The sequence below is a fragment of the Brachyhypopomus gauderio genome, chromosome 1 (assembly GCF_052324685.1).
Source record: "Brachyhypopomus gauderio isolate BG-103 chromosome 1, BGAUD_0.2, whole genome shotgun sequence".
NCBI classification, from domain to species: Eukaryota; Metazoa; Chordata; class Actinopteri; order Gymnotiformes; family Hypopomidae; genus Brachyhypopomus; species Brachyhypopomus gauderio.
The window spans coordinates 14910311-15016101 of NC_135211.1; the positions used below are offsets into that span (position 1 = coordinate 14910311).

General features: G+C 42.6%; 6 protein-coding genes and 1 long non-coding RNA gene across 15 annotated transcripts in view; 4 read left to right on the forward strand and 3 right to left on the reverse strand.

Annotated features, from left to right (window-relative positions):
• The window catches only part of cd81a (CD81 molecule a), a 25528-nt gene extending 21839 nt beyond the window's left edge, over window positions 1-3689 (forward strand). The window contains exons 6-8 of the mRNA XM_076998530.1: window positions 269-361; window positions 689-772; window positions 985-3689. Coding sequence (XP_076854645.1) covers window positions 269-361; window positions 689-772; window positions 985-1047 — 240 coding nt within the window. The 3' untranslated portion in view covers window positions 1048-3689. The remainder of the gene's footprint in view (window positions 1-268; window positions 362-688; window positions 773-984) is intronic.
• Window positions 3690-4406: 717 nt separating this feature from the next.
• On the forward strand, window positions 4407-20995 carry pkp3b (plakophilin 3b). Its single transcript, XM_076998570.1, has 13 exons — window positions 4407-4996; window positions 9592-9680; window positions 10378-11036; window positions 11395-11518; window positions 12025-12229; window positions 13051-13225; window positions 14034-14151; window positions 14289-14453; window positions 14609-14791; window positions 15253-15406; window positions 16573-16768; window positions 17051-17138; window positions 18395-20995. Exons 1-13 carry the CDS (start codon window positions 4798-4800, stop codon window positions 18431-18433), a joined length of 2394 nt encoding a protein of 797 aa, XP_076854685.1. The 5' UTR covers window positions 4407-4797; the 3' UTR covers window positions 18434-20995.
• A 4147-nt stretch (window positions 20996-25142) lies between these two features.
• ano9b (anoctamin 9b) lies at window positions 25143-39537 on the reverse strand. The gene is made up of 24 exons (XM_076998579.1): window positions 39299-39537; window positions 37110-37172; window positions 36615-36752; window positions 36354-36493; window positions 36220-36269; window positions 34805-34863; window positions 34587-34672; window positions 34311-34445; window positions 31961-32054; window positions 31745-31805; window positions 31562-31644; window positions 31348-31452; window positions 30587-30751; window positions 30208-30244; window positions 29847-29955; window positions 29627-29684; window positions 29267-29364; window positions 28875-29071; window positions 27263-27415; window positions 26987-27134; window positions 26665-26787; window positions 26430-26523; window positions 25872-25984; window positions 25143-25528 (listed from the first exon to the last, which is right to left on the reverse strand). The coding sequence occupies exons 1-24, from the start codon at window positions 39317-39319 to the stop codon at window positions 25486-25488; spliced, it is 2373 nt and encodes a 790-aa protein (XP_076854694.1). The 5' UTR covers window positions 39320-39537; the 3' UTR covers window positions 25143-25485.
• Window positions 39538-40067: 530 nt separating this feature from the next.
• Window positions 40068-43153, reverse strand: tssc4 (tumor suppressing subtransferable candidate 4). Of its 5 annotated transcripts, none has more exons than XM_076998599.1 (5): window positions 42703-43153; window positions 42356-42569; window positions 41884-42003; window positions 41518-41584; window positions 40068-41367 (listed from the first exon to the last, which is right to left on the reverse strand). In XM_076998599.1, the coding sequence occupies exon 5, from the start codon at window positions 41320-41322 to the stop codon at window positions 40399-40401; it is 924 nt and encodes a 307-aa protein (XP_076854714.1). In that variant the 5' UTR covers window positions 41323-41367; window positions 41518-41584; window positions 41884-42003; window positions 42356-42569; window positions 42703-43153; the 3' UTR covers window positions 40068-40398. The 5 variants fall into 5 exon arrangements, with proteins under 5 accessions (XP_076854714.1, XP_076854703.1, XP_076854722.1 ...); XM_076998588.1 differs by having other exon boundaries at window positions 41867-42003; XM_076998607.1 differs by having other exon boundaries at window positions 41836-42003.
• Window positions 43154-43218: 65 nt separating this feature from the next.
• Window positions 43219-78699, forward strand: ano5b (anoctamin 5b). Of its 5 annotated transcripts, XM_076998540.1 has the most exons (22): window positions 43547-45245; window positions 45441-45510; window positions 57811-57855; window positions 59513-59571; window positions 65100-65207; window positions 66370-66438; window positions 66741-67022; window positions 67309-67428; window positions 67550-67659; window positions 68985-69119; window positions 69457-69562; window positions 70311-70371; window positions 71174-71325; window positions 71473-71547; window positions 71795-72023; window positions 72423-72601; window positions 74417-74514; window positions 74603-74727; window positions 75025-75230; window positions 75548-75726; window positions 75815-75920; window positions 76081-78699. In XM_076998540.1, the coding sequence occupies exons 1-22, from the start codon at window positions 45120-45122 to the stop codon at window positions 76375-76377; spliced, it is 2937 nt and encodes a 978-aa protein (XP_076854655.1). In that variant the 5' UTR covers window positions 43547-45119; the 3' UTR covers window positions 76378-78699. The 5 variants fall into 5 exon arrangements, with proteins under 5 accessions (XP_076854672.1, XP_076854678.1, XP_076854655.1 ...); XM_076998557.1 differs by lacking the exons at window positions 43547-45245; window positions 45441-45510 and adding an exon at window positions 43219-43512; XM_076998545.1 differs by lacking the exon at window positions 57811-57855.
• A 509-nt stretch (window positions 78700-79208) lies between these two features.
• slc17a6b (solute carrier family 17 member 6b) lies at window positions 79209-94286 on the forward strand. Its single transcript, XM_076998621.1, has 12 exons — window positions 79209-80096; window positions 81619-81874; window positions 82173-82291; window positions 83651-83765; window positions 86351-86438; window positions 87060-87146; window positions 87630-87772; window positions 88747-88896; window positions 89530-89662; window positions 89947-90057; window positions 90788-90915; window positions 91778-94286. Exons 1-12 carry the CDS (start codon window positions 80011-80013, stop codon window positions 92117-92119), a joined length of 1758 nt encoding a protein of 585 aa, XP_076854736.1. The 5' UTR covers window positions 79209-80010; the 3' UTR covers window positions 92120-94286.
• On the reverse strand, window positions 90817-96285 carry LOC143509816 (uncharacterized). Its single transcript, XR_013129795.1, has 4 exons — window positions 96164-96285; window positions 95754-95981; window positions 91750-92037; window positions 90817-91083 (listed from the first exon to the last, which is right to left on the reverse strand). It is a non-coding gene; the product is annotated as an uncharacterized LOC143509816 (long non-coding RNA).
• Window positions 96286-105791: the final 9506 nt, after the last annotated feature.

Consider the following 105791-nt stretch of genomic DNA (forward strand, 5'->3'; position numbering starts at 1 on the left):
GGTGAATAAAACCGTTCTGGTGCTAAGCATTTAAATCAAACTGCTCAACAGGGCCGCAGGTCTGATGTGTTCCCAATGAACTAGCCTTTCACAACACGGATAAAAAGTTGTTAAAAAGGAATCAAGGAATTCAAAGATTAAATATGTCAATACATAATTTGCTGTGTCCTTTGTTTTGGATATTTTTATACTTGAATCCCTTTAAATTTTATTGTATAATTCAATATTGACCATGAATGTAAAATATGTATGTTTCTCTGTCTTTTAGTTGCATTGCTGTGGCAAAAATGGACTTACGTCAATTGCCACTGGCTGGGCAACCGACTTGTGTCCCCAGAAGCAGATGTTTGAAATTACACCGGTAACCTCTTCTCATAAGCTTTTCTGTTTATCCATTTATCCTGTTCTAGGATTAATGAAACATCACACAGCTTTAGAGAAGTCTGTATATTTTCTGTGAATTCTGGCCATGGCTGTCTGACTCTGATGATGTACTAGATGACCTGTTGAACTGGGATTGTAACTGGAAAGATGATTTGTTTACTTGTAAGCCTCCAGTTTAAACAGAAACATACTAAGTGTATCGTTTGATCACTTATCTGGGTCAGAGCTCTATATAATCCAACTGGCACTGTACTGAGATGTGTATAATCTGGATTTTAAATGCTCCTGTGGATTCTCTTCACAGGGCTGTCACGAGAAAATCATAGAGCTTTTCAATGAGAAGATCTACTTGATTGGCATCGCAGCCTTGGTTGTTGCTGTCATCATGGTAAGAGAGTGGCGTGTGTGTGTGTGTGTGTGTGTGTGTGTGTGTGTGTGTGTGTGTGTGTGTGTGTGTGTGTGTGTGTGTGTGTGTGTGTGTGTGTGTGAAAGAGAGAAAGAGGCAGGGAAAAAGATATGCAAAGACTGCAAAGTATTTTCACACAACCATTTCCTGTGTCACTCATGTTGACTTCATTGTTTTTCTCTTTTTTTCCTAAGATCTTTGAGATGATCTTCAGCATGGTGCTTTGCTGTGGTATTCGAAACAGCCCAGTGTACTGAAACTGCATTGGCTAAGGAGCCTGTGGGCATGTGGCTCCTGGAAACACCAGCCAATGAAGTGAAGGAAAGCTATTCTTAAGGGTTAACTTTGTATCCACCATAATATTGTAGTCAGTTTGTCTTATGGATCAAGGATGATTTTACTCCCTAGTATTTTTTTTATTTTTGTTGTTGTTGTTGATGTTGCTATGATCCAGCAGCCATGACCGTCCCTCTCCGCACTTTGCGAATGCTATGTACTCCTGCTTGTTGATAACCTTACCTGTAAACACAATGGCAGAATGTGACGGGTGACAATTAGATGCTCTTTTTCTCTCTCTGCCTCTCTCTCTCTCTCTCTCTCTCTCTCTCTCTCTCTCTCTCTCTGTCTCTCTCTCTCTCTCTCTCTGTCTCTCTCTGTCTCTATCTGTCTGTCTCACAGACAGTTATACAAACAATTGATGTGTACACACAATCCTGATTTCTGTAGATTTCCTGTGTTTACAGTCAGGTGTAAAGCTTTTGCCTTTATTTCTGTTGTTCTTTACATACATATGTACAAACAAACTGTATATATTTGCAGCCCTGTATGACTTTCCAGCATGGATATTGTAATGATCAGACATATTAACCCTCCTTTCCTGAATGCCTGCTTGTCTGTTTGCTCATGAGAAGTGGACCACTTAGAAACAGTATTGGAGAGAGAGAGAGATGGAATAGGTCAAAATGCAAACTGCAGCGGGACTAAGAATGCCATGCTCGCACCTCGCTGTGGCCTGTGTGCATTCCACAGGGAAACCTCAGCTTCCTCCACGCTCCGTATTCGTTGCTAGCATGTTCCAAGATCCCCGATGGATGATCTTTAAGCCTTTAACTGGCTCTGTGTGCCTGACCCAGGCGAGTGGTGTCTTCCCCCTGCATGTCCACTGAGCACGCCCGGAAACTCACCGCCTCGCTCGCTTACCTCTTGCTAAGACTGCTGGGGTGCCTCTGCCTAGCAACCCCTGACCACGCCCACATTTTGCCATGGCGAGGTCTTATAAACACCTCTCAGCCTTACTAACCTATTGTCCCATCCCATAAAAATTTACACTGCATATCTAAAATGTCTTGTTGGTTCCTAGTGGAATTTCCTACTCGTATGTTGTACAATATCTTCTCTAGCCATTTGCTAGAAAGCTTTAGAAAATGTATTAGAAAAAAAGATGCTAATTTTTTTTGTTTTTTGAAATTCTTTGCCAAATCTAAAGTGCTGGGAGTTGCTTGACAATGTCATAGCTGCAATGTGTCATAAAATCACTCTACTGAAAATACTGTAAGATTTCGAGGTGTGTGTACGTGTGTGTGTGTGTTGATAACGTATTGAAGTCCATTGGAAATATTTACTTCCTTCAAACTCAATCCTATCCCCCTGAATGCAAACCTTGTTTACTTTTTAATAACCATGGGACATTTCATTCAACTGATTGACCACTGTGTCATCATAACTGACTCCTAAAGGCTGTTACCTAAATTGCAGAAGCTGGCCCTTAGTGAATAGGGAATGAGCAGCAGTGTTCTAGCTATTCCAGGACTGGTTTTCACGAGCTCCAAAACAATCTCACTGCCATTTTTAGGTGCAGCAGTTACTGTAATACCTCTGCTATCCTCTAGGTGTCACCCAAAGGGTGTTCATCGGCCCACTTTCTCAAGCTTATGGGCAAGCATGCATTATAGGTGCCGTTTTCATAAACAAAATAGATGATAGTGCAGTTATTAACGCTTCGGTATGTTTGAAGAAACACTACCAACAGCCCTGGAGAAAAACATCTAAAAATAATTTACTAAATCATTTCTAAATCATCTACATCTCACAAGCCAACACATTCACGTGCACGCACACAATATATTTTGTTTTCCTACATGCAGTCTGCAACTCTGTATTGTTAACACATAATGCCTATGCTAATATGCTGAAAACTGTCTTGTAATATGTACAGTGATATATTATTGTACTAATGACTATGTAAAGGCTATATATGCCTTTTATGGTGATACCTTTTTTCCTGGTACTTTGTCAAAGAGAAAGAAAGGACCAGAGATTCTAGTTAAAGCCTTCCAGACATTGTGGGATCCTTGCAGTTCAATAGACTGACTGACTGTAGCGTGAACTGGAAAATAACAGTTTTGAATTTAAGGAGCTGAAACCATGAATCAGTGATTATGGCCTTTGCCATGGCACAGGACCCGGACTGGCAGGTCTCACTCCGATCTCTGGCCTGATTTACCACTTATCATTTTTGATTCAGTTTTGTTGCCCAAATACTTAAGGACTAAATGTATTTTACAAATAATACCTCATTGTGTCATCTTTTATTTTTTTAGTGCCTGTCTGAGAATTTAGTGTCTCATATATCATATGCAAGAATTTTTAGCAAGGTGGGGGAATAGGATAGAATAAGATTAAACAAGACAGCTAATGGGTGCTTTTCACTACTGAATTTCTTTAAAAGTGCCCTATACATTCAACGTGAGTTTCATTGATTTTTAGAAATGATCAGTGTATTCCTGGACTGTATAGTATATTCAGTAGTGCATTGTTCCCTTTTGTTCAGTGAAATATATATCTTAAGCTCATTCTTAACATGGCACTGGTTAAAATAAAAGCAATGTTACTATATTTATTAATGCATTAATGGCATTCCTCTTTCGCCACCTGGACAAAAATCCCAGAAGACCCTTTGGAAAAAAATGTGTTTGCAGAAAATGCCTTTATTATAGATCTGGGTCTAACCCCAAAATCAACTTGAAATAGAAACAATCTTCTGAAGGAGATTGTCAGTGAATTGTGCTGAACTTTGTAAGGACCAGTGAGCACTGCAGACCCTAGTGACTCTGCATATGTGTGCTGGGTGTGTCCACCCTAGTTGAAAACAAATATCTGCTTTTCCTATTTTATAAAGGCTTCTATTTTCCAATTTTAAAAACACAACAGAACAGTTAGCAAATCCTCTCAAGGTACAATTTTTTTTTAAGTAAAAAAAAAAGATTATTGCTCACCAGCATAAAGTGGCTTTTCTAGTTGATAACTTCTGGCCAGTCTGGTGAAATAGTTTCCTTTCAACCCACTGTTACAGAACCCTAAAGCAAAAAAACTTAAAGAGAACTGAATTAAACTCTGAATGATTTAATTCCCCAAATGAAAACCAAAAGAAAACATTAAATGTAAACTTGGTTTATGCTGTAATAATAAGTGTAATGCAAATAAACTACTGACCCGCGATTTATTTAATAGTAAATTTTTTTAATGCATATGGGTGCGGTTTGTGAGGGTCAGTGCATCATTAAATTTCACGTAAATGTGACACTTCTGTATTACGGAATCACAATTGAGAAAGCAGCTGTCTAGAGTTGGATTCACCGTGCAGCGTAAGGCATTCGTTGACATATAGAGACCCATCTTCTTCTACTCGCCCTCTCTCCGACTGGACTGCTGGCAGCGGGGGCGCGCGCCAGCGAACACGGAGACCTGCCTACGTAACTGAAGATCAAGTGAACCAACAGAAAGTGTAGTCTTACGCTCGAGCCCGTCTTCATGTAAACTACTTTCTACTGATCAAGGCATTCAGTGATCTTTAAGGTTATCAGAAGATAACTTTGAGTAAAGGAGACATTTTTGCTTTTTCCTCGAGGGATTAAATTTTTAAGAAATTTGCATTTTTAAGAAATTTGCAGTCGTTGAGCAACTTTTGGGATCACGTTCATTACCGGACTATCTACCCGGTTAATACAATGAGCGCCACCGAAGGGCTTTTTTTCTCCGCTTTACCACCGAGCACCTCGGTCACCACGTACGCAGTCCCGTCCGACAACCAGCTCGGATCGGATCACTTGACCAAAGCGAAACGCGTTCAGCAGCAAGTCCAGCAACGCCTGGCCGAGAAGGCGTCCTCCATCACGCGGATGAATTCTTCACATTATCCGGCCACAGGTAAGCTCCTCTCAAATGAAACCCACATTAAGAGAGAGGACACGACATTTCTCAATTATTCTTGGGTTTCTGTTTATACATTCAAGTTCAAATGACAAAAAGTGACGGGTGATCTTTCATTAAACTTTTATTTGCCGTTCACCTGCTCGTTATCATAATGTTATCATAATGTGTGTTACCAGGACGTCATAACCTGTTTTCATAATTTTGCATGCCACAATTTTCACTGTATTATTAGAGCATAACTGGTGGCAGTTATCCCGGATTATCGTCCGTAAATGGATTGTAAAAGTGTGCGTACTAACCCTTAGTATAATATTCATAGTATTTATTTGGCATAAGACATGATATTAAATATTCTAGTTTTATTTGGGCCATTAGTGACATTTTGCTTATGCACCTGCGTGTTATTCAGTGCTGCAGGCACACGGTACCCTAGTTACACAGGTGGTGTCTTATACTGCGCAGACAGAAGGCATTCGGACTGCGTAGGATACTTTGTTATCAAAATATTTAGGAATATTTGGGGGGAAAAAAGGTTTGGAAAGAAAGAAAAGTATGGAAAATAGAGAAATACTGGACAGCACTAGGAGGAAACCATGAACCGGACTTCATCACCAGTTTAGAGGCACTTCCATATCCACGGTGTGAAAGTAGCTGTGGTTTAAACAGCTTTAATAACGCTGCTTGCCACAGTCTGACTAGGCCAGCTGAGCTGACGGCTTTGACGGTTCTCCTGTCTTTAAAACCACAATCGTTTTGTGGAGTTTTAAAGCCAGAAGGAAAGATTTGGGACCACTTTTCCATAAACATCTGCAGCAGCACTTTAAATGCAGCATGCCAGCAGACACTGGTGCAAAATAATTACAACATAATAATTAATTAAATCATGTAATTACAAGGTTTCATGGGTTTGAGTTGTTTGTAGATATCAGAGTCAAATGTTTATTGTGGCTTTCAAGGAGCTCCAACTGTGGTTTCTGATTTCAACCATGAAAAGATTACTAAATTTCACATGGGAAATACCATCATGTTATTTGTCTACAACTGTTTTGCTGATTCCTGTATATTACCCTGAATATAGATATTATACAATGTAGATATAGGTATACCCTGAAAATAGATATTATATAATATAGATATAGGTATACCCTGAATACAGATGTTTTATAATATAGGTATTGGTATACCCTGAATGTAGATGCCACTATACTGCAGATCAGGTTTCCACAGTTTGGTGGAGTTAAGCATATTTTTAAATCCTCCTTTAAACTGGGAGTCATTGTACCATTGGGTATGTTTCGGTAAATATTATTTTGTGACATGTCTAATGTAACATGTCTAATGTAAATTTTATCGAATAAATTCCTCAGGATGTAGCTTTAGAGTAGCCATCTGAAGCGGAGAGCATCTGGAGGCGTGCGAAACAACATTCTTCTCAACACTGCACTCAGATCAGTAACTCAGAGTTGAAAAAGATGATTCTTTGTGGGGGAGAAAAGGAGAATGAGGTCATCATTGTGAACCCAAGCCACGATGACCCTTCACAAATGCAGATCTCCAAAATGGGTCATACACCACTTTTAATCAAGTTGGGTAACCATACCTGTGTGCGTTTATCAGATTCTTATCTGCCATGTGTCACTTCACTCTTCGTTTTTTTGGTGTAGAGATGGAAATTGAGCTCTTTTGCCTTACTCATCTATCCCTTTAACTTTATCACTTTTTTTTTAATCTAAGCAGAACATGTATGCACACACCTGTGTACATGAATCTACACACACACACACACACACACACACACACACACACACACACACACACACACACACACACACACACACACACACACACACACACTCTGCGCTCCTTATTTTTTCTAATGTGAATTATCCAGTGTCATGATGCAAGCAAATAGTGACTGTGATAATCAGAACCATGATTTAGGCAGCATGACAGTGTGTCAGAGTGTTTCCAAATCATTATCTTCCTTTTACTATTATCATAAATGTCTCATGGGACACATTGAACCTTTGTAGTCACGCTGTGTACCAAACAAGCTTAGCATAGCATGTTCTGCAGTCACCCTATTTATATCACTCATTCCTTTGTTGAATGCTTACAACAGCATCCTGACTGTGCTATCAGTGAGCCATGCCATGCTTCTATTTTAAAACGAGGATGGAGTGGTAAACTGTGGTGTTAAACGTCAGCCCTGTGAATAAGCATCCTGTGATACGGAAGGCCCTGGTATGGGGTGGTGCACACTAGTATTCATCAGACAACTGCTACTTTGGGAGGAGGCTGAAAAAAAATGCTGCCTGCATCGTTATTTAGCTGTCAGGAGGATTTATGAATTCCAGCCTGAATTCCAGGCTTTAGCATTGTGGCTGCCAGAGGATTGCTCAAAGCTCTCTGGGTCGCACTGCTCTTAATTACCTGTTTGGCTCATTTGTATAATTCCTTTTCCAGCTGAAATGGGGAATTTCCTGCTCGTATTCAGTGGTTACTGGGCCTGATATTGCGTATTTGGAGCTGAGGGAGCGTCTAACCAGCAGGGCACGTGGAGGTTCTAGGAGAAAGCTGAGGATATCAGAGGGTGGAGCACAAAATCACGATGCAGGCCATCGCATGTGGCCTCACGTTTGGGAAGCACCACGCCGACCCTCGACCACGCCGGTTTAGCAATGTCACCCGGTCAGTATGGAAGCACGGCAGCAGTGCACATGCCAAACTGCACTGACTGCAAAGGGTCTGAAGACCTGTCAGGAATGTGTGGAATGGCCGTGCGGCTCAGCGTGAGTGTGGGGGATTATTCTGCAGCTCCTGCTTTAGTCGAGCTGGAAGGATAAGCCAAGAAGCTGTCTTTTACCTGCCCCGGTCACACAGAGGCATTTTGAAGAAGACCAGATGTTTGAGGTTCAGTAGAAAGCTCCCTCTGACCAGACGCATCTCCTACGCCTAATCCTCCCCATCCACTGAACGTAGCATCTAATAAAAGGCAGGATCTACCAGCTGCCCCTCTCCCCGGTAACTCACGTTCATGCATTTGAACAGAGCTATTGTTCCGCACACAAGTAGGAATGCATTTTTGAGCCAAAGCAACACCCTTGAATACAGCAAAAAAAAAAAAAACTAATGTTCTTTAAAAAAAAAAAGCCTCAGTAAATTTTACTGAATCTATTCAGTACTAGAAGTAAAACATCAAATTAATCTGGTATCAGGCCTGAATCAATTTTAAATAGTTTGAATTGAATCACACCAAGATTCCTGCTGTGTTACAAATCTGTTTACATTTAAATTATTATATTGAAATGCAAAACAAGATATGTAGTAACTGACCAGCCAGAATTTCATAATGTAGCAACAAACCTCTTTTACAGAACAACAACAAAACCTCAAAAATGTGAAATACATGTTTGGCTTTACTCATTCTCTTCAAACTACTGAAATACTGTATGTGTTTGACTTTTCTCATTCTCTTTAAACTGCTGAAATCCTGTGGCCTTTTGCTCTTCTAAGAAGTAGTCTCCTCGAAATTGTGAAATATCAGATTTCCTTAGGGTTCGATTAAAAGGTCAGTGAACTGAGTCAGGTTTTAAAATATCCTTTACTCTAATGTTTGTTTTAATACTGGACTTTTACACAACAATACCTTAAATTCATGAAATGTAAAAAAATATTTAATGCCATTTAAACCTTGTGGGATATACAAAAATCATCCATTTAAGCATGACAAAGATTTTACAATGTGTGATCTGTGGCTGAGCATCTGATATTAATCAGATTCCATGTCCTGGCAAAGAACATAGCATCTTTGCAAATGAACATCGCAGATTAAGCTATCTCAGAATTTGTTACTAAGATCATATTGTTAAACTGCTATAAAGTACTGTAGACTGCTTTTAGAGTACTGTACAGTACTTTTAGACACTGAGCTTCAATCAGTGCTTTGGTAATGATCTGGTACGTAAAATAATTCAGCAAATAAGACAACATCCAACTTGCCATCGTAACATTTGAAAGTTAACCATAACTACTACTGTCTTAAATATGTATAGATTAACATGGGATCTAGGAATTATTCGATTTGTTTTAAACAGTGGATTACAGGTATAACAGTCCTGTTCTTTGCTAAATCTGCCTTCCCGAGGTATTCTGCTGCTAACTGGAATACCTCCCCGCCTTCTGATTGTTGCTGCTGTTAGCGTTTGGCGCCGTTTGGCGCAGGAAAATGGCGCAGGAAAATGAGAAGAATGAGTGTGAAGGAAGGGAGTGTGCGGGAGTAACTTAAATGACTCCCTTCTTCTCTGCAGTATGTTTTAGAAATCTCTCTTTCCAGAAACTTCAGCAGTTTAACTCCCTTCACAAGTTTTCAGGGTGTCGATTCTGACATCATCCACATACATAATGTGGACATCTAATGAACTATTCACTGCAGGAGGGTTATGGAGACGTGCTGATGGGGAAACCTGATCTATTTGCACAATTGCAGGAACTCAGTGAGGGATGCTGGCTAGGGGATTATCATAGAGGATCTTTCTCTTTCATATGTTGTTCACATTTTTGTTTCTCTTGTTGTTCTCCTGTGCTAGAATATAACGGCACATCTTCAATGAGATATCACAGCCAAGGCACCGGTTCCAGCGCCAAGACACTCGTATACAATGGCAGCAGAGTTATAGTAAGTGCTATTGCATAATTACCAAATCCTTGTCCACTTACAGTTAAACTGTTATGGTAGCAATTACGAAATGATGGAAATGGAAAATTCAGGTTAAACTCCCCTTAAAAAATGTTTTTCATTAAACCAAAAGACTCAGTCCAAGAGACAAGCGCACAGAGTGTGAATAACCTCAGGGAGCAGACAGCACAGTGTAATGGCTTTATTTAGGCATGTGTGTTCGGTAGCCAGATAGCATGGATCATGATCCCTTAGTAGTGACATGCTTCATGGTTGCACCCTGGCCACACATGGGTGCAGTATTTGGTATTCTCCTGCCATGGCCGTGTTGAGGTGAAGTACTCAGTGCGTGGGCTCTGTGGGTAGAGTCCAGGGTGCATCTGAAACATTCCTGACCCAGGACCTCATGGGCCAGACATCCAAGAAGGGGCCCCATGAACTCCCTCTAAGATAACAGCAAGTCAGGGGGAGTGTTGGTGTGCAAGCTAAATAGGAGATATCGAAATCTTTATAAGAATAAAGCTAAAACACCTTTCAGTGCATCGGTGAGTGTTTTGTTGATATATATATATATATATATATATATATATATATATATATGTATATATATATGCACTTTCCATAGTCCCTGTTCATGTGTCTTTGTTTGTAGCCTCCATGGTCTTGTCATTATAAATCTCTCTGGCTCTTCCCCCAGAGCCCACGAATATCTCACTATGGAGGAGGGTTCAGCTCCCGCTCAGCGGTGGAGATGGGTTCCCAACGCAGGATCAGCTACGGCGTTCCCATGCCCGCCACCCTGGGCCGACCGTACCAGTTCCATGACGACACGTATGTCGGCACTCACCAGGGCGGCCAGGCGCACGCCACGGAGGCGAGAGCCGTCAGCCGTCTGGAGCAGGAAGCCGCGTCTCTGGGCTTGCAGACGCAGCCGAGGCAGTCCTCGCCTACGCCTAACTGGCTGACTCAGGATGCCATGGGCTCATCGGAGCATCAGGCGTACTATGGCCACAGCACGATGCCCAACCTGTCTATACGGCGCACCCTTAGTGGCACGCTGGCACGTGAGGGGTTTAGCAGAGGCTGGAGGGAAGCCGAGCTTGCTCATCAGTATTCATTCAAGGGCCCCGCCCACCGGACCATCACCCGCATGAATAACCGGCAGCTGCAGCACCAGAGGATGAACCAGAGCCCCATGCAGTGGCAGCAGGTGTCCACCGGGGGCAGCTCAATGATGGGCGGGGGGCACTACCAGAGCAGCATAAGGCGAGCGGGGTCTGTGCACAGCCTGAAGAGCGTGGGCCGCGGGGCGGACGTGTGCGATGTGGTGGCCGACGGTGGTGATATGCCTGGGGGGTGAGAGATTACTACTTTGATCAAATGAACATTACATACTAGTTTGGCCTACTGGAAAAGAATACATGTAAGCCCCAATGGACATTATGCAAATTTCCCCACGCTAATTGTTGATTACTTGCCTATTTTGTGCATTTTTAGCACTTTGGGCAGTCTATTCACTTTACACTTTCCTGCTTATTTATTTGTGCAATTAGCAGTATTTGAATTGCCAACAGCTCGTTTTCCAGAGTGTTCATAAGCAGTTACAGTTATACTCACCATCCAGTAATGCTGCATATAAGCTAGAGTGAATGAAGGCAGTCAGGTTGTGATGTTACGCATAACCTTGCTCCAACTGTTTCGTCTTCTCGAGTAGACTCCACAATCTGGACATGTCGACTGCGGTCGGCTATCTCAGCTCCTCAGATGTTGCCATGCAAACGCTGGGAGCCGCCTACATCCAGCACCAGTGTTATCACAGCAGCGATGCCAAGGAACTGGTAATCAAATTATTATTGTACAAATTAGGTCACTGTTGGCCACGAGCCAACAGAGAAACCATTCCCAGGAGTCATAGCATTTTGCTTGAATTAATGATGTGTCATTCCTTTACCCAAGGGCAGTAAATAAATTTATGAAATTTCCCTGATACTTATGAATAGTAAATGTTGCTTTTACCTTCATTAAAAGTCGACTCAAACCAGATGCATGGAAGTGTCCATAATCTTAATCCAGAGGTTCTGGGGAGAGGAACATACTGCCTGAGGGCACAATCTTACCAAAACAGGCCAAATCTTTTTCTTTAGTCGACACATGTCTGAACAGGTTGTAATGTTAGGCTGAAGTCCACCTCATGGGCGAAAGAGAAGTGACCTGTTCTAAGGAAAATGGTTGCGTTTCAGCAGAAATGGTGTATGAATCAGTGCATTGCACAAGCTGTGCTCAGGGCTTTGACCCAATGCTCGGATGGCGACTCCCGCCTGAAGCTCCTTCTGCTCCTGTGAAGGTGCGTGCGCTGAAGGGCATCCCCGCCCTGGTGCAGCTCTTCAGCAGCGAGAGCCAGGAGGTGCAGCGTTACGCCACTGGTGCCACCCGCAACCTCATCTACGAGAGCATGGAGAACAAGAGCGCCCTCATCGAGTCCGGCGGCATCGTCAAGCTGGTGGCGGTGCTGAAGGAGCCCGACGACGAGCTGCGCAAGAACATCACAGGTAGGGTGGGCCGGCCTCCACCGGCTTAGGCCAATAGTTCAGTCTTCCTTATGGGAACGACGGCTACCGAGCTACCAATGGCCAATGCGTGCTCCCGCCAAAACATATTGACCTATAGCCATTCACCATCTTTTCATATTGGCACTCACGGAAAGTGTTGGGACTGCTGGACCTTAACTGTCCAGCTCTGCATGCATGGCCTTTCACACAGCTGTGACTGCTTAAGTTAATTCGATAATACATTAACACAACGAAGATGTGGCACAAAGGAAAAAAGGGTGGATTTTTAACAGAGTGTGAAAAAGAGTCATTTGCAAAAAAAAGAAGAGCTTATTTTTATAGGTCCAGTAATTGTAACTAAAGCTTAGAATAGTGAATGTTTTCGTCTTGTTGATGTGATCACAACTGGCACTACTGCAGGTGAACCTGGAGTAACTAGAGCAGTGAATGCATTCTGAGAAGGGGGAAACAGAGAGAGAGAAGGAGAGGGAGAATGGTCTTATTGTTAGTTGGGGTCATTGCAGCTCCAGAATCCTGTGAGACAGTGGCCATTACCCTCCCATAGGCCTCCTTTGTATTTTGTAACCCCTCCCGCACACACCCACACAATAAACAGTCCTTGAAATTCTTTGCCGCTCTCTCCCCAGTTGTTAGGTCTCTTAGTGATATTTAATGACCCATTTTCTTATCCGGTTGGGGTGAAAATCCTCTAATTTCCATAGAGATTGCATATAGCACATTTTGTTCTTGGTACAGTACAGTAATTTATGTATTAAATGAAGGTTTAATAGATTTATTGGTCACTCTCTCTCTCTCTGCAGGTATTCTGTGGAACCTGTCCTCTAAGGACAGCCTGAAGGAGAAGCTGGCTCGTGAGAGTCTGGTGGAGCTGACTGAGCGGGTGTTGCTTCCTCTCTCAGGAGGAGGAGAGTCTGGCATTATCCAGCAGAGTCCCTCAGAGGTTGACATCTTCTACAACACTACAGGCTGCCTCAGGTACCATCACACACACACACACACACACACACACACACACACACACACACACACACACACACACACACACACACACAGTTAACCAGTAACCACCCACGTTTTTTTTTAAACACAGACTGTACAATTACAGTCCTTCACCCTCTGGTCCGCATGCACAGTGTGTCAGCACCTGTCTTCCTAATTAATCACAGGTGGCTTTGTGATCACACGACCACTGCTGTCTCCATGTTATCGCCCAGGCCCTTCTGATCACATGACCACTACTGTCTCCATGTTATCGCCCAGGCCTTTCTGAGCGCAGCACCAACACTGACCATGTCATGGTGTAAAAGTGGTCATGTTGAGTTGGTGCAAACTTACAGGAATCAGCATCACTGCTGAATTGAGAGTGATCTGTAAGCCCAAGATATCCAGTCCACCGGAGGAGCTGTGGTCAGACACTGACCACAGATAGAGGTGGAGAGCAATGTAATTTGTACTTTAGTAGATGGACTGTAGCCTCTAATGTTTATAATAAATGAAGTGGGTCCTAAAGTGGTGGTGAATATACACAGGAGAGCATTAGCATGGTATCTGTTGCTTTTCTTATTTGAAAAGATAACCATTAATATACCAAACTATGAAGCTCATGTGTACTTGTGCTCACTTGGTAGATAAAATTGTTATACATATGTTTTCCTTGCAAAGCAGAACTACGCTGATACTTTGCATAATCTTTTCCATATACATAATGAAACAACAGAGAGGCTTGTCTTTATTCCAGCTATGAACTCTTCTGTTTGTTTTCACTACTTCAAACCCTCCGCAGGAACCTGAGCTCTGTGAATGGGAGGACCAGACAGCAGATGAGGGAAACTCGTGGCCTGGTGGACTCTCTTGTGGGGTACATCCACAACTCGCTCCAGGAGGGTAAACCCGAAGACAAGGTCAGTCTTCAAAGTCACAGCAGCTGGCCCACCCAGATCCTAATGTATCAGCAGAACCTCTACTATTAGTCTATTAGTCCCCGAATGCTAATAACAGGAAAATATTCTTCTCTCTCTTTCTCTGTCTTCATATCCAGGGTCTAGAGAACTGTGTGTGTGTGCTAAGAAACCTGTCATACCAGCTGTACACCGAGATCCCCCAATCGGTGCATTTGCGTTTGGAGGGGCCCACGCGAGCTCACGCAACACACAACAGAGATGCTATCAGTTGCTTCTCACCGCAGAGCAAGAAAACAAAAAATGCAAGTTCAAAATGATTATTTATCGTTGTTATTTATTTCTACCCATGTTCCTTTGAAGTCATTGTGGTCTAACTGCTCTACAGACTCACACATTCTTGGAAAGTTTATTTATTTTTTGCTAGTCCGCTAGTGATTGGTTGTTTTGGCCCTTGCAGCAGAGGAACCAGGAACTGTCGACCTTCTCTGAGGTGGCGCGAGTACCCAAGGGGGCGGAGTGGCTGTGGCACCCTCAGATCATAGGGACGTACAGCCAGGTGCTGCAGAGCAGTGAGAGCAGTGCCTCCACCCGCGAGGCTGCAGCCGGCGCCCTGCAGAACATGACGGCGGGAGAGGGCCGGGTGAGGCACACCCACACCGCTGCCTGGGGGATTTTTCTCGTCTTGTTCTTTTTAAAATATATTTTAGATGCTGAATCCATAGTTTCAGTGTTTTAAATAAGTACGAAAACATCATTTATCCCACAGATTATAAACTTTTAACATGCTTTTTAGTATAGGACTATATCCAAATTTTGGGGAGTCTTGCCTTGGAGATGATGTAAAAGAGAGTAAACCTCTTGCCCACACATTTTACAGATCACTTTTAACTCTTTCTGTTATCTGAATGGATTCCTTCACACCTCTCAATGCTTATCACAGACAGATATGTCTTTCATCTATGCCATATCTGTGAATCTGTTTTCTCCTTTCATGTACCCCTATTACACATATACTGGGTCTTCCTCTGTTCCTTGACACCTTTCCCCCCTCCCCCTCCCTCTCTCTCTCTCTCTCTCTCTCTCTTTCTCTTTCTCTGCCAGTGGGCATCGGTATTGAGTCGAGTTACCCTGGAACATGAGCGTATGCTTCCTGTCATTCTGGACCAACTGAGGACCCCCACCGACGTGGAGCTGCGATCCCTCACTGGCCTGCTGCGGAACTTGTCCCGTCACACCAAAAACAAGGCCGATATGGGTCAGTGCCAGAGTGCCCCAGGGTCCTAAGAGGAGTAGTGTGCTTTTCTCACTGAGACTGTGGCTGAATCCGAAATGGCATACTTAAGCAGTATGCACTAGATTGCACACTTTTAGACTGTTAAGGCAGTACGTTCTTTCAGTAGGCGACTGGGCAATATGCATACAACCTCAGATATACTACATCGACCATTTTATTATGACATATGACATCACACAATCATAGTTAAATGCTCCAGTTGAATCATGTGATAGGACAGGTTTGCTGCAATCGCATACTTCAAAATGGCTCCGATTCAGTAAGCCATTCGGGGTTCTTTTCGCTTAGGTCTACTGTATAATGCATACTATGTATTCTGACATACTACCCTTTATCACGTACTGCTTTGGAGTACTGTATAGGAGGGAAGTACGGCATTTTGGACAGAGCCCATCTCACTGCACAGTGTGTAGGGAGTTTACAGTGGGTAACAGGTCTGCTCCCATTACCTTAAACATGGTATATTTAACAAACAAACTTAAAACCCTAGAGAATGTTTTGGGTCAAACATAGCACACCACATGTTCAGTTTGACTACATAGAAATTGACTCACTCATTTTTCCCATCTAATTGTGTTTTTTTGAGGTTTTTTTTATTATTTTTTTTTATGCAGTGTTATGCAATGTGTGTGGCAATGTACAACGCCATTCCTAAAACACACAGCTAAACTGAATTCTCTTCAGTGAAAACCACAACCTGGAATTTTTATTGCACAAGCAAGTGAATATCACCCTTTTCAATTATTCCCTAGAATCGCTTTCAGTACTGTTTCAGAACCCCTCTTGCCCCGTTCACAATAGGAGCAGCCCTTTGACAATATGGTGTGCATCGCATGCTGGCCCTGTTTCGGAATCCCTTCTGAATTATTCAGCCACCACTCTCCTGTTTGTGCTATCCTACGTTCGATCTTTCCCCAGGCCACATTTGTTTCATTCCTGCATCACTTCTCCGTCATTTGCACTGCTAGTATCTCCACCCACACTAACTGCACTCAATTAAATGTCATGTATCCCATCGTATCTGATTGTAGGAAGCCACCTCCACGTTCATTAGAGTCACCGCCGATCTTGCCTCATCATCCCGCTGTACGTGCAGGCTCAGTTTTGTTTCGGTTGTTTCCCCGTAGCCACCAAGGTGGTGAACGTTCTGGTGTCCAAACTGCCTGGTGACGGTTTGCAGAAGGAGCCGTCGGCCGATGTGGTGGTTAACATCTGCGGCGTCCTCAACAACCTGGTCATCGCCAGCTCGGTCGCCGCCAGAGACATCACCTACTTTGATGGGCTGCCCAAACTGGTTGGCATCAAGGTCTCCCACGACAACAGGTACAGCAGATCCTGTTAGCAGTGACAGTGCTATGGGTGTTTTCATTTCCAGTCAGAAAATAAGACTGGTGGTGTCCTCCATAAATGTCTGCAGGACACAAATTCAGCCTAATTCTCCGTCATGACCCCTTTCTTTGACACATGACCAGTCTTTTCCTCTCTTCCTATGTCCTAGGTCATTCCCGGCTTATGTTACATGACTTATTCATTATTTAGCCGATTTTGTCCTGCGTATTGTCCTACCGGTCGGTTTCATGTTTCTGACTCCCCTTTGTGTATCAGTCCAGGCAAGCTGAAAGCTTCTAAGGCCGCCTCTACGGTGCTTTGCAACATGTTTCAGTACAGCAAGCTCCACAAAGACTACAAGCAGGTGAGACAGAACACACCAGGCGGCCACTGGTTTGGTTTTAGTCCAGGTAGATGTTTCCCATCAAGACCAAAGAATCTGAAGAAGGGACTGAGTGGCCTGCTATTGCATGTAATGGTATCTGGTATCAGCGGATCCCATGAAAAGTTGTCCCTGAAGCAGCTCGGCACGTTGCAGACATGTGAACAGTCTATGGACAAGCACACACCCCCACACTGATCGGTTCTGTTGTCTTTGGTAAATATTTCAAGCTTCAGGCCCATGAAGCTGTTAGTGCAGGAGGAGGTGTCATTTGGACACATGTTGTTATATTTACAACTTCTGTTGCTCAGACATTTTTTTTCGTTGTCATTTTGTTCATCTTCTGTGAAGCTTATCAGCCCATTCCTTGGTTACATGGTTCCGCTTTTCAAATATTTGCCCGAAACCTGTTACTGATTAACATACAGTATAACAACTTTCTCTCAACCCTTATACAAAACAATGAACAGTGTTTGACACAAATGATTTGTAAAAAGTACTTTTGACCCATTGAACCACACTAGTGTCATTTATTAGTTACTTTATCTATTTAGTTTACATAGCTAGTTTATTTTCCATTATTGTTCCAGTGACAATTGTGATGCCCATACATTTTTGAGTATATATAAACAGAAAGATTCAGATTTAATTCAAAACAGGCTGCAAAACATATAAAAAAAAACATTTCAATAAAACTGGCCCTGCCCTCCCTCGAGCCGCAGCATAAGTTTGACCCGTGAACTCGGTCAGATAGGTGTGTGGAATGTGACACTGGAATGTAGGGGGTCGCTTGTCATTGTTGCACCCAGTCGCTGCAGCACATCTGTCAGTGCTGAGGTGGACGCATCGTTGCGGGTGATCGATGGTCAACACCCGTCACGGTGGTGTTGGGTAACGTCATTCCTGCCATGTTCTGGGGCTTCATGTGTTTGAGAGAGAGAGAAAGAGAGAGAGAGAGAGAGAGAGAGAGAGAGAGAGAGAGAGAGAGAGAGAGAGAAAGAGAGAGAGAGAGAGAGAGAGAGAGAGAGAGATAGGCATTATGCATTTCTACTTCTTCTCAGTTGAGTTCAGTAGTTGCTAGTTGATGCTAGACCCCAATGTTTCATTTAGATTGTCAGATGATCAGTGAACTCGAGTGTTTTATTTGTTTGTTTGTTTGTCCATACATCCATTTGTTGGTTTTACATGCAATGTTGTAAAATGTGATCTCCCTCTCTCTGTTTATTTCTGTTTTGCAGAAAGGGTTCACGAGGCGAGACTTTGCTGAAGCGATTTGACACGAGCGCCCCATCTGGAGAAACACAGGGAGGACAGACTTGTGCGAAACCTAACCTGAACAAAGCAGTAATCCACTGAGCTTGAAGAGAGGCATGCAATGTGACCCGGACTGAATGGCTAGAACACTCCTTTTACTCTGCTCACGTTTATTCAGTTTGATTGCAGTGGAGTTCTGGGAAGAGTGCTGTTTTCTGACATCACTGGAATGGGATGCAACTGGATAGGAATTTTGGATCTCATTATAGGGAGTGATGTGCCCCGGGTCCTGTAACAGGATAGTGTGAACTGTATTAATGAGCATAAATGCTGTGGCTGATTCCGGTCAGCTTGAGCACACACCCATTCACCCATCCCACTGGAGAAAGCTGAGTATCTTGCCACAGACCAGAGTGAAAATTGTGTCGTACTCAATCTAATGAACATGCCCGAATGAGGGCGTGTATGTGTGGGTGTGTGTGTGTGTGTGTGGGTGGGTATGTCTATGTGGGTGTGTGTGACATGCATTGAAACATCAATGTATTGCAACACCTCACGACCTCCCTTCCTCCCCACTCACACACCCTTCACCTTATGTTTTAAAATTCAGGTGCCACGTTGTTTTGGAAAGTAACCTTTTACAGTTGAATTATTACAAAAAGACCTGTTACTGTTACACTAAAATATAAAGCCGTTCGCGGGAAAGTGGAGAGTAGCTAAATGAGGATTTGACAGAGAAACATAAGATGGTCGTTTATATGTCCGGGACAATCAGGAGGAAACCATGTGTTTGGAGAGGTGTGTCCTCCAGCGCGGACTCATGCCTGTTGACAGGCTGTGAATTGAACTGGATGGCACGCTTGCACTCCCCCCCCTCCCTCCCTCCTTAGTGGTACGGCCGTGCATCCACCCAGTCACGTGATTAACAGTTTTTTCTTCCAAACATGTTGCGGTGCTTAGCCGTGCTGCGTGACCGACCCACGGCGCCCTTCTCTCTCCCAGAACAGTCATGCATGAACTCCACAAAGATGGAGAACTCAAGACAGCTAAATGGAAACAAAGGAAGGTTCTCGTAAGAGGGTTATGTACTCCTATGGCTTGATTCACGAGCATTGCTTTTCAAGTAACACCCTGCGGGCTTTTGTGGTTGTTACATATTAATGAAAGACATTTGGTTGAAAATGTTTTTTTTTTTGCGAGAGTTCCGATTACAGTAATACGAAACTACTAGAGCATCTAGCAGGTCCGACTGACTGAAACGCTGAAATGAAAGTAGTAGCTGTTAGCCAAGAAAGATGCTGTAGCTTGAGTTATACAGGACAGGCTGAAACTAAGTAATATGTTTATATTAACACATTCACAAAACTAAATAAATAAGTTTGATATCACGTAGTTTGAAGGTTGAAAACTAAAATGTTTACAGTTGAAAAAGTTGTCCTTTGGAATTATCTGGATTGCTGCATTAACTCTTTAACTTGTGATCTGAAATAAAAAGTCACACACACACACAAAGCTTTTGCATTACCACACCCTCATTACCCCAATGGTACGTGGAGGGTATTGGTGAGAAAATTATGTGGGCTTGACCTGGACTCAGAAAGTACAGATTACCTTGTAGTCACATCATCATCATCATGCAATATGTACCATGTGCAGCATATGTGCTGATCAAATGAGATTTCAGAGGAATTTGTTAATGCTGAAAAAACCTAAAGAGACATTCAGAGTCTCCTAAAGATAACAGCAGGGCTATCCTTCCACTCCCTGCCCCCTACAAACACTGTTTACAGACTACATGTCTATTACTGGAACACTTTGTTTTGTGAACGAATGAGACCAAACGTTTTGTCTACTAAACTATGAAGAATGATGCAAAGCAGTTCTGTAGCCACATTATTAAGACATTTTACACTACAAAATCAGGGTGATTGTGTGTGATCTGAATCTGTGATCCAGTAACAAAGAATGAAATCAACTTCTGTTCAAACAGGAAATTCCATTAGCACTAGCCAAGCCCTGACCCCAGGTCCACTGAATTTCTGTTGATGTGAAATGAAGCAGCCAGCTCAAGGAAGACATCAAAAAACAAGAGCTGAACAGGCTTTTGTGCAGAGGAATGGACCGAAATAGCCCCAGAGTGCTACGCTGACCAAATGACCAGAAGTAGGAATGGTTCACAGGGCATGAGTTTAGCACATCACAGGGTTTATTGACCAGAAGTAGCCCTTTCACTCCGAGTGTGTGTGAGTAAGAGTTCTTCCTCAGACCTGTGGGATTAAGGGAGTGTTTTGTTAAGGTATAAGAAATCTGATGTGAGTGAAAGGGTTTTTTTTTTCTTCTTCAAAAACAGCTCATCTGAGCCAAAAGAAATCTGGACATAATGGTTTAACTTGAGCTCATTTCTCATGTTTTTTATTCGAACACTCTGCAAGTCGTGGGGAGACAGAGGATGAAAGAGCACAGGAAGTGGGAGTAATGTCAAACATCCAGCCAACATCAGACTGGCTGGGCTCAGAACGTGTTACACTGTAAATCCTCATTAAGTTAAATATATACCAAATATTCTTCAGATTACAGTTAATTTTCAAGCAGTTACTGTGTGGTTGGTTGTGTGTGTGTGTGTGTGTGTGGGGGGGGGGTTACAAAACTACACTTATAAACTACTTACTTATAAAGTAAGAAAAGTATCATTCAGACAAGGTTTGTAATTTCTATATGAGAAGATGGGTACTTTGGGTACAAAAAAATAACCCAACTTAGTTTTAGGAGATAGATTAATGGATAAAACACTAGACTAGTGTAAACAGAGATTGTAATTCAAAAATTGCTGCAGTTGAGATTGAACAGTTTAACAGAAAATGTACCATCTTACCCTAAAAACAAAAAAATGGATTTGTAGATGCTTTTGAATCAGCAATGCTCTCTGTGTACATGACGCTTGAGCCAGATGGGTGGAGAGAAGCCAAATGGGTGGAGTGAAGCCAGCTGGGTGGAGTGAAGGGCTCTGGGCTTGATGACTTGCTGCTGTTGTTAACACCAAAACAAGTTTAATGAGTATTTGGTTTGTGTGTAGCTGGCCAAAATATGTGCATCCCAGTGAAAATGCCACACACCACAGCTAGAATTATGCACTCATGAAAAACCCCCAAGGCTGTGCTTCCCCAAGTGCAACTTTTAAAGTGTTTAGTAATTTAAAGTAATTTAAAGAGACAGTAATAAATAATGTTTCAGTCACCTTGATTGGTGTGCATCATAACGTATGCATTCATACAATTAAATGAAATGCTCGAGCACAAACAAGAGTTTAAACTTGCAATGCATGTACCTAAGCCAAAAAATACTGATGCATGTCACTTATTCAAGAATTTCACATTCAATCTCTCACCAGTTAGATGTGTGTGAAAAGAGCTTTTTGCTGTACCTTTTGTTCAAGGTTTAAGAGGAGCAGTGTTTCATGTAACCAACAGTTACTATAGAATTCGGCAGTGGGATTCAACAATTTATTGTTTTGGGTGCAAAAAAACCCCCAAAAACAGTGTAAAGAAACAACAGTGACATCTTGTGGACACTGGGTTGAAATGGCTTTATTGTGCAAACCCACATATATTAACCCTTTAATTTTATTCTATATATTCTGGCACATCTGTACAAGCTAGGCAAGATGTAAATATCAAAAAGATACACTCACCACCCACTTCAATAGGAATACAAGTACAAGGCTGATTTTTTCTGCACTGCATTGTTAACAGTGACATAGTAGTGGCACTGTTGCTTTTGTTGCGCTGGTGTGAGTTTATCAGGCTCAGCAGTGTTGAGCAGTGGAGTTTTTGCACATATTGTCACTGCTGGCTTGAGAATGGTCCAATATGCAAACAATCCAGCCAACTACAGGAAAGTAGTCAGAAAGTGGCCGACACAGACTCCACTGCAGCAGACAGACTTAAAACTATGCATCAAAAGTTATGCAAACATGGGAGGTGTTTCCATTCAAGTGGCTGGCAAGTGCCTTTCTCAGCTAAGGGAAAGTTATTAGAGCATCCACACCACATATAAACAAACTAGCAGTGGATGGTCACAACCTGCACATCACAATCTGTGTCACAGTGAAGTAGTATCTTGACTTTCTATCAAGAGGTATAGAATTTTAAATAAACACTCATATTTTAAAGATAAAATCAAGATATTAGCTAAAATAAGTATAGCAGAGATGTAACGGAACAATAATATGTTGGCACTTTAGCACTCCAATTTTGTACATTGTACCATGGACTTAAGCAGAATTTTCTCACAAAAATGCAATATTTTTTCTATGTGAACAAATAAACATATCTAGTCAACAGCTGTATCACCTGATATAAACAAAAATATCACATAGGAAGGTTTAAATGAACCACAATTCATGTGTATATTGAAAATATGATTTGCTGTAAAAGACTTAGGGTATTGAATTAAGTTACAACGAATAGATAAAACAGATCATATGCACTTGGTGTGGTTATACAGCATTTAAAGCCAAAATATTCAGAGCTATATTCGATGTCAGTGCTCTTCAATCACAGTAAGCTTTACGATTTCACACCATCACATTTTCTGTAACATGTAGCTTTAAACATACAACACAATTATAATTGAGCTCTGTTTAAACAATCCAAATCTGTACCTTCATGTGCACACATACATGATACTTACAATGTAAAGATTCAAACTAGTAACAGGGCTCTCACATCTTGCTTAACATCAAATTCAAGGACCTTTAAATGACTTTTCAGGAACAACTTCTTCAAATTCAAGGACTGGCAGCATTTACCTGCTGCGACCCCTGAATATGTTATCAAAAAACGATGTTAATACAATGCAAATTCAAAAGACTGAATGTCTTTCAAATGACTGAATTAGCATTTTCCGTGCATTACATTACGTGCAGATTCAATGAAAACTTCACTCACACTCATGTGACTGGCAATTTACCTGTGAGAAGGTGGCACGTGGCTACATGCATGTTAACTACGTACAGGGAAAACTAGAATGTTGTGCCGATTGAACAAATTAATTTCGCCAATAAAATCTACAGGAGAATGACCGAACTCATACTGGTGTAAGTCAGCATAGGCCCTGCAGAATCAATGTAATTTTAAATGAACTTGTGCTGGCAAAATAAGGACACAATGACAGCAGACAAAAATACAAAAACATAATAATAATAATAATAATACACATATGCAAATACACATACACATACATACACATGACGAGATTAGAACAATACATTTCTAGAGATATGGTGTGAGATGATTCTGGCCTTTTTCGAGTTTTTTAATATACTTAATGAAGATTAATATGATTTAAATTCCATCATAAAGTAGAGCAAGGAGGGCTTATGACACCTCCGCTTAATGTACTGAATGTGGTATTTTGCTAAAAGTACGACTACATTTATGGCATCAGAGAAATCCGAACTTGAGTTTTCCGCATAGAATAAAATGGTATCAACATCAAAAGAAGGAATGTTAAGTTTGAGATTAATCCAGTTTCTAATGTCCATGCAAAAACTTTGTGAATACTGACCAGAGAATCATCTTCTGACTTACAAAAGGCACATGAATCAACATCAAATTTAAATATTCTTTCAAGAAACATCTTATTTATTATTTTGAAGTGAGTCTCTCACTTTAGGAGATTTGGGCCATTTGACAAATTTGGAATGAGCAAAAGCCATTGTGATTTTATAATTTGTATTAGGATGTTTTTAGAAAGAATCTCTATTATATTCATAGCAAATCTTTTATATCATACCATCATTGATAGTCACCTCTGAATATAAAATGACATTTCTGATTAACTGAATCAATGCTAAATGAATCGCTTTGCAGACCTTCTTCAAATCTTCATAACTATCATATCAGAACACATTTTTCAACAAAGGATGAGAAGTTTAAAAGATCTTCATGACGATCTAAAAGATTCTTCACAAATATACCTTTTCATACCAATCTTTTCTAAATATTGACTTCCTATCAACTGTGACTGCCCTGTTATTCGTTGACAGTGGTCTTCATCTATGTGAAATTTTAAACACTCCAAAATATTCAAGGACCTTCAAGGATGGTTGTCTTTTTATGCCTGTTTTCAAAAACTTTCCAGGGCCTTGAACTTATTTCAGATTCACACACTTTCAAGGATTTCAAGTACTGGTGGGAACCCTGTAGTAAACAGCAAACAAAAGGTACATGGGATAAATCTGCTGGTGGCACTCACTACTTAATGGTTTCCATTATATGCCTACCATACGTGACTGGCCACCACTGCCACCAAGAGGGGAAGACCTGCACTGCACCCAGGTTAAGGGAAAGCAGGCAGATGTAAACCTGCATTTTAGTGAGTTATTCTCACCCTAGCCCTTGGTCTTATGACAGATAACCGTCCCCGTGGCGATGAGATCATAAACAAACAATACAAATGACTCAATCACAATCACTTCAGTTAAGGACAGCAGGAAGCAGGGACGTGTGCAATCATAATCAGTGGCCATGTAAACTTAGCCCTCCTAATCCCTTTAAATGACTGTGTAAACCATGCAGTGAGATGGGCACCTGTTCTCATTCACATCCCACCCCAAAAACTCCCCATTCAAATTCCTAATGCACTGTAAGAAAACAAACAAAAAAGGACACATAAAATATAAACAAAACACTGATCTTAATCAATGCTATTCTGAATTTGTTGACTGAAAAATTGATTACAAAAACATTTATTCACAACGTTTAAAAACATTTGAAATACTTTACATGTTTAAAAATTTTATGACTTTTTGTCATAAAATGTTTTTCACAAAACAAGCCTTTAGACTATGAACTAAAATGGAAATCCAATGGATATTACAGTATTAAGGGCAGTTAAGGCATGACAAATGGGCTCTGGTACCCAGCCAAGTCACAAAACATGTTTTAAAACACGTTCTTTCATTCCCCTCTCCCATCTAATCACGTCAGACAGGATGGAGTCTTTGAAGTGGCCTAGCCTCTGTCTGGTGGTTGCTCCAGATTAAGGGAGAGACATCTGATTAGACCTTCAGGGATTAAACATCTGTGGACCTGCTGTCAAATTGTTCTGCAATTTCCCTGAAACAACAGAACAGAAAGCCCACTTCAGACTCATGGAGAGGTGTCCGACCAACACTCATGTTACAGAAGGACGCTACTCACAAACGATGTGTAATTAATCTTATCTGTATGCGCTGTGAGCATGCTAACCGATTTCAAATGTTCCAGCATTGTCTGGGTTCTGATGAATCACAATATTCGCAACAAAACTGGTTCAACACAGGCAAAATAATGCAGCCTAATCTTAAAACCACATCACAGCAAGCACTCGTCAAAGTGCATGTGGTCCATTCCAAGGCACAATCACAACACACGGAGTCATTAACACTCAGGACCAAAACGTTGCGTCTGAATTACTCACTGTAGCTCATGCTTCAGCCGGACCATTCTGTCCTGCAGCCTATGGTTCTTCACTACCGTCGGGTTGTCGGGTACAAACCAGGCAACGATGAACTTGCACAACAGTATAACATGCTGCAGAGGAGACAGGGAATAAAGCACCAAAGGAATCACTTACACTATAATGTAACATTCAGAAATGTAAGTGACAATGGAAGAAAGTTGCTGAGTGGCATTTAACATAATCTCACCAGGGTAATGTGCTCATTTAACCTGGTAGCGTTCAGCAATTATTTTAATTAGTAGTTATTATTGGATCACATTTGTCAAATATGTCAGACTAAGAAGCCTGACTTGGGATCAGCTTGTACCTGTTAAATCTCCATAACTGAAGGAACTTTAACAAGGACAGCTGATCCCAAAACACTATTGTCACTCTGAAACGCGGAATGCAGTAGCGCAGCATTAGAACTCGCCTGGAACGTTTTCCCCTGATGTCCAAGATGCTAAATATCCCAGTAATGAACTGAGATGACCTGAGATGGTCTCATACTGGTGTGCCCAGCCCTAACAAACGTACCTCAAACAGGATGACAAAGGCGAAGCGTACAGCCAGTATGAGCCAGAAGTGGGAGGTGAGACTGTGGTCGTCATCATTGCGGTAGTCCCTGTAGCTGAGGATCAAGGACACATCTTTTACCCGGGCTGTCCGTGCACCAGAGCACACGGGCTCGCTTCTGCCTTGGCGCCTGTGCCCTTCAGCACCCGAGCACAGGAGCGAACGTTCCTTATGTATGGGTCACGGACAGGCTCACCTGCACTGAGTGATATTGAACCCGCTGGGTGAAATCATCTGTGAGGGCATGAAGTCTTTGCGTACACTTTCCTCCGACATGTACGCGGTGCTGAGGGTGTAGGCGATGAAGCCCTCCATACAGCTGAAAACGTTTGATTAAAATGTTGTCGAACACTCAGGATAAACACAGCGTGAAAGAATGCAGGCTCTACATATTAAAGCTTATTTATCGCATGACTTTGAAAAGTAAACGTGGTCTATCTTGATTCAGGTGTGCAAAAGATGAAAACACACAAAACTCCCACAAAACCATAAACGGGTAAAACGTTTCTGATACTGACTGCATGTCTGTCGATGTCCCATTGGCACATGGCCCATAATAGTAGCGATAAATCAGACGAGGGACAAAGTCTGAGGAGATGCCGATCACCAGTCCATTGGCAATGACTGCCATAACGCCAATTACCTCCAAGACAGGAGTCCACACACCTGAGGATCACACACACACACACACACACACACACAAAATGACAGGCAGTATGACACTGTAAGCACCAATACTTTTTCTATCCTTTGTCAGTCAGTACAAACACATTTGCGCATAAATCATAGCTCACCAATGTCGTTGGTTTTCAGTGGCACGATGCGTCGTTCCAGACGCAACATTTTGATGGCATCCAGGCGGATCTCAAATATGTTATTGATGAGGGATAATAATGGAGCCAGGGGGAATGCAGCCACAAAGATGGTGGTGAAACTGAACTGAATCACTGCAAAGTGGAGAGAGCAGGTTAGAGGTGTGAATGAAGAGCTCAGTACTGTACAGTGTACAACACAAGGAAGGAGACCATTTGGCTTTATTTTTATTAGTTCCAGTATAGCATAATATCACTTATTTATGAAGAAATAATAAGTAATATACACTGATTGACTATTTTATTAGAGACACCTGGCTTTTCACAGCTGGAGCTTCCCTATATGGAAATCAGACATGAAGCCCCACAATACAACAAATTAGGTGAGCACGTTTTCTATAGATGAGTGAATTTGGCAACTCCCAAACTTGTGGGGCTGTGGAGAGTACACCACGAATGTTGTGACCGAACAAAAACACCAAGAGAAAGGGGATCCTGTGGATGTAAACAACTCATCAATTAAAGGGGTGAGGGGAGGACGTCATGACGACCAGACCAGCAGATTGTGGTTAAACACGATGCTGGTACCAATGTGTCTAAATGTGTGATGTCCATGACACAAACAAACAAGGCTTCTATAGGAAGATCGATTACAGATCCCTCCGGTTGTGTCGCATGACAAAACGCACAGCTCACTGTTCAGTAATTCGAGCACCACTGCTGTCTAAAGGCTAGAATCCAGCGGGAAAAAAAGAGCTTAAAAATATAATCACTGAGCAGGGGAGAAACATTGCCTGGTCAGATGAATCCAGACTTCTGCTGTTAATGCGAGGGTCAGAATCTGTTGCAAGCATCATGGATCGAGGAGTCCTTCCTGACAGGTGTGCACAGTTCAGGCAGGTTGAACTACGGTGTGGAGAATGTTTTCTAGGCACACCCTGTGACCTCTGACACCTGTGGATCATTGATTGAACAGTAGGGCTTACCTAAGCATGTTGGTCAGTGAAGTTCATGCCTTTATCCCGTCTTTACACTATGGCAGATTGACACTTTCTGCAGGACAATGCACCATACCATAAGAGTGGCTCCAGGAAGGAGACAGTGAGTTTTCTTTGCTTCCCTGACCTTCACAGACCCCAGACCTTTATCCTACAGAACATCTCTGTGATGAGGAAGAACAAGCTGTTCAGAGCATGTCGGTACCTCTGTCTGATCTGCAGAGGCTGCATGTCTGCATGGGCCTTGATTCCTGTAGAACGATTTCATCACCTAGTGATGTCTATGCTGATCTGCGAAGGCTACAGGGGGTCCAATGCTCCACTAGATGGGGTGTCTCTAATAAACTGGCCAGGTCATTCAGTGTATAATTACTGACAATTTTAATGGTCTTGTCATTTTAAAAACCTATGTAATAGAATAATGTCACTACTTTTCCATCCTCCTATTTTAGTTTGTGAAACAAAAATCGTTCATATTTTGATGCCTAGTGAGATTTGTCACCTCTGTTCACATTGGTTAAGGGAGAGTGCAATGAGAGAGCAAAACACAACTGGGGAAGAGTGGAAATGTGTGAGCGGACCTTCAACACACCTACCCATCTCCAAGTATTCATTGAACAGGCTGAATGCATCGACAGTGTTCAGGTGATAGTTTCTCAACCAATCACGAAGGTTGCAAATCTCACACGGGTTCACATCTGGTCCGACATTTCGACATGCCTTCCTGTAGCAGTTCCCACAATTCCTGAGCTGCTTCTTAATTGCGGTCTTCTTCATAAAGCGTTTAAACCAACTGTGGAGAAGGTGGAGCGGGGGGGGGGGGGGGGGGGGGCAGAAAAATACCTCAAGAAAATGCACAGACACACCAAAGTACAGTGACACCTAAAATAGTTTCATATAAACCATATCTGGATTTCCACATGAATGAGCTCAAACCAGGAGTTATGCAGAAAGTAACTCAGGAACTACACAAGGCAATGTGGCTTACGGCACAGTGAACTCAAAGATGTTGTTGACGGTTTGTTTCAGGACCAGGATTATGGCCATCTGGATGAAGAGGTCAGTGAGACAGCCACTGGGGTGACACTAGAATACCACAGACAGAGAATCTCAGCTCAACACACCGCAGGTGTCACATGTAGACATGTTGTCACATGTTCTCAGCTCAACACACCGCTGGTGTCACATGTAGACATGTTGTCACATGTTCCCAGCTCAACACACCGCTGGTGTCACATGTAGACATGTCACATGATCCTCAGCTTGTCTACCGTAGAACATGTGACTACAACAGTGTGCCAACGTGAATTTCAACATTTCATAAAGATGTGTAAGGTATAAATCCTACCTCCTCCAGTCTCAGTTTCCCTGCTATCCTCACATAATTTCCTGGGTAGCCATTAATCCTGAACAAAAAAGTGAATAATCACTTACTCAGCTGACTGATCAATGGTAGATCTAGATACAGCCTGCACATCTAATCATATGCTGTGGTGTGTGTGCAGAGGTTTCAGGAAATGATGTCGAGATCAGTGAAGCCTTCAGATGTGTATACCAATATGCTTTACCTGCCCAGGAAGAATGCCACGTAGATGAGGGAAGAGAAAAGGGTAAAGAACTGGAAAGTGAACATCTTCACAGTGAAGCTCCTCTCTGCAGACGACGAGCGGAGGTTCTCTGCGGGGCCGCGCGGCAACAATCACAGAACCATGCAGAATAAGGAACACACGCTGGATAAGTCACAAAACCGTTCAGACGCGCTCACCTCTGCACACTGTGCAGACATGGAGACACGTGATGCAGTGAAACAGCTCATCTGGAGTGTGAGAGCGGATCTACTCAACACCATCCCACTGCTGAACACAGGCCAAGTAGCACATTTTAATTATAATGCAAGACGGACTTGTACATTTCTCCCATTCTACGTACCTATTTTACACAGCTTTAAGGCCATGAATTTGTTCACCTGCAAAAAGATAAAAATGCGACACTTGAAATCCCAAATCTGCTTTCTTTATCCCTTTCAATGAATAAACATGGCTGTAAATAACAAGCTACTGAAGTGATAAGCAGTTTTTACATGAACAGATTGCCCCTCTTAAAACACTTGCAAGCGAAGAAGTACACCAAGTACACATATGATGTGGCATGGGAATATTCTTAAGTACTTAATGTAACAGATTACTCTATCCGTTGGTCAATCTTAAGGCATCCTTCCCTTTATGACCCAGTGAATCTAATTATGTGGCTAAGGAAAACATGGTGGACGTCTGTATAGTGCCAGCCGTCCTTGGTTGGCTCTCCTTACGTGAGTCATGACCAGTATAGCGATGTAGTGCAAAACAGCCCCCAGCATCACAGATATCACATTGGAGTTATCACTCAGAAACTTCCAGTCGGATTCTGACAGAATCATGGCGGCCCACACCCGGAAGATCACCAGGCCGTGGGTCAGGCCGATGATCAGCAACAACTAGGCAAAGCAGCACACAAGAGGCACATTACACATCTGTTACAACACAGATACATATTATAGCTTCATACTATACTACAAACACTAGATTACTTCAATCAATCAAATTTTATTTATATAGCGCTTTTTACAACAGTTGTTGTCACAAAGCAATTACTTACAATGAATTAATACTGTGTGTAGAATATATTAGGCAATTGATCAATACTATGGTGCGATTAAATAAGAAAGCACGTTTGCTCTTGAACTATCCAGGAACTGCACTTGAATTTTATTTTATAGCATTATATTGTATTAGTTTGTATCTCTAAATCTAGGTTTTACTACTGACTCATTTCTAAATTTAAGCATAATTTTGGACTGTAGAGAACTAAGCACTTTTCTGTCACTTTGGATCAAAGCGTCTGCTAATTGCCATAATTGTCAATGTAATGAACTACGGGCAGGCGACAGGAATGGCAAGCACCTGACCTCAGACTGATGAGTAACGGTCCACTCTCACACACCCACACACTCCCTCACTACGCTCTCCTTTCCACATAAACCGAATGAACAAGGTGACCGTCAGCGGTGTGACTGGTTCAATATGTACTTACCACCAGGGAGCCCAGAAGGACCACGATGGTGTTTTGCAGGTAAGAGTGCTCGTTTTCCTTGGGTTTACAATGCGGGTCATTCACGATCATGAGGATTAGCTCCTCCTGTGGACACCAACACAGGTCCTCTGGTCAGAGATGGCTGAGATATTAGCAGCAGGTCCAAACTCGGGTTCTAGCAGGTTCTAAAGAATGAACAAAAATGGTACAGTACCTCATTGTCGTTCCAGTCGAACATATTCCACCTGGTGATGTATAGCGATCGATGTCTCTTCCACAGCTCCAGAAATACAGTGGCTAATTCAAAACATTTCAATGTGTTATCAAGCATCACTTATGGCCTAAATGTATTTGTGTTTACAGTGATGAAAAAACCATGAGAGGAAACCCCACATACCCCAAATAGCCATGAACATTGCAAAGGCGACAGTTCCTTCATTGTCAAACAGATGGCTCATCTAAATGATAAGAGCAACATATGGCACAAGGTTCTTCAGTGCCACACTGAATAATGTGGTCTCTCTTAACATAAAAGTGATTGTTCATGCATTTTCTCAGTAAGAAGGTCTAAAGGCAACAGGTGGTACAGGTGTCCTGGGTTTGAATCACCTACCTTGGCATAAATACAGGTGTCAGACAGTTGCCACGCATGACACTGTTTATCACATCTTGGACACATAGTAATGTTGGACTCACAGACCTCTTTTCTGTAACGCATATGCACACACACGTCTACATAAATAAAGATCCATGTTGCAATTCTACCTTTTTTCATCCATATCTTGACATTAGGCCTGTCACGATAACAAAATTTTCAGAACGATATATTGTCCCAGAAATTATTGCGATAAACGATAATATTGTCATTTTAAAGTGCCATTATAGAATTTTTTCTTGCTTCTGGGCTCCCCAAAGGAGCTTTAAGACAATGTGCCACAATAATATTATAGTAGCATAATAATACAATTACACCAGTTTGCAGTAATGTAATGTATTGTAAAGCTCATGTATGGGGTCATATTTGAGCTTGACCACATATATGTAGTGACTTTAATCTCCTTCAGAATGCCATCATTCACTTCATTATATAAGGTTGGAATGGCAGTTTGGGAGATATAGGTTTTCTTTGGCAGTTCATACTGCTTGTCAAATCTTTGCAGCATGTTTATAAATGATTTCTTTTCGACCGTATTTAACGGCAGCATCTCTTTGGGTATATATCGAGTTAAGCCTGGTTTATACTTGACGCATCACGAGGGTCCGCGCGGGGAAAATGATGTAATCGCGGTGGCTCCGCATTATTTAATGGTGGTTTATTTTCAAAACGCCCAATCTTAACGTCTTCACGTTCTCTCATGTTTCCTCCTGGAATTACAAGAGGCTCGTATTTGGTAATGTAATACAAAAGAACTGTTCAGTCAGACAGATATTTGTTGTGAAACAAACAAATTCCAGCACTTTTCAAACCTGAAACACAAAGCAACATTAAAATTCGTCAGGTAAATGTTAATTCTCCTGTTTTTGAGGGGTATTTCTTTAAACTGCCACATATCGTTTCGAACAACAATGAATGTGACGCGGAAAGTATGAACGCTTCCGCCGTTCGCGGAGGTTTGCGCGAAGTGTGCGGAGTCGCGCGCTACGGTCACTGTAATAAACAACCATTAAATAATGTGATAAAAAGCGAATCATTTCGAGTCCTATTAGCCTCTAATACGTTCTCGCGAGTTAACACATCTCCACCTGTGTGTGTGTGGAGTAGGGGTGGGCGGATCGATATTTATATTGATAGTATCGATACAAAGGTGAGGATCGGTATCGGATCGATACCACGGCGAAAATATCGATTCTTTTGCTGCAGTTTAGAGGTCTGCGCGGGACTGCTTTTTTAATCCCGCTCCCGCCCGCTCCCGCTTGTTTTAATCCCGCTCCCGCAAAAAAATCGCTTGTTTTAATCCCGCACCCGCCCGCCACATACACATTTCTGTCGCCCCCGCCCGCAATCCTAATATGAATTGAATTAATTAGATTTAGTACTTGAAATTTTCTTATGTATTTATTAAAACAGCAATATAGCGATGGATCGCGCTGTCCCATTTCTTACCACAGTCCAAACACATGCCGTCAGTGACGTACACCAACACTTTCTGATATCAATCACAACAAGCCGATTTCCCTCTCCATTAATTACAATGGAATATGACTTCCATACATCAGACTTTCCTGTAGTTGGCTTAATTGTGGTGTATTCGCCTGTTTTAATTGAATTTTCCACAGCTGAAACTGGTTGACCGTCTACAGCAGGGGTCGGCAACCTATGGCACGCGTGCCACCATTGGCACGAGGCATAATCACTGGCATGCGACATGCTGGACCAGCATCAGCAAAAATATATATAATTTAATATAAATTATTATATTAATGGATTATACTTTTGCGAGTAAAAAGTATAGACACTTTTTACATTTCAAGTAAAAGTATCGCCCCCCCCCCCCCAACGGTTTGGAAGTATCGGTATCGGTATCGGCAATACTGACCAGTATCGTATCGGTATCGTATCGATACCAAAATTCCGAGTATCGCCCACCCCTAGTGTGGAGGCACTGTTACTGACGCATACACTCTCCGTGTACTGCACTCATTTCCTAACCTGTAGATGTCGCTCTCTGATCACAGATTCGTCTTCCCTTAAGGGGGGAGGGGGTGCGAGAGAGCAGCACTGCGTGCCTTTCTGAAATCTAACGTAGTTGCGGTTTATTCTCATGTAAACAAATTTGCGCGGAAACCCAATGGCCAATTATCGACATCAGCAAAAATGATCGCGGTTAAAAAAATTATCGTACGATAAGTCGCGACAGGCCTACTTGACATATAATAAATGTGCATATGGGCATCTACATGGCAGTTAGCGTATTGAGACCCTCGGCTGAATGAGATGAATGTTAGCATTTTGAATCACTCACATGATGGGATCCGTACTGAAGAAGGCAATGGCGTAAAGAAAGACAACCACACCGATGATGGCTGCGGGGATCAGCATGCGTGTGTACCAACCCAGCCACAGAAAATACAACGCCACCTTCTCGCCAAAATATTCCCTAAAAGAACATCCGCAATTGGTCAGCAAAGAGCATATGGGGGTGGGGTCACAAAATACATGTTAGTAACAACAATGATAATTACAAGATCCATAAGAGAGAGATGGGTGTGGCATAGAAGCAATGGAGAAGAGCACTTACCTGATCTGATCGATAGGCTGTGAAAATACATATCTGATGGCACCCCAATTGGCCCATTGTGTCTCCAGACGTTTCTGCTCTTTTTTCTACAGAAACAATTGCGTTAATGAGAGACGTTCCAGAGCCAGACAGCTCAGCCAAGGTCAAGGTGAAAGTGCATCATTTAACTGAACCAAACAACAAATAAGCAATATATTTAATTGATTAAAGAAATGTACCTCATGGAGATAGAACAAGGTTTCAAATGCATCTTGCTTCAGAAGATCCCTCAGGCCTTCTATATGTGCCAAGAAGGATTTAATGGAGGCAAACACAGATGCATGTTCTGTACACTGCATAGGCAACATTACAATGTTTCATATCTAACATATATATATATATATATATATATATATATATATATATATATATATATATATATATATATATATATATATATATATTATATATATAAATGTTTCATATCTATATAACATATAGAAACTCAGCTAGTCTCCCCTGCAAAATCTGGGCTTTCTGTAGACTCTTATATTGGAATCGTTTAATTTGTTTATATTGTATTTGCTATTATGTATGGTTGAATGATTAGTAAATCATTCCAGTGGATTTTAAACAGTACAGGAGGCATGCACATGTCTAGAGCTTTGATTGATTCTCTGTCTCTGTTACACAGCTAGCCCTGCATAAGGTGTGATGCCGCTTCACCAGTTCCTGTTTAGGGAATGATTGGGGACTTCAAGCACTCAATCTAAACAACAATCTCCAGTCAAGTAGCTACTTGGTTTCAAGTTAGGGCTGCACAGTAGTGTGTTTGTTGATTGGTACCGGACCAAATGACTATGCAAATATTGACATTAATGAAGGGTGCAAGCTTTGCCACGCATACAAAAGGTTTTTAGACCCTTTCTCACAAATTTCAGATCCTCTTCCACTTTTTCCTCATACATAAACACACAATTATCCACAATGACACAGCAACGAAAGGTCATTGGAACACTGTGCAAATGTATTAAACATTTAAAAATGTAATATTCTAAGTATTCAGACCTTTCACTTAGTACTTTGTTAAAGCACCTTTGACTGTAGCGACAGCCTAAAGTCTTCTTGTTTCCACAAACTGGGCACACCTTTCTACTGGAAATTTCCCCCAGTCTTCTTGGCAGAATTGTTTAAGCTCAGCCAGGTTGAATGGTGCATTTTCAAGTCTTTCCAGAATCTCTGTCTTGTCCATCTTTTCCCAATATTTCAGTCTGGCTGGACTACCATATCTAGACTGAGAATGGTGAAAGCTACCATGTGCTAGGGCAACGTCAAAGCAGCAGAACATTTCTTTATTCTTCCTGTGGTGAGGCAATACTGTATCACATCTAACTTCAGTGTGTACGCATGTACCCCTTAAACTTCCTGACCATTCTCAGGTCACACATGAGCCTTCTACAACACAGTGGGGGTTTAAAAAGGCACAGCACTCACATGAGTGCAAATATGTTTACTTGTGGTCAAAATAACGTCAAAGTGAAACTGAAAACTTAGGCTGAAGTCAAACTCATGAGACGAGTCATTCTGAATACCAAATGGGAACTTTACACCCAGTGCAAAGGGAGATAAAAGGCAATAGCAGAACGTTACTCACCTCCTGTCCCAATGAATGTGTGGTATAAGACAAAGTGGACAACCCGTATCCTGCAGAAAGTGAGATATGTCATAGCCAATGCATAAAATGTACTGAGCATCACAGGCACAGAGATGCAGTGGCCATTGGCTCACCTGGTAGTGTGTGGGATACAGTCTTTCTGTTTGACACTCCAGTTGCAAGAATCAGACACCTTCAGCAGGTACTTATATTTCTCAAAGATGTCATCTGGCGCACGGATGCCGTAAAATACCTTGTTGTCATGGGTGATTTTCTGTTGTGTATAATGCAGAGTAAGGAAAGGTGCACACATTGAGTTAAAATATTTTATGGCTAGTCCTGACTAGCAGTCTACGTATTTACAGATGCCATGACCAAGACACAAAGAAACTTACTGTCACTTTCATGTTCTTTGACTTCAGTTCCTTCGTGAAGGCCACCTGTTTCTTGAATATTGGATTCCCCTCGTCTTCAATTAGGCACGCAACCAGGATACAATCAAATGATAGAACAGTAGGCTTATGAGCTCTGGTCTGAAGAAAGTCAACAAAGAAATATCTCAACATCATCATACTTCGTTAAAATCACATGCATTATTGATTGGCTATAATGCAACACAATGGCTGTCATGAAGACATTTTGTGGCTTTAGAGTGGAAAATTGTTGCTTTGGGAACAGACAGGAAGCCTAGATATGGCGGACGATCTTGCAAGAGCGGAACGTACTGGTCTGGGTTTTGTGGCAAGCTTGTGGAAATCCCAGGACTGCAGCATTGTTGGCAGAACTCAAGCGCATGGCTTAAGAAGCTCAAGGCTCGCATCACGTCTTTGCAGATGGAACTGCTCAGTACCACCCACTCCTTTATGTTTCAGTTAGTTTCAGTCTCTTACCGTGTGGAATAATAGGGGCTCTCTCCCATTATCCATACTCCTCTCCCGCAGTTCCAGGTCATCCTAGAGCATACAATGACCAAACAGCCATTAGATCTGTGTCTAATGAGGTCTTGTTAAAAACATATTTCTCAAAAAACAGACATCAGACAGGTGAGGGCAGACCACGGGGACATTTTCTGTTTCGACTCTCACTCTCTATGTGTATAATAGTCAACATCACATCTTTATATTAGACATGCTCATGAGTTTTTATTCCTTTCTGGTGCATGCCTGCCACCCTTGTCTGTCTGACGACCATGAAATTCTTCATGAAGAAATTACTCTTATAATAATTCTTAAGCAAATGGCGAGCTCCCTCACCACGCCAAGCAATCGCAACATGAAGATTTTTCTGCCCCCCCCTTCTCCACAGTTGGTTTAAACGCTTTATGAAGAAGACCGCATTTCAGAAGCAGCTCAGGAAGAAAAAGAAAATCTGAATCTTCAGTCTGATTTACTACATGATTAAACGATTAAATCTTTTTTTCAACTTTGAATCAAATACAATAGTGTCGCAGCTACATACATTTATTTACTTATTACCAAAGATAGGCAAGTGCCTAGATTTGCTTACTTATACATACTTGCTCCTACATGACAACTGCCAACTGTCAACTATTCATGTCTTTCATGGGTGACAAGAATACATAGGTGTGGTTCTTCAAGTTTCTTTCAAATGATAATGGCCAGAGAACAAAATATATAACTGCTGAGTAAAGACCTGGTCTAGAGCTTACTGCTTTCACTAGAGAAGGCAGTTGGGTGAGAAAACGCTGAGTTCTTCCTCTTTAATGGGATTGTATGGTGTATTACAAATCCATGACAGACTCTGTCCCCACTGGCATAATGTAGACACATGCCCTGACAAGGCTGTGTGTAACAGGACCAGAGCATGATAATAGTACTGTAAACATGCATCTGTATTTATCTGAAACTGTGTGTGCGTGTGTGTGTGTGTGTGTATGTGTGTGTGTGTGTCAGCAAGAAAGCAAGTTTCTAAGCATGTTTTCCTCCTGAAAATAACTAAAGACCTAATTGAACAAATCTCTCTGAACATAAACAATTTAACTAGTTATCTCACTTCACTTCAATTCTTTTTTGGATGTTTACATTACATGTAAATGTATTCTTTTTCCCCACAAAACACTGACTGACCACCAAGCATCAGAGGTTTTGCCTAAGTACTACAAGCTATGTACTTCATGCATATATGCTCAAATTCTCTTTCACTGCTAGTGCTAATATTACACCAACGTTCCATACCAAATCACATCGCAAATGAAAAGATTCACACAACACATTGCCGGCTAAGGTGGTCAGGGGAGATGAAAGCATGCGGGCTTGTTTGACAGAAAGATATCTAGCTATAGGCTATAGTCAAGACAGTCAGAGGATGTCAGGGGAAGACATAAGATAGGAAAAATGAATCACTAGCTTAATAAAAGCCTAAACTTTCAGTGTGACATATTTCTGTATTTCCTAACATACTGTGTACAACGAAATGAGTAATGAAAAAACACAGATTAAGTTAGTAAATCTAAATAAAAGAATCTATAATAATGAATGTATATCCCAATATAGCAACTAAAACGTAACGTATATGTTAAGCCTTTATGGCGGGAGCGAATAAAACGTCAAGGTATGTTTTACATCCAAGGGGAAAAGATCCAGCCACGTTAGACTGTGATAGTAGGATACGGCACACAGGGGTCAGGTACAACGGAACACGTCTCCCATGATCAGGCAACATCATGTCAAACATTCACACATTCTGTCGTGACAGGTAAAAATTAAAATTTATTCAGCCCGTACGAAAAACACCATCTGGATAATTATCATTTGGAGAAACACATTACAAATGTACTCAAGTCCGAGCAAGTGTTCGCCCTGCTGAGCACGTCAGTCATTTGACACCACATTAACGCCATCGGTGTCAACAATATTTACAGTCAGAAAGAAATAGCAAGTACAGTATAACGTTAATAGCCCTAAATCAAAATTCGTCTTTAGTGGAGCCTGCCATTGCTTGTATCTCGATGCGCAAGTTAGTCAAATGTCGAGATGTAGGCGTCCTAATGTGACACATCGCTTTGATCTCACCCTTAAAACGCGCACGTAAATGAGCGAGGGGTCTCACGCGCCCTTACCTCTCGCTCTATGTCAACCATGGTCAGGGCGCTTTTCGGACCGGTTAAAGCGCGACGGTCGGCTGAAATTGTTCCGTTTGACTTCTACGTCCTCGTTGACATTTCGGACGACGGTTCAATCACAGCATGAGGGGGAAAAATGAAAACGAAGCATTTTAGTATAAAAACAAGTTTGCTGCGCGCCACGCTTCCGCATTCCCTGTAGGATCGTTTGTGTGAAGGTACGCGCGCGTGCGATATAGCCTACCTGTTGCTGGAGCGCGCGCGGATATGGGGAGAGACGTCACATTACTTGGAGGGTGGAGCGGGTTAATGGACTTACTATAACATGGTAGCTAATATCGAAAGAAACAATGCAGATGTAGAGCTTTGTTATCCAAGCTACGCTCCTGTTCACATTTTAACACTATAATGGTCCATCTTGTTACTACGCTCACGTCTTTAGGAACACACTTCGTAGGCACATTTGAGTACATCAGGTTGGGACACATTTAATAGGCAACAATATTGCCGTTTTGACACTTGTCAGGATCACTGCAGGGTTTAGTGTAGTCTGCCAATGAAAAGTACTCAGCCAAGAACAGCTATGTACTCTCAGAAATATCGCTAATAAAACAGAAGACAGCCAACACAAATTCTGCATGGCACTTGAGAGGTAAGAGAGTGTATATTATAGTCTAATGTAACTCAAGTATTAAAAAGGAGCACACACCATAAAACAAGCTATTCAGCCAGTCAGACATGCAAATGGAAAATATTAAGACAACAGTTTAAAATGGTTCCACCTACAGGCCAGGTGAATCACATTTATTTCTGAAAATTGCTCACATCCAGTTACTTTGCTTCTCAGTACTTTATAGTATTGCTTTATACATATGAAACACTGAACAACCAGGCAATACCGTAGATGTGAAAAATGCACAATCAAGAAATTACAGAATCTTTAGAGGTTGATCTACCACACAGTTTTTAAGTGCAAGAAGGTTTTCTTACGGATTCTGTAACAAAATATTATGGGATGCAGCCTAAGATGTAAATATATATATCGATGCAGGACATCACGGCATGTACATGCACTGCTGACGACAAGCTGATAGCATTTAATCTTCGTCCTCTTCCTCAGCTGCTTTGCGAAAGTTCTTGCGGTTCACCTTCTTTCCACTGCTGAAGGTGATCTGACTTCCTGTCCCTTGCTCTCTGCTGCCCTCTTCCTCAAACGCTTGCTTCCTCTTCCTGTCCTCCCGTTTCTCAGTGTGGCGAGAGCTCACGCTACCTCCACCCTCTTCCTCCTGGCCGGCGTCTAGGTGGCCCAGGCCGACCTCGTGCCCTTTTCCTCGGCTGACCTTTGACGCGCTTCGGCCGTCATCTTTGGAGGCGTGACTGGGCTTGGTGAAGATGATCTTTTGGTCAGAGCTGCTTTTGTTGTCCTGGTTGAAGGTCGGGGAGAAGGACTCACCAGCGGCTTCTTGGGACCTCCTCCGTTCCTGGAGTCCCTGGATGAACTGAAGAGCAACCTGGGCGTTCTCCCGCTCACCGGTCTCAGGAACGTCCTCCAGGCTGTAGCGGGTCCAGCGCTCAGGATGAGCCAGGTAGTCTGGCACTCGTTTGCCTGACGAAGCTTTCTTAGCACCCTCTGAGGCTGCACTGTATCTTGCCCGACCTGATGGCGGCGATGGTGGGGCGGGGCGGGCAAATGTACCATCAAGGACGTTGTCTTCAGCCAGCTGAGTTGACGTGAGCTTAGCGGCGCTATCCAGGTGGTCAAAGATGCTTCTGCTTCGGTCAGAGAAGCTCAAGCTTCCACCAGTCAACCTGAAGGCAGGCTTCCCTTGAAGAAAGGTGCCAGCGTGCCGAACTTCCTCCTCCTCTTCAGAAGACGACGACAAGTCCTCAACCTTTCTTCCAAAGGTCTCCAAAAGCTCATCAGGGTCTGAGTCACTCAAAGAGACGTCATCAGGCACATCAATGGTGTCTCTGTTGGACAGGCTGTTGGGAGCATCACCCTCACCTTTTGAATCACTCATATTGCAGGTGTCGAGATTAGAGGATCAGAGTCGAAATACAAAAATCTGAGAAGAAACAAATGAAGACTTACTGGTTTCATTATGTACAATCTTGTTACAAATGATCAAGATACACTATTTAAATAAACTGAGAAATAACACCTAAAACAGACAAAACTCACGAAACACACAGACACTGACATTAAGACTACTCACCTTCAACAACAGCTTCCAAAAGCAAATTTTAAAAGAATTCAGAGAAACAAACAGCGGTACCTTCAATCTGTGTTTAAAACACACACACACACACACACACACACACACACAAGTATGGTGAGTACCAGGTATGGCATTGCGATTCAAATGCATCATTAATCATAAGTATATAATAAAGCTGCACAGTTCTCCGCCTCATATTTTCCAAAACATAAAGCTGGTGTACCATTAGCAAATAAAACCTAATTAGCATTTTTAATGATTAATTAACGCAATACCTTCAACCAAATCCTAAATCAGAAATTTATGGACATTTACACTTGGGAACGAGTGCACGCTGGTATCTTACTGGAGTTGAGGACTCACAGGTACTGCGAGATTTCCAGCTCTGCACAGACTCTAAACGTGTGAGAACAACCAAACCCAGCCATTGCGTTGAGTCGGGAGTCCCTTTTCCTTAAATTATTAGATGCACAAATGTAAAACCTGTAAAACATAACCCGGAGGTTTAAAGGATTTCGACAAATTAGCTAACGTTGTATTTCTTCACTAGTTTATGCATCTTGTTTGCTAGCCAACATCTTAAATGTGGACAGTTCTGGTCACTCCATGTCAGGTAGCGTTACCAGCTCAGCCACCTGGCTCGGTAGCTAGCTACATTCTCTGGGTAAACTACCCTTACAACCTCCACCCGTAGCAGCCAGGTAGCCAACAGCGCTGGTGACTTTATTATTTTATTTTTCAAAGGGCATGTTGACTTGTTTTGTCCAGATAAATACATTAATAGTTCTCCTTTAACCAAAAACTGTGAAATATCTGGAAGAAAATTACGACTTACGTGCGTGTCTCTCTTCTTCGCTCTATGCTCGTTGAGCTACGTGGTGAACGAAACGCATATCGCCCCCTACTGTACAAAGCGAGGTTTGTCGGTCATACACGTTACGCAGGACTAAGGTGTTTTCTACAACATGCCCAGCAGAGGGAGACACTGTCCGTGTGTGTCCAGTCAGCTTACTGCCTGCCAGTAGTAACGTCTTGATTCATTGCAAATGCTACTTAGAACAAAATAACAATAATAGTAAACCCACATAATTGTTTTAGAAAATGAATATTGTAATGAGCCGACGCAATGCAAAAACAATTTTACGTAAAGCTGCAAATTATTTTTCACCATAGGTCACACACCTATGTACTGTACTGAATCTAACACTTGCTGTGAAGCAGGTAGTCTGCACCGTCTGTAGTGGCACTGTATTTCATCAGAGCAGATAGCACCGGTGACAGGAAGGTCCTGTGTGTGTTCAGCCAGCCTTTTAACGTGGGGTAGGTGGCACTGACCATCTAAAGATCATCAAGCTAAAGACCGACTAGTCAAAGAAAAGCCAGAGTTTGAGCTAATCACGATGCACTGTGTGTATTTTCTCAAACTTGTTTTCCTATGCGCGAAGCTTAACTTAAGCCACTAACTTTATTGTCCTGATACTCAGCTTTGAGGGATATAAACTAGACTCTGTTATCTCCTTGAGACTATGAGCCATAACATGGTCCATATGCACACAGCTCCGCCACGCTGAGTCTATATAGAAACGCATCACTGATTTTTATATAGATCAGAGAAAACCGAAACGTGCCAGGGCCAAATCCAGTACGCATGTCTGCCGACGTAAAGTCTCCGCCGCCTCAGCCCCTCCCCTTTAAATACGTAATCCGCCTAGTTTACAAACGCGTCGTACGAGCAGCGGTGGAGATTTACACCTCACTAACTATATCCATCTTTACATGAATATATCATTTAAAGTATATATATACATATACAGGTTTTAATGACAGTATCACGTTTAGTGTCTCCGCAAAGAAAGAGAAAGACTTTTCGACGTTGGCGGAATTCTTCCATTGTTCCGTGGACTTTTTGTTAAAAGATGAAGCGGATAACGGGAAAAACGAAAGACGCGACTCTGCTCGAGATGACCAACAAGGCGGACGCTCACGTGGAAGGTAACGCCGTCTCACCAACGCCCGGTCCGGTCCGGACCCGACGTAACCGTACATCAGACTCCGTGCACACGCAACTCAGACACGCAGCTATGAGGGGGTGTGCGGGGAAACGAGGAAGACGGGAGTGAAAACACCGCACGTTTGGCGTGTTTTATGTGGAGTAAGAGGGAACTACGCGGTTAGCTGGATTAGGTCGTTTCGTTTGGGTTCTGGGGCCCGACCCACCAAGTATCTCACGGAAAACACTGATGAATTTGCCAGGCTAGTCCAGAAACAGTGGCCGGGGTGAAACTTTCCTCCTGAGGACTGAGCTTCCCTGCGAAGGACTGGTTGGGTTAGTTCCCTAGATAGCTGCAGACCCGACTAATACGGGTTTAAGGGTCTTTGGGTTAACTTATCAGATGGTATTCTGTGTTCAGCAGCCAGCCATACAGATTGTGAAATGTTGTGATTGAAATCGCAGATAAAGATAAAAAAATGCCAGGTTCCAGGTAAGGCTTGAAAAGATATTGTGTGGGACGACTATGATCTTTCAAGTAACCAGTTTCCATTCCTAGATCTTATCATTGGTAACAGTTCAGAGAAAGCTATCGAAACCATCATAGGCCTTGAATTTTCTTCTATGGAGTCGTAATTCAGATCAGACTTCTTGAACGGAAACATGAGTCAGGATTCCCATAGCCAGACGAAACTTATTAAACATGAAGGAATTATTCATTTCAAGCAATAAATCTGCTATTATTCTGTAAGTTTTTACAGAGTAGCCCTCCTGTTTGGGTTTTCCTTTGGTAATTTGGCCATGTAACAAATCAATGTCCAGTGGTTTCTGTCCTGACAAAACGTGAGAATCTAGCAGCCCCCTTATCAAAGTCCTCACAGGCCTGAATGAGTCATGACTACAGTCTTCCCCACTGTGCACTCAGGGAGGATTTTTAGAATTCTTGGCTGTGGTTCGCTCTTTCACAGGAGGAAAGATGAAAGATGGGCTGGAGAAATTGTGTGGGCATAGGATGCCCTTTGGTTTAAATGTCCCATTTCTTAAAAGATTGTTATATCTGCTGTACATTCAGATAAGCGTGTTTCTTGTATTGTGTGCATCAGACCTACTGTAACGGCTGTATGACATTTGTCCCTTTCAGTGATACTGAGATGAGTGTTCAGACACAGTGTTTGTTTGGGCACAATACCCCTTTGTTGTGCAAATGCAATTTGTCATGTCAGAGGGTTGCAATAATTTAAGATAAGCCTACTTTCTGTATGATGTTGTACTGTACTGTTTGTACTGTAATTGCACCCATGTAGGGATCATTCTCTCTTCCTCCGATACTGAGATGCTGCACTAAGCAACGTGTGGTTAAGTGCTCCGGTGTCTCCCACTGCTTCTGATGACTGCACAATAAGTGTGCACCTCCATTAATGACCTGCACACAGCTTAAATGAACCTGCAGCAGGGTCCTTGTTCCCAGCGCTCTATGTCAATTTGATTAGGGGTCTTTAAACAGGGCTCAAGGGAAAATAGAGGAGTGTGTGTGTGAGTGAGAGAGAGAGACCTGTCTGATGCTGTTTTTCACTTCCCATGATGGCACCCTGCTTTTGCTGCTTGACGAATGAGACTCTTTAAGAGAGTGTTTAGGAAATGCCTGTTCAGCGGCGAAGGGGAAGAAGGATCTGTGAGGCGGCACCTCTGCCAGGTTTTCATTTCACCACTTCACCAATGCAAGTTAACTGTGGAGGTGAAGCCATTTCATTTACTCTGTATACTGTAGTTCTATGGCTACACGTGCTAATGAACATTGTTGAAATCATCAAATGTTTCTCGTGTTCTTGGGATGGTTTCAGTGCTCTTTTTTTTGCCAGAGTCCTGCTACAATACCAGTTACTGTTCCTGATGTTTTGAGTCACAGTTTCTTCTCCCCATTACCCTGGAGGGCATGTGTAGGAGCAGGTGGAGAGTGCATAAAGGCCAGAGCCCAAGAGAGGCCGCGTGCTTCTGCGCAGGTCAGAACCAGCGTGTGCTACTGATGGCAGCTGATGCTGTAAGACTCGTTCAATCAATCAAAGTTTATTTGTATAGCGCTTTTCACAACACATGTTGTCACAAAGCGCTTTACAGGATTTAAAAGGTTAACAATACTATGGGTCCAGAACCCTAATGAGCAAGCCAAAGGCGACAGTGGCAAGGAAAAAACTCCCTATGATGGTGGGGAATAGGAAGAAACCTCAGGAGAACCAAGACTCAAAAGGGAACCCATCCTCCATTGGGCAGCCCGTTAACACACAAATTACACAAAATACAGACAAATACACAAGTCACACACAAATCACACAATCAGACTAAGTAAAGGTAAAAATGAAAGTTCTGGGTTTTGATATTGTCACTGTAAATGTCTGTTGATGAACGCCAGGCTTTCATTCCGTGTCGGAGTAGCGATGCTGGTATTGTAGACTCCGAATGCAATGTTACTCTCCAGGTGAACCTCGGAGAAAAGATACGAGATGTAGTAAATATGTAACAGATTAATCAAAGGCCAAACTAAACAGATGAGTCTTTAATCGAGTTTTAAACATTGAGACTGTGTCTGAGTCCCGAATAGAGGCAGGAAGATTATTCCACAATTGTGGAGCTTTAAAAGAAAAGGCTCTTCCACCTGCTGTGATCTTTTTGATCCTAGGAACAGTTAATAACCCTGCGTCCTGCGAGCGAAGTGAACGCGCTGGGTTATATTGTTCAATAAGTTCACTAAGATAGTCTGGAGCTAAGCCATGCAGCGTTTTATATGTTAATAAAAGTATTTTATAGTCAATACGGAATCTAATTGGCAGCCAGTGTAATGACGATAGTACGGGACTAATGTGATCAAACTTTTTAGTTTTTGTTAAAACTCGTGCTGCTGCGTTCTGAACCAGCTGGAGTTTGTTTATCAATTTACCAGAACATCCAGCTAGGAGACTGTTACAATAATCTAAACGAGAGGATATGAATGCATGGATTAGTTTTTCTGCATCACTAATATTTAATATGTTTCTAATTTTGGCAATGTTGCGCAAGTGAAAAAACGCTACCCTAGTTATATTATTATGTGTATTGAACGAGAGATCTGGGTCTATTGTGACGCCCAAGTTCTTTACCTCTGCACTGGGGGTTATAGTAAAAGAATGTAGATTCAATGCTACATTATGTATCTTATCTCTCGCAGCCCTAGACCCAACTATTATTAATTCTGTTTTATCAGGATTTAGTGCTAGAAAGTTACACGCCATCCAATGTTTTATCTCTTCTACACATTTCTCAATCTTACTGTTTGCGCCTAAATCATCGGGTTTTGCCGATAAATATAGCTGAGTGTCGTCTGCGTAGGAATGGAAACTGATGTCGTGCTTATGCATAATCTCTCAAGGGTAACATGTACAGTGTGAATAGAAGTGGTCCTAGGACTGTCCCTTGTGGGACACCATATTTAACCTGCACAGATTTAGAGGTTTTATTATTAACACTTACACATATATACACATATTAACACTTACACATATGTTACAAATATGTTCTAAACCAGGAGAGTGCGACTCCTTTAATACCTACCGTGTTTTCTAGTCTATCCAGCAAAATGTTGTGGTCTACAGTATCAAAAGCTGCACTAAGATCTAACAGTATAAGGGTTGGATTGGAGGTTAGGCTGCGATGTATTATGACTCTGTAGTCGGATATTATCTATTTTATTATTTAAAAAGTTTAAAAATTCATTGCTTGTGTGTAAGTGCTGTGTTAGAACTAGTGTCGTTGATATTTCTTGTCAGTTTAGATACCGTCGCGAAGAGAAATCTAGGGTTATTTTTGTTGTTTTCTATTAGTGTCGAATAGTATGCGACTCTAGCTTTTATTAGGGCATGTTTATATTTGACTGGCGTCTTTCCATGTGATTCTAAACACTTCTAGTGAGGTGGATTTCCATTTTCGCTCCGCTGCTCGAGCTGCCTGTTTTAGAAGACGAGTGTGGTCATCATACCATGGTGCAAGCTTTTTCTCCCTAATTAATTTTGTTTTAACTGGAGCTACACTGTCTAAGGTATTGCTGAGTGTGGAATAAAACTGTTGTGTTGCCTGTTCCAATTCATTGGGCTGCAGTGGCATAGTGTTTGGTAGCTCTGGCTGTAAGTTTATAAATGTTGCTGCAGTGTCGGATGTGATAGTGCACGTGGTTTTTGTATGGCACATCTGATGTACATCGTATAAAGTAATTTCATATATTAGTAGGGAATGATCTGAAATGGCGTCATTTTGGGGGATGACTGCCAAATGTTCTATGTTTAAGCCGTAAGTAAGTATTAAGTCTAAGGTGTGTTTACAGCGGTGGGTAGACCCTGTCACATTTTGGGCTATACCTACTGAATCTAGTATGGAGTCTAACGCAATTTTCATAATGAATGTTGAAATCGCCCACAATTACAAATCTCTCGTTCCATTCCAACTCTCCTAGGCCTCCCAGTTCATATCATGGATACTCTTCAAAACCATTAGGTCTATGTGAAAACTTCTGTTAAATTCATTATACCTTGCAAAATCCTATAGGTCTGTTCTAAATGCATTTTTTGTTGTTTTTCTTGGTTATGAATTTCTGAAGTTTGGTCCTCTGAGCTAAAATTCTTCACTTTTGTATGTGTATTCTAAGTCTCATCAGTTCTTTTTCACTTAATTAAGCTGGAATTTATATGGAACATCCATCAGATTTAAAATGCACATGTGTGTGATATATAGGCAAGTGTTTTCAGGGAGCATATTTCACTTTTGGGCAGTAGCTCTTAAAATTATGTCATTTATCATTAATTTATCTCGTAAATAATATGCGAGTCATATGTGTTTGAATTATGAATAATGGGAGGTCTTTGTTCAAGAAAGTACATAGTACATACTGTGTTTAGTCTTGAAACATTGTCATGTATAGGCTATACACCCCCCATACTCAAATAGCGGCCCGCGGGCTATCTATTTCAGGCCCGCGAGCTGTTTTGAAAAGTGTATATTTTTATTTATTTATTTTTTTTTAGGAATCTTTTTTTCAATCGTGCTATCCGCTCTTATATTGAAATCGCACACCGCGATCTCAAGACGATGCCGGGGATTGCCTTTATGGCAACAACAAACCGGTAGCAGACGCCCAAATGCGTCCCCTCCGTAACCGGCCCCTTCAGTGATTGAAAAAATAAAATGTGGCCCGTCATCATTTCTATTTGAGTACCCCTGCTATACACTATATGCACCTAATTATTCAGTTCAGGAGTTTGCTACACCTATTACAAACAGTTGTGTCAAATTGAGCACAAAGCCATGTAATTGTAATAGACAACCTCTGGCAGTAGAATGGGTTGTACAGAATAGCTCAGGGACTTTAATAGCTGTCGTAAGATACCTTCATTGCCATGTGTCAATTTCTGCCCTGCTAGATCTGTAAGCACTGTCATTGTGAAATGTAAGCATAGAGGAGTCATAGCAACCCAGCCTGAAGCGGTCGACCATATGCAAACTCACAGGTTGAGGTTACTGAACCACATGGTGCGTACAAACCACCCGTCTACACCTGTCTGGAATCACCAGACTACCTCTAGAATCTCTATGGGAACAGAATAGGACTGTGTGCAAAGTCATCCCTCAGCTGCCGTGGGTCATCCGGTGGATCTGATGGACAATTCTGGGTTTGTGAGATGCCAGGAGAAGACTGGAATGCATGCGTTAACATTTACCTGTACAGCATTTAGCAGATGCTCTTGTCCGGAGTGACTTACGATAGTGCTTGGTTGTGACCGTGGGGAGAAAGTCCTTATGCTAATGCTTCGTTCCAACAGTAAAGTTTAGTGGAGGAGGGAATGTGGTGCTGTGTTTTTGAACAAGGCCCCTTAGTTGAAGTGAACGATAACCTTAGTGCTTCAGCCTATATGGATGTTTTAGGAAACTACTGTTCCAGCACTGCTGTGTCCCTATGCACAAAGGGAGGTGGGGAAAGACGTGGTTTGATGAGTTGATGTGGAGAAACTCAGTGGGACTGCACAGAGTGCTCAACTCAACTGAACACTCTGGGATGTGTTGCAGTGTTTATAAGCTAGTCCTTGTTTAACATCTGTGCCTGACCTCTCTGATGCTCCTTTGACTGAATGGTCACTAAATCTAACGGGCACATTACTGTAGGCTTATTGCTTATGTGTAGAGGATTTAGAGAATCGTGACACCCCTAGTGTTTGGTGTGTGTGTTTGGTGTCTCCTACAGTACGAGTAGGTGTGATGGTTTGGTGTCTCCTACAGTACGAGTAGGTGTGTGTGTGTTTGGTCTCTCCTACAGTACAAGTAGGTGTGTGTGTTTGGTCTCTGCTACAATAGGAATGATGCTCTACTTCATTTAGTATGCATCAACACACTAAGGAGAACACTTAACCACCTAGAAGGATGTAGCCAACTATGCAACAAAAGTAATTTCTGAATGCCATTCCAAGCCTACTTATTTTCAACAGTATAATATATAGACATCCTGCTCATGGTACTGGAATACCAATAACAGGAACTGTCTGCTCTATGAACTTATCGCTTTTTTCTTTTAAGTGGATAATACATTCTAAAATAGTAATGGAAAAAAAATGCTTGACATTGGACACTTAATCTGCTGCTGGTGACTGTGAGTTTGTCCAAGGATCACACTTCCTCTCTAATGTCCAACCCTTCCTTTCTAACATTAAGCTGTTTGCTGTTGCTCATAAACAAACTCATGACCACATTTGAACTTTGCCAAATTTGGCATGGCCCAACTATAGACTTTGAGATGGTGATTTAGAAACATTTACAGAGCCCCCCCCCCCCCCCCCCCCCCCCATTTTCAATAAACCTGCTGTCCAACGCTGCACCCCTGTCTGTCGGAATGCAGGACGCTGGTTTAACTGTGTGTTGAGTGAAGTGGTTGCCTGTGGTGACGTTTCACCAGTTTCCCCCACTTTATCTCGCTGTTGGCCACTTGTCTTATCAGACTACTCCGTATGGGACAGACACACTGTGGAGAAGAAAAAACTGACATTCATGAGACCCTGCGACATTCCTCTGGCCTTTTCTGCCTGTAGATATGCTTATCTGAGTGGTCTTCACGCTCCTGGTTGCCTAGCGCCTTTGGTTCAAAGTGTTGACAGCCTATTCGAATAGTATTAGGTCTAAGCAATCTGCAGCTTTTCATGAACTTCAGGACTCTGTAGAGGGTTACGTACTGTTGTAGGGCCTACATTTTATATAGTATGATTTTTTTTTCTGATAAAACAAAAAATATCATACCTGAGTTTATAGTAAGTTTATTTACATCACCTGAGTTTATAGTAAGTTATAAAAATACAACTGATTGCATAGTTCTATGCATGAAAGAGCATGAAAATTATTGTGGCAGGGCTCTCAAGTTTTGAATTAATTTCAGAGTGCGAGAGTCGGTGGCGAACGTAAGTTGTTGAGCGGGGGGGGGGGGGGGGGGGGGGTGAGTCTCAATGCGTGAGACTTGAGAACACTGGATTGTGGTAATACCACTTGCTATGTCTCTGTTTTAGCATAACAATATGTAGTTTCTGTTCCACGGTTGACCAGATGGTCAGATGAAAGAGATCTGAATGCGTAAACAAGTTCCGTGAGCTAAGTGGTATCGCTGAAAACGTAACTCGTTTGTGGGGGTCTCCTCTGCTGTGGTGGCGAACAAGTTGAGACAAGTATCCAGGATACCGGAGGGCATGTTTACCTGTGTGAGGTGAGGATACGTGAGGGTTGTTTAACAGCACTGTACCAGGCCCGAGGAGAGCGAGGAGGAGAGCGAGGAGGGACCAGTCTGGGGACATAGCAGCCCTGGGCATAACGACTAGGGATTGGATTTAGTATAGAATAAATCAAATTTGATTTGAAAATATTTATTTAGCACTGACATTACAGTAATGCATATTATAAAATAAAATTAGTGGTGGGCCGTTAACGGCGATAACGCTGACAACGGCCCACCACTAATTAAATTTAACTCGCTTGCAGACCGTTTTTATCTGAGAGGATAAATATATGTATTTTATACGAGTTAAATTTAATTATAACTGACTGGCCTGAAAGATAAATATAAATTCTCTCATAAAAACGTGACGTGAGTTGCAACAACATTAAACAGCTCAGGTAAACACACATCTGATAAATGTCGTCTGCTCGGCAAAACATAACGGGGCTCAATGTGCTACGAAATCCCTACGACAGAGAACGGCTGATCGTCTAAAGCTGGGCGTACACTGTACGATATTTTAAATCGTGTGTGTGTATGGTGTTAATTTTGGGACAAATGTTTTGTTCATTTGAAAATGACATCTGAAACTGAAAGTTACAGTGTTGAGCCTGAACATCGAAAAATACCACAATCGATTCAAAATAAAAATAAGTGAAGCAAATGTTTTTTCAGTTTAAATACAATTTTGATTCAATTCTGTATTTATTTTGAATCAATTATTTTTTTCAAGTTTCAGGTTGCTGTATATTTTGATATTTGAGGTTTAATGTATTTCAGATTTCAGACTTTTTTTCAGATTCAGATCTTATTTTTTTGAGTTTCGGATCTTTTTTTTCACTTTCACATTTTTTTTTCAAGTTTCGAAGCTGTTTTTTTCAGTTTCAGATCTTCTTTTCAGTTCAGACTTTTGGCCCCGATCTAACGTGAGGGGCGTGGTATTAACGGATAGGGGCGTGGCCAAACGAGTGACGGCACAGCAAATCATTCCTGAGAGCCTTCCACAATGTTGCCTGATCAAAAAATGACAGGCTTTTACACTTTATATTGAAATTAATGCAGCAATGAAAGAGTCCTGTTAAGCGAGACTGTCTGGAAAGGATTTATGTTAATAACTTAGATACACTGTGATGATTGTTCAGACTAATGTTTCCAGCTTTGCACCCAGCACTTCGCGCTCGTCACTGTTTTGAACGCAGCACGGTGACTACTGTTTAGCGATAACGTCGAATTAAGATTATAGGAGGGTACGTGAATCTACAGTGGTAGACCGTTAACGACAGCACTAAATTTAAAGGGTTTATTATTATAGATGTATGGTTATCAGTGAATGTTCCTACACGCCATCAGCGTCATTTAAACCTCTGCGAGCGAGTGGCATCGCATTTAGTATTTGTGCAATTTGTAGTATATTTCGCTTTGTATTGGTTTCTATTGTTAGTCTAGATTACGTCTGTTACGACCCCACGATGTCATGGGTCTAGATTTAGGGTGTGTGGGGTAGTAGCATGTGTGTAGTGGACAAGATGAAATTAAAGAAGAACGCGAAAACCAGACGGATACGTAAGAAAACTCTTTACTGCAGAGTGGTAACTTTTTAGCGCACGTGGAACAATTCATTATTAAAAAATTACAAGCGCATGTTGAATGAAATTTGACTTTTATTAGTAACATTCTCTAAACGTGAGTTTTCAATGGAAAAAGTCACACGGCCAACTGATAAAATCCATATCCAATATTAACTATATACAGTCATTGTTAAGTCCTTTAGTTAACTTCTGTTTATCCTCCACTGTCTGCGGGCCTTGTTGCATATATTTTGCAATTATTAAATCAATATAGGCCTACAATTAAGACAGTAAAAAGACCAAAAAGTAGGAGAAGGAGTTATAGGCTACTGACTGTTGTCATTACACGAATGCAGATGGGCATTTTTCACAGGTAATGGGGAACTTCCCGTTTCTTCTTTCACAAACGAATGTGTTAATTTATGTTGCCTAACAAAACCTATACAACAGAAAACGTTCAGCTTAACACATAGATTTGCAAACTCTACCTTAATTATTTGTATGTGGTCGTCCTCACGTTATCTATCATTTATTTGGGCTAGAGCGACTAGTTTATCAGGTGACCATCGGCTAAAAATGCTTCGTTGTTTGGTGCTGAGACATTTTACTGCACAACAAAATGATTTCACGTTGGGCTTAGAGGGCAAACGGTACGATTTGACTTGATGTGTATGTGACCTGGCTGGTGGGGACGGGAGAAGAAGTCTATCTGTGACCGTGCGTGCTGTGCTGAAGTCCGTGTGTCTTCTATTATATTAACGTAGTTAAGTTAATGTTAAATGTGAAACCCCTTATATAAAATGCTCTTCTCAGCAAGTGTGTCCTCCCATTAATAACACTTTACCCCCACGTCACAACATAAACAATAAAGATTTATTACAGATTATTAATCAGTGAACGTTCATCACGCCATCAGCGTCGTTTAAACCACTGCGAGCGAGTGGCATCGCATTTGTAGGATACGTGGAAATGAAGATGGTTTATATTTTTTGTTTGTTAATTTATGTTGGGTGAACGATTCGGAGCTAACCGACAGCTCCAAACTACGAGTTCAGGATGCTGTTTAACGATTATGTCGGGAGCCGCTCGGCTGACAATCTAGACTAACAATAGAAACCAATACAAAGCGAAATATACTAAAAATTGCACAGATACTAAATGCGATGCCACTCGCTCGCAGAGGTTTAAATGACGCTGATGGCGTGTAGGAACATTCACTGATAACCATACATCTATAATAATAAACCCTTTAAATTTAGTGCTGTCGTTAACGGTCTACCACTGTAGATTCACGTACCCTCCTATAATCTTAATTCGACGTTATCGCTAAACAGTATTCTGAACTAGTAATATAGAGCTGTCTAGCTGGATGTCGGCTAGTATTTCACTCAACATAATTTTCAAACAAAAGTTATGAACCATCTTCATTTCAACAAATGGTGATTCGGAGCTCGTCGGGATGATTTTAAACGAGTGGCCGATACACAGAGTCACCAAAGAGTCTTTAGATGTCTGTCAGCAGAGACAGGCATATGGAGTCACCACGCTGTGTTCAAAACAGTGACGAGCGCGAAGTGCTGGGTGCAAAGCTGGAAACATTAGTCTGAACAATCATCACAGTGTATCTAAGTTATTAACATAAATCCTTTCCAGACAGTCTCGCTTAACAGGACTCTTTCATTGCTGCATTTATTTCAATATAAAGTGTAAGAGCCTGTCATTTTTTGATCAGGCAACATTGTGGAAGGCTCTCAGGAATGATTTGCTGTGCTGTCCAAGTATGTCTCGCTGCAGCCTGCAGGAAGGCGGAGTTGGACATCCAATCCCGCCCACATCCAACTCCACCCTCTAATGCGCTGTGGTGCGCCAACCCACTACTTCTTCATTCGAGAATAACTGTGTGGTACTTGAAAATACACATAATAACTCACGTGTTCAAGAGACACGTCGTTGCGCTTAATTTACACATACCTCGTTTACTTTGTGTATCGTTCCACGTATGTTATTCATTATTTTTATTTATTGGGTGGCGAACGTAAAATGTTGACGGGGGGATGTAAAATGGACACAAATAAAGTATTATATCGCGATAGATCAATCGCCGGTGGTTGGCGCCAGAGCGAACTAGTAACTCATTGAATCATAGATGTAGATCAGAGGTAAATAAACTAAATTTTTTTTCGGTGTGAGAAATCGGATGTGTGGCGTGAGAGCGTGTGAAGACGGTCAAATGCGTGTGTCTCATGCTCAATGCACACCTCGCGCGCGTCACATTCTTTGCAGTGTCCTCCTGAAACGATATGTGGTAGTATAAAGAAACACCCCTCAAACACAGGGGAAGGAACATTTACCTGACCAATTTTAATGTTGTATTGTGTTTCAGATTTGAAAAGTGCTGGAATTTAGGGTAAAGTACTTCAAAATGCACTTAAAATGCACTTCTGCACTTAAAACACTTATAAAACACATGTAAATAGTTCTGGCAGTTCTGTTTACTGGGAGCAAAAACAGTCCCGAGTTTCGAACATAACATGGGCGTGGCTTCGGACTTGAGAAGAGGGTGGAGTTGGATGTGGGCGGGGTTGGATGTCCAACTCCGCCTTCCTGCAGGCTGCAGCGAGAGGCTTCTCGTGCTGTCACTCGTTTGGCCACGCCCCTATCCGTTAATACCACGCCCCTCACGTTAGATCGGGGCCAAAAGTCTGAACTGAAAAAAAGATCTGAAACTGAAAAAAACAGCTTCGAAGCTTGAAAAAAAAATGTGAAGGTGAAAAAAAAGATCCGAAACTCAAAAAAATAAGATCTGAATCTGAAAAAAAAGTCTGAAATCTGAAATACATTAAACCTTCAACCTGAAACTTGAAAAAAAACAATTGATTCAAAATAAATACAGAATTGAATCAAAATTGTATTTAAACTGAAAAAACATTTGCTTCACTTATTTTTATTTTGAATCGATTGTGGTATTTTTCGATGTTCAGGCTCAACACTGTAACTTTCAGTTTCAGATGTCATTTTCAAATGAACAAAACATTTGTCCCAAAATTAACACCATAAAACTGTACGACTAAATTGCAGGGAGAGTCGGCTCGTGGAGCTGCTTCAACAGTGCGATACTCTCACGAGGAGCGATCTGAATTTCAAACATGTTTGATATTCTTGCGACGCTGCGATTTCTGATCAGGAGTTGGTCGTTCACCTGTGTAAACTACACGATGCACGACACGCGATTGAGCCGCAACTCGGCCCGATCGCAAAAATAGACGCACAAGTGAAAAATCGGCTGAAAATGGGCCAAAATTTGCACAGTGTACGCCCAGCTTTAGTGCTGGGCGTACACTGTACGATATTTTAAATCGTGTACTCAGCTTCAGCTCAAACTGTACGACTAAATCGGCAACGAGTTCCATAATTTTTGGTGTAATGTCCTTTGCCTCGGCGCCATCACTGGAAAACTTTTTTGCTAGCTTTATCCAAATAAGCGCGTGCAGGCGGCGATTTTTGCTTGCGTCCTCACAGCACGTTGTTTCGGTGATGAAAGTATTTCGGCCGAAAACCGAAAATGCACATTTAAGCCATTTCGGCCGAAAATTTTCGGTGGCCGAATTTTCGGTGCATCCCTAATAACGACCGTGGGTATAACAATCGTGGGCATGGGTAGCCTATAGCTGTTTCCTGGGCCTTGGCATCACTTCCGAGACTCTACAGCCTGCCAGAAATCCACAGATACTAACCGGCTATTCTCCCAAAGGTTTAGAGAACATTTGACGGTCTCACAGTCTCAAAGGGCTCTCCCTATAGATATAGAAGGTCTCAAAAGCATTTACTTGGAGCAGTTGATTTGAGAAATCGGTTAATAAAAACATTTAAGTAGGAGGGAGAGCTAATGTCCTTGTTGGACAGCTGCAAATATTTAATCAGTTGGGTTTCAGAATGCTGACATACATTTCTAATCTAAAGAGAATAACCATCTGATAATCATGTTCATTTATCAAGTTCTAATATTACACCCTGGAAAATATGGCATCTGTGCAAACATGTACAAGTTGCCCGTGGCTTTGGTTCAGCGGCTGTTCAAACTTCGACAAAGACAGGAAGACTGCAGCCCTTTCGGGGAGTCATTGTTTGTGTCTGATAAAAAAAAATATGAAAGTAAAAATATAATTCTTGCCTGTGATAATTCTTTGGGGGAAGCATGGTGGTTTGGGGTGTTGTCATTTGACTGATATTAAGGGCGCATACTGTTTTCAGTTCCTGGGATGGTTGATTGACGTATCTTTTGTGGTCACGCATCAGAAGCACTGGGCTATAATAATCTTTTCTTACAGCGTATAACTGTGTGTGTTTGTGCTGGGGAGGGCCAGCGCATCTTCTACACCCAAGCAAAAGTGTTTTGAGTCTCTGTTTGTGGAACCCTTAGTTATGGCAGGTGGACTCCTTTCTTGGGTGGGGATGTTGAAAGGGCGTGTCCCCAAATCCTCGAGCAGCACCCACAGCTGTTCAGGGTGCTGCAGATACCAGGATGCAGGTGACTGGAACATCGCAGGGGTTTTGACCACCAGGCCTCATGTTTTGTGCCAGCTAGCTTCCCAGAACACTGAATGTCCATTCATTTACAAGTGTTGTTTTCTCCCAGAATCTGAGATGTAAAGGCAGGTGTAATTATAGCTGTGTGCTGACTGTAAGTAGCACCTGCCATAATGGTACCTTGACCTGGAGAAAGCGGGTTTCCCAGACACGGGATCTCTGAGACTGTTTGTGTCCTCCAGGACTTGCAAATTTTTCATTACTGCTCGCAAGATTCCAGTTTAAAGTGCAAGACCTATTCATATAATTGACTTCCTGTTGTGTATTTTTAACAGTTTCTCATTGCTATTTTCTGCATTTAGGATTCAACCAATATGTCCTTTCTTTTCCTTTTTTTTCACCCCTCTTCTCCGTTTCGTGACGTCTCCCTGGTTCAGATGGTTTTGCCGTGCTGACTGGCTACAGGAAGACCCTCCTGGCAGGTATGGACAGAGCGTATCATCAGTCTGTCCATCTGCCGTTTGCCCCTTTTGTGCTCTCGTCTGCCCAGTGAAAACGCTGTTTATCCGTCCTTTCTTTTCTCCATCTGTTTTCTTTAATCTCCTGATGTTGTCGGTTTCATTCAGGGCTCCGTGTTGCAAATCTATTACTCTGGTGTTGCTTGACGATTAACATCGTCTTTTTAATTCCTTTCTTTCTTTTTGTTTTTTGCTTGCCTGATTTAGTCTCGTTACCTTCTTGTTTTCAGTGTGGACCCCACTGCACCACCTCAGTCTCTGGTGTCTAGTGGTAATCGTGTGCTTGTTTGGCTGATGTCGTGTGCTTGCGAGGCGACTCCCCTAGAAAGCTGCTTTTCCCTCTGTCTGGGCGGGTGATGGCTGGGACGGAGCTCTCCCCTGCCTCCCCGTGGCTTTTGCCCGCCACGGCGTATAGAAGCGGTGCTGCCCGTGAAACCCCCCCACCCCCCGCCCACGCCACTCTGCTGCCTAGCTGTGAGGGCACACTCAGCAGTGTGGTCAATCACACACACAGCACTTCACTCCCAGCATGTCGGTGTGTGTAGGCTGTTTTGCATACTAAAGGCCCTTTGTACAGTATGAAGCAGTGAGTGCTCTCATACTTGCACTTTCAATGTTCATAATGTACGTGTAAGTTTCATAATATTCAGGCTGCACTCTGTATGTGTGTTTGGAAGTATGCAAAGCTCACTTTCCCACCAGTCTTCACAGGAAGTGCAGCAGTATACTCTCAAATGCCACCGACAGAAGCAGGAGGTTTATCATGCATGTTGGGTTGTGGTGAAAACAAGGAGGATCTTCGTTTGGTTCTGTTTTTTTTTAAGTTCCTGGACGCTGAAGGTTTCTTTTGAAGAAGATCGTAGAAGGCGTAAAAAATTCACATGTCTCTGAAAATCCTTCTTTTAACAGCCAAAGGTGTGATTTGTATTTATTTTAATTTCGTTTCATTTATGAGTGGCCAAAAATCTGTTGTGGACAGCAATGGCACCGAAAAACAGAATAAATTTGGAGAGACTTTGCAGTTTAGACGGCAATATTGACATTTACCAACACACGTTTCATCCTCTTCTGTGTTTCCGCAAATCTTATCCTATAATCTTAATATATTCAGAAATGTTTTCTGATTATATGTGAAGTTCATCTACGAAAGCGGACAGGAAGTAAAGCAGACGCAGAACAGATTTAGCCTTGGACATCTTCTCGTTTCCTGTGTTCCTGTGACTCTGTATTATAGAACCTGACACACATAGCATCTCTTGGTTCTTTTCCGTACTTTCACATTTAGCAGGAAATGTGTTGAGGCTTTGCTTCGGTGTCACGGCTTTTTTTTTTGTCGTGGGAGATTGCGATGCTTGTGATGTCTGCGGGGGGGAGGGTCTGTGTCATTTTTAACAATTGTTATTCCCACTGACTACACAAGCAACAGTGCTCTGTTGTTGGCTGTCTAAAATATGTATAACGAGGGATTTTAACACATTTGACACATTCCATCAACAGCGTTGTAGATCGTCTGGAGTGTTTTTGAACCTGCAGAATGATGGCTCATCCCTGTTGTGATGAAGGTTGAAAGGTTGTTCTGCACATACTTTGCCCGATCTCTAACTGGTTGTGTTCCCCACAGATAACAATGGTCTTCTCTCCGCCTCAGACAGGGGAACGCCACTCCCCGGCCACCAGGAGGTAAGTCTCCCCCCTCCACACACACACACACACCGCTCACACACACACACACACACACTTCATTAACATAGTACTCCTAATCTGTCATGCAAAAGAAAGAATATAAAGTGCAGACTTTCAGCTTTTGTCAAACGACTGACTTCGAGTTGGCATCTTCCTTGTTGGCTTTTAATATCGCAGGAGTCAGCTCTGGCCCAATCTGGGCCTTAGTTCATTATCCTTCCACACCCTGCCAAACAATTTTGTTCCTTCCAGCATTTCCTATAGGCTGGACGCTTCCACTGCCTGCTGTTACAAATGGCCTTGTTGGCTCCAGTGGTGGGCAGATGGACAGTGGCTCCATGAACTGGGTCTAGTGTGGGCAGATGAAATGAGGAGCCAGTCTTTCTATGCACTCCTATTTCTTGATGTTTGAATGGGCCTTTGTGGCATTGGTTCCTTTGTGAAATAATACCTGTGTATGTGCATGCAGATTAGATGCGTCTCTAAGATGCCTCTCACCTTACCCGCTGTGTAATACATCATCGGCAGCATTTCTTCCCAAGTGAGATGACTCACAACAATCCTCTTCAAGCCCCCTCCCCCCCGCCCACCCCCCAGCATTTCACCCAACGTTGCTGTGTCTTTGGCATCCAGAGCTGATAAGACAATTATACATTGAGATCAGAACTTGATTTGCATTTGATTCTGTGTGGCTTAGAGGTGTTTTTCTGAGAAAGTGTGACCTACACACACACACACACACACACACACACACACACACACACAAATGGTGCTGTCTGAAGTGTGGCAATACAATCCATGATTGCTCGTAGCCGAGGGTATGTGGGGTGAAGTGGTGTAATCGGAGCCTTCATTAAGATAGGTGTGTTTAGGCAGCTGCCAGGGTACTGCTATATTCTACATTTATAATCTGCTGATTTTCCAAAATCTGCTGGAATATGTCTGAAAATATTAACCTAATGGCACAAGTCTAAATTGTTTTGCAGTTATGTCCGGTAAATTACAGTTTTAAAATGGCAGTCTTTAATGGCAGGAAGAGGGATTTCTCCCTGTTTGTGCTCAGCCCTTATTGGCTGATACACTCTGGAACACAGGAAGCTTTTGTTTGTTTTTGTTTTGAGATTGTTTGCTTGTTTTGTCTGCCTAGCTCAAAGGTTACGTCTGAAGCTATAGCTAGCCGTTCTTCTAAAGGGGGCAGATTGATTGTCTTGAATTAAATGTATGCGTATGTCATTATAGCTAAACAATTCTCTGTAGTTGCTGGTAGCAAGAGTAAGTTTAATGCATGTCAACAATAATTTAATCCATGGTATACTTCTACAAGACGTGTTGGTATCAGGGTATATTTGTGATTTTCAAAGTGCACAGGCTTCTAAGAGAGCTGTGCTGGGCAAAACCACAAGTGACGTGTTACTGTGAATTACTGGTTGAAACTGGATGAAGCTATAAATAACTGCCATGGTTACAGAACACAGCCGTCTTGGTTACGTCTTCAGGAAAAGCTGCACGGTGCCTAATTTTTCAAGACTCGTTAAAGCACTAATGCGGCTGCAGGTCAGTCCGTGCCTGAAGGGCAGCCTGACAGGCAGTGACCCAGGGTGTTGGCCTGCCCAGCTCTTATCTGTGGCGTGGGTGTGAGGATTTCAGTCCTGATAGCACGGCACAGAGCAGACACTCCTGGTGTTAGCTCACTCGAGTGTGCAAGCGTTGGCGTGTTTATAGACAATATGCTTACTTGTATTGAGGTTTGCAAATTGAATTAGGCTCCATGTGCATTCATAGACTGTAGGCCCAATATGTGTTTACACTAGAATATTTCACTTTGATTTAGACTCTGGATTGACATGATGGTTTGTTTCTTAATTACATGTTGGTTGTGTATCATGCTAGATAGCTTATTAAATCATAGGTGTTAGATTTTAAGACACTTGTTTATTCATACCAGTATGAAGTTATTCTAGTTTCATACTAGTTGTACCAGTATCATAGGTTGATGTGTATTTTAATTATAATGCACCATTCTCTGTATAGTCTCACATTGTAATTTATACTAAAATATATGTTAACTAAAAAACAAGGGAAGTTTATGAAATAAAAAAACTGCACAGAATGAATGCACAGGTCAGTCCATCTTACTGTTGGAATGAAACGACTACTTTTTGGAGTCATTTCAACAAACTGACAAATTTGATGCACATACATTGTTGAAAAGGCTATGAGCTAGGAAAAACTAAATGGAACAGAAAAAAACTGCTTTCTCCTTTGGGAACAGGTAGCATACTCCTAAAGGAAATCTATACACACACACACACACACACACACACACACACACACACACACACACACACACACACACACACAGACATGCATACATATATATATATATAGTTAAAGTGTTCTCTTTCGCTGGTGCTGTGTCTGTCTCCACTCTGCATTAATGTATGTGTCTGAAGGCCTTTTTGTATGTGGGTAGGCCATTGTGAGGGCTCTCCCTGTAATGTCTGGACCTCATGGCTGATGATTGTGGACATGATTATGTAAGCACGTGTGAACTGGACTGCTGCTCTTACGCAGACTGTTTTCTGAGATAAAAATATTTTTTATTTAAAGCAATCTTAAAGTGAGCATACAATCTCTCTCTCTCAAGTATTATTGTATGAAGACACATTAATACTTCACATTACAGCATCAATTAACATTACAACACTTCTACCATTGAGTTCTCATCATGAGAATCTGTGGACTGTAGTTATTGGATTTGTACAATCCCTGATTATTGCTTACAAAACTGTGATGAGTCCGTGCAGTCCTGCAGTTATCAGTCACGCCGTGGAAGGATTTAGGTTCAGAACAAGGACTCCATTTGATTATTACAGTCACAAAATGACTCACAATAAAATTACATGCATATGCATAAAGTGCTCAGTTGTACTAGTAGCAGTCATTACACTGAGCAAAAAATATATTGTAACTTTTAGCATTAACTTTTGTTGGTTTGTTTAAGTAGACATATGGTACTTGTACATTATAGTGTGTGTGTACATAATACTGCCTTTATACTAATGTGAGTGCACTTTAACAAAAAAAAATTAAAAAGCAAACTGAGTCATGGAGAAGTTCTCTTCATAGCCCGCCCTATCATGGGTGTGACTGGGATAACTCAGGGCTGGAGAACAGCTCCCCTGGTGGTCAACTGTGGAACTTAGACTGTGCAGCGCACACAAGCAGCTGATGCCCCAGCCGTGATGCGTGCTGGGATGTACAGGCTGGCCCACATGACGAAGGCCTCTGTGCTCCTTGCTGCACTTGCACACTGCAGAAAGATGTGCATCAGCAGCCAGGCTATTGAGCAACATTCACCACAGCTGATGTGAGACATGATGTGACCCTGATAACATCCACCGTTCTCTGGGAGAATCTCATCTCCGGCTCCACAGCCGTTGAGAAGACAAACGCTACCATCAAGCTGTGAGTTAACCGTCCTCCTCATCAGTACTTCCACATGGAGAGAAATGCTCGTCCTCGAATAAGTCAAACCCTCATGTCTCGGTGTCCCCAGTGAAGCCGTCCCCGCCTCCCCTGCAGTGCACAACCCTGCTGCTCGTGACTGCAGAATTGAACAAACTGGCTTCACGATATCAAGCACATGCCAATATAAAAGTAGTACTGTCCCACTGTGCTAAAAGCCCACACGCCCCTGTCCTGAGATCAGAGGGAGCACTGTTCTCTCTACCCCAGACCCATGACACTTTATTCATTGTACCTGTGGACAACAGAACACTGTGGCACAAAGCATTGAGTGAATCGGACCACTTGAGTAACATCTTTGCAAGGGTTTCTCATTACACTGCAGGGACCTCTGCCAGATGGAGGTGGTTAGTGCACTTCCAGAATGTTCTTGCCTGCTTTTTTTTTGTTGAAGCAAAGTCTGCACACCGCACCTCACCCCAGACATCACTGAACACACAATGACAGTCCAGGAGAGTCGGCCTAACGCTGAACGCCTGCTACACCTTTGTTCCCTCCTTCGGAATTGGACATGCCAAATATGTGATGGGCGAAGCACAAGCAGGCATCATGTGAGACGGTACATCCTAGCCACGGTCTAGACTGGCACCGGCCCGCAAGTTCCTCACAGGCTGTCCAAATGGGGGCTTTAGATAACTACTTAAATTTGACCGTGATGGACATGGCAGAGCTGGAGGCTGGAGAGTGTCATGTCGGGATTTTGTGCGGGATGTACGTTTGTCCCCGTCACCCTTTGCTCGGTGATGGCTGATCTACTTTGGTGGACCCTAAAGAGAGCGCGCACTGACTTTGAGGCTGTTTTCATAGAGCCACCTTGAAGATTTAGCTATCCAAAAAAGCAAATCATGTAATCCTGTAAAATTATTTTTGCTCCGTAAACTCCTGTGACTAGCCACAAATAGGCTATAACTCGCCTGGTGCTTGCTAATCGGTGTCAGTTAGATGGGGAAACCCCCACCAGAAACCACCCATAGACACGCCCTCCCAAGACACAAACATAGACACGCCCTTTTCTCAACCACAGACACACACCCAATAAAAACATTAAATATAACCTTACTTAACATAAATTGACAGTGATGACACTAAATCACCAAGGTGGTCAATGTTGACCACTACAGAATAACTATATTTGCACACATTTAGGAAATGTCAGCTTGAAGCATCACAGCTGTTTGTGGGGCCTCTGCAGACGTGGGGATTCGTTTGAATCTAGGTCACAGCGGATTTGCCTTCTCACGTGCCTCCTGGCTTCTGTGTTTATTAGCAACATGGATCTTCAGCGCTCTGTTCCTCTACCTGCCATGCGTGACTGCTGTTCCCGTTTGCTTGGTTTTCCAGTGACGCGGTTGGCTTGGCTGCTGACAGTTGGCAGTGTCACTTCCTCTTCACTGGAGTGATTAGTAATCACCCGGGAGAAAGATTATGTACTAGCAACACAGGCTAAGTTCAGTAGAGTTTTGTGATGTGTTTAAAATGAACAGTTTACAACTGAAGCAGTATCCAACACGACCAGGTATATGGTCAGCCCTTAATGATGACCCTGCTGGGGTAATAAACACGCAGTGTCATCAGGACAGGGGCGCTACTGCACGCTATTTCACTTTATCATCAGCCTCTTACTTCCTGCATCTTGATCTTTTATGTTTGTTTGCTGGTAAATATGTGTTCTATAAGTGGAATCGTGGCATCATCATGCGTGCCAAAACTCAAATTCCAATATGGTGCTTGTTAGGTAAATTTCATTGATCGTTTACTGATTCTTGGCATCCTTAACATTTATCTACCGATCAGGGTTAGGCAGTGTAGTGTAATGGAATTACTATTATGAGTTTTGATGATTGCTTGGTTGTGAGAATTTCATACACATCATCTTCATTGTGTGTGTGTGTGTGTGTGTGTGTGTGTGTGTGTGTGTGTGTGTGTGTGTGTGTGTGTGTGTGTGTTCGTTCGTTCACCTTTGACCTTACTCTCTTTCTTTTTTTTTTTCCTCTCAGGTCATTAAGCTGAAGCAGAACAAGGACTCTGTGTATTTCAGAGATGGTGTGCGTCGCATTGATTTTGTCCTGTCCTATGTTGATGACAAAGATGGAGACAAGAAGGCGGTATGTCCCTGATGCAGTGGGGACACAACAGTGGGACGGTCCCCCCGCCCCCGGAGAAACACATCCTGTGATCATATCTACATGTCATGATACAAGCACACCACTGCTTTTACAGTTGATGAGTTGAGTTAATGCTGACTGCCCCGTGGTGTGTGGGGGTTGAGAAATTGCAGGCAGGCGTCATATGACCATCGGTGGTGTTTACGCCATGCAACCAGCAGTGGAGGAACAGAAACGCCTCTGGGTTGTCTCTGCCCCAGCTATCGCGGTTTCTGCACTTACCAAGTTCAGCTTCACAGATAAATCCTGGAATCTGTTCTCAAAAACGGCCTTCGTCTCTGCCTTTCACACTGCGATGGCTGTCGGGGCTCAGTAGTGTACAACATAACCAGCATATTCTGTCTCGCATGCGGAGAATCTCACCTGATCACACACACCTGTTTATTTATTATCATTATTTGATCATGAATCACTGAGTCCTTCGTCCTCATAATGTGTGGGCTGATTTGAGATCAGTAGCCTCTCGGGTTCAGGCGGGTTGGTTCACTAGAAGGTTCTGCTGGCCGGCTTGTGGGACTTGTTTATGTCACACGGGCTCTACTTGCAGCTCTGGTTTCTTTTGATGTACAACACCGCAACACCACTGCTGTTGCTGGCTGGGTTGGTTTCATGTTATTACATTAGCAGCTCCAGGAACACCGTATCAGAACACGTTCCTGTATCTCTGTACAACACAGAGCCAGGCGAGGTAGCCTTATCCACAATGTGCTGACACGACCGCATGTTTTCCTTATGACCAAGCAGGTATGCCCAGTACAACTGATTAGTTATTTGAAGACTAATTGATTTAATAAGCGGAATGGGGGTGCAGCCCTCAAGTATGTTTAGTAGTGTTATTTTCCTTGGAGAAAGGGCTCAAGTCCTGGTACAGACAGCTTCTGAGTGGCTCTATGGATTCATATAAAGGCAATTGATATAAAATTACATGCATCATGAGTAGTCATCTTGTTTTATGTTGTTTAGGCTGCCCTGCCTTGGGGGGGGGGGGGGGGGGGGGGGGGGGGGGGGGGGGCTTGCTAGTTTAATAGTATATATTTGTGTATGTTTTTATGTATTTGCATGTGCTTGTGTATGCATGTGTTTTTTTGCATATTATTTGCAGGAGAGGAGAAAGGAGTTTGAGGCCAACCTGGAGAAGATTGGTCTCATGCTGGAAACTGAGGATAGATGGGTGAGATTCTGAGCTAAAATACACAGATGCCCGCCCCCTATAGGTCACAGAGGAAACAATCCACTAGCCATGCCCAGACTCTTCTGAGCTCAAATGCACAGAATCATAGCTCTGACAAACACTGATTATTACTTCTTCTTACAATTGTAGATATATTAATGCAGTGTTCAAATTATATGATTTCAACATTCGGTCACATAATATGTCGATCATTAGTGTTGTGCTCATCTATTACATCATTAATCAGGTCCTCCATTAATCGTCCTCTTTCTGCTTTCCTCTCCCGGCCGCCGGGCCCGAAGGAGTCGGACGACCAGAAGACCTACTACCTGAAGATCCACGCGCCGTGGAACGTGCTGGCCACGCATGCCGAAGTGCTGAAGATCAAAATGCCCTTCAAGGTCAGCGACATCCCCAAGGGCCGCGACGTCCCTCTGGAGTGTCTCACGCGGCCCTTCCGCCTGCCCCCCCACATCATGAAGCCCGAGCCCGACTACTTCACCGCGCCCTTCGACAACAGGAAGAAGGACTTTTTCATCGCCAACCTGGAGACCTTCTTCCCCCCCTCCACCCGCAACAGGATCGTGAGTTGGCGTGCACGTGCACTTGCGGGCCAGCACGAAGACGTGCGGTCTCTTGTCAGCTCGACACGCATGTTTGGAGCCTGTATGTTAATTATACAATAATATCGTACAAAAACTCTCCGGAACACTGCCGCAATAGTTTGGAGCTGCATAGTAAAACTTAGGAAGTCGTCCACAAGAGCGGGTAATCCCAGCAGATAACGTTGGGGTTACATCCCTGCGTTAGCCGAGCGAGGCACCGCGATGGGACCGCGAGGTTTTTGAGGTTTTTCGTTCGCTCTCGCAGGTGTATTACATCCTCACCCGCTGCCCCTACTACAAGGAGGGCCACAAAGAGAAGGAGAAGACGGGTATCAAACGACTGCTCAACAACGGCACCTACACCTCGGCCTACCCGCTCCACGACGTAAGGCCCCTCCTCGCGCACGCGGACCTCCGCTCCGCCTCCCCGCTCCGCCTCCCACGCTCCCCGTCCCGCTCCCCGTCCCGCTCATGGCGGAGGTGTGCTTTCTTCTTCCACTCTGCAGTGTTGCTATTGGGAGATGTCGGAAGACTGCGAGAGCGAGCGCCATCACCTCTACAGGCACTGGGCCCGCTTCCTGTGCTTCTACAAGCAGCAACCGCTCAACCTCATCAGGTGGGAGGAGCTCCTTTACGGAAATAAAAAAATTTATGTAATGAAATCTTTCAGAATGAGTTTTAAAACATATCAAAATAAAACTAATACTTAAACTCACCGGCCACTTTATTGGGTACACATGGCTAGTACCAGGTTGGACCCACTTTTGCCTTCAGAACTGCCTTAATCCTTTGTGGCATAAATTCAACAAGGTACTGGAAACATTCCTCAGAGACTCTGGTCCATATTGACATGAGAGCATCACGCAGTTGCTGCAGATTTGTCAGCTGCACATCCATGATGTGAATCTCCCGTTCCACCACATCCCAAAGTTGCTCTACTGGATTGAGATCTGGTGACTGTGGAGGCCATTCGTGTACAGTGAACTTATTGTCGTGCTCAAGAAACCAGTCTGGGATGATTCGCACTTTCACATGGCACATTATCCTGCTGGAAATGGCCATCAGAAGATGGGTTCACTGTGGTCATAAAGGGATGGACATGGTGAGCAACAATACTCAGGTAGGCTGTGGTGTTGACGTGATACTCAATTGGTACTAATGGTCCCAAAGTGTGCCAGGAAAACGCACCATTGCACCACCAGCCTGATCCGTTGATACAAGGCAGGATGGATCCATGCTTTTATGTTGTTGATGCCAAATTCTGACCCTACCATCTGAATGTCGCAGCAGAAATCATGACTCATCAGAACAGGCAATGTTTTTCCAATCTTCTATTGTCCAATTTTGGTGAGCCTGTGCATATTGTAGCCTCAGTTGCCTGTTGGGGTCTTCTGCTGTAGCCCATCCACCTCAAGGTTCAACATGTTGTGCATTCAGAGATGCTCTTCAGCATGCCTCGGTTGTACTGATTGGTTTTTTGAGTTACTGTTGCTGTTCTATCAGCTCGAACCAGTCTATCCATTCTCCTCTGACCTTTGGCATCAACAAGGCATTTGTGCCCACAGAACTGCCGCTCAATAGAGATGGTTGTGTATGAAAATCCCAGTAGATCAGCAGTTTCTGAAATATAGATTCATTCCCCACTCCCTTTATCCCTCAAAACACTGGAGGCATTTCCTCCAGAATGGTGGAGGCTCCATTTCTCACTGTGGTCCTGTTTTCCATTAAAGAGGCAAACTGAAGGCAAACGGTGTCTCCGCCAGTCTCACACCTTGATCTTGGTGTACCGCTGGGTGATTTCCGTGATCTTGCCCTCTTCTTTAGTGAATCAGGCTGCATTTTGTTGCATGTTACCACAAAGCAGGTTGCTGCAGTTTGGACGTTGCATCCTATGTTGTATTGAAACGATGTCAAATGAATTTCCTGTTGTGCCTTCGACAGGAAGTACTACGGTGAGAAGATTGGTATCTACTTTGCTTGGCTGGGCTTCTATACAGAAATGCTGTTCTTTGCTGCTCTGGTGGGAGTCATCTGCTTTGTCTATGGCCTGCTCACCATTGATGATAATATTACAAGGTTAGCGAAAACAAAACGGCTGCATTCTGTATATCAAATTTACTGCCCTCAGTAGATTTGATTAGCAAGTCTTTAGTAGGTATATTCATGGACCATGCAAATGCAAAACATTATTGATTATATTGATTATTATAACATTATTGCATAGGTGATTAAGATGCCTTAAAAATGTAAATATATATATATATATATATATATATATAAATATATTTATAAATATAAAACCACATATATAATGTGGTTGTAGTTATGTAGTTGTTTCATGTTTGGAAGTTTGAAATGATATACCTATCCAACTTATCCACTAACACACCTTGTGGTGCCTGCTGTCTCGTAGTCAGGAGATTTGTGACCCTAATATTGGCGGGAAGATCATCATGTGCGCTCTGTGTGATGATAAATGCACCTACTGGAAGCTTAGCTCATCGTGTCGGTCATCTTTGGTGAGTTAGCTTGATTGTTCATTAATGCCTAGACACCGCCCTGCCTTTCAGACATCAGCCCTTACATACATTACATGGACAAAAGTATCGGGACACCTGTTGATACTCGAAGGTGTTGCAGTCAGGGCTCCGTGTGGGCTGGTTATGACCTTCTGTTCAGCCGACCACACATTTATGGTCCTTGCACTGGGACACAGTCAGGCTGAAACAGAAGACCCCAAACCATTCCCACAAAATTGGACGCAAGTGTCTGGGTAACGCAGAAGTATTGAGATTTCCCTTCACTGGAACACCAGCCTCTACCAGCCCGTTAAAAACAGCCTCATCGCTTTATCATTCCTGTAACCAAATTTTACAGTTGGCACAAATCATGGCGATCAGGCCTTGTAACGTCGGCCTGGTGTTCACCAATTCCAGACTGATCCATCAGACTGGCCGATTGAGAAGCGTGATTGGTCGCTCCACAGATCTTGTTTCTACTGCTCCCGAGTCCAGTGGCTGGGCGTGTTACACCAGTCCATCCGACGCTTGGCATTGTGCTTGGTGGTTTAAGGCTTGCATGCATCTGCCCGTGCCATTAAGCTCCCAGCAGTGTTTGTGCTGATGCTGATCCTAGGGGCGGTGCGTCCCAATACTTTTGTTCATATAGTGTTTGTAAAGTCATTGAGTTATTGAGTGTTGCAAATTGCATTTAGGCCACATCAGTGACCAACACACACATTAATGTGGGTCTCTCTTCATTTTACAGCAATCCCATATGTTTGACAATGAAGGAACTGTGTTCTTTGCCATGTTCATGGGAATCTGGGGTGAGTTTGTGTACTCACAGCGATGAAAATCAATGCCAACAGTGCCACCTGCTGTTGGAATAGTAATATAGCAGTCTGAAAGCCAGATGGCTAATGAACTCACCCTTAGAGGGAAATTTATGAATGAATTGGACGAAGCAAGACTAATTTGAAATATTTGTTAGGTTGTTTTTGTTCTCTTAGATCAATTAAATTAATTAGATTAATTGCTTAATTCTCAATTGCAGCACTGCACTTTGGCTTTGTAATCTTTCAGATGATGCATGAGGGTAATGTTAATTACAGGATCTGGAACACCCTTGTCCCAATAATAACAGTATGCACAAGTAGTTAATTTACAGCCACACTGCACTGGCATTTGTTCAGTGACAACAGACAAAGCTTTCATTACTGCTGGTTATTGATGTGCTTTATGGGAATGTTTCATTATCCAACTTCACATTTTTTTTTTTTATTACTACAATTTTACTTTTTTCAAATGACTTTTTTCTCTCTCCTCCTCTCTCTCTCTCTCTCTCTCTCTCTCTCAATCACCACATCTTTCTCTCCCTCACCCCATCTTTCTCCCTCTCTCCCTCCCCCCCCCCCCCCCCTCTCTCTCTCTCTCTCTCTCTCTCTCTCTCTCTCTCCCCTCTCAATCACCCCATCTTTCTCTCCCTCACCCCCATCTTTCTCCCTCTCCCCCCCCCTCTCTGTCCCCCCCCCCCCCCTCTCTCTCTCTCTCTCTCTCTCTCTCTCTCTCTCTCTCTCTCTCTCTCTCTCTCTCTCTCTCTCTCTCTCTCTCTCTCTCTCTCTCTCTCAGTCACCCTGTTCCTGGAGCTGTGGAAGAGAAGGCAGGCCAGGCTGGAGTATGAGTGGGATCTCGTGGACTTTGAGGAGGAGCAACAGCAGCTGCAGATAAGGCCCGAGTTTGAGCTGAAGTGCACAGATCGCCGCCTCAACCACATCACCCAGGTGCCACGCCCCCTCGTGCCACGCCCCCTCGTGGCAGCTCAGATATTGGGATGATCTTTTCCAAACACCTGCAGCATCAGGTGTGCAGGGACTAGCCTGCATGTACAGGGCGGTTGTGTTAGTCACTCACACACTGATTGCTAACAGGAACAGGAGCCATACCTGCCCTTCACCAGCAGATGTGCGCGCTTCTGTGTGTCTGGAGCTACAGTTCTCTTCTGGGTGAGACGCTCATTCATCCAGCAATACAGCAACACAGATGCATCCCAGCAGACAACACCAAAACCACAAGAATAAAGTTCCAAAAATAATGGATGCCTTTCACTTAACTGTAGTCTCTCTCTCTCTCTCTCTCTCTCTCTCTCTCTCTCTCTCTCTCTCTCTCTCTCTCTCTCTCTCTCTCTCTGTCTCTCTTTGTCTCTCTCTCTCTCTCTCTCTCTCTCTCTCTCTCTCTCTCTCGGTTCCTTAGACGTGCATGGTTGTGGCATGCGTCACAGGCGTGATCGCGTACAGGTTGGCCGTCTACGCCACCTTTGCCACCTTCATGAAGGAGAGCCCCACCAACAAGATCCAGCTGGTGGGGCCGCTCATCACGCCCCAGCTGGCCACGTCCGTCACCGCATCCTGCATCAACTTCGCACTCATCCTCGTCCTCAACTTCTTCTACGAATATGTTGCCATCTGGATCACAGATATGGGTAGAGCAGTCATTTTAATGTTGGTCACATTTCTTATGACGTTACCATACTTTATTTCATCACCATTGCATGTTTTTTAAGACCATTTTGTTTTTGTTTTGCTATTTGGTTTGTGTACTTATGTTTTAGCTTCGTGCTGTTATTGGAGCTAAAAGAAAAATCCTACATAAATCAGGATTATGCTAAACTGAGTATAACTTGCATCTACTCACAAGATCAGAGTTTTATATGTTCACGCAAGAGCAATATAGCAAAATGTTTTGCATGTCATTCACGTACTGGACGTTGCGTCTCAGCGTGTGTATGAACGCTTCAACATTCACAACGTCTACCGTTGGATTATTAGTTTGCAGTCAGTGAGGGCTTATTCATCTCCTCTCTGCTTGATTTGTCCTACAGAAATCCCAAAGACGCACTTGGAGTACGAGAACAAACTGACCACCAAGATGTTCATGTTTCAGTTCGTCAACTACTACTCCTCCTGTTTCTACGTGGCCTTCTTTAAGGGCAAGTTCGTGGGTTATCCAGGCAAATACACCTACATGTTTGGCAGCTGGACTCAACTGAGAAATGAGGAGGTGAGGTTCTTCATCTTTAGTGTTTTTTGTCAATGTGAAAACTAGAACAGGTGTAAAACTTTCACTGGACACCAATTGCTGTGACGCATACAGGTGAAATTTATGTTATGGTAATTAAAAAAATTACTGCTGCTGTCTACCGGAGCGCTTTGACTGAGGACTGAATACTTAAACTGATGACCAAACACTTAAGACACTTTAGCAAGGTTTTGTGGTTGCTTTGCAACTGATGCGTGGAGACCTCTTTCACGTATGCTATATGCTTCAGTAAGAGCCCAGTAATATATCCAGAATCTCTGTAAAAACTGCCCTTTACCACCACGCTACAGAGTTCTGTGTTTGTGTCTCCCGCGTCATGTGTTCTACTGCGTGTGTCCAACGTTTTTGTCAACGTTTTTGTCCAAAGTCTCAGCTCTGCTGTACTCCTTTAGATTCGCCGTCGTCATTGGCGATGCCATTGCCATTGGCGATGCCTTGAAATGGGTTCGCTCTGGTGGAAATCAGTGACTTGTTTATATGCACCCTAAGTGCAGCTTCTGGACATGACCATCTACGCCTGCTTTCAAGCAAGATGTGTGAATGTGTGTTGGTTATCATAGCAGAAAACACTCCCAGAAGGCCTTTGGTTGCGAGCCATGTTTGGTTCTTGTCTTTTTAATGCATTGTTAAGAGTCCAGCCCCCTTTTTCAGGCTTTGAGCACTGTTAGAGTGACTTGTGTTACGGCCCAGATGACCCCAGCTCGCTAGTCGGGCCGAGACATAAAAATATAACATAAATAAAGAAGAGAAAGGAAAAATATTGGGCGACACTGAACTGCGTTCATTGGCTACTTGCCATTAATTTATTTGTTGGGTATATGGATATTTATAATATTTAATACAATAATACTTATAATAATAAAAATACAACACAAGAACTTCAGGCTGGGCCAAGGCCAACATAACAAACAAGACTACAACCCCCAATTCAACATAACTAACCTCATCAAAGGAAAAGCAAACCAAAATACAAATAACATAAGCTACCTCCCTCCCAAACCAGGAGAAAACAACCCCCAAAAGAATCAGCAGCCCAGCCCTACTAACACAAAACAAAACTTCCCCCTTCAAATATAATCCTCACAGATCTTCTATATAGTACACCATGTACACCATATACAAACATAACAAATAGACCAAAGTTAGAAGCAGTACGTCTCGAATCACGTAGCGATATGGTAACAGTACATCTCAAACCGCGTAGTGATACATCTCCTAATAAACCCGAATGATAGAAACCGTTTGTCCGAACAATCTCAGAACGGTAACCATAAATGCCAAACACAGCTCAGTATCCCCCAAGGACCAGCTGGAGTCCACTTTTCAAGACACCACAAGGCCCAGCTTCTTGCTCAAGGCGAGCTTTTAAAGACCCGCCATCCAATCTCGTCTCGCATCTCTGGCACCTGAGGTCAATTACGTTGTTGCGCCCTCTTCTGGAGAACCTGAAAACACAATAAATACAACACCAAAAGAAAACACAGAACCCCTAACTGTAACACTTGTCTTAGTATTGACCTGAGGGACTGCTGTCCTGCAGTGTTGACCAGTGTGACTGCTGTCCTGCAGTGTTGACCAGTGTGACTGCTGTCCTGCAGTGTTGACCAGTGTGACTGCTGTCCTGCAGTGTTGACCAGTGTGACTGCTGTCCTGCAGTGTTGACCAGTGTGACTGCTGTCTTTGCAGTGTTGACCTGTGTGACTGCTGTCTTTGCAGTGGTGACCTGTGTGACTGCTGTCTTTGCAGTGGTGACCTGTGTGACTGCTGTCTTTGCAGTGTGCTCCTGGGGGGTGCCTGATAGAGCTCACCACTCAGCTGGTGATCGTCATGGCCGGGAAACAGCTGGTGGGGAACATCCATGAAGCCCTGCTGCCGTGAGTGCCCCCTTCACCCAACGCTCTCTTCAGGGACCCTGTCCACGATGCTCGGATATCGTAACCGCATACGTCTCTCTGGCAACAGGTTGCTGAAGAACTGGTGGTCCAGCAGGAAGGGGAGGGGTCACGGCAAGACCAGTCGATGGGAGAAGGACCACGACCTGCAGAACTTCAGCCAGTTCGGGCTCTTCTACGAGTATTTGGAGATGGGTGAGAGTTTAGTCATGCGTGCATGTCCTGAGGTGCTACTGTGTACTAATGGTGCACAGTTTAGTGGAACTTTAAAGGCAGAGTGATTACACACTAAAGGCAAGTTTATATGTGTATCTGGGAATTGGCACACGCTGTTGTATCCGGGTAAACTCGGCATAGTGTAGACTCTGACTTAATGATGGGTCAGGCGTGCTTCATAGCATCTGATCAGTAGAATTTCCCCAGGCAGCCAGAGGGTGCAGTCTGAGCAGACCAGTCATGTAAGTCATTACTGTCTGTTTTTGTGTTGTTTAGTGATCCAGTTTGGCTTCATCACGTTGTTCGTGGCGTCCTTCCCCCTGGCTCCCCTCCTCGCTCTCTTCAACAACATCCTGGAGGTCCGGGTGGACGCCTGGAAGTTCACCACCCAGTTCCGCCGGCCCGTGGCAGCTAAGGCGCGCAACATCGGGGCCTGGCAGGAGATCCTGAACGTCGTGGCCATCTTGTCCGTAGTCACAAATGTGAGCAGTAACAACCCAGTGGTCTGCATTTTATGTTCAACCCCGTTGATTTGAATGTACTGCCAAAATAAATGCTTTATAATGCTGGATGTAATAACCCCTCAGTCATTATATGATTGCTGGACGAACATATAATATGTATCACTGATTTTAATTTGTTTGTTTTTTGTAGGAATTGTAATAAATTGGAATACGCTGCAATCGTCTGCCTTGCACATGCACTTGCTTATGTGACCTGTGCTTACTGTATGTGTGTGTGTTATGCAGCACTGCTTGTTTTAACATCCTGTGTGTGTGTGTGTGTGTCCTCCCCTCAGGCGTTCATCATGGCGTTCACCTCCGATATGATCCCCCGTCTGGTCTACCTGTATGCCTACCACCCCGGGAATGAGCCCACCATGAGGGGCTACATCAACAACAGCCTCTCCACCCATATACCAAAAGCCAACGAAACGAATCACCCCGAAGGGTTAAATGAGACTGTCTCTGTGTGCAGGTTTGTTTCAGAGGGTGTGTGCGCGCAATTGATGCTGTGCAATCATAATAAAGCAACAGTATGATTGTTGTAATGTGAATTGTTCTAGATATCGAGACTACCGGTACCCCCCAGGTCATGAGAAAGCGTACTCCCATACCATGCAGTTCTGGCATATTCTTGCAGCCAAAATGGCCTTCATCATCATCATGGAGGTAAGAACAGTGACGCATGCACCTGTTTTGTAACCATAATGTTTTGTGATGATGGTTTTCATTGTGGGCTGTGGATACAGCTTGGCATGTGCACGATGTAGAAGAAGGCGTTGACCACGGGCGCGTCCCTAACACGCTCTCGCTCTCACGGTTCCCCCAGCATGTCGTATTTGTGGTGAAGTTCTTCATCGCGTGGATGATCCCTGATGTCCCGTCGGAGGTGAAGGCACGAGTCAAGCGCGAGCGCTACCTGGTGCAGGATTACCTGCACAACTACGAGATGGAGAAGTTGAAGTTGCAACTGAGCCAGAGCTTCTACACCAACTCCGAGGCGACGGAGGCGCTCGTGCCCAGCCCTGACCAGTGCGAGGTCCCGTCGGAGTGTCCCCGAGGAACCCCGACCCTGCGGGACCACTCGGAGGGAACCACGTGCAGGACGGCAGACGGCCACGAGTAGCTCGTCCGTTTCCGGATGGCAGGCCACGTTTTTTCTTGCATGTGAGATCCAACACTTAGCTCCAGGCTCCAGACTTTATTGAGACTCCGCTTTCCACACAAACGAGGACGCTCTGAGTGCGCTGTGGGATCACTCGCAGCTAGTGGACCTGTCCTGTGCAGCACGCCGGCCGGGGTCGTGGTGCTCAAGCAGGCAGACGTACAGGCAGAAACCGTGGGACGAGTGTGGTGTCTCCAGGCAGGAGCTGTGGGACGAGTGTGGTGCCTGGCTTGGTCCATCCTGAAGCAGGCCGAGCAAACTGCCTTGTTATCCCTTCGTCATGCAGACTATAATCCTGTGAAAGCAAATAATCTTTTATTTTATTTATTTTTTTCTTTTCTAAGACTTCCTGTCGAGAAATTGTTTATTACCTTTTTAACTTCTGCTGTTGTGCTAGTCTGAAGAAGCAGTGTGGATGCCATGCTGTTATCTGATCAGGACTGAAAAGGTTGAAACTTCAGATCTATGCTCGGACCAGTAGCATGCTTCGTCCAACATCTCCATTACGTTCCGCATCAATCAGAAGGCTACAAACTGCCCTACAAACTGTGAATTTTAGCTTCAGCGTTCTTTTGCCAAACAGACTCCTGCTGGTTCATTAGTTCTGTGATACAGCAGTTTACACATATTCTTTTGTGTAAACGGCTCTTCTAAAGGAACCCAGTGTCCATGGAAACACTCCTGTCACAATGATCAAGTGTTTGTTTAGTACTTTGTCCACTCTGGCTACACTCGTGTCGTGGCATCCTGTTCTTCTCACCGCCGTGTTCTAAACCCAATAGTGTGGGCCTGTATTTAACATCGTATGAAACAACTTTGGATTTGTGTGTTGCATTAAATGTGGGCGCGAAATGTGGCAATATGTACAACACATTAAACAGAGTCCACTGTTATCTCTGAACTGTAGATGGCTGGATATGAGCACGTGTTGTGTATTTACAGGATGATTACATAGGCTGACTAACTCAGCGTGCCAAAGTCTTCTTCAGCAGACTCACCCATGTGTCTTACTTTTAGATTGAACATGTGACGTGTGTGAAATATTGGCTCCTTTAAAAAGAGTTAAATCATCCTCTGTCTCTTATGGGTCTGTTTGTAGTTTTGCTGACAGTCCACAGGAGCTCCAGCCATTGGTATGGTCCTTACTTTCATGATTCAAATCCCACGTAATGATCTACCCACTGGTTCATCTGAACAAGTCAATTTGCTAAGTCAGGTTATCACTAAATAAAAGTCTTGCCATTCTGTCAGTGCTAGTCAGAATACCTTTAGGAAAATGCAATGAATCCTTGCAAGATTCAAGATCTTTTTCTTCGAACCACACTAAGATGAACAGGCAGAGGTTGAAGTATCTGCTCTAGAGGCATATGTATTGTGCCATCTTGGATTCCTCTTCTGATGCTGTCTATGTATTATTTCTACATTTGTAGTTCCCAAATCGTGTGTTCACTTGCTTGTACTGTTGGGTTGGTTCTATGGCAGTGTATTGGGTTTCAGACAAGGGAGTTCCTTTCATAATCAGAGATGTATACAGTCATGCCAATGTGCACGACACAGTACAAGTTCACTAAAACTATTCGGGACCCGTGTGCAATCTGCATGTGATGTGAAATGAGTTTAGATAAATGTCATTTTGTATATATGGGCTTACAATCATGTCTTTTATGTTGTATTTTGAATGCAGTGTTTTATATATAATTCATTACTTCCCTTTTGTGGTCAAATGTGACTTGTGAATTACTTTAAAATTACATTTAGTTTAAATATTTTGTTATAAGAGCATATGTGTATAAAGCTCTGTTTAAACTGTGTGATAGGATTAAGATGTCCTTAAATGTAAAACAAACTTTCTCAGCCAAGTTAATCTTCCAAAAATATAACAAGGAGTTTGATCAGAATAGCTGACAGTATTTGCTATTGTCTGTTTTGTTTTCATCTGTGCATATTTGGGACCATGTAAATAATGCCTGCATTTGCCTTACAACACTTGTTTACTCTTGGGAAATTAGGATTGCTAGCAAGTTATAAAAAATATTTATTCATTTTTAAATATTGGTGCTATAGGCCATTTTACTTTATTTTATCTTTTTTTAATTTGATTTTTACAAAAGGTGAGATCTGCTTGTTACAATGTCCTTGCTTTAGTCTTCTTGTTGCTTTAATTGTATTGGTCATTGTGAAAGGAACCTATATTTTTCTTTTGTAAGAAAGTATTTACTTGCATTCCAGAGGAATTGTGCCAAATAAAAAAAAACCGTTTGGAGAAATCGAAAACGTGCTCGTGTGATCATGTGCAGGAGACGCGTGTCTCGTTTTGTAGCCAGAGCGTTTGCGTGTTTTATGTTTGGATAAAGAACGCTAGGTGGCGACATTAGTTCACTTATAGCATCTCCAACTACCTGTTCATGTGCCTTCTGACATGATCAGTGTTCCTATAAATCTGTATTTCTGCACTCTTTGATATAACATGACTTACAAAATGACCGTTTACACACCCTAGATAATGTGCAAATGAATAGTGAAATAAGCCAAGTTCGTCTTGGTGTATTTTAGTGACCTTCGTTTTCTGTCGATGACTTTTTCAGATTTGACAGGTGCACATTTTCCATACCGACAAAATGCAAAACGCTGGCTCTCCTTGGTTATGTCTTACGGAGGCAGAGAGGGTGGTTAAGGGGTATGCTTGAATTATTAATGCACTTTTGCGTTCAGAGAAGCACGATTTTAGAAGGGGAAACGCTCAACGTTCGGTTTCCATAGCACCGCCCCCAGGAGGTTTGCATGGCCTTTGATATAATAACAACCAACGAGCAGGAAAGCCCACGTAGGAACGTTATATATTACAATGTGAATATTATAGATTCGGATCTTAGTCGAAGGATGTTTTGTCGCAATGATACTGTCCCTAAAAGCCAAATTGAACGTCTTAAAAAACCGATTTGAATGGACGGCGAATATTTCCCAACCTCTCTAACCCCTCCCAGTCCAGTCGATCGCTGGCAAATTGACGAGTATGGGGGTCCGCCTAGCGTGTAGCGCGCGCCTCGGTGGATAAGGAGCGTCGGGCACCACGCGCCGCTGGGCTGAGCACGAGGCGCTCGCTGACCTTGGTGCTGAAAGCGTACAGTTCCCTGAAGCAGCAACCGAACTGTCACGCTCCACCGGAGGCAAAACAGATCAAAGCTCAAGCAGGAAACTTATACTTTTTATTCGATTACGCACATATAGTGTCGTTTTAGTTATTCGTTTGCTAGATTATTTTTTCTAACTTAAATTTTCTCCATCGGTTTGAAGTGAACATCACGGTTTTCACTAATACCGAGATGGCACTGGATACGGTTATAGTAGGCAAAAACAATGAGTTTATCATTCTGAACAGAAAGGACCAAACCACTTCTGATTTGTCTCAGATGTAGGCGGTTTTTTTTCGTTCAGCGCACACCGTCTATTTCTGAGGACCGTCGTCGTTTATCCTTATCTGTCTGACTTAATCATAGATCCGCTGGGTGTCTGTCTGGTATGTTCGTCCAGTTCGCTTCGTAACATGATACTTTAACACTAACGAAAATAATCGAGGGATTATCAAGTTTGGACATGGATACTCCGAGGGAGCCTGGTTTTAAACCCAGCAAAGAGGGTCTCAAGCAACTAGCGGGGAAGACACTGGGTCATGTGTACAAGTAAGATAATCTAATGTTAGAATTTTCCCGCTTGTGGTTCTTGTAAAGCAAGTTGTGATTTATTTATTTTAACGGCATATCCAAGCAATAGACTGCATTTTCGACAATTCTATTAAGAGCAATCGTTTGAAAAACAGATTATGATACTGCCGCGTTTTAGAAAACACATTGACAACGTTTCCCAGACGGTGTTGGGTGTTACGCGTCGACAAGACGTGAGAAAAAAATACATAGTTGTGCACAGTTCAAAGTAGAATGTGGGATATGCGGAAAAACTGAAGACCGATTGATTGCAAGAAAAGAACTGGTTATTGAATTGCAATCGTTCGATCAGAGAATTCCCCAGAGCCCCACATATTTAGGGTCCATCCGGAGGCGAATCCTGTGTGAGATCCAGTTGTGAGAGTGTGCCTCTATGTGTTCATCTGCAAACGTCACTTAAATCACCTCGATACTAGTTACTTTTTAATTGATCAACATCTGTAGGTACGCTGTCTTCACTCGAAAACTAGCATCTGATACATTAATGTTAATCTGTAATATTTCGATTAGGTGACTATAGTTTGTTATTCTTCAAGCATCCAGGTTTCTCCATTGATATGGATTTGTCGTACCACTTGGTATTTTTTCGTTTTCATACTCAGTTATATGCTCGGTCACATTGTTTTTCCAAATAAAATAATCTAAGGCAATTTCTTAATTACTATTTTAAGATCATAAACATATTTCACTGAACATCAGAATGGCCAATTTTGAAAATAGTTATGTGAAAACATTATTTCTGTAAATTATTATAATATATTAAATGTGTCGAGTGCATATATATCATAAATGAAAATAGCATATAAAGCAATATCGAATTTTCATGTTTTTACATGACATTTAATTTTGATTAAAATGTTCCATCAAATTCGATGCAGACAAATGGGACGCCTCACATAAATTCGATCTGATATCAGACTGTAATTCTTGAATGAATTCATTGACATATAGTTCTATGCTAACAGTGATAATGAACTATTGAACTGTTGTAGGCCTATTCGTGCTTTTGTTGAAATGTTTAAACGTCAAGCTTGTTTGAACGCAAACAGGGCGAAGGTGAACGAATTGCTGCAATGCGGTACTGAGGCAGTCTGAACAACTGGCCAGGCCTCTGGCATTTAGACTGGACCCTGCTTACTTGATTTCGATTTCAAGTAGTACGAACTACAATTGTGTTTCCCTCTTTTTATTGTAAAATATTATTTTAACGAACCCAATCACAGTTTTCCTTTGATAAAATATAAAAAATGTGCGACTATGCTGCGCGTAGTCCGTTTGCTGAATAAATTCGGAAAACGGATCATATAAGTAATAATTGTTCTATAAACATTTTCGAAAGTACAGTTTATATTATTTACTCCACGCATAGGCTAGCCTACTATGTAGCCTATACACGGATTAGTTATAAAATGTAGTTTTTCTATTTAGCCCTCTGCATCTGGCATATATTGTTCCTTATATAAACGATTCTCCCGTTCAGGGTGTTGGAAAAGCGACAGAAACCTGGAGAAAACATCGAATTAACTGAAGATGGACGACCCTCTCAAAGCTCAGAGAGGAAAACACCTCTGTGCGACTGCACGTGCTTCGGGCTCCCGCGCCGCTATATCATTGCCATCATGAGCGGCCTTGGTTTCTGCATCTCCTTTGGTATTCGGTGCAACTTGGGCGTGGCTATTGTGAGCATGGTTAACAACAGCACAATACACCAGAACGGGAAAATCATAATCAAAGAGGTGTGTATGGAATTTTGTAAAGGTAACGCCTACGTCAGTTTCGTGATTCCCGTACACTCCTTTGCCCCTCCCCCATCTCTCAGCTCTCAGTGTACACACGTTGATGGAATACTATCTATCTATCTATCTATCTATCTATCTATCTATCTATCTATCTATCTATCTATCTATCTATCTATCTATCTATCTATCTATCTATCTAAATGTCCTATATTTTTTGTTATTTTTTTTCCTATTCATTCCAATTTTCTCACCACTCAGAGCACAGGTAGCCTAACTGATTTATGCTTTTTCTCAGAAAGCAAAATTTAATTGGGATCCGGAAACCGTCGGGATGATCCACGGGTCATTTTTCTGGGGTTACATTGTTACACAAATCCCCGGAGGTTATATATCCTCCCGACTAGCAGCTAACAGGTATACTTACACAGCATTCATCACTGATGTGTTAATTATGCCGTTTTTTCAAGATTTCATTTGATTTACATCATTTTCATATGACCTTATAAAAATGGTTTCGATACAATTTGATTTACCGATTGCTATATAAGGAGATATAATTGGTATGCAAGTTAATATATGAAGTATGTTATTACGTTAAACTGTCGTGTTGAGAGAACATTTTTACATTTTCTTTAATTATCCTAAAAAATGTCTATCGGTAGTATAATAATGCTTTTTAATCATATCGACCCATTAGCTATTTAATGAATACCCATTCATTTTGTTTAGTTACTGATTAAACGAGGAAAACCACCAAGAAGCGAAAAGTGAAGGGTAGGGCCTAAGCCAAAGGTTTAGTAGGCCATCGTAGCGGGAACATTGGCCTTGGTTGCAGACTGTCGCAGGCTGTGGCTCTCATCCCAGCGGGGGGAGCAGGATTTGGCTTGGGCTGTGAACCGCCGGCTTTCTCCACCTGTTAATGAGATCCCGGGAGGGAAGCCACGTCTAATCTGTTCAATGAGGGGGGCATGGCGACGAGCACCGGCGACGTTGCCAAAGGGCTCGCCCATGTCCCTTAAATAACTCAAACAATCCTAAAATGCGGATATATTATTGTGCCGTGTGCTGCTAAATTAGAAATTCCGCCAGACCACGCAAACGTGCTGCTGATACACATCAAATGTTTCAGTGACATAGACTACCACGCCATGCACCCCCATGTAAATAAATACATAATAACAAAAACCGTGTTGCTGAGGTCAGAATGTTAACGTAAAATGCATGTGATCTGTTTTCTCTTTCGTTACAAAAAAACATTTTTCGTTGATTCCAGAAAATATTTCGATTCTTGGTTGACACGGTGTAATAATCGAATCAGTGATCTTGTGCTGGAGAGCTCCCTCAATCCGATTAAAGCTGCTAACCTCCCGCGAGCTCAGGCGGAGGTGTCAGTCTCGAGCGGTAGACTAAGAGAGGAAGACAGAAGCGTGTTCACTTGCTGCACTTCATAAAAGGACCTCCCACTGTTTTCATTTTAACATGTTTTTTTAACCAATAATACATTTTGATCGATTGTTGCGAGGCATTAGAAAGGCCAAACTATCAAAAATACCAAGATTCAATTTTGACAATATAATATAAAATGTAAACTGTACAAAACGTTTTGTGTCCTTATTAAGGCAGTTTTATTTGAAATCGTAAAATACTGAGAGAAAACTGCAGTGGTTTAATACATAAATTCTAAATTCGTTCGATTTTCGTCTTATGCAGATTTCTTTTTCTGTGCTGCTATATTGCAAATGTTTAACTCCAAGATGTGTTTCTGTTACTCAGGGTTTTTGGGGCGGCCATCGTTCTCACCTCGACCCTCAACATGTTCATTCCTTCTGCTGCTCGTGTCCATTACGGCTGTGTCATTTTCGTGAGGATATTACAAGGGCTCGTGGAGGTAAGGGCGCGCGACTTCTACCAGCCTCGAGCGTTCTACCGTCATTCACGTGGCTATAATGGTCAGCTGGTGAAAAAAAAACATACTTTTCTCCATCTGAAAAAGCCAGTGATTCCGCTTGTAATTGCAGACGTGTTTTGCCCATGTATAAATTAAGTATGGGTCGTAATCGACTACATTAACGGCCATACTTCTTATTTATTGGACTGGGCAGGAATACGGGTGGGTTAATTACAAACAAGCGGTGAGCGTTATTTTAGCGTACACATGCCACACGAAAGGTTTTGGCAGTATGACTTTGTCAGAAGACTTTTGGACCTCTGTGGGAATATCACAGGTGAGGGAGTAGAAGCGCTGATGACTATCAGACGCGGCTCGAGGACATTTTCTCAGGGCCCGTAGGCTCGCTATCAACGGTGTCGATGTATTGTGTTTTATTAAAATGCTCTGAGCTGTGTTTTAAAGAACACCCTCTACGGGACTTTGTCAGTTATAAATAACAAAGAGAAACAAAAAAAAAACACTTTTAAAACCTTTAACCGATCAAATTTTGTCTTAAATATATCAAATATCTTCCATTTAAGCCAATAAGATTGAAGAACTTCATCACGTGACCAAACTTTGGCCTCACGGTAGATAGATGCCATTGTAAGATCATTTTGCAGTAGAAAATATAATTATTCATTCTAAAATCATGCTTGAAAATTAATATGATTACTAACATCTTGAGTCATTTTACCAGTAGTTAAAGATTAAAGGCTTTTTTAACTGAAGGAGCTTGCATCATGCAGAACTGACAAAGTACCATTAAGGGATACAGTTTTACAATAATGTATTACCATTACAATTTCAGATATAATCAACGGTTTTGTCTTTAGGATGCCAGTTTATTTTGTGGAAGGAAGAGGAAATTAGTTCTACCTATTCCTGAGGGTAGTGAAGACAGTGAGGGCAGCAGTTCAGATGATCAGGTCATAGTAAAAATGCCAATGGGACAGGATGAGATGTATAGTGAATATGTGAATATTACATGAGTGTCTGAAGCGAGTCAGGCTGAAGATGAGGGTCAGGTTGAAGGTCAGGGGCAGCAAATCATAGGTTGCTATGGAGAACTCAGGCTTGTGTTCACTATCCTGCCCCAGTCTGGTTAGATCAACTTCCATCAGATGGTCACAGTTGGTCTTCACTCCAACTGAAAATTCCAGGCAGATGTTCACTCCTGGGTGTCTTCGGCAACATCGCTGAGCAATCTAACCTTTACTCTGCAAAAGGACATCAACTCACCTCTGAATTAGAGCAGTTTATTGGAGTTAGAGCAGTTTATTGGCGTTAGAGCAGTTTATTGGGATTGCTTGTCACATGTCTGCAACACGGACATGTGATCCCAGCAACACGGATGTTGTGGCAGGCTGGCACACACATTGACAAGATTACCAATGTAATGCTTATAATTAGATGGGAGCAAATCAAAGACAACCTACATTTCAATGATAAGAGTCTGGACCTTAGCCTGGAAACTTGTGCAGAGATCCACTGTTTAAGCTGATACCATTGCTCAGTTTTGCACTTCACAGCATGAACAATATTTCATTTAATGAACATCTCAGTGTAGATGAGCAAATCATTCCTTATAAAGGAAGGACTCACCTGACACCCATGAAACCCATGCGAGCCCCATAAGTGGGGCTACAAATATACGTGCTCTGTGACTCCAAGGGCATCACATGTAACTTTGAGTGAATGGGAGGCCTGACCTTGGTGCCAGCAGCATCATCGAGAGTGGCATCCATTATACCACAAGAACAAAAAAAGTAATGTTTGTATGTTTTTAAGGTGTTGTGTTGTTATTATAACATGATATTTTATGTCAAGAATGTCATTAAATGACACTACTGGAAAAACCTTATCCCTAATGGGTCAAAGTCATTTATAAATGACATCGAACCAAAATAAAGGTCAAAGGTCAAAGTTTGGAAAATAAAATTGATTACTGTTTTTAGGATCAAAAACAATTAAAATAACTATTTGTTGGATGTTATTTAATAATTACTCCCATAGAGGAAGAACAGTTTTATTTCTCATCACGTGCCATTGTGGTAAAGGATACTTCTTCTTCTGCTTCTTCTTCGTCTTCTATGAACTTTGTAATTTCAAACCAGTTTAGTCAGCCAAATTTAGCATAAATATCTGTTTGATCTAATTGAACATCTCCTGGCAGGGCCGGCGCCACGCCACCTCAGGCGAGGTGTCCCGCCCCCTCAATGTAAAAAATAAGACCCATTTATTTGACAACAATCGCTACATGGTGCCCCCTCGGCCGCTCGACAATCGTTACACGCAACCCCCCCCCACTCAACAACTTACGTTCGCCCCCCCGAAATTTTATGACGCCCCCTCACTGTATATGTTCTGGCGCCGGCCCTGTCTCCTGGTCTAGGTTTCATTGACTTTTGCTAGAAAAATCAGTTGCAGATGTTTATTTAACTTTTAAAGAATATATATTCCTTTTGGATACTTAACTGTACATAATCAACTGTTAATATAATTAAACATGATTCTTATTGTGGTAATATTGTATATAATAGGGAGTGACCTACCCAGCGTGTCATGGCATCTGGAGTAAGTGGGCCCCCCCTCTGGAGAGGAGTCGCTTGGCCACCACGTCATTTTGTGGTAAACACTTATCCAAACACTCCAAACAAAGCAATGAAACGTTTCCTGATTTCTCTGAAGTTCAGCTTTTTTCTATGTATTTATTTATTCGATGAGATAAGTTGTTGATTATCATGGCTTTATAATCGGCATCCATCTAGTTTATAATTTACTTTACTCTAGTTCATAATCTAGTTTGAAATCATGAAATCATTTTGGGATTTTCTGCATTTTTATTTTCTGTATTTCTGTTCTATCTTTGTATATGTTTTTCCATTGTGTTTCTTTAGTCATGGACATGGACATTAGTCATTCTGCACATGCCTGTATTTTGTATTCTGGATTAATCTGTCCAGCTCTCAGTTCTGCAGATCAGCTGCCCTGCAGATTAGGGTTTCTACTACACACACCTAATTACACACGCTTAGTCCACTTTGTTTATCTAATTCACCTAGTTAATCTAGTTCACTAAATTCACCTAGTTCACTTAGCTGTGCTTTTGCAAGCTTGCCTTTGGACTTAGTGCAAGTGTAGTATCGGGACCCCTTGGAACTAATGTCAAATATGCAGATGCTACAGATGCTATTCAGATGACCTGACTTTGATGACATCAAGCTCCTTCTCATTAACATCTCACCTCAGGCTCCTATGCTGGGGCTGTCATAGCCATGCCCTTGGCTGGCATCCTGGTGCAATACACCGGCTGGTCCTCTGTCTTCTATGTTTATGGTGAGTTTTCTAATCTAAGCCTTTAATTGTATACATGGCAGTATGTGCATTCTGTATGTATGTATATATGCCAGCGTGCATGGACGTGTGGTGAGTGCACAGTTTGACCTGATTAGTCACTGCATCAGTGTCAGTCGTCTAGCTCTTGTGTGTACAGCAGGGTAGTGACGGTGCCATGGATTTCACATAGATTTTTCCACCACTGTGCTGACACCGGATGTGGTAGTCACAGAGGATTACTCTAACTTAGCTTTTCAGATATAATCTTTTTAGTGAGTTTAAAAAAAGACGTATTTAGATATGAGTATAGTACACACGTGTCTGAAGCTAGTGTTTATGTATGTGGAATCTATGACTGTATCCAGCAGAGGTACAAGGCATCCCACACCCCTTCTCCAGCATTGTAATTCCCTTTCTTCTTGGCAGCAACTCTTTCTCTCTCTGTCTGTCTGATTCTCTCTCTGTGTCTCTCTCTCATTCCAGGGAGCTTTGGCATTGTTTGGTACATGTTCTGGATCCTGGTGTCCTACGAGAGTCCTGCCGAACACCCCACCATCACAGACGAGGAGCGCTGCTATATCGAAGAAAGCATCGGCGAGAGTGCCAAGCTGCTAGGCCCTGCAGAGGTGAGGGACAGTATCATGGAAAAAAACAATGCGGTTGCATCACCTTGGGTCCCAGGAAGCAGATCGATGCCACATGATGAAGTTGTAGCCCAGAAGTACAGCGATTCAAGAGCAAAAAAGACTAAATAAAGGATTATGTATAAGCAAACTGTTTGGTGAAACATTCTTGCTATGACAAGATCACCTTGAAGAATGCTGCATACCTTAGCAGTTTGGTACATTCTTTTAGGGCAGAAGCCCTTGATTTTCTTGAAAATAAAATGTTTGAGAGTGACAGACACCAGTGAGATTTTGGACTTAGATGTTCTGAGCTTCCCTAAATCAGTCTGCTTGGTGACGAGATGGGCGAGCTTCTCGTTGACATCACTTGTTTTGACGTGTGCTCCCATGAGTCACTTCTCTCAACAGCATCTCTCACTCAACCCTTTCTTTTGCTCGAGACTAAATTACTGTAATGAGAATGTGTCCTTCACTCTTACAGAATCTCTCAGCAGCTTTAAGTTCTGCTGAGCTAAAGAAAATTACAGTTCAAACGTACGTCAACCAGATTGACACGTCATTCAATGTTTAAACTCCTTCCTTGTTTGTTACAGTTGAAGTTTAATGTGATTGTTTTTTTTATTTAAACAGTCAAGCAGTTTAAAGTGACAGATTCATCTCTCCTATACCATATAACCTTTGAAACTTTGTTTGATGTGTTAGTCATTTTGTCTAAGAAAATACAGCAGCCATTTTAAAATCTAGCTTTTTCCCTGAATGTCACATTGTCCCTGGGAGCATGTGTTGAGGAACAGCACACAAATATTGACCAAGCTCTGCGCAACAGTGTCTATCACAATGCCTTGTAGCACTGAGAGTAATGGTGTGATGGTGTGAATGGTGGTGATTTAGAATGAGTCCCTTCACGAATGCCATCCCAATTCTGGGCAGTAGAGGTAGACTGCAATCCATGCTGCTGTCGCTCTGCCCTACAGAAATTCAAGACGCCCTGGAGGAAGTTCTTCACCTCCATGCCCGTCTATGCAATCATCGTGGCCAACTTCTGCAGGAGCTGGACCTTCTACCTCCTGCTCATCAGCCAGCCGGCATACTTCGAGGAGGTGTTTGGCTTCGAGATAAGCAAGGCAAGTGCACAGTCTCCTGGTCTCCTAACTCTCCTGCTTGCTGTCTATGAGCGGAGGAGCGTTACACGCTGAAGCTTCATCCAGCTCCCCTTCTCAGTGATGATTAAGCTTCTGCTGCGTTTCCTTTATTCTTTTGTCAAAGCCTGGATGTCTGTGTCACTTGTTGTTGCTTCATGATGTACCAAAGCTATAAGTCCCAAAGCTGTACAGTAATTAATGTCGTGGCACTGATCTCTTATTGATGTGTTGGTGGTGATGCATTGCGCATACGTAAATCTTGTCTTTAGTGTGAAATGACTAATTTAATTTATAATTAAGCTTGTGCTGATTATTCATAGAAGAATGTGAAGAAGAAGCTTAAATAATAGGCACCTTTGACTGACTCATTTAATGAGCAATTCTTATTTATGCATTTCACCTAAGGATGTTTTTTGGTTTTCAAAGCAAAAATTATCATTGGCATATCCTGTAGTGAGTCTGTTTCATTCACATATCCTGTAGTTCTATCCTATTTTAATATGTTTACATTGATATACAATAGGTTTCAATTATACTCAATGACTTTTGTATCTTGTCCTTGAGGATAGCTCATAGCTGGGCATCAGTGACCTACAAAGATACATCTTTCTTCAGGTTGGTATGTTGTCAGCGCTTCCTCATCTGGTGATGACCATCATCGTGCCCATTGGTGGGCAGATAGCAGATTACCTGCGAAGTAAGAACCTCATGACCACCACCAATGTCAGGAAGATTATGAACTGTGGAGGTATGTGAATTTGTACAGCCACTACACTACAAAATACATCAGTACACATGAGTGTTGTATGAGCTGTCTGTGTCAGTTGAGCTGTCCTTGGTGCTGAATTTATCACAGCCCTGACTATGGACTATGATTTACATTTCTTATATTTTACATGCAACTCACTTAAACAAATATATGTCTGTATTTCTGGCAGTGTCGAATCTGTAGATTGCTATAATATTCCTGTGACATGATTATGCTTAAGAATAAAAAATGTTAGCAAAACTGAGTGTTCATGGTGTTCACAGGTTTTGGAATGGAGGCTACCCTGCTGCTAATAGTGGGATACTCTCACAGTAAAGGAGTGGCCATCTCATTCCTGGTGCTAGCTGTGGGCTTCAGTGGTTTTGCAATATCGGGTGAGTAACCTATTAGATGAAGTATTTTTGTTTTTTTACAGCAGAACAGTTTATATGTTCATATGTTATTTTGTTTTTTCCTGTGGTAATCTGTTAAAGTCATTTTGGATGACCATGGGGTTGGACGTGGTTTGGTGTAGAGGCGATACCAGTCCAAAGGGCTACTGCTGGGTTGCTGCTCATGTTAATGAAGGTTTCGCTCCTTCGTTCTGACGACTCTGCCCTCTCCTCTCTGCGTCTGGAGACGAGGATGCATTTCTGCTGGGCTCGTTAAATAATTCATCTCTTCTCTCCCTTGAGAGCTTCCTTAGGCAGATGTAAGCCAGAGAGCGGGGTGGGGCGTTGTGGGGGGGGGGGGGGGGGGGGGGGGGGGGGTGGCTTGCTGCTCCACAAGATGGCTGCCAGCACATCTATTTTTAGACTCATTCTCCGGCAGCACAAAAAGTTGGTAGGTGGGGGGAGAAGAACAACAACATGCTTGGCATACGCAGCTGCCTGGAAATGGAGCCTCCTGGCCACCGTTTCATCTACTGGAGCATGTGTTTCAAATATAAGACCATTATAGTAACACACTTAAATAACTCTCACCTTGCAGTATGTTGTGCCTAACCTACCATTCTTTCTCTCCACAGTTGGATATAGATGTCATCTGCAAAAATCATAATGGCTACACTTTTTTGTGACAAAGAATGAAATATAATGGACATATCAATGTCTGTATTTGGTTTAGGCTTCAATGTGAACCACTTGGACATTGCACCGCGTTATGCCAGTATTCTCATGGGCATCTCAAATGGCGTGGGCACCTTGTCGGGCATGGTGTGCCCTCTGATTGTGGGTGCTATGACCAAAAACAAGGTAGGACCATCTTTTGTAACTTCCGTTTATTAGCATAGTGCCTGGGATGCTCAGACTACTCTGACATCTCATCACGAGAAGCAAGAACTCACATTCGCCCTGTTGATCCAGCAGCAGTCTTGTTGCAGTTGTTCAAAATTGTATCCATGGTTTCCATCTGTTGTGATACTTAATACATGATTGTGCCCTTAAACATTTTAATATTGTTTTGCAACATTAAGTCCTCATTACAAGATATATGGTATAAAATGAACATAAATCACAAATTTCAATGGATTTTACTCCCACTGCAAAGCACTTAAGCTGACCACACACACCATAGGCAGGATTCCTGCTGGGGACACTAGGGACATTTTCCCCACCACTGGTGCATTTTATCCCCACCACTTTTTAAAAACTGTACTCTGAAAATATTTTATATAACAGTTTGCAGATAACTGATAACTGTCCAAACAGGATGTTCAGTGAGCTCATGCCTCAATTATGTCATGTGACCAATGTTGTGAACAGTGGTACTACCAATATAATTAAATATAATAATATATTTAAAACCATTTTTTTAATTGATGTTTCTTATATGGTTCAGCACCGATAGGCTTGACAAACACGGTCATGAAGGCTTTTGTGAAACTCTTGCCTCTTTGGTGCCAGCACTGAGTTCTTTTTGGACATGATTTCTTAAAGGGAATGCTTTAACTGAATACACTATCCACTCCTTATTTTTGTTCTACCACTACTCAAGGAGTTAGGCCCCTGTCTCACACGCTTATGTCCCCCATGTTTGAGAGCTCATCTTTGGACCTCAGCGTCCTGAGGAAGCCCCTCATTTCTCACCTCCTGCGTCCGTCTCTTCCCTGTCCAGACCCGGGAGGAGTGGCAGTATGTTTTCCTCATCGCCTCCATGGTGCACTACGGTGGCGTCATCTTCTACGGCCTCTTCGCCTCGGGAGAGAAGCAGCCGTGGGCCGACCCGGAGCTGACCAGCGAGGAGAAGTGCGGCTTCATCGACGAGGACGAGCTGGCGGAGGAGACGGGCGACATCATGCAGAGCTACGGCGCTCTGGGAGGCCCAGCCAAGACGTATGGTGCCACCACGCAGATGAACGGAGGATGGCCCGATGGCTGGGAGAAAAGAGAGGAATACGTACAGGAGGGGGCAGATGAGGGTGGATACCGATACAGGCAGGGTGGAGATTACTCCTAGAGCACACCCACACCCCCACCCACACAATAAACACACACACACACACCCACGCACGCACGCACACACTTCGACACTGTAGACTTATTTTGTAGTGGTTGTGAGTTATGAATAATTATTCATAAAGATGTTAAAATAACATCCAAAAAAAAAATCCAAAATTCAAGATATATTAAGTTTAAATAGATAATATAATATAATATAGAGAATACCTAAAACTACAGAGAAATGTAATACATATCAAATTGGCAGATTGTAAATGTAAAATTGTCTATATAAAGAAAACTGTCTATATAAAGGAAAAAAAACTATTTATTTCAGTGCAATCATCATGTGGTATGTTGTGAAATTTTCTCCTCATGATTTTATAGGCTTAGTGGAATCACCACGCCTATTAAAAGGTACAAATAAACCCATACAGCGCCAAGCCAGCCATAGAGGCCCGTGTAACCTGAACTACTGTCTTCAGTTTCTTTTCAGGTTGCACTGCGAGAGTTGTACTGTGTTATTGCACAAAATTGTGGCTCCGTTTATAATCCATGATGTGTAATTCATTCATGTTAGATGTAATGTTTCTGTGAGACTTTGGGGATTTGGGTCCTTGACAACATGTTTCAAGCTCAAACAATACTGCAGGATAAAAAAAATGAACAAAAAACAATTATAGTGTGACAGTAACTGTGGTTTTAAAGTCATTGGCTGTGTTAAGGTGTTAAGGCTAAGAAAGGCTACAGAAAATGTTGGCCTGGAAGGTCTAGAGGCTGATGGATATGAGCTGAATAAAGAGAAGGAGGAGCAGGTTTAATATGGTGGCTTATCACTGTCCCCGTCATGGACATCGGTCAGAGAGCAGGACAGTTAGCGCCCTTGTCCAAACACATTGTCTTCTGCTCTGACGCTGAAGGAGTGTTGTGGAGGAAGCGTATGTTAGCCCTCACTCTTCTGGACTGGCAGCTAATCTTGTGACAGGGCAGAATATGAAAGTGTGAAGGAATTGGCAGCGGTGAATGTTGGCTTGAGAAAAAAAACACAACAAGAATAAAGCACAGTGTCAAGTAGATCCAATTTCTTAGTTCCTTCTGTTTTTGGAAGCCTCGATTTAACACCATGCCATCTTGGTGTCTGCAAATGGTAGTTATGCATGGATCAGAATGTTGTTTTTAAATAGAAATGTTCCTAAACCACATTTCCCTTAGTTCTACTTTAATCATCAATGTGTCCATTTTTACACACTTAACCAAAGGCGATGTGTAGAATGGGCTATTAGCAGGCCGGGTGTTCGGGAGGGGGATAAGGGAACTCTCAGCTATCTGCTCCAAGGGCTCCTGTAGCCATGGCAGGTCCTGACCATATTCAATGTACAAAGCAATAAATCTATGGGAATAGTTATTGTCAACCCATCCAATACGAACAAATAAAAAAATATATGGATGTAACACACTAGCACATTTAACTGTAGTAAATTTTGGTTCAAGTTGTGTTTTTGTGATGACTAAAAAAATAAAAGTTCAAATATAAACTTCTTGTTAAAATATGTATAAAAAATATATATATAAATATATAAATATATATATGAATAGATTTAGCAAGAGTCCAGTACAGATCTCTTTGACATAAAGAGTGTTTGTCCTGGGCCCACTCACCAGAAGAGAATGATTCTTTCGTGCCACCAGCGACTAGTTCCCACGTGAAATTCTCACCACGGATCTTGAATTGCGGTGGACGCACCTCTGTAGTTGTCCTGTATGGTTGCCAGTGGTCGCTTTTTTGAGAGTATGTTGTTGTCAAGTATGTTCTTTTTGTTCTCCCTGTCCCTTCTTCTTTTTTATGACCTTCCTCTTGTCTCTGGTCTGTGTACTGTCAGTGGCTTGAGACCTGCCTAAACACCCCCCCCACTCCTCACCCCCCAACACCCGCATTCCCGCGCACTCCTTCTGATGTTGCAATATTCAGTGATGCGATGGGCTGCTTGCAAAGGTATTCTAAAACAGCACCAAAATGATGGTTATTAGTACGGTACCATATTCCTGTTTGTGCCTCTGAGTAAAATTAAAGTGTGATGATTCTCTGGCTTATTTTGCTGTGTTACCTGTAAATGGAGAAGTTTGTTGATGTCAAAATGAAATGCTCTATATATCATTTTTTTATATAAAAAGTTGATAAAATTTTATACCAGCATCTGCTTCTAATTTCTCATTTTAAGCCACAGGTTATTATATGTGGTGGAGGGGCTTAACATAAGACTTTATGTAGTTGTAGCCTATATATTATCTCCCTAATGAAGGACTGCAAGATGTTAAGTCAATTTGTCAATTGTGATTTTCACTGCATTTACCCATCTGTGCAGTTAGAACGAACACACACACACACACACACACACACACACACACACACACACACACACACACACACACACACACACAAACACACACACACTAGTGATTACTAGGGAGCTGTGGTGCACACATGCCCTAGCCCGGCATTCAAGGATCAGTTGGGGTTAGGTGCCTTGCTCAAGGGCACCTCTGTAAACTGTCCACTATAAAAAAAAAACAAAACATTTTTTGTCAGAATTACTTAAAATACTACAAGGGTCAAGCATTTTAACCATGGTACCTTCATGTGTTGGTGCACCGGCGAGCTGTTATGTTCCAGGGCCTGGTTTTGTGTACAATGAGATCAAAAGGCCTCACCCTTAGCTCTAATGTCCCACTGACCTTGCTGAGCAATTAATGAGACAGCATGAACAAACAGCACTGAGAAGGCACGTGTGATTTGGAACGTGTGCAGACCCTGATTTACTCCGCTACACACGTGCGAACTAGTGCTCGTTACGTTTTCATGGTGACATTCGCAAACGCGCACGCACGCACTCCGTCTCTTTGTTTCTTCTTCAGTGTAATACGACAAAATAAGATACGCATAATTAATGAGAATACCAAACGGAGAACGGAGGCGGGGGGCTTTGCTGAGGGGGATGGTTTGGGTTGGGGAGGGAATCCTGTGTCACGTTACACAGCCAAGATACTGCGGGACACATGAGAAGAAACGAAGGCGAATTTCATCTCTGATTTCACCAGCCGCCCCCATCAGCTACAGCGTGGCCAAATGGAGCCAGACTTTCGCCGACGCCACCAATGTCAAACCACTCCAAAGGTGACATCCACAACCCAGACGATGTCCAATTATTCCCGTTCAGTTTATTACATTGTGCGAGTGAGTTGCTAATTGGATAACCTTACCAGCGCTGATTGATTTACAGCTGCAGAAAGACATTCGTGCTTGACTGATCTTAACAGGCAACTCATCAATCGAGTGTGATGACATAATTAATCAGTTATCGGTGAAAAAGCACGTTGAGGTTTACTCTTGGTTCCTTAAAATCCCATACAATCACAACATAATTGTCATTAGGTAAACTGATGTCATTAGTATATTTCTTTAAATTATTGTGTGATCTTATAACATTGGAGCTAAACTGTCCATCATTTCAGCTTCCATAAAATTTGAGTGTTGCATTTAAGTCTTGCCCTTTTTGTTCGCCGTTTGCAAGTTTGTTTTTTCCATGAACACTTCCTGTTTCCCTTAAAAACAATAAATAAACTAAAATAAACAAACAAACATTGATGGTACTTACTGCGTGTGCTACTAGGAAGAGAAAGAGATTCAGCCACGCTGAGACGAGCGGTTCGTTTTGTCTCGGCTCCATTACTTTTTATTAATTTGACAGAGACAACGAGTGTGTCACTCGCCCCGTAGGGCATGTTGGCGCCCGCTCGGCCGGCCGGAACGGTCACGGGTCTCTCCCCATGTCACCCGCCCACATCGTCTCACCAGCCACCCGCCTATTCACTACAACCGCAAGCTGTCGGAAAACCCACAACACCATTGGAATAAACGCAATGCAAAAATAGCACACCAGCAATTTCCGTGAATAATTTTGCCCGTACGTGAAAGTAAGGTGTTTAGTTAGTTTTATGGGTTTATCTGTAATGAAAATTTAATGAGCGTGTGTGCACGTGCTCGTGCATATGCTCAGCGTCTTACGCTTGGCTGTGTCGGGGGGTGGGGGCAGGTGTTACGGTCGTTCCCGGGGGGCCGACAGAGGAGGTGCAGTGGGGCTGAAATCACTCTTGGATGACAGGGAGGGACAGAGCCCTGGAAAAGCCTAGCCAACTCATAAATACACACCCCTCCTTACAGGGAGAAGGGCACGGAGGGGAGGGGCGATGAAGGGAAAAATGGGAGGGAACGGGAGAGAATAAGAGGGTAGGAGAGGGGAGAGAGTGGCCAGCTCATACATCCAGTTGTGAGCTCTCCAGTGGGAATAGGGTCAGGGTTCTGAGAGGCACTCGTGTAATCCATCTTCCCCAGCACTCTCACGTGTAAGATGGAAAAGCTGCAAAATGAATGCGCTGTGAGCATTAAAACCCAATAAAGCCTCGTGCCCCTCCCCCCACTGCTCCGCTGCACAGCGCCCTCATCAATTATTACTCACTTTCATTATACTTGAAACCATAAACAGCCACGGAATCTGATTAAGGGCAAATGAATGGAATTTGTATGCATTGCTGATCAGATATAATGGCATCATCAAAAATCAGGATTTGTAGTATGTTTGTGTTCTGCGTCCTCTGATTCAGGGATTAACATGTTGAGTTGGGCACTTTGCCATGTTTAAGCAGTTCTCTACAGGCTTTCTGTCTCCTAGATCTGTATCAGAGAGAAGGACAGCTGACTGGCAATTTGGTTTCTTTTAATGGAATTTTAGTTTTACTGTTTTTGAGGGCATTTACCTGGTCCAGTGCACTTCACAGGAATATTTGTGCTGCTGGTGTGTGTGTGTGTGTGCTGGCCTTGGGATTTATATCATGATCAGGGGTTGGAATATGGTGGAAGACTGTGTGGGGGTGTGAGGGGTATATGGGGTGAGGGGGGGTGGGGGTGTGGGTGTATGAGAGAGTGGGGTGTGTGTGCTCATTGAGGGAACTGCTTTCAGCTCAACAGGAGAAAATCAGCTCTTACAATAACCCGTTTACTGCAGAAGAGAATCATTTCAGAATATCGGGAATTACAGTCATCAGTTCTAATGTTTATACAATTAGTGTTCATTACAAACCTCTGTTCATTGAACTTAGAACTCTGCTACTGACGTCAGCAGGGAAAGGATGTGTGTGTGATGTGTTGCTGATCACAGCTTTATATTAAAAAACACAAAACTGTCTTTGAGACTTTATTGCCTAGATGTCCGTAGAACTGTAAGCAAGCGTATATTGCCTGCATGTTGTAAAGCCTCAGACCTGTCCACTAGAAGACTGACAACATGTAGCCCAGGGTGGGTGTGGGTGGAGGGAGTGAGGGACTCCCGGGAGCTGGCCTGACCTTTCAGAGGAGCTGACTAATAGCAGAGTGCCTGCCAATCCACACCACCATCACGTGGGTGCCCCAGCAACTAGGACCCGCGGCATGGTCTGTCCTGCTGATATGTACTTACAGGACGGAAATGGGAATAGTGTGGGATAAATATTATGTGTTTTGTTGTCATGCAGCCCCTCTTTTACAGGTCTGAGCTGGTTGTGAGTGTTCTCTATCTATCTATCTATCTATCTATCTATCTATCTATCTATCTATCTATCTATCTATCTATCTATCTATCTATCTATCTATCTATCTATCTAGCTATCTGTCTGTCTGTCTGTCTGTCTGTCTGTCTGTCTGTCTGTCTTTAGAATATTATACATCTCTCATCCTGTGAATATGTACAAATATTTACATTTATTTATTTATACATATTCATTTATTTATTTGTGGTCTATCTAAAATGTGGACGACAGGGAATGCTTGGAGTACAAAATAGCAGAAAAAATATTACAAATCTGTGTGTGTATGTGTGTGTGTGTGCATGCATGCGCATATGTGTGTGTGTCTGACTTTTTTTATTCTGGCCACTCAATACTCCTCCACCAGATGGGAGCCGAGAGAGGTGTGTGTGTGTGTGTGTGTGGGGGGGGGGGGGGGGGGTGCGAGACGAGGGGCTGTCCCCATATATCTAGATATGGAGGATTCTTTGTTCACTGTTCACTGGCAGTCTTTAATAGCAGCACTGTGGGGAGTGTGTGTGTGTGTGTGTGTGTGTGTGAGTGTGTGTACTCGCTGCAAAATCTCATTAAAAGTGAGAGTGGAGTGGAGGGGGCTTGAGATCCCATTAAGACGACTACATAGACTTCAAACAAATAAGAATATGGAGGTCAGACTGGCTACAGTGTCTCAGACCAGGAATGATCACAATGGACCTACCATGGCAAATACAGTAAAAATAGACATATTATTCACACTACAGTGGGAGAAGTTTAATCATGGACATATTCAGACAATTTTAGCTCTACAAATCACAGTAAACTGAAACTTGTGATTTAGGTTTTAGCTCAAAAATACACACAAAGAACACTTCCTCACCCAATATCTTATTGATTTTTTTTCTTGTTGTGCACACACCTCCTGTACAGATTTGATTAGACACATAGGTGCCAGAGAGAGAGAGAAAGAGCGAGAGAGAGAAAGAAAGACAGACAGACAGAGAAACAGAATTGAAGGCTTAGGGCCAGATCTGAGCTTTTTATTATAATGTGAAAAACACTGTGCTCTATAAAACATCTGCAGCACTATTTTGGTGTGGAAATCATGTAGAGGTACATGATAAATTATAAGCTTTAAAAGTAAAAAAAATTGCTTTTCACCATTTGGGCAAATAGTAGCAATGTACAAATTGTCCTAAACTATTGATACGATTGAGCTACAATACATTGCTGGCACAGAGCAGAGGAAAGCTCTTTAGCATTTAACCTGCAGTGAGCTTTCTTTCCAGCAGACACACAGCTGTACAAACCTGTCATTTAAATGATTGGAAAATTACATATTGAGACATGCAGACATTCAAAGAGCCTTTATAATGCACATGTCCATAATAATGCATAAACACACATTACCACACACTCCACGACACATGCACACCCTTGTGTTTGTGTGTGCATACGTATCTGCTCCACGTATTACAAAACAAGCAGACTGCAGCATATCTTTATGCTTTCTTAAATATGCTTTTGTTGTTGCATTCTTTAATTGATGTTTTGTAAAGTATAAAAAAGTCAGGTGTTGAAAGACGATTATCCCTTTTTCCGTCTTTGACTATTTAATTTTAAGATGATTTTAAAATGATTTAACAACTATTAATTAATCTTTCATCTAAAATGTTGTCCTCTCTGCTATCTATATGTTTTAATCCTAAACTTGCAGTATGAACATTCCCACATATTACCACAGGTGTCATTACATTTGTCACTGTAACAGCGGGTTAGAGAATTAGTATTAATATTATTATTATTAGTAGAAGAAGGTCCAGGTGAAACAAGCAACAGGCTAATCAAGGGGGTGTGGTCACATGTGGATGTATGCACATAGTGACACATCAAAACACAGAAACAAAACAAAACAGAGTTGTGCAGTATTGTTTACAGCGAGTCCCGGGGCTGCTGATTGTTCCAATAACACCCAGAATTCATTTCTGTAAATGTGGAACAGGTTTGGTCTCAGGATGCAGCCTGGTCTCACCCCACACCCCTGCATGAGGTATCCTGGTCTGTAGTTCACAAGTTTTATTTAATCTTTATTAGACGGTTTTCTTGTAATTTTACTGCTTGTAATAAATTATTTTCTTGTATTTTCTTGTACAGTATTTGGATAGCCATCTGTTTGTCTTTTCAAAACATATTTCTTTCTATGATCTTTTACCAAATGTTTTTGTTTTAGAAAAATTTGCTTCAATTGCAGATTTATTAAATAGTTATTTGTTATAGATGAAAGAGATGAAAAAGTGTATATTATATGTAAATTATACATTTGTAAGAAATATAATAAAGTGTTAAAAGATACATTTGTAAGAAATATAATAAAGTGTTAAAAAATACAATTGTGGTATTAAGTATAAGTTTTTTAATTAATGAAATGTGAAGATGAATATATGATAACATGATTGTCAAATGTGTTTAAACATATGATTTTTTTTTCAAATGTGGATGCAGACATATTTCTAAAATGTATCAAATGCATAAAAAATGCATTTGCAGTGAATCAAATAAGATTCAGTAAACATCACTGTGCTCAAAGTGTTTTTTGCAGATAAGTCTTATTTCACCCATGTCTGAGGTGTCTGGGTGTTTTTTTTATACCTTGAAACACCTCAGAGTAAGTGAGATGCTGGGAAAGAGAAAGGCACCTGTTATATTTATAACGTTTTGCTGTACTTATACAATGTTAATTGCCTGTACCCACGCATGGGAACTGCACATATTGGCCGTGGCTCTGCTGGGCGTGGCTTTGCTAGGCGTGGCTCTGCTGGGCGTGGCTCTGCTGTGCGTGGCTCTGCTGGGCGTGGCTCGGCTGGGTGTGGCTTTGCTAACTCTGCTGGGTTGGTGGGTGGCTGGGGTCTTCCAAGTACTCTACCTGTTAGGTTATTAGCGAGGATTCTGACACCCTCGATTGAGGTACACATGAACACGTAGGTGATTATCATTCTGAGATGGGAGAACGGTGATGTGGGTGATCGAGACTGTGGCAGTGATGTCGTGATGTTGAATGTTGTGATGTTGTGATGTCGTGATGTCGAATGCTGTCGATGACGTCAGTGGGGAGGTCTTTTCCTGGGAGCAGAGGCCAGATGGTCATGATGGCTTCTGTGAATTCTCTGTGAGACTTCTCTGCTACTTTGTTCAGAGAGTCAGCCATTTTCTGAGTGCAAGTGTCATTGTCAATGTGGACAACAATGTTCTGGGGGCCATGCGGTTTGGACAGGCAGAGGGTGCGCTGTGTGCATTTAGCCATAGGAAACATCTTTCAGTGGTGGAGATATTTTACATCAAAGTCAATGAGGACTGTGATTGGGGTGGCTGTGATAGGTGGTCTGTGGCTGGCCTGTGGTGCTGTGGCTGTTATTTTGGGCAATGGTGCTGGTTTTCTGATTGTCCTCAGGGGCTGGTGTTCTGATTGTCCTCAGGGGCTGGTGTTCTGATTGTCCTCAGGGGCTGGTGTTCTGATTGTCCTCAGGGGCTGGTGTTCTGATTGTCCTCAGGGGCTGGTGTTCTGATTGTCCTCAGGGGCTGGTTTTCTGCTTTCTGCCTGTGAGTTTGTTGGTCAGCTGTCAGGCTATACTGACTACGGAAAACTGTCTGTACTGTGCTGGGAAACTCTTTCTACTTGTTGTAAAAGCTAATAATGAATTTGTTGTGTCCATAGTTTTATTTCCAGCCATGTTTAGCTCTTTCATAGCTGTGTAGAGGACTGTGTGCCAGATATTTGGGTCATGTGTGTAGAACACCAGGTCTACTTTTCCTTCTTTGTCACTGTGAATCATGAAGTTTGCTTTCAGGGGCTCTGGGAGCTTTCAGCACTGTCATCTGTCCTGTGACGTTGTCGGGGGAGCTGAAGGCCGCAAGTAAGTTCATCGTGTACCCTGAGGAATGTGGTAGGTTTTTCTTTTTTCTCTATTTCTAGTGCTGTTAAGACAGTTTTGTTTGTTTGATCATCATCTTTGTGTCACTCCCAGTTCCCCGTGCAGTGGTTCACAGACCTCTTCTCATCACACTGTACCAGGTAACTCACACACTGCAGACTAGCCTGATCAGACTGATGCAGATGATGAGTCACACACACACACACACACACACACACACACACACACACACACACACACACACACACACACACACACACACACATTATCTGTTGGCATCTCTCACTTGACTGCATTATGCTTCTTTTATTCTTCCCCCCTCTGCTACACTTCTTACATTATTAATATACTCTCAATATACACCCAAACCTAACCACATGTAGACACACACACACATACACACATACACACACACTGCCTTTCATTACCTGCCCATTCATTCAGGCATACAAGCGAGAAGTTTGAAACCAAGTGGTAGTTTCTGGCTAATTATCACACTATCCAACACAAGTGAATCAGCTAGCTTTCACAAACCTGCCACTCAGTGACCACTGACCAGAACCCCTGCTAGCAGTGAGGGAGGGAGAGAAAAAGACTGAGAGAGACAAAGAAAGGGAGAGGTTGCATTGATCAAAGCTGCTGTCATGTTTGTCTACACGGAGTTACACCTGGCCTGGTCACGCACCTAAACCAGCCGTCCATCATGGCGTCTCCTCCACGGGCAGGAACGTTGAGGCTCCTCAGCCTGGAGGGCTGTGAGAGGAAACTAGTGCCTGTTAGCTTATAGAATAGTTGCTAATAGAAGTTGCTTTTTATTGCTGATTCATTTACAATTTTTCTGAACCTGTGTTAAAAGTCAGGATAAGAAATGTGAAGAGAGATGGTGTTTCTGCATTGGTGCAGATGTGAAACTCCTAAAGGAACTGCCATTTACTGCCAGAGACTCTCTAGTGTGTTATGAGTTGGAAAATAAAGACCCTGTTAACCTCTGACTAGGAACAACTCACAAAAGACTTAAAAACCAAGCACACTGCAGGCACAGCAAATAATTCTGGAGGTAATGAATATCTGTGGGCTTAGTGACAGGAAAATCTGTTCATGCTCACAGATGGGAGATGCTGTTTTGAGGGGCCATCCGCTGTAGTTTTTCCTATGTGGCATTAATAAACTAATTGCTTTTCCTGCTTGCACAATCAATTCCTGCCACACCCAGATGTCTATTTGCCCATGAAGTGTCTTCTATGTGTGTGTGTGTGTGTGTGTGTGTGTGTACGTGCGTGCGTGCGTGTGTGTGTATTTTTCTGCTCATCTACCTTACACTCTATCTGATGATCCATTGGCTGGGACGTGCAAACATGTATATAAATAGATAGGCATTGTGTGCTTTGGAAAAGCTCGATCAGGCATTATAATCAATCTCAGAGCCCCTTCTCTTTTTTGGCCATTGGAGATTTGGCCCAGGGTGTGGCAGCCGCTGTGTAAAGCAGCCAAGCCACTCGCCATCTGGGGAATGCCACACACACACACACACCACTACAGACATACACACACACACACACACACACCCCACACACACACACACACACCCCTACAGACATACACACACACACACACACCCCTACAGACATACAGACACTCACCCCACACACACACAGTCTGGACCCATACGGAGACAAAGGACGGCACACAGATGAAAGAGGGAGAAGGTCATGAGAGCGAGAGGCAGAGAGAGCGTTTAAAGCAGTACATATGCAACAGCACGACGGAGATAATAACCAAGAGGAATGCAGTGGAGAGGAAGTGCACCAGAGACCAGTGATGAGCAGCACACGCAGAGGAATTCAGGAAGCTACTTTCTGATTGGCTCTCTGTGTGCTGCTTATCTCACTGGATTGGTTGTTCATCTCATTGTCATTGGATGCTCGTCTAATTGTGATTGGATGAGTTGCAGACAGAGTGTGATGTCTACATTGCATTGTTGAAGTGTTGTGTCTGCATGTGAGTGTATGGAGTTGTCTGTGTGTGTGTGAGAGAGATAGAGATAGATAGATAGAGAGAGAGAGAGAGAGAGAGAGAGAGAGAGAGAGAGCACCCAGGTTTAATATGATGATATAAGAAATGGAAATAAAAATATTCTCCTCAAAACAAACTTATCCCCCAAAACTTATTCTTATCCCCCAAAACAAACAAACAAAAATCTAAGTAAGATGGAAATGTGTTATTTTGGTTACTGGTTCCTAAGGGTATTTTTAGATTCAGATTCATACACAGCAGCATTTACCAACAGTAACTCAATATAAAATGATAAAGTCAGAAGCATGAGGTTGTTTGTAGAAGGATCCTGCACCTGGAGACACCTGTTTCCCCAGAAACACACACACTCCACCAGGTTCAATGAGCTAGTCAAGGTCAGAGCTCTTCACCTCCCCCACAAAGTACACACACCCACTCACTCACACACACACACACACACACACACACACACACACACACACACACACACACACACACACACACACACATACAAGCAGAGACATGAACACAGCCACACATATACATGTGCACACATGCGCACACAAATGCACACATGCAACTCCCTCCCTCCAGGCACTCACGTTCAAACAAACATGCACACACACACACACACACACACACACACACACACACACACACACACACACACACACACACACACTCATCCAGTAAGACAGTCCTGCTCATCAGACCCCACAGTTTCAATAGCAGTTTGTCTGTGTTTTTTTTTCCCTCCTGTAACGTTCCTCAGTATGATACTAAGCTCATGCAGGAAACATGTCTCTCCTCATTCATCTTCTTGCACCTCTCTTCCCTCCTTTAATGCATCTCACCATGTTACTATTACTAAATGTGAGACGCTGACGCACACGCTGACGCACACCCGGTGGCCCCGCCCACGACCCTGACCTAGGCCAATCGGGCTCTCACAACTGGAAAATGTCCCACTGGACCGCACCCTCTTGTTCATAGAAAAGGATTTTGGGAAAATGAAAGAGGTCCAAGTCTGTGTGTGTGTGTGTGTGTGTGTGTGTGTGTGTGTGTGTGTGTGTGTGTGTGTGTGTGTGTGTGTGTGTGTCTGTATTTATGTGCTCGTGTGCACAAACAGATGTGTGCCTATTTCTATTCCATGTACTGCTGAGAGGCTCTGTGCCCATTCAGAGCCAAAAAAACTGAATATCTGTATGGCCTTCTCTTTCTCTCTAGGTCTCCCTCTCTCTCTCTCTCTCTCTCTCTGCCTCTGCCTCTTTTGTACTCTCACTTCTCCCCGTATCTTTAGAGTGGAGACGGTTGCCATAGAGACAGAGATGCTTATGGAAAGACATTAAAAAAAAATCTGATCATTGTACACTGCTTTGGGTTCTAGGAAATAGAAATCTAGAAATACATGGATCAGGGAGAAATTGAGGATGAATACAGATAGCCGCCAAAGGAGAGAACATTTAACAGATGCATATTTTCATAGATTAAAATGATCAAATGACATTAGTCATTTGAATTATTATATGCAATGAATAGATTGCATTAGTCCAAATGTATCTGTAGGGTTGGTAGCAGAGTACACCATGTAAGTGTCAGGTCTCTGGCAGGTGGATGCTGAGGTATATATGCAGACATATATGTGTGTGTGCGTGTGTGTGTGTGTGTGTGTGTGTGTGTGTGTGTGTGTGTGTGTGTGCGTGCGAGCGTGCGTGTGTGGTGTCTCTGAGCTGATGACATTACTACAAAAAAACCACATCCCCTCACCACTTTATTTAGAGAGAGAGAGAGAAAGAGGGAGAGAGAAAAAAAGAGGGAGAGAGAGAGAACCTTTTAGAATAGTTTCCTTTAATGAGGGCACTGCAAAAAGTGGAACAACTCAGATTCAACCTTTGCATCCCTCGTTGTTGTGCTTGCACATATCAGATGCACATACCACATTTCATGCAGAAATGAATCCATATTCATGCCAAAGCTCTGAAATCTTTACAACCCAAAAAAGCTAATGAACGTACAGATCATGTAAAAAGTACGTCAGAAATCCTTTGGTTGAGACTAGTAGTTTTCTAGGAACTCAGTATATACTAATGGAAAGATGTTACAGCCCCACCCAGTGGCAGACTACATATACATTTACCACGTTAATTAGATTAGCTA

Excerpts from the sequence above, each read along its gene's own strand:
- tssc4 (XM_076998612.1), bottom strand. The coding sequence starts at position 41,322 with ATGAGTGATTCAAAAGGTGAGGGTGATGCTCCCAACAGCCTGTCCAAC.
- ano5b (XM_076998540.1), top strand. The coding sequence starts at position 45,120 with ATGAGACTCTTTAAGAGAGTGTTTAGGAAATGCCTGTTCAGCGGCGAA. Across the intron at positions 67,023-67,308 it reads CCTCCACCCGCAACAGGATC|GTGTATTACATCCTCACCCG; the intron begins GTGAGTTGGCGT and ends TCGCTCTCGCAG. Across the intron at positions 69,563-70,310 it reads CATCGTGTCGGTCATCTTTG|CAATCCCATATGTTTGACAA; the intron begins GTGAGTTAGCTT and ends TTCATTTTACAG.
- slc17a6b (XM_076998621.1), top strand. The coding sequence starts at position 80,011 with ATGGATACTCCGAGGGAGCCTGGTTTTAAACCCAGCAAAGAGGGTCTC. Across the intron at positions 80,097-81,618 it reads ACACTGGGTCATGTGTACAA|GGTGTTGGAAAAGCGACAGA; the intron begins GTAAGATAATCT and ends TCTCCCGTTCAG. Across the intron at positions 90,916-91,777 it reads GTGCTATGACCAAAAACAAG|ACCCGGGAGGAGTGGCAGTA; the intron begins GTAGGACCATCT and ends TTCCCTGTCCAG.
- ano9b (XM_076998579.1), bottom strand. The coding sequence starts at position 39,319 with ATGGTTGACATAGAGCGAGAG. Across the intron at positions 30,245-30,586 it reads CTATACTGGTCATGACTCAC|GTGAACAAATTCATGGCCTT; the intron begins GTAAGGAGAGCC and ends ATCTTTTTGCAG. Across the intron at positions 29,365-29,626 it reads GGAAACTGAGACTGGAGGAG|TGTCACCCCAGTGGCTGTCT; the intron begins GTAGGATTTATA and ends GTGGTATTCTAG.
- pkp3b (XM_076998570.1), top strand. The coding sequence starts at position 4,798 with ATGAGCGCCACCGAAGGGCTTTTTTTCTCCGCTTTACCACCGAGCACC. Across the intron at positions 9,681-10,377 it reads ACAATGGCAGCAGAGTTATA|AGCCCACGAATATCTCACTA; the intron begins GTAAGTGCTATT and ends CTCTTCCCCCAG. Across the intron at positions 12,230-13,050 it reads GCTGCGCAAGAACATCACAG|GTATTCTGTGGAACCTGTCC; the intron begins GTAGGGTGGGCC and ends CTCTCTCTGCAG.